The 144,179-nt window shown below is 42.5% G+C and overlaps 4 protein-coding genes and 1 pseudogene across 9 annotated transcripts in view; 3 read left to right on the top strand and 2 right to left on the bottom strand.

Annotated features, from left to right (window-relative positions):
- BUB1 (BUB1 mitotic checkpoint serine/threonine kinase) overlaps nt 1–22,298 on the top strand; it is a 41,576-nt gene extending 19,278 nt beyond the window's left edge. For all 4 annotated transcript variants that reach the window (XM_022599251.2, XM_089922785.1, XM_089922787.1 and 1 more), the window contains 11 exons: nt 246–327; nt 1,297–1,471; nt 6,075–6,162; nt 10,328–10,563; nt 11,721–11,864; nt 18,681–18,796; nt 19,108–19,269; nt 19,447–19,604; nt 19,704–19,878; nt 20,418–20,524; nt 22,082–22,298. In XM_022599251.2, the coding sequence (XP_022454959.2) occupies nt 246–327; nt 1,297–1,471; nt 6,075–6,162; nt 10,328–10,563; nt 11,721–11,864; nt 18,681–18,796; nt 19,108–19,269; nt 19,447–19,604; nt 19,704–19,878; nt 20,418–20,524; nt 22,082–22,277 (1,639 nt within the window). In that variant the 3' untranslated portion in view covers nt 22,278–22,298. The remainder of the gene's footprint in view (nt 1–245; nt 328–1,296; nt 1,472–6,074; nt 6,163–10,327; nt 10,564–11,720; nt 11,865–18,680; nt 18,797–19,107; nt 19,270–19,446; nt 19,605–19,703; nt 19,879–20,417; nt 20,525–22,081) is intronic.
- A 4,709-nt stretch (nt 22,299–27,007) lies between these two features.
- LOC111187490 (two pore channel protein 2-like) lies at nt 27,008–69,558 on the bottom strand. The gene is given in 20 exon segments (XM_089922784.1): nt 27,008–28,569; nt 29,540–29,664; nt 29,899–30,012; nt 32,190–32,329; nt 32,332–32,601; nt 34,704–34,773; nt 35,967–36,054; nt 36,851–36,915; nt 38,426–38,611; nt 40,436–40,577; nt 47,508–47,709; nt 51,096–51,222; nt 52,914–53,015; nt 53,221–53,339; nt 53,668–53,701; nt 53,703–53,782; nt 58,083–58,211; nt 60,528–60,642; nt 61,635–61,717; nt 69,213–69,558. Coding segments are annotated over 20 exon segments (2,418 nt in total). The 5' UTR covers nt 69,294–69,558; the 3' UTR covers nt 27,008–28,423.
- LOC115803375 (U6 spliceosomal RNA) lies at nt 30,409–30,507 on the bottom strand (annotated as a pseudogene).
- Nucleotides 69,559–76,584: 7,026 nt separating the features above from the next.
- On the top strand, nt 76,585–77,761 carry MTLN (mitoregulin). 2 transcript variants are annotated; one of them, XM_089922783.1, is made up of 2 exons: nt 76,585–77,115; nt 77,643–77,761. In XM_089922783.1, exon 1 carries the CDS (start codon nt 76,717–76,719, stop codon nt 76,885–76,887), a length of 171 nt encoding a protein of 56 aa, XP_089778909.1. In that variant the 5' UTR covers nt 76,585–76,716; the 3' UTR covers nt 76,888–77,115; nt 77,643–77,761. The 2 variants fall into 2 exon arrangements, with proteins under 2 accessions (XP_089778909.1, XP_030618677.2); XM_030762817.2 differs by having other exon boundaries at nt 76,586–77,024.
- NPHP1 (nephrocystin 1) lies at nt 76,921–143,948 on the top strand. Of its 2 annotated transcripts, none has more exons than XM_089922770.1 (22): nt 76,921–77,024; nt 78,579–78,754; nt 81,369–81,532; nt 84,656–84,729; nt 92,966–93,026; nt 94,110–94,234; nt 101,690–101,846; nt 102,160–102,261; nt 105,767–105,867; nt 106,197–106,239; nt 107,238–107,322; nt 108,806–108,900; nt 110,848–110,976; nt 121,508–121,582; nt 123,901–124,011; nt 125,120–125,202; nt 127,073–127,149; nt 128,305–128,404; nt 137,144–137,256; nt 139,275–139,348; nt 141,252–141,296; nt 142,759–143,948. In XM_089922770.1, the coding sequence occupies exons 3-22, from the start codon at nt 81,395–81,397 to the stop codon at nt 143,029–143,031; spliced, it is 2,061 nt and encodes a 686-aa protein (XP_089778896.1). In that variant the 5' UTR covers nt 76,921–77,024; nt 78,579–78,754; nt 81,369–81,394; the 3' UTR covers nt 143,032–143,948. The 2 variants fall into 2 exon arrangements, with proteins under 2 accessions (XP_089778896.1, XP_089778895.1); XM_089922769.1 differs by having other exon boundaries at nt 107,235–107,322.
- The last annotated feature ends 231 nt before the right edge of the window (nt 143,949–144,179 follow it).

Raw genomic sequence — 144,179 nt, 5'->3', positions numbered from 1 at the left:
CTTAAAACTCAGTGCAGTAGAAAGTTCTGTATTTTCCACCCTCGCTTAAGTAACTGTAGATCTACTTTTACATACATCGTCAAGTTAATTCAACCTGCACTCAGTTTTGCCGTAAAAGTAAGAAATATGTGTATAAATATTAACTAAATAGGAAAAGGGGAGAATGTTTTTAACACTAACTTAAGTGGTAGAATTTATTTCCTTAGCATATTTTGCTGTTTGTAATCTTGCAAATCTTTCCTTAGATTACCACAGCCTAAAAATAAGCCCACGGGAGCCAGGACCTTTGGAGAACGCTCAATGTGGAGGTGCACTTCAAAACCAAATGTAAGTAAATCTCTGCTTCATCCATGAAATGGGTCCCGCAACCCTTTTCTTTTCATTTTACCAAATGCTTGTGCCAGTCAAATGAGGTGGTGTATTTAAAAAACTGTGCTGAAAAAATAAAATATTATGTGAAAATTAAGTTTTATAGAACATTATTCTATAATTATTTGCAAATCTATTATGCACCACACATTAAGAGAGATATAGAAACTGAAAAATGAGTTTGATAATGATCCTTGCCCTCTGAGAGCCTTCCCTTTAGACAGGAGGAACCACTGGGGGCATATATATTTTTCCTAGACCTAAGAAGTTTAATACAGGCTATATGGGAACTCTGTATTATCTTTGTAATTCCTCTGTAAATCTAGACTTTTCAAATTAAAAAAAAAAGTAGGGACTTGCCTGGTGGTCCGTGGTAAAGAATCCGCCTCACAAGGCAGGGGACACGGGTTCGATCCCTGGTCAGGGAAGTAAGATCCCACATGCCGCAGGGCAACTGAGCTCGCGGGCCTCAACTAGACAGCCTGCGTGCCGCAAACTACAGAGCGCACGTGCCCTGGAGCCTGCGCGCCACAACTAGAGAAGAGAAAACCCTCATGCCACAACTAGAGAGAAGCCTGTGTGCCGCAATGAAGATCCCGTGTGCCGCAGCTAAGACCTGATGCAACAAAAAATAAATAATAAAATGAATGATAAATCTTTAAAAAAAAAAAGTAAAAATTGGTAAACGAAACGTGATTCTTGCATGTGATATAACTCCGCTGGAGCGTGTTAAAGATGAAGTGTCCCAGTTCTGGGGAAAAGAACAGACCCACGATGTCCTTGGCTCTGTTAGCCAGGGGTTACATCCATTTCTTCAAAAAAATTAAAATTCCTCATTTTTTTGAATCTTAAAAAGTATTAATGTGTTAAATTTCATCTATGAAACAAGGAGATTGCTACTTTTTTTCCGTTCATCTTTCGTTGTAGGAAGTACCTCACACTGACGAGTTTTTGGATGATTCAACCGTGTGCGGTGTCCGCTGCAACAAAACCCTGGCTCCCAGTCCCAAGAGCCCGGGAGACTTTACGTCTGCTGCACAGCTGGCATCTACGCCCTTCCACAGGCTTCCAGTGGATTCAGTGCACCCTCTAGAAGATAAAGGTGTGCCTTACACTATCTTAGTGTCTTCTGCCAACTTCAGTTCTTTTACTATTATAGTTTTCTTCTGGAAGATTTGAAAATCATAAAGAGGAAACTTAAAATCCATTCACTGTATTATTACATATTTGGTTTTTGTTTTTGGCATAATGTCTTTCTAAAGTCTATGTGCATTTTAAAAGTTTGATAACTTAGATTTTAGGTAGAACGGGAGAAAAATCTATAGAAGCATTTAAAGGCAAAGATACAAAGTCCAACCCATTTGTATGGGATTATAGCTTTATTTCATGTTTTACAACAAACAAAATAGCCACTACAGATAGACTTGAATGTTAAAAATATGAACATTTTATTTTCTAATTTGGTAAGAGTAACAAACAGCAAATTTTAATCCTTGATATGTATCTACAAATTTTATTACTTTAGAGATGTAGCCAAGTACTATACTCGGAAAATCATATTTAAAAATTTTTTAGTGATCTGATAAAACTCACAGATGGTCCTTATTTTCCCCAAACATAACATTCTCATATCAAAGATCTTTATACATATGAACTGAAGCTTAACGAATGACACAGTTATTGAATACAGATAATTATTACCTATTAAATACGATCCTGCAAAATAAATACAGGCATACCTTGTTTATTGCACTTTATTGCACTTCGCAGATACTGGATTTTTTTTAACAAATTGAAGGTGTGTGGCAGCCCTGTGTCAAGCAGCCCACTGGCACCATTTTCCAGCAGCATTTACTCACTTTGTGTCTGAGTCACATTTTGGTAATTCTCGCAATATTTCAAACTTTTCCTTATTGTTATATTTGTTATGGTGATCTGTTGTCAGTGGTCTTTGATGTTACTATTGTGACTGTTTTGGGGTGCCACAAACCTCACCCACGGCAGATGGTGAACTTAGTCAATGGTTGTTGTGTGTGTTCCCTGACTGCTCCCCCCGCTGGTCATTCCCTGTCTTCGTCACTCTCCTCGGGCCTCTCCCCTGAGACACAATAGTGAAATTTAGGCCAGTTAATAACCCTACAGTGGCCTCTAAGTGTTCAAGTGAAAGGAAGAGTTGCACGTCTCTCACTTCCAATCCAAAGCTAGAAATGATTAAGCTTAGTGAGGAAGGCGTGTCGAAAGCCCAGTTAGGCCAAAAGGTAGGCATCTTTCACCATGTGGATGCGAAGGAAAAGTTCTTGAAGGAAATTAAACGTGCCACTCCAGTGAACATATAAATGATAAGAAAGCAAAACAGCCATATTGCTGATATGGAGAAAGTTTGAGTGACCTGGATAGAAGATCAAAGCAGCCACAACATCCCCTGAAGCCAGAGCCTAATCCAGAGCAAGGCCCTAACTCTCTTCAGTTCTCTGAAGGCTGAGAGGTGAGGAAGCTGCAGAAGAAAAGTGTGAAGGTAGCAGAGGTTGGTTCGTGAGGTTTAAAGAAAGAAGGCGTCTCCTTATCAAAAGTGCAAGGTGAAGCAGCAAGTGCTGATGCAGAAGCTGCGGCAAGTTATCCAGAAGATCTAGCTCAGATCATTAATGAAGGTGGTTATACTAGACAGCAGGTTTTCAATGTAGATGAAACAGCCTTATATTGGAAGAAGATGCCATCTAGGACTTCCAGAGCCAGAGAGGAGAAGTCAAGGTCTGGCTTTAAAGCTCCACAGGACAGGCTGACTCTCCTGTGGGGCTAATGCAGCTGGTGATTTTAAGTTGAAGCCAGTGCTGTTTACCATTCCAGAAGTCCTAGGGCCTTTAAGAGCTATGCGTCATCTATTCTGGCTATTCTCTATAAATGGAGCAGCAAAACCAGATGGCAGCAAATCTGTTTACAACATGCTTTACTGAATATGTTAAGTCCACTGTTAAGGCATACTGCTCAGAAGATTCCTTCCAAAATAGCACTGCTCGTTGACAATGGACCTGGTCATCCAAGAGCTCCAATGGTGATGTACAATGAGATTATTTTCATGCCTGCTAACACAACATCCATTCTGCAGCCCATGGATCAAGGAGTAATTTAGACTTTCAAGTCTTATTATTTAAGAAATACTTTTCAGAGACTTTCCTGGTGGTCCAGTGGTAAAGAATCTGCCTTCCAACGCAGGGGACGCAGGTTCGATCCCTGGTCAGGGAACTAAGATCCCGCGTGCTGTGGGGCAACCAAGCCCGCGCGCCTCAACTAGAGAGATGCCCATATGCCACGGCAAAGATCCTGCCTGCCACAACGAAGACCTGATGCAGCCTAAATAAAAAAAAAAAAAGGAAATACATTTCATAAGGCTATAGCTGCCATAGACAGTGATTCCTCTGATGAATCTGGGCAGTCAATTGAAAACCTGCTGGAAAGGATTCACCATTCTAGATGCCATTAGAAACATTTCTGATTCATAGGAAGAGGTCAAAATATCAACATTATCAGGAGTTGGGAAGAAGTTGATGCCAACCCTTATGGATGACTTTGAGGGGTTCAAGACTTCAGTGGAGGAAGTAACTGCAGATGTGGTGGAAATAGCAAGAGAACTAGAATTAGAAGTGGAGAGAAGGTGTGACTGAATTGCTGCAATTTCATGATAGAAAGTTAATGGACGAGGAGTTGCTTCTCATGGATGAGCAAATAAAGTGGTTTCCTGAGGTGGAATCCACTCCTAGTGCAGGTGCTGTGAAGATCATTTTGTTTTGTTTTTTATTTTTTTTTATTAGTTTTTATTGGAGTATAGTTGCTTTATGTGAAAATTGTCGAAATGACAACAAAGGATATAAAATACTACATAAACTGAGTTGATAAAGCAGCGGCAGAGTTTGAGAGGATTGACTCCAATTTTGAAAGAAGTTCTACCGTGGGTAAAATGCTGTCAAACGGCATTGCATGCTACAGAGAAATCGTTCATGAAAGGAAGAGTCAATCGATGTGGCAAACTTCACTGTTGTCTTATTTTAAGAAACTGCCACGATGACCCCAGCCTTCAGCAGCCACCAGCCTGATCAGTCAGCAGCCACCAACATCGAGGCAAGACCCTCCACCAGTTGTAAAAGATTACGACTCCCTAAAGGCTCAGATGATGGTTCGCATTTTTTAGCAATTAACTGTTTTTTAATTGAGGTGTGCACACTGTTTTTTTTAGACATGATGCTATTGCACAGTTAAGACTTCAGTACAGTGTAAACATAACTTCTGGGCTTCCCTGGTGGCGCAGTGGTTGAGAGTCTGCCTGCCGAAGCAGGGGACACGGGTTCGTGCCCCGGTCCGGGAGGATCCCACACGCTGCGGAGCGGCTGGACCCGTGAGCCATGGCCGCTGAGCCTGCGCGTCCGGAGCCTGTGCTCCGCAACAGGAGAGGCCACAACAGTGAGAGACCCGCGTACCGCAAAAAAAAAAACAAAAAACATCTATATGTACTGGGAAACCAAAAAATTTGTGTGACTCGCTTTATTGTGATGTTCGCTTTATTGCAGTGGTCTGGATACAAACCCATAATATCTCTAAGTGTGCCTGTGCTATGAGATCTGGGACCGCTTTACCTTTTTCTGCTAATTTACTAGCCAAACACTATCACTGCTGGCATTTTTTTTTTTTTTTAATAGCAGTTGTTCACTGAAGGAATAGTGAAAGAACTGCAGAAGAATTTCATTCCCCTGGATGAAAGCTTATTGTAATGTGAAGTCTGAGCCTATAGGCCTAAAAGTTTTTAACTAAGGAGTGAACATTTTTTCTTACTGTACTAACCAAATATATTTCTTTCCTGAATTTTAAAGGAGGATTTAGTTGAAACTTGGACAATTGCCAAGTGCTATCACAGACTTGCTACTTTAATTCTAAAAATTTAAAGCTATTTCAATTTGGAAAACCTAATCTGTTTAACAGTCAAGAGTCTTTCATAAAGTCAATATTGACCTTTCTTAGTGTATTTGCCACTTTGATTGTATAAATAGAAGCTAATGTTCTAGTACTAAAAAGTGTTAGCACCTGTTCAGTGAAGCAGTATCTGATAAAATTTAATCTAGTGTAATAGTTGGCTCTATATTGTATTAGTATCACTTGGTAGAAGTATGCTCTGTATTTCTGCCCTATCTAGTTTGTCTCTCCATAGATAGATTTCTTTTTTTAATTAAAGGGAGTGATAGTAAGTATTGCCAGGTTGCTTTCTGGTGTGAACCTCTGAGTCAGTTCAGTCAACTAAACGCTGACTAAATAAGGCAAGTTAGACTGAAAGACACCAAAATCTCCGCCCTCCACAAGCGTTTCAGCCTTTTATTCTCCATGGCCTTGGCATCGGCTTCTCCTCAAACAGGGTGTGCACACTGCCACCCGTAACTTCCCGTGGTCTGGTCATCCTCCCACGGTGAACCTGCTGCTCTCTGGACTCTTTTCTCTTGACGGATTGTATGGATTAGATGTATAAGGTTGAAACGCTCACATGTAACGGTAGAATTTTTTTAAGTGATTTTTTTTTCCCCATTTTTTAAACATAGTACATTTTACCACAGAATACTATTTTGAAATTATAATGAAAGCCAGTGTAAAAGGGAATCCTGGACACTATAACCATATAAAATCATGTGTGTGTGTAATGCCCATCTCTGCTTTTCTGTATGTTTCAGAAAATGTGGTAGCAGAACAGCACACCCATGTGGCTTTGAATTCTTGTGAAAGAAACAAGATGGAACCCTTGAAAGAGAGGAAGTTCAGGTATTGTGTGGGTGCATGGGGTCCTGTCTCTCTCCCTTTTCATTCTAGCTTGCTTCTTAAGCTGTAATAGAATACCTCATTCCAGCCCTCCTTTAAGGGCTGCCAGAGTTTTTGTCAACTCAGAGCTTTAAGTCAGAAGGTACTGTCTGTACATATAAATACAATGACACTTGGTACATCAGGGCAGTGAGAGAAGCAGCTGGGGTATCAGAGAATCCCTGGGGAAACTGTTCCTGTGACTGACTTCCACTGATTTGGGGAGCAGAACTGCAGATGCTCTTGCCAGCCAAAGACTGTGACATATAAAGACTATTGCAGAACTGAGCAAACACCTAATTGCTTCTGTATACCCATTATAATTGAGAAAATCAATAACTTTCTTGTTTTTTTCTTCTTTTTGGCTGTGCTGGGTCTTCATTGCTGCACACAGGCTTTCTCTAGTTGTGACGAGCAGGGGCTACTCTTCGTTGTGGTGTGTGGGCTTCTCATTGCGGTGGCTTCTCTTGTTGCGGAGCACACAGGCTCCAGTAGTTGCAGCACGTGGGCTCAGTAGTTGTGGTGCGCGGGCTCTAGGGCGAGGGGGCTTCAGTAGTTGTGGTGCTCGGGCTTAGTTGCTCCGCGGCATGTGAGATCTTCCCAGACCAGGGATCAAACGCGTGTCCCCTGAATTGGCAGGCGGATTCTTAACCACTGCACCACCAGGGAAGTCCTAATAACTTTCTTTTAAGAGGAAGAAGATAGAATGTTTAAGCCTCTTAGGTTCTGATGCAAAACGCAGACTTCCCATACATACACTAATGCTTTGCAGAAGTAAAATTCTGCCATATTTGAATAGTCTGGTGAATGTCATAGACGCTAAAAGTAGCTACAATCTTTTGAGTATTTATTATATTCCTGCACAGCACTTAATGGTTTTCATGTACTGCACCTTTAACTAACCCTTATAATAACTTTAATTGTAGGAACTTTTCTTTTCCAGCATTATAGATGAGGAAACCAGATCCAGAGGGCTAAATAAAGGACCCAAAGCCATATGGCTTCTACTTTGCAGCCCTGGGGTTTGAACCCCTATTTCTGATTTCAGAATCCTTGCTCTCACCACTATGCTGTACTGCTGCTTATTATCAAAAACCTCTTCTTGAACTAAGACCCCAGTAAATAAATGACTGGATTAAAGGACATGAGCAGAACTTACAAAAGAAAAATTAATGAATAAACATGTAGAAAAGGGTTAACTCACTAGAAATAAAATTAATGCAAATTAAATAGATTTTGCCTTTTAATTTAAAATTTTACTCAGTGGGCATAGTCTGTTACTGCCCACCAGGAATCTTCCTTTGTGCAGCTAAACTTTTGACTCATAAGACTACCATAAACCACACTTGGCATAAGATTAATTTAGATGTATATAGGACAAAAATCACTGTTGCCAGCAGGGTAATACTGTCCAAGAAACTATTGTCTTTGACTGCATGTGACAGTTAAGCTGCAAGGAAACAAGACTCATGTGGGGAGACACCCAGGGACAGAGGCTTCCTTAGCTTCGAAACCTTATTCCCAGGGAGTCAGTGGCTCTTGCAACACTCCATAGATTTAGTTTCCAGAGTCCCCGCCAGGGACAGGCCCATTACGAGAATCATTATACCTGAAGCCTGAATCTGTGGATTCCCAGCACATGTTCATAATTCTCCCAGTCTAGATACAGCTATTTTTTATCATAAGCATTGATGACAGTGATACCTTACCTTTTCAGTTTTCAGTGGAGAAGGGGAAGAGCTAGAAAGTTAAACAAAATTCACAGTTTTGTGGAGAAGGGAAAGGGATTTTATTCATCGTTTATGCACCCACAGTAATTTGGGCACTCATGTTGCTAGTAGCAATGTACATGGGTTTGGAAACACATCTGTTTCGTTGTAATATAAAATATTGGAAATATGTTCAATATCTAAGGACAAGGGAATTGTTACACTTCATCACACATCCACTGGATTAAATGGTGTACAGCATTAAAACCCACAGTAGAACTGTGGAGAAACCCAGCAGACACCACCTTTCCCAAATAATCAGGCTAACGTCGCCCGTGATGACACATGGTGATGTCATGGGAGGAGAAGGGCGCATCACCTCTGTGATATTCTCCCCAAACCAATACTCATAGTCTAGCCAGGAGGAAAACAAGAGAAACCCAAATTGAGGGACAGTCTACAAAATAGCTGGCCAGTACTCCTCAAAACCGACAAGGTCTTAGGAAACTAGGAAAGACTAAGAAAGTGTCACAGAGGAGAAGAGAGTAAGGAAGGAGGCTGACAACTAATGCAGCATGGTGTCCCCGATTGGATCCTGGAGCAAACACGGGGCCTTGTGGAAAACCTGGCGAAATCCAAACAAGGTCTGGAGGTTAGTCAATAGTAATATGACAAAGGTTGGTTTACTGGTTTTGACAAGAGAGCCACTTTAATGTGACCTGGTAACACTAGAGGAAATTGGTGAGGAACATATGGGAATTCTCTTTTATCTCTGTGACATTTCTTTAAATCTAAATTCCAAAATTAGTTTATTATTTTAAAAATTCATGGTAGGAAAAATGCCTGTGTCAAGAAGTAAAAAATGCAACATGAAGTTGCATGAATTCATTTGTATAAAAATATATACTCGTGCATCTGTTTGTAGATATGTGGATCTAAAGGTGCAGAGAGAATATGTGTGTGGAGACGTATGTACAGTCCAAACTTGTTATTTGCATTGGTTCTTTTCTATAAAATCACTGCAAACACTGAATTAGCAAATACTGACCCATTGCTTCTAGGGGAAATACACAGTTAGGATCCTACAGGCCTGTGGTCACAGCACTTTGTTTAAAGACACTTATTTAGGGCTTCCCTGGTGGCTCAGTGGTTAAGAATCTGCCTGCCAATGCAGGGGACACGGGTTCGAGCCCTGGTCTGGGAAGATCCCACATGCCACGGAGCAACTAAGCCTGTGCGCCACAACTACTGAGCCTGCAATCTAGAGCCCGTGAGCCACAACTACTGAGCCCACGAGCCACAACTACTGAGCCCGCGGGCCACAACTACTGAAGTCCACGCGCCTAGAGCCCGTGCTCCGCAACAAGAGAAGCCACTGCAGTGAGAAGCCCGTGCACCGAAACAAAGAGTAGCCCCCGCTCACCACAACTGGAGAAAGCCCATGTGCAGCAACGAGACCCAACACAGCCAAAAAGAAATAAGTAAAATAAATTTATATTAAAAAAAGACACTTATTTAATATATTACTATTGATTCATTAACATTGAACTTGTGGCCAACAGCACTGTAACCCATGCCTGAACGAAACTTATCCAACACATAATTTCTCCACAAGACACGTCACAGCCTTCTTGCACTTAGGAACGCTAGACAGCACTTGAGCACTGCACTTGGGGAACAGTTAAACAGCTAAATCACCAACTAAAATCACAAAAATGCAAGAAAAAGAAACACCCCACATCGCTAACTATACTGTGAAAGGACACTGTTTACAGTATGAGCCGAAATGAGAAGGCAGAGCGTCACCTTGCTCGACCTCACCTGGGAACATAAATGTTGAGTGACTCAAATTTTTCATTGTTCTGCACGTCTTGAGATGACAGCAAAAGCACCATGAGTGTTGTTTGGGGTAACAAATATTTTCATGTAGGTGAATTCACAGGTATGGAATCCTTGAGGAATGAGGATCGATTGTGTGTGCATGTGTGTGTGTGTGTAGAAATATACTGGTGTTAGGCTGTTGGACTATGGCTGACATTTTCTGTTTGTTTCAGTGTTATAAAAGAAGCCATTTTTGGAATAAAATATTCAGTCCCTATTACAGTAGTGATGCCTAGAAGACAACTTAAGAAAATAAATCCTTTCCTACCAACATCTCCTACTAAAGAATATCCAATGTGTCACCTCACCTATTTAATGTATTACCACGTTGTTTATTTTATTTCTATTCATATTGTATGAGCTGTGTATCTGCATATATTTGTTTGTATGAAGAAAATGCTTTAATAAACTCTTTGTAAAGCAGTTTTGAAATCTCATTCCTAGAATGAAAAGGAAACTGTTTTGTGGGATTTTTATGTGTTCAAACCCAATAAAGCTTGTAATCATATGTGTTTATCTTGTCCCTTTAACACATCCAGTCCGATTGAAGAGAAAAGCCCAGAACCAGCGTTCCCCACAGATGTCTCTTCAGCATCCTTGCTCCGTCTGAGCCAACCTGCTGCAGCTATGCTGACCAGCGAGGCGGAGTGGGGCCTCAAGGCCTGTAAACTCACAGACCCTGACTTTGCCCCTGCAGAGGATCCAGCAGACGCCAATGCCAGGTTCCAGGCAGAACCCATGCAGACAGGCTTGCTTGGAAATATCGACACTCCAGGTGTGAACAGATGCTCATTCTTAATTGTTCCCTGAATAAGGACAATAACCTGTTAAAAGCTGTTCCATGAAAGAAGCTCAAAGAGCAGGGCCTTGAATGCCATTGAGAAGAACGCAAGTTCAGACAAACTTGCATGCTGTTTCACCGTGCATACAACAGTAACACACTTGAAGGACTAATTAATTTGTTTTAATTTTAAAAGGTATCAAAATAACTACTGTTGGAAAAGAGAACTGGAATTGGAGGGCCCATTATGCCAGGCGTTTAATTTAATACTGTTATCCCCATTTTACAGAAAAGTAAACAGGCTCAGGGTTAGAGGACCCCACCCCTACCCCAAGGTTACACAGAAACAATCTTAACAGTGGACAAGAGCACAGACTCTGGAGATAGACTAGATTCTAATCCTAGCTCCCCCTCTTAGGCTGTCTTGTGATCTTGGCGAAGATTATTTCAATTCTCCGTGGCCCTGTTTTCTATAAAGTGGAGGGGTTGGCAGTACCTACTTTAGGGTCTTACTGTTGGGACCAAGTGAGTTAGTAAACATCAAGGGCTCAGAAAAGTGTCCCGCATCTGCTTAGAACTAGTAAATATCAGTCATGTTGGGTTAGTCTTTGATAACTGCCACTAATAGAATTTTTTATAACATTCTAAATTGGGCAGAAACTTTTTTCTTCCCTTTAGAAACGGTTTCTCTTTGTGTCTTTGTGGACCCAAAGTATATCTCATACAGACAAATTGCACGTAGGTAGTATGCGTTAAAAGGCAGCGTGTTTTATAAATAGAAGTGGAAAGCAATTTAAAAAATACATATATGATCATGTTAGAAGTAACTAATCTCCAAGTTTGCCTTTAAGACATGTACCCATAATTGTGTTAAAGGCAACATCTAGAATAGATGCCCTTGGTGTTAATTTCCTTTGTCCCAACTGAATATTGATTTAAATTTGTAGATCTAAAATGACAGATAATGAACTGTGCAGAAGTACCCATTTTGACTTTTGAAAATGGTTCTTTATTATTTGAATCAATGCTCTTTAAAGATAAGGCTTTTGAAAGCTTATTTAATGAATGTCTCCACTTGCTTTGTCTATGATTTATTTGGTAAAAGTCTTGGATACTGAATTCCTTTTCTTTTTGGTTCCTGTTCCTTTAAGACTTCACTGTTGAGAATCCCTGGGATGATGAGTTGATTGTCAAACTTTTATCCGGGCTTTCTAAACCAGTGAGTTCCTATCCAAATACTTATGAATGGCAATGTAAACTTCCAGCCATCAAACCGAAGACTGAATTTCAACTGGGTAAGAACCATATGGGTAATAAAACTTTAAACTCTTCTTTTCTCTGTGGGAAGTTGATGTTTATTCCTCCTGGCACCACCCTCACACCTAGCCCTCCACCCCCTCTCCCACTTCCAGTAAAAAGTTTTATCTGTAGTATTAAGATGAGAACATTTTGTTAAGCCATGACTGTAGGATTTCGATTGCTGTTGGGACTATAACTTATAAAGGCAATTTGGCAATAGCTATCAAAATTTAAAATGCATATACGTTTAGACCCAGACATCCACTTTTAAGAATTTCCTGCAGATACACTTGGATATATTTAAAGTGAGGTGTGTGTAAAAGCAACAGATTGGAAACAACATAGGCATCTAAGGGAACTGCTTAAATAAATTACGGGACATCTCTACAGTAAACTACAGCTCACTCTGTACAGCTAGGGACTGATCTCCAAAACATGCTGCTACGTGAAAGGGCAGGCTAGTGTTATATGCTGCTCTTTGTTTCTTAAAAAGGGGCAAAGATAATGTATACTCGTATTCGATAGTATTTCCAGAGAACACTTGAAGGGCACTCAAGACTAATAAAAATGTTAATTGTTAGTGGGAGGGGAAACAGGGTAGATGTGGATAACAGTGGGAGCAAGACTTCTCATAATGTACTTCACACACACACACACACACACACACACAGATTCCCCTATTATTAACATCTTGCATCGGTGTGGTACATTTGTTAAGCTGATGAGCCAATATTGATACATTATTATTAACAACAGTTCATAGTTTACATTAGAATTCATTCTTTGTGTTGTACGTTCTGTGGGGTTTGACAGATGTGTAATGACATGCATCTGTCATTACAGTATCATACAGAACAGTTTCAGTGCCCTAAACCCCTGCGCTTCATCTATTCATCCCTTCCTCTCTCTACCTGAAACCCTAGCAACCACTAATCTCCTACTGCCGTCCCCACATAGTTGTAATCATTACAGTATATAGACTTTTCAGATTGGCTTCTTTTGCTTAGCAATATGCATTTAAGTTTCCTCCATGTCTTTTCATGACTTGATAGCTCTTTCTTTTTCATCTCTGAGGAGTATTCCATTGTGGGAAGGTACTATAGTTTATTTATCCATTCACCTATTGAAGGATATCTTGGTTGCTTCCAAGTTTTGGCAATGATGAATAAAGCTGCTGTAAACATTCCTGTACAGTTTTTGTGTGGACGTAAGTTTTCAGTTCATTTGGGTAAGTACTAAGGAGTGTGATTGCTGGATCATATAGTTAAGGCTATGTTTACTTTTGTAAGAAACTGCCAAACTGTCTTCCAACGGGGTTTGTACCATTTTGAATTCCCACAGCAATGAATGAGAATTCTGTTGCTCCACATTCTTGTCAACATGTGGTATTGTCAGTGTTTGGGGTTTTAGCCATTCTAGTAGATGTGCAGTGGTATTTCACTATTGTCTTTAATTTGCAATTCTTTAATTATGTATGATGTTGAACATTTTTTCATATGTTTATTTGCCATCTGAATACCTTCTTTCCTGAGATTTATGTTCAAATCGTTTGCCCATTTTTCAATCAGGTTGTTTGTATTCTTATTAAGAGTTCGTTGTATATTTTGGCTATACAGTGGTCCTTTATCGGTTGTTTTACAAAGATTTTCCCCCAGCCTCTGGCTTGTCTTTTCATTCTATTAGCTGTGTTTTTTGCGGAGTAGTTTTCAATTTTAATCAAGTCCAGTTTATCACTTTTTTCCTTTCACGGATCATGCTTTGCGTGTTGTATCCAAGAGGTCATCAGCAAACCCAAGTTCACCTAGATATTCTCCTACGTTATCTGCTAGGAATTTTGTAGATTTGTGTTATATATTCAGATCTATGAACCATTTTGAATTAACTTCTGTCAAAGGTGTAAGATCTGTGTCTAGATTCATTTTGCATGTTGATGTTCAGTTGTTCCATCACCATTTGTTGAAAAGACTATCTTTCCTGCATTGAATAGCCTTTACTCTTTTGTCAGTGATCAGTTGACTATATTTGTTTGGGTCTATTGCTGGGCTCTCTCCTCTGTTTCATTAATGTATTCGCCTATTCACCAATACCACACTGTCCTGATTTTGGTAGCTTTTATAGTAAGTCTTGATGTTGGGTAGTGTCAGTCCTCCAATTTGTTCTCCTTCAATACTGTGTTGGCTGTCTGATTCTTTTGCCTTTCCATATAAACTTTAGAATTAGTTTGTCATTATCCACAAAAATGACTTGGTGGGATTTTGCTTGGTATTGCATTGAATCTATAGATCAAGTTTGGAAGAACTTCACAATGCTGTGTCTTCCTATCTGTGTATATAGAATATCTCTCCATATATTTAGATTTTTAAATTTGTTTCATCAGAGTTTTATAGTTTTCCTCATGTAGACCTTGTACATTTTTTGTTACATTTACACTTAAATATTTCATTGGGGGGGAGTTGCTAATGTAAATTGTATTGTGTTTTTAATTTCAAATTCCACTTATTCATTTTTGGTACATGTGGCATAGAACTAACTGTTCATAGTATTCCTTTATTATCCTTTTAATGTCCATAGGATCTGTAGTGATGCCCCCTCTTTCATTTCTGATATTAGTAATATGTGTCCTCCCTAATTTTTCTTAGTTGGCCTGGCAGAAGCTTATCAATTTCATTGATGTTTTCAAAGAACCAACTTTTTTTCCCACAGAACCAACTTTTGTTTTCATTGATTTCCTCTACTGATTTTCAGTTTTAAATTTTGTTGATTTCTACTCTGATTCTTATTTTTCCTTTTCTTCTGCTTACTTTGGATTTAATTTGCTCTTCTTTTTCCAGTTTTCTAAGGTGGAAACTAAGATTATTGATTTTAGATCTTCTTTTCTAACATATGCATTCAATGTTATAAATTTCTAATACTGCATTTTCCACATCTCACAATTTCAATAAATTATGTTTTCAAAGTGTGTTATTTAATCTCCAAGTTTTGGGGGACTTACCAGCTATCCTTCTGTTATTGATTACCAGCTTAATTCCACTGTGATCTGAGTGCATACTTCGTATGATTTCTTTCTTTCTTTTTTTTTTTTAATTTGGTGAAGTTGTGTTTTATGGCCTAGAATGTGGTCTTTCTTGGTTACTGTTCCATGTAAGCTTGAAAAGAATGTATATTCCACTGTTGTTAAATTAAGTATTTCATGAATGTCTATTAGATCCAGTTGATTGGTGGGGGTGCTGTTCGGTTCAACCATGCCCTTAAGGATTTTCTGCCTGTTGGATCTGTCAATTGCTGATAGAGGGATGTAGAAATCTCCAACTGTAATAGTGAATTGATTTATTCTCCTTGCAAGTCTGTCAATTTTTGCCTATTTTGATGCTCTGTTCTTAGGCTCATACACATTAAGGATTGTTATGTCTTGGAGAACTGATCCCTATATCGTTATGTAATGCCTTTCTTTATCCTTGATAACTTTCCTTACTCTTAAGTCTGTTCTGTGTAAAATTAATATAGCTACACCAGCTTTCTGTTGATTAATGTTAGCGTGACATATCTTTCTCCATGCCTTTACTTTTATTTTTTCTGTGTCTTTATATTTAGGGTGTGTTTCTTGTAGACAACATATAGTTGGGTCTTGTATTTTTATCTATTGTGATATAGTTGGATTAATATCTACTATATTTGTTACTGTTTTCTATTTATTGCCCTTGTTCTTCATTTCCTTTTTTGTCTTTCACTCTCTTTCTGCCTTCTCTGGTTTTAATTATTTATGTGATTCTATTTTCTCTCTTCTCTTAGCATATCAATTATACTTCTTTCTTTACTTTTTTAAGTGGTTGCCCTAGAGTTTGCAATGTACATTTACAAGTAATCCATGTCCACCTTCCAATAACACTGTACTGCTTCACAAATAGCACAAGTCCCTTATAACAATGTTACCAATTCCTCCCTCCTCCCCCTTATGGCATTACTCTCACTCATTTCACTTACCCACAGGCTGTGCTTACTGAACACATTGTTGCTATTATTATTTTGAACAGCTATCTGTTAGATCAATTAAGAATAAAAAATAAATAAATAAAAGATTTTACTTTATCTTCATTTATTCCTTTTCCTATACTTTTCTGATCTGAGTTTCTGACCTGTATCATCTTCCTTCCCTCTGAAGAACTTCTTTTTTTCTCTTTTATTAATTTTTATTGGAGTATAGTTGCTTTACAATGTTGTGTTAGTTTCTGCTGTACATCAAAGTGAATCAGCTATACGTATACATATTGGGTTGGCCCAAAAGTTCATTCGGGATTTTCCATACGATGTTACAGAGCGAATGAACTTTTGGGCCAACCCAATATATCCGCTCTCTTTTGGATTTCCTTCCCATTTAGGTCGCCATAGAGCATTGAGTAGAATTCCCTGTGCTATATGTTAGGTTCTCATTAGTTATCTATTTTATACATAGAATCAATAGTGTATATATGTCAATCCCAATCTCCCAATTCATCCCACCCCCCAGAACTTCTTTTAACATTTCTTTCAAGGCAGGTTTACTGGTGACAGATTGCCTTAATTTTTGTTTGTCTAATGAAGTCTTTATTTCTTCTTCACTTTTGAAAAGGAAGAATTCTTGGTTTGTGGGTTTTTGGCTTTTTTTTTTTTTTTTCTTTCAACACTTACTCCACTCTCTTCTTGCTTGTATGGTTTCTGAAGGGAAGTCAGTGTGATTCTTATGCTTGCTCCTCTATAGGTAAGGTGCTTTATTCCTCTGGTTTCTTTCAATATTTTCTCCTTGTCTGATTTTCTGCAGTTTGAACATGACATGCCTAGATGTAGCTTTTTGGTATTCTTCCTGCTTGGCGTTCTCTGAAATTCCCGGATCTGTGATTTGGTTTCTGTCATTGATTTTGGAAATTTCTCAGCCATCATTACCCCAGCTATGTCTTCTGTTCTCTTTTTCTTCTTCATCCTAGTGTCCCATTACACATTTGTTACCCCTTTTGTAGTTGTCCCATAGTTCTTGAACATTCTATCTTTTTCATTTTATTTTTCTCTTTGCACTTCAGTGTTGGAAGTTTCTGTTGGCATATTTGTCAAGCTCACAGTTTCTTTTTCCAGCCACATACAGCCTATTGATGAGCCCATCAAAGATATTCTTCATTTTGTCACAGTCCTTTTTTATTTCTAGCGTTTCCTTTTGATTCTTTCTCGGGGTTTGTATTTGTCTTCTTACATTACTCTTGTATTCTTGCATTTCATTTACCTTTTTCATTACAGCTCTTAGCATATTGATCATAATTTTTTTATTCCTGGTCTTATAATTCCAAAATCTTTTCTATATCTGTATCTGGTTCTGATACTTGCTCTGTCTTTTCAAGCTGTGTTTTTTGTCTTTTATTATGCCTTGTAATTTTTGTTAGAAGCCAGTCCTGATATCCTGCTGAAAGGAACTGAGATAAATAGCCCTTTAGTGTAAGGTTTATGCTTATCTGGCTTGGACTTAGGCTGTGTTTACTATTTTCTGTGGCTGTAGGTATCAAAGGCTGAAATTCCCCTTTGTGTCCTTATTTGTCTCCCCTGTTGTCTTTGGGCTCCCCTAGAGACTTGTTCCTAAATAAGGTCTGAGACATCAGTTCTTTCTGTGGTGCCTCCTCTCCCCACCCCCGCTTCGGTACTGGCTTCAGTGGTAGTTTCTGCTTCTGGGCTCTGCTATTCTCTGTATTCACCTGTCTTGTCTCCTCAGTTTGGGGGGCAGCAGTTTTCCCTGTGACCTCTTCTCTAACAGATCTAAGAGTTGTTGATTTTCAATTTGTTCAGCTTTTTCTTACTGTGAGGGTAGATTGACGACTTCCAAACTCCTTACATGCCAGCTAGAAACCAGAAAGCTACTTTTTTATATTTGAATTCTTTTTTAAAAAAATTAAAAATCTGTTAAAACCTTACCTCTGTCATCTTTCTACCAAAACAAATAGCCCCAGTGTAACTGAAAAATATCAAGACAAATCCAGCTGAGGGGCATTCTACAACTTACCAGAACAGTGCTCCTTGGAGCTGTCATGGTCATCAGAACAAAATGTTAGAAACTGTCACAGCCTAGCAGAGTCTGAGGAGACTTGATGAATGTGTCCTAGAACATTAGGGGAAAACTAGTGAAATCTGAATAAAGTGTGGAGTTTAGTTAACAGTAACATACCAGTTTTGGTTCTTGTTTGTTACCAGTGTAACTTGGTTATGTAAAAGTTAGCAGTAGGGGAAACAGGATGCAGAACATACAGAAACTACTATCTTCTCAACTTTTCTATAAATCAAAAACTGTTCTAAAATAGAAAGTTTACTGCAATAAAAATTTTTTAATTATCTGTTAGAAATATCGGTACAATTATGCTCTGCCCTTTTTCTTCTGATGTAAAACGCTTGCATTTTTCAAAGGCATGTTCGAGCTTTGTTTAGCACTTTGTAGAGGATGTCCACTTGTTCTTTCTGTCATCACAACAGTCTTGCCAAGTAGGCAGCACACGTACTCCCCCTTTAAATATGACAGCACTGGTAAAGAGAGGATGGCTGCCCGAGGCCCTGCTGCTCAGTGACAGGCCTGGGTCCCGGCAGTGCTGCCCTGGCTCCTCCATCACCTCGTTATAAAGGGGGTATTTTGTGGCAGGTATTTGTTTAACTTTCATGTAAGACTGGAAAAACATTTCCTAAGGGAGCTATATCCATTTTTATTTATTAAAGCAATTCAAGCACCAAGAAAAATTTACAAATACTTCATTTTGATAGCCTTTAATGTTTTGAGCCTTTTTTTCATTTTGACTTAACTATCTCCTCAGGTTCTTTGCTGGTCTATGTTGATCACCTTCTTGGAGAAGGGGCTTTTGCCCACGTCTATGAAGTTACCCACGGAGATGTGAACGATAGCAAAAATAAGCAGAAATTTGTTTTGAAGGTAAATGATCTGTACAATATAGAAAATGAATTTTAGGGCTAGAGTTTGCCAGCCTCCTTTTTTTTTTTTTTTTAAAGATAGTGGTGGTTTCACTTAGGTCTATTGTCAGCACTTAAGAAGCAAAACTATCCCACAAGGATCCAGAATTGCCTCGCCACTAAAATGACCTTGCAGCAGTTCCCACGCTGCAGCAACAATTCATAGCTTGTCATCACTTTCTACCCCACATCCTACATTTGGATGAAGTGGCTTTCTTGCTATCATTTTCCAGAATGTGAGCTGGATATGAATGTCACATACCTGATTTGCAGGTCCAGAAGCCCGCCAACCCCTGGGAATTCTACATCGGGACCCAGCTGATGGAGAGACTAAAGCCAAGCATGCAACACATGTTTATCAAATTCTATTCTGCCCACCTGTTCCAGAATGGCAGTGTGTTAGTAGGAGATCTCTACAGCTATGGGACATTACTAGTAAGTGTATGGCTTTTATGACAAACAGGAACTGAAGTACATTTTTGGCTTATGCCTTGCACATACCTTTTGCACTTGGCGCTTTTATTGGAGAGATGGGTGGGGGCAAAGCTCTTGACTTGAAATTTCATTAATCCTGTGCAGCTAACTCAGGATTCCACTTTCCATTGTTTCTAGAATGCCATTAACCTCTATAAAAATACCCCTGAAAAAGTGATGCCTCAAGCTCTAGTCCTCGCTTTTGCTATCAGAGTGCTGTACATGATTGAACAAGTCCATGACTGCGAAATCATCCACGGAGACATCAAGCCAGACAATTTCATACTCGGAAACAGGCAGGTTGCCCTTTTAACAGGTCCTTCTCTTACTGTTTCCCCAGCAGCCTTTTATTATCTGTGCTCACGCAGCCTGACGCTTGTTTGTGTTTAATATAGATTTTTGGAACAGGACAGTGAAGAAGATGATTTATCTGCTGGCTTGGCACTGATCGACCTGGGTCAGAGTATAGACATGAAACTTTTTCCAAAAGGAACCGTATTTACGGCAAAGTGTGAAACATCTGGTTTCCAGTGTACTGAGATGCTCAGTAACAAGCCCTGGAACTACCAGGTAGAGAACTAGAGTGAGAGATTTGAAAACATTTCCCTGTATGACACTCACTATAATTTCAAAATGAATTTGGGAATCTAGATAGTTCGAGCTGATCTAGTCTTCTTCTAGCCCTGGATTCAGACGATGCTCCAGGGTTGTTTCCAGTTGTGGACACGTCACACCTCGGGAGGTTTGGAGCACAGTTCGAAGACCACAGCCAGTCCCGGGGGGAGGAGCTGGGAGGACTTGCAAGCGGCTTAGTGTTGTGTTTGCCTCTGCGTGACAAAACAAAGGACGCGGTAGCTCAGGAACAGCAGAGCTTCCCAAGACGCTTCCTAGGGAGGTGGCGGGTGATCTGCTGTCCATGGAAGCCTCCAGCAAAGCCTAGATGGGCATTCATAGGACGTGTCAGTGTGGGGTTAACGCACACTTCCAGAATTCTTTAAAAGTGAAATCCTGTGACTATTTATTTCCTGTGATTTATCATATTTGCTGCATAACTTAGACATGGGAATATACTCAAGTGTAAAATATCTATACCCATATTTTCTTTATAGATTGATTACTTTGGAGTTGCTGCAACAGTGTACTGCATGCTTTTTGGCACTTACATGAAAGTGAAAAATGAAGGGGGAGTCTGGAAGCCTGAAGGTCTTTTTAGAAGGTGTGTATTAGCATTGGTGCTACAGTGAAAGAATAAATACAGTAGAATGTTGGGTTCCATCTGGTGGAAAATGGATCTTTGCCACAGAAGACGCATGCCTTGAGAAGTAGGGTGAAATAGCATAACCCTGGGCCCTGGGTGCAGTGAGCAAGTTATTTAAGTGCTTCTGTCTCCATTTGTAACTTTTGTGTAACAAGTTGTGTGGAGACATTTCATTGGATCTTCAGTTTCTCCTATGTATAATAGATTCAACATATCCTTTTCTTTTTTGAATTTTTAAAATTTTATTATTTTTTTTTAATAGGTCTTCACTGGAGTATAATTGCTTCACAATACCGTGTTAGCTTCTGTTGTACAACAAAGCGAATCAGCCATATGCATACATATGTCCCCATATCCCCTCCCTCTTGAGCCTCCCTCCTACCCTCCCTATCCCACCCCTCTAGGTCATCGCAAAGCACCGAGCCGATCTCCCTGTGCTATGCGGCTGCTTCCCACTAGCTAACTATTTTACATTTAGTAGTGTATATATGTTGATGCTACTCTCACTTCGCCCCAGCTTCCCCCTCCCACCCCATGTCCTCAAGTCCATTCTCTATGTCTATATCTTTATTCCTGCCCTGCAACTATGTTCATCAGCACCTTTTTTTTTTTTTTTTTTTTAGATTCCATATATATGTGTTAGCATCTGGTATTTGTTTTTCTCTTTCTGATTTGCTTCACTCTGTACGACAGACTCTAGGTCCATCCACCTCACTACAAATAACTCAATTTCGTTTCTTTTTATGGCTGAGTAATATTCCACTGTATATATGTGCCACATCTTCTTTATCCATTCATCTGATGATGGACACTTAGGTTGCTTCCATGTCCTGGCTATTGTAAATAGAGCTGCAATGAACACTGTGGTACATGACTCTTTTTGCATTATGGTTTTCTCAGGGTATATGCCCAGTAGTGGGATTGCTGGGTCATATGGTAGTTCTATTTTTAGTTTTTTAAGGAACCTCCATACTGTTTTCCATAGTGGTTGTATCAATTTACATTCCCACCAGCATATCCATTCTTGATGCATTAGGTTGGGTTGAGGTTAGAGTTAAGTCAGATGCAAGAGTGGGATTGCCCTGCACGCTGAAGGCTACTTTAAAAAAAAAAAAAAAAATTATTTATTTTTTATTTATTTATTTATTGGCTGCATCGGGTCTTTGTTGCTGCGCACGGGCTTTCTCTAGTTTCGGCAAGCAGGGGCTATTCCTGTGATTTGTGGTGCACGGGCTTCTTATTGAGGTGGCTTCTCTTTTTGCGGAGCATGGGCTCTAGGCCCACGGGCTTCAGTAGTTGTGGCATGCGGGCTCAGTAGCTGTGGCTCACAGGCTCTAGAGCGCAGGCTCAGTAGTTGTGGCACATGGGCTGAGTTGCTCCTCGGCATGTGGGATCTTCCCGGACCAGGGCTTGAACCCGTGTCCTCTGCATTGGCAGGTGGATTCTTAACCACTGATCCACCAGGGAAGCCCTGAAGGCTACATTTTATCCTTCATTTATGCTTTGTCTCTCCAGGCTTCCTCATCTGGATATGTGGAATGAATTTTTTCACGTAATGTTGAATATACCAGATTGTCATCATCTTCCATCTTTGGATTTGTTAAGGCAGAAGCTGAAGAAAGTATTTCAAGAACACTATACAAACAAGATTAAGACCCTTCGTAATAGGCTAATTGTACTGCTCTTAGAATATAAGCGTTCTCGAAAATAAAATATGGACACTCCCTAAAAATCGCTTTGTAAATGCTGGCCTGCTCACTTTGAACCTTGATGTTTCCACATTTATTGTTTATATAAATGTTTCTTAAAAATAAAGCCCACAAAGTATATCCCTGGGACATAGTTGTTACAAATATTTCAACAAAATACACAACACGGTAACATCCCTGCGTAGCAGGCTGACTGGGCAGCTCTTGGGATGCGAGCATTCATGAGAGTAATCGGCAAGTGAACATTCTCTAAAAGCACTTTTTAAGCACTGACCTGTTCACTTTAAGCCAAAAAAGAGCCAAGTCAGGTTTGTTTGGTTTTTTCTAAATTTGGGGGTTTATATTTGTGTAAAATAAAAATTCCCCAAATATATCTAGCAGACTTAATGTTTTTATGAATTGAATGTGCCTGTCCTTTATTGTACTTGTTCTTCATTGCTATCCATGGGAAATATTGCAGGTATAAATCTTAAGCTTTGTTTTTTAAAAGCATGATTCAAAAGAATATCTCAGGTCTTGAAAATAATCATGTAAGCTCCATGCATCATTAATTAGCTCTGAAATTATAGCAGCCAACTTAGCGTTTATTGACTTAAAGCTGGAAGGGTCCTATAACCTGAATTGACCTTCCCTCCTCTATCCCTCCCTCTTCCCTTAGCACGTGATGAAGACAAATGTGAGGGGACACCCAGTTCAAGAAGACACAGTGACTGGCTTCCGCTTCCACCCTCACTCCCAGCCACCAGGTTCCCCATTCCAGAGACAACCTCAGCCCACGTTTTCTGACCTTTCCAAAAATTATTCCATGAATATATATATATATATATATATAAAATGTTTTTTGACAAAGCTAGCATAATTCTGCTTTTTTTCACCTAATGTATGGTGGAGAATGTAAGTACATATAGAATGGTCTCATTCTTGTGATGGCTGTGTAATATTTGGTTGTATGATATATAGCCATAACTTGTAGTGTAAAATCCTAGAAGCGAAATTGCTGGGTCAAAGGTAAGGGCATTTAAAATTTTGTCTCAGTATTGCAGATAATCCCCCTGTAGGGCTGTGCCAGCAGGGATCAGAGTCTGTTCCCCACACCTCCACCAACAGGACACATCAGGCTCTTTGACCCTCGCCACTCTGACAGGTGACAAAATGGTATTTCCTTGTGGTCTTCATTTGCATTCTCTTCTGAATTAGGCCAAATATATTCATATATTCAAGAGCTACGTGTTTTTTTCTTTTTCTGTGAACTCTATCCTTTGTCAGTTTCTCACTTGGGATTGCTCTTTTTCAGTTTAAGTTGTAGGACCCCTTTGTATTTCTCCCAATTGGTCATCTGTCTCTTGACTTAAGATTTCTGTTGACATGAAGATTTTTAATTTTGTTTCGTACTCTGATTTATAAAGTTTTTTAAAGGCTTTTTTGGCTTTTGCATCTTAAAATGCCATCTTCGATTGAGGGAATAAGAAGAGAGTCTTCTAATGTTTTTAATATTAGTACTGATTTAAATACTTAAGACTAAACTTTTGGTTGTTTTAAATCAGATGTCACTTTTTCTTGTTTTTTCTAGCTGGTACTTTGACTATATGAAGACTACTGATTTCTATAAAAAGCTTTTCAGTTGATTCTTTTGAAGTTTCCAAGTAAATAACCATCACTATGAAAATGCCGCTTATTTTATATCTTTGCCAGTTTTTCGCTGGTGATTTTTCTCTTCCCTTCGCCATTGCCCATGACCATGAGAAGAGGGCTAAACAGGGATGGTGCTGGACATCTCTGTCTCCTGCTTTAGAAGGAGCTCCTCCCATGTTTATCCAGTAAGCTCATGAGGCTGGCCTGAGGTAGCCTTTTTTAATCACGTTGAAGAAGTATCCATCCATTTCTTTTTACAAGTGTGAATCATAACATTATTTCACAGTTTTCTTGCCCCTCTTTTCATCTGTATGGGACCAGCTATATGCCATTCCCCTATATGAATGTACCATATTTTAGTTAAACAATTCTCTATTTAGAGACAATTAGTTTCAGTTTTATTGCTACAAAAAAGTGACTGCAGGTACAAATGTGTCTGCAGGATAAATTAATAGAATGGGATTCCAAGTATGTTTTATTTTGAAAATAAAGAATGTCACCTATGCAATTGATTGCACATACACTGAAATTGGAAGGAAGTTGATCCAGGGACAAGACCTCATCAGACAAACCAACATTAAATTTACTCTTAAAGTGTCAAAAGTGAGCATTGATAAAGCCAGATTTGTGGGATTTTAAAGTTTTTCCTCTTGAAAATGTCTGTTTTCAAAGGAAACAAGACTAAAGTAGATATGGGTGCTATTTTACTAAACTAATAACGAAATGTGTCCATCCATGAAAGGCAGCTGTGGTGCCTTCAGTCTTGGGCAGAGAGGACACTTGGCCTCGGCTTCCAGCCCCTGTCAACATATCCTGCGTCCCTGCCAGCCCGTTTGCTGTTACTGGATCTTCAGCTCCTATCGCACCCAAGATACCTTCTATGCCATTCACACCAACAACTTCAACCTGACCAGCGTCATCTCAGCACTGCTGCTGCCCATCTGGTGTCCAGTCTATGCCAAGGGCTCTGCTTACATAAACTTCACAGTCAGATTTCCTAAGCAACAGCCTTGTCCCCAGGGAGGAAGGCTCCATCCAAATGAAAGAAGTTGCTTTAAGCACTTCAGTAAAGTAGGTGGGTTTTTTTGGTCCATTTCCTGGTACAAACTACAGTGATCATCTTCATTTCATTATAAATTATACACACAAACACACAGTTCATCTGCACAAGGAAATAAGCTCTGCAACTACAGGGCCACCGAGACGGATGCCACAGACATCAGAGTTGGAAGGCAAAGAAACGTCCAGCTCACCCACTAAGGAGACTGGAGTTTCCCCAGGGACAGAGCTGCGCAAGGGCCCAGCTCATCCTAAGTGCCCAAACACCAGCTAGATTCAGCCTAGGTTCTGATTTAATACCTACTCGGGCCAAGGCCTTTCCCATTCATTCTCGGCAGCCCCGCTCCACGTGCTAAGTCCCAGCTAAGAACAAGGCTGGTTACTCCGGAGACTCAGAGACTCCTGTTACCAGTGCCTTCTCACCCTGGATTATATGTGTCTAAGACAACGGTTCTAAAATGTATTTTTTCATAAGACGCACCTGAGACACCAGAAGTGTGGTCCGGGCCTATCAGAAATAATGCTCCGAGATGTGTGGGCATCAGCACGATATGCAGACACACCTGCAAAGCTGCTTCCCTGCCACTGGTCCCAGGAGTCAGTGTCCCTGGTCCTCCTTTTACCTCATCCCTCCACTGAGTCCATCTGTCCCGTTGGTTCCATTCCGAATGGTTCAGATGAACCCATTTCTGGATTGGTCAGGCTGCAGGCGGGCTAAGCTCCGGTAACAGAACCCACACAGGGCAGCTTAGAGAAGACACAAGTGATTTTGATCTCACGTTACAGTCTGGGACGGGCGATCCTTTACTGGCCCCGACCCTGCCGTCCTCAACAGAAGGCTTCCAGGATGTTTTGATTGCTGTCATATCCCAGCAGAGGTGGACATCGTTCCCACGGGCAAGACCTGCGAGGTGTGGACCCCAGTTGGGCTCACAGCCCACGGGGCAGACACAATCATGTTGCCCCATCCCCCTACCAGGGAGACTGAGGAATCAAGTGTCCAGCTGGGAGCCCATGGGCCAAAATGTCGGGGTGACTAGTCCCCTAAAAGGCAGAAGAAAGACCTGGAGAAAAGTGGCAATGCTGCCACAACTCCTGCCCTTTGTCCCCTCCCTTGGACTGTGTGCAGCGGCTGAGGTGCTGGCGCCCCCTGGTGGCCACGGGGGCTGCTGCAGGACAGTGGTAACCGGACCCCAAGAGTCTGACCCCGAGACTTTCCTACTGAAGGGCTCACACTTGAGAAAAAATTACACAACAAAGTTTCCTCCACTATCGTTTAACACTGAACACGTGGAACAACATACAGGTCCATGAATATGTGAATTCTTCCATATCAAGAAACATCAATGGTATGGAACACTTGACAGCAGTGTGTGTGTGTGTGTGTGTGTGTGTGTGTGTGTGTGTCTATATCTGTCTCTATATCTATATCTCAACATGAAACAATTACTAGTAAGTGAAAGAAGCAAGTTCTTGAGCTATATATGATAAATGTCATGACATCCCACTTATGATAAAAAAAAATGATTATATATTAATATGCATGATATCCATTTAGTTCCAGAAGGAAAAACAACAAACTCAGCAGTTCCCACCGGAAAGGGGGTGTCAGGTTGTGAGTGGAAGAATGAGAGGGGAAGGGGTGAGGAGAAGGAATAATAAAGAGCAACTTTTGACTTTTGACTATATTTCTGTATTGAATGTTTTACAGTGACCGCATGGTTTCTAATTTAAAAATGCCCATCATATTTTCAAATTAAAAACATTAAGTTGTCACTCAGCATATTTAACCTAATCCTTTATATAATGATAAATGTTAAATACACAAAGAAATAAGAGAGGTCTGGATGGATGGCAGGACTCCACAAAGCCCATGAGACGGGTCAGCAAGGCTCCCACCTCCTGGGAATCATGGTGGTAATGGAATCCCAAACCCTGACGTCAAACACCAGCCTTCCAGGTTTCAAACCAGGAAGCACCATCTGGAACAGCCCGGTCAGCATCCCCCCACCCCACCCTCCTCCTCCCCAGTCCACACGATATTGGGAGGGAGGTGCCATCTGCCCCGAGTTTGCAGGTGAGGAAGTAGGGCCCAGAGGTGGCATGGTCAGTGGGGAGTCAGGCATGAAACCAGCCTGGCCCCCGAGTCCCAGCCCTGAAGCGTTTGCTTTGCTTCGACACCAGGGGTCGCCCTCAGACCAAGGAAAGGGCCCTCCCAGGCCAGGTTCGGTTGCCACGCTGACATGTGACACATGACATGACACGTGACTCGGCCTCACTGCACTCAGAGCCCTCAGGTCAGGAAGACTTGGTTCCCACCCCCGATTCCCCTGCTCAGGGTAGGGCCTGCGATGAGGTGCAGAAGACGGAGGAGTCGTACCTACCCTGACAACTCTGGAAAGGATTCACTTGCTCACAATGCAGCTGTGATCAGGAGTAGCCAAATTCACAGAGACAGAAAGTAGAATGGTGGCCGCCAGGAGCTGGAAGGAAGGGGGGTTAGGGAGTTACTGTTGAATGGTACAGAGCTTCATCTGGGGTGATGAAAAGCCCTGGAGGTCTGTTGAATGTACCTAAAATGTGACTGTACATAAAACTACTGAACTGTACACTTAGAAATAGTTACAATAGTAAATTTTATGTTGTATATTTTACCACAATGAAATGTTTTAAATAAAATAGAATAAAATAAAATAAATCCCTTTAATTTCCCAGGAGTAGGTCGCTGTACTGAGAGATTTTCATCTGCGGAAAGTGACCTCAGGGAGCAACTTACTCAAAATCTTGCTATAATTGTAATTTAATTAAAGAAACTTTGAGGGACTTCCCAGGTGGTCCAGTGGTTAAGACTCCGCACTTCCAAGGCAGGGGGTGTGGGTTCGATCCCTGCTCGGGGAGCTAAGATCCCACATGACTCACGGCCAAAAAACCAAAACATAAAACAGAAGAAACTTTGAGAGCCTCCCCCAAAAAAGAAGCAATTGTGACAGAATTTGATCTTCACATTCATATTTGTCTTCATTTCGAATAAACACTGCATCAAAAGCTACCGTACTAGAACATGTTCCTTTAGCATGTTAAGATATTTTAAATTCATTTAAGTAACACTGTAGCACAGTATTCACTTAATAAAGTAGCAAAATATCATATAAAAATAAATGAAAGCTTTTATACACCCACTGAGAGGATTTACACACGTACAAACACTTGTAAGTGCTCTCTCCACAGTCTCCTTGTGGATTTTCCTTTCCTCACCTCTATGGTCAGCCCTAAGCATGACCTCAGGAGAGCACACAGAGCTGACCACTCAGGGCAGGGGAGGCCGATTCACAGTCTTATCAGAACACAGAAGAGAACCTGGGCTGGGAAAGTAACCTCTAGGTAGCATCTGCAAACACTGAGGACAGCTTATCTTGGTTTCCAGTTGTGGATGCCTGTGGCCCTTACAGGCCCAGGGTCAGGCACTGTTTTCAAAACTGGGACTCTTGGGAGGTATGTCACTGGGTGAGAAGTTCAGAATCTCCTCCAAGGAAGGGCCTTCATCCTCTGGAGCTATTTCAGACTCAAACATCTGCTGCGGCAAAGCATCCACGGTCTTGTACTCTGGGAGGAAGGAGAGGGGCACATGGGACCTGCCCGTGTGGGTCGGAGGGAAGCACCCAGCCCCGCAGAGCTCGGCTTTCCTGAAGGAGGGTCTCTGAGCCCACCCCACTGAGCTCCCCAGACCCCGCAGGCTCTGGAGACCAAGGAGAAGGTCCTCCTTGAAGGATGGGGGAGGATGGCCGCCTCTGGGGTGGCATGCCCACACACACACACACACACACACACACACACACACACACGCCATCTCTGCTGTGCTGTGTCTAAGTGTACCATACGGTGTCCCCACCAAAGGCCCAGCTGAGATTCAGACAGGTTTGGGTTTACTCAGTCAATCGTTAATTCATTGAGAATTAATAAAGTACTTAAACAGTTATTAAGGCCCGCATGTCCCGGGCACATGGTGAGGCCCTTGGGAACACAATGGAGAACAAAAAAGACATGGCCCCGCACATGTGGAGCTTCGAGTCTGCAGGGAAGACAGACGGTGACCAGACAGTCACTCAGTGATCAATGTACAGCTGACAGGTGCTGAAAGGCAGGGAAGGAGAGCTGGGGGGCGGGGGTGGGGTGGGGTGCACAGGAGCACCTGACTTCTCGGGGAGCCCGGAGGGCTTCCCTGAGGAAGTGCTGCCTGAGCAGAGGCCTGCAGGAGGAAGAGCCTTGATTTTGCAAGGTGAGGTGAGAGTAAGGGGAGAGAGCAGCATGTGCAAAGGCCCTGTGGCAGGATGGAGCAGGGGAGCCAAAGAAGTAAAGGGACAGCAGGGCTAAAGGGCAGAGGCATGGGGGGTCCTGGGGGAAGGACGACGGGCTGAGGTATTGAGGGAACCATGCATGTGGCCCCTAGAGGCCACGGCAGGTGCCCTTGAGACACGGGAAGCCCCTGAAGGTCGGATTTGCACCCTGGAAACATCTCACTGACTGCTGTGAGGAGGATGGATTGGAGGAAGTTTCAAGTTGGGTTAAAACTTACTTTTTGATGCAATTCTAAAGTACAGTCCTTTCAAGGCCCTCCTTTTGTTGTCTCCATCGTCCCCACTGAAGCCACTGTCCTTGGCGTCCACATTGTCAATGAGCTTCCCATCCTGCACTTCTTCCCTTCGGGGAGGAAGAGATGGTGTGAGCACAGCCGGGTCCCTCAGCTGAGTTCCCCTCTGTCCTCCCAGCCATGGCCCCATGTCACCCATGTAGCCAGCAAGGGTCCCTGAGAACTGGCACCCAGGACCAGGCTGGCTGCCATGGGGTCTCGGGGGTTAAATGTGATCAGGACCCACCCCGCCATGAACATCCTGCTTCCAAAGTCCATGAGCCGCGTCGGGAAATGCTACTCACTCTTGGACCCCAACTCCAAGCTCTTGAATCTTCTTCTCAATGGCAGTTTCCACTTCACTTTTTTCTAATGAATATGCCACAAAAAACGCTTCCAAGATGAACGCTATGAAAATACTGAGAAAAAGTAAAAGGCAGAGGGTTTTACATCGAGTCAGCCATGGTCTAGGTGATGGGAAATCATAGCTCCAAAGAGTGTTCAAGCCCAAATAAAAAGGCCGCCCATCTTTGCAAAGAAAACACAACATGGGGAAGAAACAACAAAATGTCTCTCAAGCATCAGGCACAACTTTCTTTCATTCGGAAAATCATTCTTCCTCTACATCGTTTTTAAACAGTGACTATTAAGAAGAAAATAGAGGGGGTGGGGTTCTGATTCACAATTTTTAAAGGTTTCCTCCATTTATAGTTATTGTAAAATATTGGTTATATTCCCGGTGCTGTACAATATATCCTTGCAGCTTATTTTATACCTAACAGTTTGTACCTCTTAATCCCCTCCCCCTATATTGCGAAAATATGGAATGCCTCACCAATTTGCATGTCATCCTTGTACAGGGGCCACGTTAATCTTCTCTGTACAGTTTTAGTGTATGTGCTACCAAAGTGAGCTTGAAAATACAGTTTATTTTAAGGGGAAGCTTAGGCCACATAATTGTTGGTAGACAATTCTCCATGAATATCTTGTGTTAATGCACAGTCTAGGTCCTCTGAGCAAAGGCACTGACAGCCAATTTAGGGATATATAGGGCTGGCCCAAAAAGATCGTTCGGGTGGTCTGTGACATGGAAAAACCCAAACGAACTTTTTGGTCCACACGATATGTGTGTCTCCAGATATGCTCCACAATAGTAAAGCTTACTGTTACTTACTGTCTCCTCCCCAGCGACCACTAGGGTAACAAAGACTTCATTTTGCCCTCCCCGGAGACTTGCTTACATTCAAGAGTAAAAATAAGGTCTTTCTCTTTTTCTCTCTCTTTCCAGAGGGGAGGATGGGCAGGTCTCCCCAGCTACACAGACCGGGGTTTCCTCATTTTGGAGTTCCTCTCCTGCAATGCAGCCCATCCAACTGGCCCTCACCTCCTGGTGCAGTGGGGATTAGGGCTCAGGGAGCTGCCCCAAGTATCGCTCTGGCGGCAGCTTCTGCCATGAGGAATAAACTATCTTTGTCTCGGACCCAAGGCATCACACTTTGTCAGTATATACACATGATGTACACGCACACTGACCTGCGACTTGTGAGTAGGGAATCCCAGTTCCTTCACCACTTCTGACCTAACATGATGCTGACGGAGCCCAGGGATGTCACCATACTCGCATGCTTTGGGGGGAAGAGCTGAAAAACCCCTACAGCTTTTCCCGTTGCCTCGGCCTATCCCAGCATTCTGGAAACCTCTCTAAGAATCACTCAGAAGCATTCCTCTCTCGTTCCCACTACATATTCCATTCAGACGGTGCAGGACAAGCAGCCCTGAGCAGTTCTTCCCCTCCCCTCCCTCTGCTGGGACGTTCTTGAGCCAAAATCAACAGGATGGTGGCCAAAGCAGCTCTGATATGATAAGGAAGGCCCGGGCCTGGGCTGTCACCCCAAGAATTGTGGGCCCCGGGCTCTAAGAGGGATACGACAACCAGAAAACATCTCTCGGGGGGGAAGAAAAACAGGGATAAAGGGACTCAAATTCAGGTCCCACAAGGAACAGGGGAGCTAGAATCAGAGATTGATAAGCAGGAAGGAAAGCCCTCTGGAATGGTGAGATGTCATAGCAGCTTTCAAACGGTGCCTGAGTTTTCCCCGGAAGAGAAGTCAGGACAGAACTGGAACCAATGAAGAAAATTAACCAGTAAGCACATTTCCATTCTACCTGTGCAAGGACAGGTGAGGACCAGAGCTGGATGACAAGGAAATTCACTCGTATAGGTTCTAATGAGTCCCAGGAGTTGTGCAGATTTCAGCAAAGGGTGGACACAATTCACAAGGATGTTCTAAAGGTGATTTATCCCACCGGCGAAGGGTAGGGAGACCGGCCAGGACCCCAGAGCCCTTCTGACCCAAACAATTGGCGAGGCTATGAGATGTATACTATATACTGACGTGCACGGCTGGCTGACACTGAAGAACACAGACGTGAACAAAAGTAAGATGCCTCCCTTCTGGTGCCTTAGCATCTAGCAGGGGAGATGGGACCCACCCACAATGTACTCAAGGGTGGCGCCAGGGAGGAGGGAGGTGCGAGCAGCTGTAGATCTGAGAGGGGGGATCTGGAATGGCCCACCCGGCAGGAGCAAACTCACTTAACAATGAGGATGACGACCACGACGTGGAAGCCGATGAAATACAGCTTTGACGCCTGGTGAGTCACGAGGGCAAAGCCATCTGCGAGGAGTGGGAAGCTAAGGAAACAAGCGTTCAAGGAGCCGAGACCTAATCTTCCCGGAAGGTGCTCGCAGCATCCCCCGCCACACCCGCCTCCTCGGAAAGGATATCGTGCCACTGGTTAACCACGGTGAGCTCTGTCAGCAGGATGAGAGAAGCAGCCAGGTCATTGAAGTTGTTCCTGCAGTACCTGCCTCGGGCAAACGCTGAGTCTTTTAGGGCTGGGTTCCCACACACCAGGGCATCAGGACTGGTGGAACTGGGGTCAAAGAAGTGGACTTTGCCGTGGAACACTTCCATCCCGACGATGGCAAACATGTAGTAGACCACCTAGGGCGGGCGGCACCGGGCACGAGTGGGCAGGTGGGATGAGGGGAGGCAGGAGGACGCAGACACGGGTCAGCCTGTGACAACGGCCGGCAGAAAGGGCTGCGACCCTCATTCTGGGGATGGCTTTCCCCACGGCCACAAGTTCCAGCAGCATCAGGAACAGGGTGGGATGGGTCAGCCCACTGGCCACTGGGCTGTTCAGGGACAGGGGGCACGGCCAGCTGGACCACACCTTGACCTCTGCTGTGGTCTCAGTTTACAAAGACAAAATGATGCTGTTAGCAAATTAGTGGGTTAAATACTCAATAAATAATATCAATAGTTAGACCTCTAGAGAAAAAAATAATAAATTTGGATATTTACTTCATTTGTTTTGTTGTTTTTTTGGAATTTTTTGGCTGTGCCACGTGGCATATAGGATCTTAGTGCCCCGACCAGGGATCAAACCCATGCCCCCCGCAGTGGAAGCGTGGAGTCTTAACCACTGGACTGCCAGGGAAGTCCCGTTTACCTCGTTTCTTATATCAAAATAAATTCCAAAGGTGTCAAAGAGTTAAATGTAAAAACCAAACTATAAAGGAGCTAGGAAAAAAATCAAGTAGAGAAAAGCCTTATAAGCATGATATAAAACTGTAAAATAAAACATCAACGTAATTAATTTAAACTTTCAGACAGCCGAAAAAATACAACAGAAAGCCTTTATTTAGGAAAAACAAAAACAAACAAGTGATGGATGAGGAAAAATAACTACTCTGTATACAACATACCAAGGGCTTATTTCCCTGATCGGCAAAACGCTCCTTCAAATCATATAAAAAAAAATACAACTAATAGAAAAATGGACCAAGGATATGAATTAAGCTGCTTATAAAAAAAAACAAGCATAAGTGGCCCAAAGAACATGGAAAACACACTCAGCCTCTGGAATAACTAAAGAAATGCACATCAAAGGGACACAGTGCCATTTTCTCACCCATCAGATTGGAGAGTATGGAAATGTTTAATAAACCCAGCTGTGAGGGGTGCAGAGAAACAGATGCCGCACACACTGGCATTTGGAATACACAGGGAGCACATCTTTTGGAAGGCAATTCGCCACCACTGATCCAAACTGTGGACACATTTACCTTGTGACCTAGCAGTCCCACTGCTAGGAATGTACCCAACAGAAACACTCACGAAAGCAAAGACACACACAAGATGGGCTTCACCCCATCATCTGTGATGGCAAAGAAGTGAAATCTCTAGTGGTCCCTCAGTGGGACACTTTTCATCAGAGCAGAACTCACATGGGTGCATGTGTCCTCCAGGACATGGGACAAAGACATTGGGAAGACATTGGATAGAAAAAAGTTGTGCAATGTTTGGTACAGATGATCCCATTTGACACAACAATAAACTGGATACACACACATCTGGAAATGACATGCCTGTTGTATGGATGGAAATGTTTAGGAAGCGTAACGAGAAGCTCTTAATAATGGTTGCCTCTGGGAAAGAGGCACGTGGCGGATGAGAATGCGCGACCTGCAGTCCAGCTTTCATTCTTCTGTACTAATTGAATTGTTTCGTTTTGTTTTTTTACCACTTTAACAGAATAGAAAATAAGTACCCGGTATCAGATATTCAAGCTTCCTCACCCATAGCATGGAATCACTCCTCGGTGGGGGGCCCAGTCCCCTCACAGCCTTGCGTGGCTACGTTCTTACCACTGGGCTTCTGGAGGAGCAGGTGGGCTTTCTTCTGAGCAGAACAAAGAAGGATCTGAGGCCAGGGCGGCAGAGCCATGCTCTGGAAGGAGCCTACACCCCTGAGACCCACCTGTTGGCTAGGAATACCCCCCTGGACCGTGGGTGAGAAACACACTTTGACGAGATGAACCCACTGAGGTTGGGTTTATTACAGCAGCCAGTGTACCTGGACGGCTATATGCCCCATGTTTCTACACACTTGATATTTCTAAAAATAGCTCCTAGGAACCCCTTGAATCTCATTGACTTCATCTCCCTTTCTTTCCCTCACTTAAAATAAGGCTCACAGAGACCTGTTAAGAGTGAACATCTTATCGCTTGCTTCACATACAATAGGAACAGAACACTCACCAAGACCAGACCGCCAAACGTCAGCATCGTGGGGCCGATGTTAATTAAGGTGGTCACGATCACCCGGAATCTGGGATAAAACAAAGTTTCGGACACAAGGCAAAGGGAAGATGTAAGTAAAACTGACACCACACTAGCATGTTTGGTTTAATGCCCCTCCCCCCAGTCCTGGATCTGTGCTGTAAATGCTGTCAGGAATCTGCCTTTACAATTTTGTCAGCATCAGTCCATCTGCTGAACTGAGGGGGGAGTTAACTTGAGTTTCCCCTGAAGCAAAACAAAGCAAGACCGTTTTTAAAAACATAAGAGAGGTAATCCCAGAGAGTTTCCCTAGTAGGACACAGGTGGGTATTGAGGCTGAAAAACCATCCACCTTCATCTGCTTTCTTCCCCCAACCTTTTTCTTCATCAAAAATTCAGCCCGGGGCTCCCCTGGTGGCGCAGTGGTGGAGAGTCCGCCTGCCGATGCAGGGGACGCGGGTTCGTGCCCCGGTCCGGGAAGATCCCACGTGCCGCGGAGCGGCTGGGCCCGTGAGCCATGGCCGCTGAGCCTGTGCGTCCGGAGCCTGTGCTCCGCAACGGGAGAGGCCACAACAGTGAGAGGCCCGCGTACCGCAAAAAAAAAAAAAAAAAAATTCAGCCTGTATTAAAGCTGACCTGGAGACTTAGCTGACCCGGCCTGCTCCCCTACTTATTTTGTGGGGGAGCATGCCAGTCCTCAGATGGAGGCACCCCACACACTCCTTGAAAGGAACCTGGCCTATCCAAAACAGGGTGGGTTTTTCCGGGTTTAGGGATCAGACTCCTAGGTTTGCATCCTAGTTCTGCCTCTTTCTAGCTGTGCACCACTGGGGGAACTACTTAACCTCTCTGAGCTTCATTGTCATCACCCAGGAACTAAAGATCATTAAAGCCCCTACATCAAGGGTTGTTAGCAATGGTTAGCACACTCCGTTAGCATTAGCTGCCATCATGACCACTGTCCAGTCACCAGGCTGCAGGCACAGTTGAGGGACCACGTCGCAGGGTTGAAAGTGACGGACAGAATCCCTGCCCTCAGAGAGCTGCACTTCGGGGCTCTTGACCACCTTCTCGGGCTCCCTGCCCCTCCCCACCGCCCCCAGAGAACCCAGGTCCTCTATACAGGTTATATCCTGGGTTCACAGCTGGGCGTGTTTATAGTTCCCAGGCAGGGTGGTTTCTGTCAAGCCCGAATATAGGGAACTGCCCGGGTGCAGCTGTTTCCCATGGCTTCATCTTTACCTCTGAACACTGACAATGATCCGTAAGAGCCGGAGTATTCTCAAAATCAAGACAATATCCAGTATCTGCTGACTGTTGTATTTTCTCGCTGGAAAAAGAACACAACCAACTAACATTCCGGTTTCGGAGCGCCTCTGACTTGTCCCTTTTATGCAGTGAGCTCTGAGACTCTGTGGGTCCTGGGGAACTATGCACTTCACTTCAAGAACAGGGTGATGGCTCTGAGCGATGAGGAAGTGAGGACTGCCTTCAACCAGTAACTCCCCCGGCAAATCAGCACCAAGCTGAGCATCCCCTCCAGCCCTAAAACTAAGAAGCATGAGTGTAGGAACAGACTTCAGACCATAATCAAGAACTGACTGTGGATCCCGGTCTACAGAACGCATTTCAGCAAGCCGTTCCTCCCCCCAGCATTCATTTCATAGTCATGTTAAGAAGCTTCTCTATCTCTAATAATCCCCTCTGCCATCTACAGGAAGCAGTGTGCAGGGCAGTGGCAGCACATGTAGAGGAGCCAGAGGAGGGTAGAAAGGAGGGGGTGGTGAGCAGAGGCTGATGAAGAGTTCCTGCTACAGCTGGACCCTGGGTTGGGGGCCAACATGGGCAGAGGGTCAAGGATGAGCCCTGAGATCAAGGGCAGTTTGGAGAGATGACCAGCTGAGTGCTTGGTGTGGTGATACCTACAAATGAAATCTCTACCATACAACCAGACACAAACAAAGCTACCATCCCTCTCCAGAAAGTGGAATAGTTTTACTAATTCTCCTGTGTCCCCACTGCCTCGCCCCAAACACCCTAATGGTACACCATGGATGTTCTACAAAGTTTACTGATTGAACACCCGCTCCCGGGAGGCGGGGAAGCTGAGGGCCGGTGACACTGACCTGACTGAATGGTGGTGTTGGCCACAGTGGCCACCAGGGCTGCAATGATGATCAGTGTATCAAACCTAAGATTTGGTGGAGAAGCAACGTCAGTGAGGAGTCAAGGGAAAGGTCTGTCAAGCTCGGGATACAGTGAATCCTGAGAAAACTCTGAATCCAATCTCTTATGCAAAGCAACGATCCAGCCGTCAAATTGATTTCCATAATTTTTAGGACAGCAGGTACAAAGCAAGAAACACTGTGTTTGATCATTTACTGGCTGCTCCAATGAACCATCGAAGGAAACATCGAAGGAACCAGCTAATTCATATCACTCTGTCTTCCAACATAACTATATACTTGCAAGAATACTTTGACACATTTTCAGAATACATAGTGTAATCTTTCTCGGTATTCATCTTACTAAATGCATTGCAACTTTATTTATTTATTTATTTTATTATTTTATTTTTTTATTTATCTGGCCATGCCATGCGGCTTGGGGGATCTTAGTTCCCCTACCAGGGATTGAACCCACACACCTGACAGTGAAAGCACAGAGTCCTAACTGCTGAAGTGCCAGGGAATTCCCTGCAACTTTTTAATTAAAGGGGAAATTCATCATGCCGTGACTTTTCTCACAACGGTGCCACTGCCTTGGATAACACTGGTCAGCTGGCCACACGCACACCTGAGTGAGTTTCTTGGCACTGGGAGCGGTGACCACAGAGATCCAACCCTGCTGAGCTGTGCACTACCCGTGATGGCTGACATTCAGTGGTACTCAAGACGGTTTGCAGCATGTGGGTGATGGTTTAAGACCAGGAGGTACAGAGCCTGGAGCAGAGAAGGTCACAGGAGAAACATCCAGCCCGGGAAAGAACTTGCTAAGGGTCCTCATCGTCCAGCCACGCAGGCCAAGTTTTCCAATAACAAGAGTAGGGAGTGGGCCGGGCAACCATGGAATTGTCTCATTGGGTGCGACATTCTAAGATCCTTTCCAAATTCAAGATGCCGTGATCTGTGATTCTAATTTTAGCCAGTCATTCAAACTGACATCCTAAATGACAGCTTTGACAACCAGATGTTCCCCTGCCCTCAAGATTTCATTGTAAGAAGCCTCGGGCTTCCCTGGTGGCGCAGTGGTTAAGAATCCGCCTGCCAATGCAGGGGACACGGGTTCGAGCCCTGGTCCGGGAAGATCCCACGTGCCGCGGAGCAACTGAGCCTGTGCGCCACAACTACTGAGCCTGCGCTCTAGAGCTCACGAGCCACAACTACTGAGCCCACGTGCCACAACTACTGAAGCCTGCATGTCTAGAGCCCGTGCTCCGCAACAAGGGAAGCCACTGCAATGAGAAGCTCACGCACTGCAACGAAGAGTAGCCCCCGCTTGCCACAGCTAGAGAAAGCCCACGTGCAGCAACGAAGACCCAACACAGCCAAAAATAAATAAATAAATTTATAAAAAAAAAAATAAAAGAAGCCTGAAAACTAGGCAGATGGAGCTTGAAACACTCCACAACTTTATTCCCCAAAGTGTGACAGAAAGCCCCTCTCTTCACCCACGGCCTCCTCCCCAAAACACAGACTCACCAGTTCCAGAGCTGCTTCCTTCCAAAATAGGCTCTGGGTTTGTACGTGTACAATTTCAGGAGAATTTCAATAATATAGAGAGAAAGGAAAAGCCATTCTGCATAGGAAATTAAGGGGTTTTTCTCATCCAAAGCAATGAATATGGCATTTATTAGAATGATGACATCATAAACCCAGACAAAAATCCTGCCAGGAGGGAAAAAAGAAGATTCTGTTACCATACATTTCAGTAAAAAAAAAAAAAAAAAGCAGGTTCAGAGCCCTGCAGGAACTACTGTGTTTCCTGTCAGTGTGATGAATATGAGATACTCACCACCCCCCATCCCACCAACACACACACACACACATACTCACTCAACATGGAAGGAAAGGTTCCACCATGGTTAGGGCTCTGAAATTCACCTGCCTCTCACTGACACTGGTACCCTGGTATAGCCTTTCCCACCAAGGAGAAAATGAAGACAGAGTGAGGGGGAAGAACAGAGGCCTAGTTTTCCCAGCTTCACCTTTTGGGCATGGTACCTGGATCAGATGAAAAGCTGGGTAGAATCAGGGGGCAAGGAGAAGGTTTAGGGCTTAGCCCAGGACCATTACACCTTGACTACTTGACCCTGGAAAATTAACATCCTTAACTCAGAAAGCTTCTGAAAAACTCTTTACTCCTATTGCACACAAGTCTTCCAGGGGACTGACGTGCCCCACTTTCTCACCAAGTCTGGGGTGAAAAGGGGTGAAAAAAATATGACAGTTGGGCTCTGACTCAACTTTTTAATTACAGAGCAGGCTGCCCCTCACAGGCATCTGTGCTCTGTGCTCCAGAGAATCCTGGGTGAACCCTGGGCGTGGCCATGGGAAGCAGGGGAGCGGGGGCTCCTACCCTATTGTCCTGGGGAAACTGCAGACTCTAGGTCTCAGCCCTCGATGCCACATGTGGTTACACAAACATCCACTGTGTGAAACACACCAGTAGTTCAATATTGAGATGAATGGAAAGGAGCCTCTACATCAAGGGCCTTCGTAAATATACAATATGGGAGCTAAAAGGGATATTTACATACATCATAGGCTGGGCTACTTTCAAGGACTTCTATACCATTCACTTTTTTTTTTTTTTTAATTTTTGAATGTTATTTTATTTATTTTTTTATTCAGCAGGTTCTTATTAGTCATCCATTTTATACACATCAGTGTGTACATGTCACTCCCAATCTCCCAAGTGAACCATTCACTTTTATGAAACATTAAATTCAAAGAAGGCAAGAGGGGAGCCTCTGCTGATAGGGGTGTTCCAGGCCACACATAGTAAAAATAAACTCTCCAACCAGGATAAAGGACTCTTCTGGAGTCCATCTACTTGGGAATAAAAGAATTAATTGGCATTCTTCTTTTTTTTTTTTTTTTTGGCGGTACACGGGCCCCTCACCGCCGTGGCCTCTCCCGTTGCAGAGCACAGGCTACAGACGCACAGCCTCAGCGGCCATGGCTCACAGGTCCAGCCGCTCCGTGGCATGTGGGATCTTCCCAGGCCGGGGCACGAACCCGTGTCCCCTGCATCGGCAGGCGGACTCTCAACCACTGCGCCACCAGGGAAGCCCTAACTGGCATTCTTAACGGTCATTCCAGTAACTCTAACTCATGTCTACTTACCAGATACTTAACAAAGTGCCATATTTGACATCAACTTCCTAATGACTCTGATGGGGCAGGAACTTCCTGAAATCAGAGAGTGGTCAGCTTCCCTGGCTCAGAAAGCACAGCCAGTCTGTGGCCCTTGAGCATTAAAAAACAAAAAACAAAAAACACCGAAGAAGGAAGCATAATCTAGAAACCTGTCCTCTGGCTAAGGTTAAACATAGCAGAACCATTTCCATGCCTTCCCAAGAAACCAGAAGCAGTGAGCAGGGGAATGGTTTATAGCTTCAGTGATGAAACACATGCAGTCCAGACAGCATTAACAGATTCCTCTATTTTCAAAGCAATTTGGGAGAAAACCGGCCCCGTCTCACTTGCCTGTGCCGAACCGTCTTCTGAACCAAGAGGCTTGGGGACGACTGGTATACCCGAGGCATCCAGGCTTCCAGCGGGTGTCTCTTGATGTTGATGGTGACCACCTGGATGTTGAGGTCAGCCAAGCGTAGAAAGTTCATTTTGTCTGCAATGAAAAAAGGACCCCCAAATACATGGCTGCTGTGACACTAGGGTTCAACGGGTGAAACAAAGCCAGCACAGACTCTTGGATCTGCGTTTCACAGGTGAAGATATGAAGCCTCAAAGGATGAAGGCCCAAGGCCAAGGGGACAGTGAGTGGCACAGCCTCCCGCTTGTCCTCACTCAGACCCTGAGCCAGCCCAAGGCAGCCAACCCAAGCATGTGACTTCGCTAGCTCACAGACACCACTGCCTCACTCCCTGCCTTCCACCTCACTCAGCCATCACTGCTTTCAGTGTCTGCCTGACCTACCTTTCCAGGCTCAACCCAACCTCCTCTTCCTTCTCACAAAGCCTCCAAGGTAGGCATAATCCATACCCTTCCCCTTGAAACCCTGTGTTCTTCTCTGCCTACCCTCCCTCTCTGCCCCTTCTCAGGGACTCACTCAAAACAACAGCCTCCATACAAGTTGGCCCATCACCCTGGGCCAAAGTACAGTGGGCACTTTCTTGACAGCCTGGACCCACCCAACTGCGGAGGTGATGCTCTTGATCTGCTGAATGCCCGGAGCCAGCAGGCTATTCTCCATCACCCCATGCGCCTCTCCCTCACCAGGATGCTGACCACGCATCCACTGGGCTGGTTCTCAAATCTGTTTATGCGTGAACCTCCTGTTACATACAACTTAGAGAAATATCAATCACATCAATGGATGAAATCAGATTGTACACAGAGTGTTACTGCTCCTTTGAAAACCAAGTTGAATGCTTTGCAAACTTTAAAGAAATGTGTGTAATAAGTTGCAGGTACAAATCAGGTATAGCTGAGACAGCTGTTAAAGACTGGGGTGGAGTTTTTTTGGGCATTTTTTTTTTCTGAAGGCAGTTGTTTTTTTAATTAATTTATTTATTTATTTATTTTTGGCTGCCTTGGGTCTTCGTTGCTGCGTGGGCTTTCTCTAGTTGCAGAGAGCAGGGGCTACGCTTCGTTGCGGTGCACGGGCTTATTGCGGTGGCTTCTCTTGTCGCGGAGCACAGGCTCTAGGCGCGCGAGCTTCAGTAGTTATGGCTAGTGGGCTCAGTAGTTGTGGCTCGCGGGCTCTAGAGCGCAGGCTCAGTAGTTGCGGTGCACGGGCTTAATTGCTCCACGGCATGTGGGATCTTCCCGGACCAGGGATCGAACACGTGTCCCCTGCATTGGCAGGCAGATTCTTAACTACTGCGCCACCAGGGAAGTCCCAGGGTGGAGTTTTTAAATCCTATAATGCGTCTCATTTAGAGGCCTGGAAATAAGTAGGTCTCCATTTCGAGTTTTCAGAAGTAAACAATGAATCGTGGTTCTACAGGTGCCACCATAGTGGTTTATGCAAGAAAGATGATGGGGAACTGCCATCAACAGACACCCAGGCAAAGAGAAAGCCTCAGCCTCGTCAGAAGTGTGCCCTCATCTGAGTGAGGAGCCTGAATCAGACAAAACCCTGAGTGACATTAAACATTCACGTTGCTATTTTCCTCAAGAGTCAGATGGTCCTAAGAACATGAAAGAACATGAGCCCATCAAGTTGGATGAAAAACACTCTCATATGACTTAGGATATCTTAGTTCCTGGGTCTTTAGAGTTAGAAGCAAAATGCACAGACATGTCTTAATAGCCAAGACGTGTAGCGCCCGCTGAGGGGGAAGGGCAGCCTTAGAGAATTAGATGATGTGATGACTTGGATCCAGGACCTGGGCTACGTGAGCTCCACCCTCAGAAGGTAGGGAGACACTGATGTGACAACCACAAATAGGGTTTGGGGGGACCTACTGACAAGAATCCAGCCAAAACTTCAGCCATCAACTAACCTCAACCAACGGAGAATCCATCACTATCACAGGGCTCACATCTTTTCATCCAGAAGATTCTATAGAACAAGAAAGGACAAAGAGAATCAAAAGCATGGTGATTTTGTGTCAAGAAGGAATTTGTACCCATCTGGTACTTTATGTTGGAGATCAGGGGTCAGCAAACTTTTAATGTAAAGGGCCAGAGAGTTAGGTTTTGTGGACAATATGGTCTCCATTTCAACTATTCAATTCTGCCATTATAGCATGAAAGCAGCCATAAACAATACACAAATGAATAAGCATGGCTGTATTCCAGTAAAACTTTAGAAAAAGAGGCAGTGGCCACATTTAGCCTGTGGACCATTGTGTATCAACCCTAATATGCTGTAGACATATTATTCTCCATATTCTTTGTTAATAATTCTATGCAACCCTTTTCTTTCCACATCTGTAAGTTTCATGTTTCTCAGTTTAACACTAGATTTAAGTCTTTAACACTTTTGGCACTAATAGAATCCCAGTGCTTAGTCTTGGAAACCACACCTGCCCATAACTGCCGATCAAGGGGGAAAGCGAGCATGTTCACAGAACTAGCGATCTCCCTGCCTGTCGTGAAGCATGAAATTCCGTTTGGCTTTCTGTTATTAAAACTGTCTTTGAAAGTGTTGGTTAAACAAAGGAGTCTTTGGACACCCAGACATCAGAAATGACCGCTATCTCCTATAAAAGATAACCTGCGATCCCTAAAAGCCAACAAATCTGATTGGCTGTCTTCCCTAGAGATGTGTTTGCCCTGGTAACGGTATTTAAATTGACATCGCTGTTCTGTAAAAGGTAAAATACTGGGGAAGTCTGCTAAGCCATGAGTTCACGGGCGCCTTCTTGCCACATCTGCGACTCGGATGGATTCCTTTTTTCAAACTAGATGAGTCCTGGGCTCATTTAATTTACAAATAGGATGACGACCCAGGTGGCAAAACTGAGCAGGGCTCAGGGCGGGGGACCCAGACCTGTGGACTCCAGTGACGAGCCAGCCAATGGCAGCCAAGGTCATGGGTGTGTCTCAAGGGCATCTGCTGACCTCCTTTGCCCCCTTTCACCTGCTCAGAAGGTCAAGAGCTACTTTGGCTCAATGTCCCCAGGGCATTAGAAAGTAAGAGTACTGCACAGGTGAGGTTTGTCACTGTCGTCCTGCTGTGGCTTTGCAGCCTCAGACCAGGTGGAGTCGCATCGTGTGAAGGGGAAAGGGCAGCAGCTGAACCAGAACCATGGCGGTTCTGTGCATTTGGCGTAAATGTTCAAGTTTGAGATTTTGATAAACTAATAATATAAATATGACTTTCGAAGATGAGTAGTATAGGGGTGTGGGGGGACAGTAAACCATAGAAGAAAGCTCTAGAGAAGGCAACAGTCTAAGGACAGAACCCCTAAAACAGGAGTTATGGGCTGGCCTGTGTTCCCAGAAATTTCATATGTTGAAGGCTTAACCCCCAGCACCTCTAAGTGTGCCTGTATTTTGGAGATGGAGCCTCTGAAGAGATAATTAGACTAAAAGGAGGTCATTAGGTGGGCCCTAATCCTGTATGACTGGTGCCCTCATAAGAAGAGGAGATTTGTACACAGACACGCAAGGAAGGAAGATGGTGTGAAGACACAGAACACAATCATTTAGGAGCCAAGGACACAGGACTGCCAGACAACACCTTGATCCTGCACTTCCTGCCTCCAGAATTGTGAGAAAATAGATTTCTGTTGTCTAAGTCCCCCCAGTGTGTGAGACTTTGTTATGGCAGCCCAAGCAAACCGATACAAGCAACGATTTCTCAATGAATTGTTAAATGGATTATTTTAAAGTGAACACTATGCGTTCCTTAAATTCTGAATGGAGACTTAAAGGTCCTCCCGGAGTAAGAAATGAAGGAAAACTTCTTTATGCTTTAAATGTGCTACCCCCTAAAAAAAAAAAAAATAGATAAACCAAACAAACATAACAAACAAAAAGCCTCACTAGGGTGGAGGAAAAAAGGAATTTCAAGCTTAATGATCACCTTTTTTCTTTTAACAAAGTCTCTGACAGACTCGCGGCTTTTGCACAAACGTATTAAAATGCTAAAGAAACTAGTCTTAAAATGATTTTCTCCTTGACACAGGCGCCTTCCAGATAAAAACTTGAACTAACAAATCAGTTTATAAAGTCTGGCCCCCACAAGTATAAAATATGTAAAACAACCAAATATTCATGTAAACAGTATTTCTATATTCTAATTTCTTAAGAAAATCAGATGGGAACCAGGGAATTCTAACTTCATTTAATGTTCTTAGTGTCTCTACCTAATTAAAAAAAAATTTTTTAAGATATGCAAGTTAACAATAGACCAGCAATTAGTAGTTGTAAAAAGGCCACTGGGGGAAAAAACAAGCTTTTTTTTTTTTTTTTTTTGGTAAAAAGGACACATTTTAAAGATCTGGTTACACACTTAAAATCTAAGGACTTCTGACCAAAAATTAAAATGTTCTAAAATTACTTTATAAATCAAAGTAAAATAAGTTAAAATTTGAATTCAAATGTATTTAATGCTCCCAGGAAAGGAAAACTAATAAATTGTTTTGTGATTTAGGGTTTAAAATGTGGCTTCGCATCTTCTTCCTGATTTTATCCAATGTAAATACAAAGTGCAAATATAGAGTTTTAGTTCATGCAAACTTTGTTTTCTAAAGAGGCAAAATGGTTGGAACTTCTAACATTTCCCCCCCCCTTATCTTATGGGTCAATTGGTATCATGATCTCAGCTAACATTTAGGTGTCTTTAAACCTAAACATAGGCCGGAACCAAGCGGCATGATTCAAACTGTGTTGTGATTTAAAAACTCATATCTTTATCAACTGGCTTGTGTAAATCACACGATATTGTAAACCAAAAGGCCCTATAGGGTAACTCGCTTAAACTATATGGATACAGTGTCCAGAGTTTCACGCTTCTCTGACAAATCCTTGGTGTCAACAGGGAATCAACTACCCATGATTTCTTAAACATATTTTCTAAAATTACTAATTGAGTTCGGGGCATTGGCCTAATGCATATTGAGATAAATAGTCAATAACTTGTATTTACCTAAAGACATAAGGAAATTACCAAAGAAGTTTCCAAAGAAATTAAGATGCTATGTCCCCACGTGTTAATATGTTTGTTCTTCATGACACCCAAGTGTCAATAGTTAGACTGACCTTATAAACAAAGAAACACTGTTCATCTGAGTGTGTCCTGGGGACCATGTGTATCTTTTCTGGATCAGCAGGAGATACCCAAGTATGAAGCCCTCACCAAGCCCGACAAAGACTCCTAAAAGCCCCTGCTTCTGGGTTTGCAACAGCTCATCTTGTAAGAGCAACCCAGGAATTCACGCTACAGGAGGAATCGCAGAGAGTTTATAAAGCCCTAAAGCTTCATCAACATCTTCAGAGTCTCAATTCTCTAGAAGCAGCAGAGGTATTAAATGATCAAAAGAGAATTCTCAAAAACAGAGGGAGTGAGGTCTAGAAATCCTGGACCGACATGGGCCACCATCCCACCCCAGTTCTTGGAGTGGGAGATCCAAGGGGGCCCAGGTCCCGACCTCTCCTCCAAGTCCTATAGCAGCACTCCTCCCTGGAGGAGGAGTGTGGTCCCTGGGCCACGGCTGGTCCTGTCCTCATGCTCCCCGACTCACCCCCATGAGATCAGCCCTGAAAATTTAGAAACGTATAGAACAATTGACAGGATCATTTCATGTCTGTTGACTCTAATAATGAAAAATTGGGACTTGAATTTTACATGTTTTTTTGATTTCATTTTTGTAGTTATTCATTTTTGTTGTATTTTACCCAAGGGTACAGCTGCATGACAGGCTAGCAATTTAAAAGCTTCACTGCACTTCCCAAAGAGCTTGGGAAGCACGGTGCTCAAGGGTTGCCCAGCTGCCCTTCCCCCACCGTTAGCAGAACCCTAACCCTGACATGAGGCTCTCACAGTGCATCACCACCAATCCCTAATGGGGGCACCAAAGCCATCTCTTCAGGGTCTGAGAAACCTGGATCCTGAGCCATTGAGCTGGGTGGCTGAAGGGACATGCCCAGGGCTCAATGGAAGGCACCTGTCAAACCCTGCTGACCTTCCATCTTGGATCCAAAACCCTCATTGGCAGATGTTGGCATCACCCATTTAACAGTGTCTTGCCACACAGCTCTCTTTTCCCTGGACACTCATGTAAGTTCCAGACAATCACTGTCATTTCCTTCTTCTCACACAGGCACCGAGTCCTAAAAAGCCCATGGCTCTGCTGGACTAGTTTGAGAGTCTTCGTCTCACGTAAATTTACATTCTTTCAGACCTCCCACTCCATTTGGGTGTGTGTCCATCTAGACTTTTCTTGAAACTAGAGAAATGTGTGTGCCCTACAGTTTGGGGTGTATTTTAGTCATCTCACATCTTTCCCCACTGTTACCTCATCTTCACAGTCATTTTTAATGTCACCAAAATTTCCCGTTACGTGACCCTCAGAATCTGGGGCAGCTCAGAGTAATGATAAAAAGCAGGGGCCTTGGAGTCAGATGGCCTGTACCACACTGCAGCTGTGTGGCTCTGGGCAGCCGACCAAATCTCTTTGAGTCTCAGTTTCCATATTGACAGATGAGGATAACAAGACCTACACCTCGGTGAGTCTGGGGAAGATCACATACACACAACAACCATGACAGTGTCTCATGCGTGGCAAGCATGCCACCAATATGAAACATTATTGATAACAACTATCGACCACTAATACATGAGTATTTAGGTGACTTTCAACTTTTCAAATGCTAAACGCAATTCAGACGTTTATTTATACAGCCCTTTTCCATATTTTAGATGAGCTCCCTAAAGCAGAATCCTGGGAGGGGAATGAGCGTGTTACAAGGTGAAGGGCTTCTGGAAGCCGCCTCACATGCTGACAACACACATTCTCAGCCAATATACATTCTCAGTTGCAAACTTAAGAAAATGAACAAGCATCCCATCACTTTTAGGAGCCCCCCCACCCCACTTTCTGATGCACGGGGAAGAGGAATTTCAGCGGCCAAGGCTTCTTACCCACATCACCCTTCTGTCCCTCGTCGGAGATCCTCAAAAGGAGCTCCAGGTGGGAACTGCTGATGTCTGGCGCCACGATCTTGGCCAGCTGCCTCCACTGGGCCTCCTTCACCACAAACTCTGTGCCCACCTTGACTTTCAGAATGTTGAAAGCCTCTATCATTTTGTGACGCTTCAGGTATGCCAGTGTGCGAATCTCATTCTTGAAAAAACAGAAGTGTGTTTTTTTAAAAGGAAGATTCAAGAAAGTCTTGATTTTCCACCTTAAACATTTCAAGGCAATGGAAAAGTTCATCTGAGTGTGTCCTGGGGACCATGTGCATTTTTCTGGATGAGCAGAAGATACCCAAGTGTAAAGGCCTCAGCATGCTTGACAAAAAGTCCTCCAAGCCCCCACTCCTGGGTTTACAACAGCCTATCTTGTAAGAGTGACTCAGGAATTCACGCTACAGGAGGAAACTGCAAAGAGAGTCACCATGGTTCTGCTGATTCACAGGTACCAAACCCCTCCCCGGCTCCAGGGATGGGTAGCTAACCCCCACCTGCAGAAACAGGACTCAGCTTACCAAGTGCAAGTGAGGGAACCCAGGAAGGATAACCTGTGTGGTGAGAAACAGAGCACCAGGAGGCAGACAGGTCCAAACTCCGCGCTGCCCAGGAGGAAGGAAGATTCCAGAAAAGAAGAGAGGGAGAGAGACAGGGAGATGCAGGAGAGGGAGAAGACAGATCTACCATTAAGTCAATCAAGAAAGAGAGGCGGAGGGGGAAGAAATGCAGGGACGTGAAACCAGGCTAGAAGTGGTCAGAAGGAAGAGGTCCAGGGCAGGAGGGTCAGCGAGGGTTTGCCAGGAGCTGCCATCCGGCTTGACTGTGCACAGGGAGTCTTCCAGACAAGGAGAACCCCCCTCATGTTACAATCGGCCATGTCGATGCCCACCCCTACTGCTCCCTTTAAGCTGATTACATGGCTAGACCTTAAATTCTTTTTTTAAATTGAAGTAGAGTTGACTTACAATGTTGTGCTAGTTTCAGGTGTACAGCAAAGTGATTCAGTTTTACATATATATATATTCTTTTCCATTATAGTTTATTGCAAGATATTTAATAAAGTCCTCTGTGCCATACAGCAGGACCTTGTCGTTTATCTATTTTATATATAGTAGTTTGTATCTGCTAATATCAAACTCCTAACCAATCCCTGTCCCCCTTTCTCCTTCAGTAATCATAAGTTTGTTTTCTATGTCTGAGAGTCTGTTTCTGTTTTGTAAGTAAGTTCATTTGTATCACTTTTTTTTTTTTTTTTTTTTTTGCGGTACGCGGGCCTCTCACTGCTGTGGCCTCTCCTGTTGCGGAGCACAGGCTCCGGACGCGCAGGCTCAGCGGCCACGGCTCACGGGCCCAGCCGCCCCGCGGCATGTGGGATCTTCCCGGACCGGGGCACGAACCCACGTCCCCTGCATCGGCAGGCGGACTCTCAACCACTGCGCCACCAGGGAAGCCCTGTAACACATTTTAGATTCCACATATAAGCGATATCCTATGATATTTGTCTTTCTCTGTCTGGCTTACTTCACTGAGTATGGTCATCTCTAGGTCCATCCACGTTGCTAAAATGACATTATTTCATTCTCTTTTATGGCTGAGTGGTATTCCTTTGTACATATGTACCACATCGTCTTTACCCATTCATCTGTTGATGGACATTTAGGTGGCTTCCATGTCTTGGCTATTGTGAATAGTGCTGCTATGATCATGGGGTACACGTGTCCTTTTGAATTAGAGTTTTCTCTAGGTATATGCCCAGGAGAGGGATTGCCGGGTCGTATGGTAACTCTATTTTTAGTTTTTTATGGAACCTTCATACTGTTTTCCATAGTGGCTGCACCAGTTTACATTCCCAGCAGCAGTGTAGGAGGGCTCCCTTTTCTCCACACCCTCCAGCATTTGTTATTTATAGACCTTACATTCTTAATGGTACAGCTGTGTCTTCATCGCCTTTGACTCCTCAGAACTTTGGTGTTGGGCACAAAAAACACATTTAAGATACGCTTGCTGACTGATCCATGTGGCAGAAAATTAATTTTCGAGAAGTGTTAACTAAAAGAAACACTTCTTGGGGGAGGGGGAGCCACAGTTGTGTCCAGCGCACCAGACCCTCTGGGAATGCCTCTTCCTGCTCAGGAGGAGGGAGTCAGAGGAGGAGGGTTACTGGGAGGCCTGGCCTTGGGGTCGGGAGCAGCTGAGGTGCCCACAATGCACAGACTTCTCAGAGCCTGGACAGGCCAGACACCTTCAAAGGGAGGTTGGCCGAATCTCAGACTCAGCCTACCACCCACTTCTCCTTAGCTGCGAACATTTAAGTTCTCCCCGACTTTCTACTTGCGCCCTGGTGGGAACATCCCTAAGCAAAGAAAAATTCATAACAGAACCAAAAGGATCTAACTCAAAAGGCTATATCTCCCCTTAAAGAAAATGACCCTTGGATGAAATGTATCTCTGTGCAATTAGTTTTACAATCCTAGAAAATAGCCAATGAGAGGCGTGCTCAGGTGGGTGACAGTGGGGCCCGCAAGTGAGATGACCCAGGTATCCTGGCAGATTCCAGAAATAAAACATGCTGCGCCCCAAGCCCTCAGAAGCCTCTGCCCATGCAACACCTCCAGGAATTCTCCAGACATTAATCAAAGAAGAAGGCACCAGGGCAGAAACTATTGGCTTTAAGGTATTTTTGCTTCTGTTAGAGGTGGGGAAAGGAGCTTGGAGAATATCCCCAACCCCAATGATACACAAAACATTTCCAGGAGCCATGAACTATTAGATGCATTAAGAGTGACGAAGAATGGATAAAGAAGATGTGGTCCATATATACAATGGAATGTTACTCGGCCATAAAAAAGAACTAAATAATGCCATTTGCAGCAACATGGATGGACCTAGAGATTGTCCTACTGAGTGAAGTAAGTCAGAAAGAGCAGGACAAATATTGTATGATATCACTTATATGTGGAATGTTAAAAAATGGTACAAATGAACTTATTTATAAAACAGAAATAAAGTTACAGATGTAGAAAATAATCTTATGGTTACTGGGTGGAAGGGGGAAGGGATAAATTGGGAGATTGGGATTGACATATACACACTACTATATATACAATAGATAACTAATAAGAACCTACTGTATAGCACAGGGAACTCTATTCAATACTCTATAATGACCTATACGGGAAAAGAATCTAAAAAAGAGTGGATATATGTATATGTATAACTGATTCACTTTGCTGTACAGCAGAAAGTAACACAAAGTTGTAAATCAACTATACTCCAGTAAAAATTTAAAAAAATAAATAAAAGCGAGGAGCAAAACCAGGACCTCCTCCTGCACGTGAGGCTGGGACACACCGTCAGACCCATTGCAGACTGGCAAAGAACCGCCTGGCCCAGCAGAGGACAGCAAGGCACCAAACGAGCCTTCAGATTCACCAAAGCCAAAGGTAAATGGACACATTCAAATATTTGGCAAATGCATTTGCCAGCCTCCCTGCTACTGCACCCAGCCAGGCACCCTGACCCCCGGTTCATGCATGTTACCTTTAAGTGCTTCCTATAATTGTTGTAGACGACGGCCAGAAAGACGGACATGAAGATGTAGGTGTTGGTGATGACGTAGGTTATAAAGTACAGAGAATACCACCAATTGAACTCATAGGCAGGCATCCTAGAAGGAAATAATTATCTTTCATGGTTTCCCGGGCCCTGGGTCCACAGTGCATAGAAGGCTGACCGTAGGTGACATCCCACATGGACAATTCACATGCTCGAGGCACAGGAAAACATTCTCTGACTCTAACTCTCCCTCAAACTGTGCTATGGGGCCTCAAGGCCATAACCATCGTCAGTGCTAAAGAGCTCGCTCCAGACTGCCTTCTGAAATTCTTATTGCCTTAGAGAGGTGTCAACTTTCAAAGCAGGCAGGACCTTGGAGATCCCCCCATCCTTTCCTTCACAATGAGAAAATCAAAGCCCAGAAGGAGAGTCACTTGCCCAGAATTACAAAAAGAATCTGAACTATGGCCTGGAGTTATACTCAAGGCTCTTCAGGGACACCAGACTGCCTTGCTGGGGAGCAGATCATTTTCTGTCCACATTGGGACAATGAGAATGAAAGGCGCACCATTAATAATGGTGCCGGGACAAAAGGCATAAATGGGGATGCATGCTCACGCCACCTTTAATGGAAACTCGATTTTGTGCAGGAGGGGATGTTGAGGGGGGCAGCCTAATGTTTATGGGGAAGATCCAAGAAAACACAAGGAGGGCCAGGAACTTCACCTTGCTCACTTTTTGCCAGAGCCAGGCCCAAGAATGAGCAGGAACCCAGAACAAGTTGACGTGATGATCCTACACACAACTAGACAACAGAAAGCCCGCCCCTCTCCCACAGTGCAGTATGGGAGGAGATGGGGTTGACATTTGCAGTTAGAATTCTATCTACACTCTAGAACCCCAAGAGCTACCTACTCAGGGTAGCACTGGTAAATAATCTTACCTCCATGAACAAGGCAAATCCATAATATACAGGACATTAGGGGGAAAAAAACCCTAATGTTTTTCTCCTAAATAATGTCCACATGCGTGGAGAATTTTCTTTCCTGTTTCATTTAGCCAGAAAACCACCTCAATGCTTAGGAGAACAAGCCATGATTCCTTTACAAAAATGGCTTAGGCGTTTCAACTCAAGACTCAAAGAAGATTCCAGAATAGAAAGTGGGCTCAAATATTTAAGTTGTATCTCCAGAGATGTCTCCTGTTGCTTTCATTTTTTAAAACATTCATCTAAATTTAGTTTTCAATAAAGTGGGTAGGCTATCGTTAGTGCCAACACTTTGCACTCTTCAAAAAGTTTACAAGGGGGTGCTTCCCTCGTGGCGCAGTGGTTGGGAGTCCGCCTGCCGATGCAGGGGACGCGGGTTCGTGCACTGGTCCGAGAAGATCCCACATGCCGCGGAGCGGCTGCGCCGGTGAGCCATGGCCGCTGAGCCTGCGCGTCGGAGCCTGTGCTCCGCAACGGGAGAGGCCACAACAGTGAGAGGCTCGCGTACCACAAAAAAAACCAAAAAAAAAAAAAAAACTTTACAAGGGACTTCCCTGGCGGTCCAGTGGTTAAGACTCCGTGCTTCCACTGCAGGGGGCATGGGTTCGATCCCTGGTCAGGGAACCCCAGGGAACTAAGATCCTGCATGCTGCAGTGTGGCCAAAAAAAAAAAAAGGAAAAAAATAGTACACAAACATTTTACAGTGAATATGAATAAACAGAAAATCACTTTGTTTTTCTTACAGTTGCTTTTAAGAAAGTGAATTCTGTTACGGTAACAGATGCCCGTGAACATGAATTGGGGGCTCACGTACATGACATCGGGGCTGTTTGCGGTAGTGACCAGCACGTAGAGCTCAAATGCTATGTCCAGGATGTTGGTGAAGTAGGGCGATCCTTCCACTGTTCTGAGACCCCTAAAAAGGAACCAGCAACACAGAGTGAAAAAAACCCACAGACATAAATGAAGCTGCAGTTTCCGACACACTTTTCCCCTTTCGAGAACCCTCCTGGAGTGCCTGAACGAGGAAGATAGCATCTAGTGACCGATTCTGCCACGAACGGGCTGAACTCAGTCGTGGGAGAATTCTCAGGCAGAAACTTGCAGAGCAGCCTGCTCACCTATCCCCGAAAAGCTTCAAGGCCATGAGGGAGAATATCAACATGCTGAAGATGAACAAGAGGAAGACGTAGAGGATATCAGGCAGAGTGTTCCGGTTGCTTCGAAAAGCCCTTCGGATCTGTGAAGACAACATTTCATTTCGTTTACGGGCAATCAGCTAATTTTCTGCAAAAACAAAAACCACACACCCCCCTAGCAGATGCAAACGGGTATATCGAGAATGGATAAACCACAAGGTCCTACCGTATAGCACAGGGAACTATATTCAATATCCTGGGATAAACCACAGTGGAAAATAATATGAAAAAGAATGTATATATATATGTGTATAACTGAGTCGCTTTGCTGTACAGCAGTCATTAACACAACATTGTAATTCAACTATACTTCAGTAAAAAATAAGTTTAAAAAAACACGCCCTTTGGTATCCTAAATCATATCCTTACCTGACGACTTTCAGGGAAATTAATTAGGAAGACGCCTCAAGGCCCTTGACCATCGAACTCCGTGGATGTTAACAGCCTCCAGGGACCCATAGGTAATCAGATCAATCAAGGTCAGCTGTGAGAGACACGGGACAGAGGTGTTGGTGCTGCCAGAGGACAGAGGAAGTGACCGTGTGGATGCATGTTCACTGACCCAGAAGGACGGTCACGATACGTCATGGAAAAAGGCACGTTTCATGAACAGCATAATCTGGTTTCATAATAGAACGTTAGTAGCAGCTGTCGTTTGAGACTTTACTATGTGCCATGCCCTCTAATAAGCTTTCCATAGATTATTCCGTTTATCTCACCACACCCCTAAAGTGGGCACCATTCCTGGATGGAAATGCTTGAGGCACAGTGAGGGAGATCACGTGGCCCCGGACACACAGCCAATACGAGGGGCAGACCTGGGACTGGAACCCAGGTAGTCTGGCGTCAGAGCCCCAGCAGTTACCCACACATGGTTACCTACATGCACCCACACTATATTGTAGTTGACGTTAACTTCTCTTCAATTCTGCATATGAGATAGGTTTTCTAGCCTAGCAATGGGGTAGAAATATCTAGACTACAGAAAATTTTTATCATTCCTTATTAAGGTCAGTTTCTGATCCTGAGGACAGGCAAAAGAAGAAGGACCCAGTGCAGTTTAGAAAAATATAAGTTAAAAAAGAATAATCTACTGTCATCAAAAGTGTTAGCTCAGTCCCTTTGGTGTCAAGGCATAGAGGATTGAGAGAGAGCCAGCGCAGGGGAGAGAAAGGACAGAGACACAGAAAGATGCTGGTGCTGGCTGCTGCACTGCGTACCCACTGGAGGGAACCAGGGTGACTGTCCCAGGCCAGCATGGATGGACAGATCACCAAGGGTTATGGTATCTGAGGGGGCTTCCTGGAGAAGGCAGTCCCTGACGTAATCTTAAAGCAAAGAAGAAACTTTAAAAGGATAAAACTCAGAGAAGTCAAGAGCCATGGCAGGCAGACAGTAAAGGGACTCTCGGGAAGCAGAGGGTCCTGGGGGTGGGGGCAGAGGAGAGCAGAAAGTGACCAGACCCCAGACCGAGGGCAGGTGGCTTTGAGGGCCAGGCTAAAAAGCTAAGTCTTATTCCCAGGGCCTAGGGAATCCAGAAAGTCTTTCAAATAAGGGTGATGGAGGCAAAGGAGTGAGACCCCCCCCGGTAACAGATGCAGGACAGATCTGGACGGGGCACCCGTGTCTCCTCATCCAGTTCATTCCATACACCTTTACGGAGCGCCTCTTACGTGCAGGGTATTGTTCTAGCTCCAGAGAGAGAGCAAAGAGCTAGCTAAAGAGTGCCTGCCCTCGAGGGGTGCGTCCTCCAGCAGGAAAGAGCAGCATTGATGTTAAGTATGCTCTCTGGCAGGTGGCGGGACCTGCTCTGGAGAAAACCTAGGTGAGGCAAGGGGCTGAGGACGTACGGGGAGGGGCAACCGAGCAGCACAGGGAGGAAGGAGACCTGGGGGTGGGGAGGGACACAGAGCTTCAGCCGCGACGAGGACTTGGGCTTTTTTCTGATGGGATATGGGAAATCGCTGAATGATCTGAAGCAGGGAGCACGCTGACCGGCCTTAGGACTTGGGCTTGAAACGCACGTGTGAGCCCATCATCTTCTAGGCTGCACGCTGGGCGTCTTAGGAGGTGCGGAGGGACCTCCGACCCTGTCCTAGGAGGGGGCCGTGTAGCAAAAAGGGCCACAAAAGAGGTACCCGCTCCCCCGGACGAAGAGAAGGGGTGCCTTTTTCTATTTTATATACTCTTTATTGTTTGGATTTCTCTTTCTTCCAAAAATAACCTCTCCCTGCACTTTTTTTTTTTTTTTTTTTTTACAGTTTTCCCACCCATCTCATCCTCCACCTTCTTGTGTCAGGTAACACTGTTTTCTGGACTGAATCTAAGCTGTGGTCACAGGTCTCATCCCAGATTGAGTGTCCTTGCATTGGTTTTTTAATAATAGAAAGTGAAGATATTTCTAAAAAATAAGACCAGACAGATACTCTGTGTATTCTCGGCATTCAGCAGACGTGTGAAGGGAAGTCGAAAAAAAAAAAGAGAAAGGGCGAGAAAAGACAGTGGACATTCTGGGCCCAAGAGACACTGCACACAGAGGAAGAGCATGCAGGGCAGCAGGCAGCTCCGGCGGCTGGAGTGGAGGGGACCGCGTGAGGCACGTTTGCAGGATGGGTGGGTCGGAGGGCTCAACAGTCTGTGAGGCTCACAGAGTTTTTCTGAGCAAGGGAGGGTCGTGATCTGAGGTGTGCTTCTGAGAATTAACCCAGCAGTGGCATCTCAAATGCATGTATCAGGGATCTGAGGTTGAGGTGAGTATGGGAGTTCCTGAAAGGAGAGACAGGGCTCTGGACCACACTGTGAGAACAGAATGGCGTGCAGCAGAGAGATAACGCGCGGCCACATCAGACCACGGCAATGGTCCCAGTGGGGAGAGGGGGAAACGGTTCAAGAGGCATCCTGAGGGGGTTTGGGGAAGACGGGGATGAGAGAGAACGGAGGGAATCTTGACAAGGAGGACTTGGAGTGAGTGATGGGAGATAAAGCACCACAGACCGATGAAAAACAGCTATGGGAGTCGTGGGACGAAAAGGGTGGGTTTGGTCCCTTTGAGCTTGAGTTGAAACACTGATGGGGAAACAGGAAGTAGGTGGCCACAGAGTGAAGAAACTCAGAGGGGAAACCAGTATCAGCTACAGCCTGGGGACCCCTACCCACCAACTGTTCGTGGAAGCTCTGAGAATGGATGGCCCTCCAGGGAAAGAACATCAAGTAGAAAGAGCAGAGACGAGGACTCTGAGGGGGGTTAACTGGGAAGAACTGTGGTTCGGGCAGGCTGCCTGCTGTGCTGAGATGCTAATTATAAAGTACCCTCAGCTAATCACTGCCCGGGCCCCTCTCTCATCACAGCAGCATTTCAGAGCACATTACCCCTGCCTCACTTGGCATAACGTCATAGCATATGTCCTTCTAGATTTTTCTATGGATCTCTAACACTCCTTCCTCTTTTCTTTTAACAAAGATGTGCTCCAACTGTACTGTAACCTGCTCTTTTGGCTTAATGGACCATAAGCATGTCTCCTTGAGAATAGACACGTAGGTGCATTTAAGGCCATTTTAACAGATGTGGATGTACCAGGTTTTATTTATTTCCTATTGTCAGGAAATCCAGTTGTTTCCAATTTTCCAATACTATGAACAACTCAGCCATGACCAATCTTGTGGCTAAATCTTTGAACACATCCTTTTTTTCCTAAAGACCAAGTCCCAGGATTGGAAATCTGGGAGCAAGCACATGCACACCTAAGGCTTTTCGAAAAGAACTGCCAACCAGCCTTCCAGAAAGACCGCTTATTCCTCCCTCGAGTAGAGTGTGCCAGGTTCTGTTGTCAATCTTGGTAACATTGTTTTATAGGCAAACACAAGGTATTTTATTGCTGCTTTCATATGTAGTTTTTAAAGTTAAACATTTTTTCCTGGGCTTCCCTGGTGGCGCAGTGGTGGAGAGTCCGCCTGCCGATGCAGGGGACGCGGGTTCGTGCCCCGGTCCGGGAATGATCCCACATGCCGCGGAGCGGCTGGGCCCATGAGCCATGGCCGCTGAGCCTGCGCGTCCGGAGCCTGTGCTCCGCAACGGGAGAGGCCACAGCAGTGAGAGGCCCGCGTACTGCAAAAAAAAAAAAAAAAAAATTTTTTCATATATGCAATTATTTATGTCTTCTTTTATGAGATGCTTTCACTGATTTTGAGCACATTTTTTATTGCAGTTTCTGTCTCTTTTTTCTTTAATTTGGAAGTGCTCTTGATATGTTAAATAGTCACACTGTCACATTTTCCCTAATTTGTGCTTCAGTCATTGTGATACGCTGGCAGTTGTGCTGATGGTGTTTGCTGTACAAACATTGTCATTATTTCTTTTTTTTTTAATTTATTTAATTTATTTATTTTTGGCTGCATTGGGTCTTTGTCGCTGTGCGCGAGCTTTCTCTAGATGCGGCGAGCGGGGGCTACTCTTTGTTGTGGTGCGCGGGCTTCTCACTGCGGTGGCTTCTCTTGTTGCAGAGCATGGGCTCTAGGCACGCGGGCTTCAGTAGTTGTGGCACACGGGCTCAGTAGTTGTGGCTCGCCGGCTTAGTTGCTCCGCGGCATGTGGGATCTTCCCAGACCAGGGCTCGAACCCGTGTCCCCTGCATTGGCAGGCGGATTCTTAACCACTGCGCCTCCAGGGAAGCCCTGTCATTATTTCTTGAACCACCCCAAACCTACTGAGTTTCTCTTCATAGTTTTCTCTTCATAGTTTCTACCTTTGACCACAAACTCTCAAAGGCACTGTCATGAACACTCACCACTATGGTTACCACGATGCAGATGTTTTTCGTATCCTTCCAGAAAACCATCTGAGGAGTGACTTTCGCAAAGTGTACAAGTCTCCCAGAGAATGCAGTGAGACAGAGTACTTCTGCTATCGAGGTAGCCTGTGACAGAAGAGAGAGAGGGAGCCAGCGCCCTGCCGCTCAGCGGCATGGCTTAATTCTCTCTTACCACTCCGACCTCCGATCCCCCTGACACCACCCTGTGAGAATTAGCAACGTCCCTTAATTTTACTGAAAGTTGCAGCAAAATTCCTTGCTGGTTGGAATGGTTCCTTTTTCTTGAGAGGAAACCTGCCCTTGAACCACAAATCCCATGACCCAGCTGGCAGGGCTTCCTTGGGGTGGGGTCTGAATCAGCAGGCAGAGGAACCCCGGAAGGCATTTCCTCAGAAAATGAGGGGGGGCGTTCAGGGATGGCAGAAGCAGAGGCATCCACTATGCTCTCAAATTCCCCACATTCATACTCAGAATAGACACCTAGAAGTTCAGTTTCTCTAATAATAACGCTCCAAAGATGTGTTTCGAAATGCCAGGTCGTTCCTTAGACATCGCTGCCACTGCTGTGCCACTGCCTGTATGTGGTTGGTTAGAGGAGAGAACGGAGGCCCCTGGGCCCACTGCAAAGTCCTGACCATCTCCTCCGTGGGCTTCAGGGCATCAATTCCAAACTCCCCGCAGGCAGCTAGATTTGCAGGCTGTGTGTGCGGCCCATGCTTTGCCTGCGATTGCCAGGAGACAGTAAATCCTCCTGAACAAGAGCATTTTCCTCCATTCATGGGGAGAGGAGTATGGCAAAGTAGGACAAGATGGGGAAAGGGACGGTTTGGCTCAGGCGAGGAAGATGGAAAGGTCTGGGCTGAGGATGGAGGGAATGAACTTCCTAAGGGACAGGAGGAAGGGGCTGGGGCTGGGCCCTGAAAGCAGCAGGTGGCACAATTCCCCCATCCCCACCCCAGCCCTCATGAGGTCTGGGCTCCGATATAGGCTGCAGCTCCTTCAAACTTTCTAGCTCTCAGCCTGTTCACCTTTCAGGGGCTATTAAGACTCCCTGTCAAGGCCAGGCTTGCAAAAGGGCCTGGGGCAATCCCAGGACACCCTTGCTCAAGATAAGATTTTCTTGGTAATGCTGAATCTGGCCAAAGCTGCCCCCCCCCGCCGCCCCCACCATAATACATTGGATTTTAGAGGCTTGAAGTACAAACGCTGGCTGAAGGAACACTCTGGAACTCAGGCAGCCAAGCCCACGCTGCATGTGACCAATAACAAACAGAAAGGTGAGGACTCAGAGGGAGGCAATGGGCTGAGAAGAGACCCTGTGGACCTCTCACCCCGGCCAGTGCCATGGGGAGGGCAGGGGGGTAAGGGGGACCGACCCTGTCCAGGTTTGTGAATGCACAGCTCTGCTTCTGCAGACTTGGTGTTTGTTTCAAAAGTCACTGGGCTAAAAGTTTTCTACCCAGAGACTTCATTAATCGGGACATCTTCATCAAACGGATGTGTGGAAGACCGCCATCTCTGATCCCCCAAAGAACCACGCTTCTGGTTTTCACCCCCTTGTGCAGTGTCCTCCCCTGTTGACTCAGGGCTCGGGCATGTGATGGGCTTTGGCTTTGGGACATCAGCAAGTGTGGTGTGTGAGGAGGTAGATGGTGCTTGCTCCCTGGGATGCTCTTTCTTGGACCCCACCCACCCACTGGGAGAAGCCCAGGCCATGTGGAGTGGCCGTGTGGAGGGGAGCACAGCTCCAGCCAGGTGAGCTCCCAGCTGCCAGCCAGACATCTACCACCCTAGCCAACATGAAAATCTGCCCAGTTGAGCCCAGTCACCTGCAGAATCATGGGAGATAATAAAAGGCTGTTCTTTAAGGCAAGAGGTCAAGGAACTCTATCTGTCAAAGGACCAGACAGTAATATTTTACGCTCTGCAAGTCATATAGTCTCTGACACGACTACTCTGAGAGGCAAGAGCCGTTGAGTCAAGAATTAATGTGAGCAGGTCATCAACTTATTACTTAGACTCATCTGGAGTAGCTGGGTAATTTCATGTATTACTTAAAAGCACCTGTAAATAATGATTTATGACTATGAAAAAAGCTGGAAATGTGGCAAGTACAAGTCATATATTACACTATATTATGACATTGTCTACCCAGCGTTAGATAAATACGCTTTTAAAACATCACTTGTCTGTCCAGTTTGTCCCTGTAGGCACAGAAGACCAAAAACTGCCACTCCCTTGCCAATGCCTACTGATGAAAGCATCAGCTCGGCGAGTAGGCAGAATTCTTCCAACCTCCCCAGCAAGAAAAATAAAACCAAATCCATACTTATTGAAACTTGAGGGGAAAAAAAGGAAGAGGCATGGGACCCAACTCATCTCTCACAAAGTCTGGTTAGCCATTCTGTGCTGAATGCTTACCAAGAAAGGCAGCGGGAACAGGGCCGGTTCCTCAAAGAGGGCAAGAGCGAGGTCCCCCCAAATGAAGAAGTAGGTGGCCGCCCGCATTGTCCAGTGGTTATAGAAATGGTAAAGTCTGGAGCAGAGAAGAATTAAAGAAGGTTATAAACAACGAGCAGGAGTTAAACAGCACCCCCAAATCCCATCAGAAGAAGCGTAGTGGGAGGTAAAACACAAAGTCCCCTCTCTGGCCACCTTTCCTTTCAATTCTAGAGAGTGAGGGGTAGCATTCAATTGAGCGCACACTATAAAACGCTAACAGAAAAAATCAGGGATATGATCATATCTCAAAGCACATTCTCTTAACAGTCTCCAGCTAGGATCAGCACGCTCCCCGTGGGTAGGTGGTGACCCTAGGACGTACTTTTAGAGGACTGATGTAGAACAAACCCGCATTAGAGTGACCTGTTATTACGTGCCACAGGAGCCTAACCGATTTCTAATGTGCTTCAGCCTATCAGGGCATGGTGGACTCAGAGAGATCTCGCGGTCACACGGGTCTCTTCCCATCAGGGCGACAGTGCCCCAGCATCCAGGCGTGAGGTATTCACTGCGGCCTTTCAGGCACTGACACTCAGTCCTGATGATAAGAATTTTTTTTTTTCTTATCTTGAGCCATATCTTTGGTTTTAGTTCAACCCCTAGGGGGTTAGGGAGAAAAAGCTGAATTCCCATGAAAAGAACAAACGTGTAAGTCGCGTCAAAAGGCAACAGAAAGGAAAAGGACAAGTCTTCTTTTCATTTAGGCACCTCTAAGTGGACAACTATATCTAGGAGGGAAAGATGATGACATGTTTTTAATTTGGATGCTTTATCTCCTGTCCTGGGTGTTATTTACTCATTTATCTGTTCTTAGTATATCTGTTGAATGCTTCCCTACCTGTGAGGTACCATGCCATTAGAACCAAAAAAAAAAAAAAGGATAGGATTTACCCAACTCTGTGTGTCATACCCTATATACTTCTCAAAATATTTGTGGAAACAATGCCTTCAGTTTGGGTTCAACTTCAAGCATATGAAGCACTAAAGGAGAGGTGATTCTAGGGGATAGTTTAACACTTTAATTACCTGACAGCCTGAGGAGATGTTTCAAATGGAACGTTTCTGTTGAACTGAGCGTCAGAAACATAGGCAGCTGCCAGGAGAAGGTCCTCATTGGGAGAAAGTAAGGGGAGAACAACAGTCAGAGTCGGAAAAGATACTTTGCTTTTTCGTTGATAAGTATTTATTGAGTATAAAAGGAAACTCCTCTTCACCTCTCCCCTGGTCCCCACTCTCGCCAGACAGAACCAGCATTAATGGTACTGTATGTTCACCTCCAGATGTTTTTCTGAGCAATGAGAGTCCTGCAGTGGGGCTGAGGCACAGGCATGCTTAACTTTCCTGAATTTAAATGTAGGTTCTCAGAGGAGGAAACGAAAACAAGAAAGCACTGAACAGGATATATACACGTACTTAAATGGTGAATTTATACATACATATATAGGGCTATATACACAAATTATATATATATATATATACACACACATATATATAAACATAAAATTATATTTAGGCTACTTGATAGTTGGTTAGAGGGATTTTCAAATTTAATTTTGACAAGTAAATTATTGCCTTTCTTGACAATTTTTGAACTTAACTCCTTCTCAAGGTATGACCTCATTCTATACATACACATAATTTTAAAAGAATAAAATTGTTTTCATATGACACAAAGCTTATTTTTTCACTCAATATATTCTGGACTTTTTTTTCATGACAATACTTATAGATCTAACCCATCCTTTTTAACAAATGCCTCTTCTTTTAGGTAGTTTCCCTTTTTCAATATATTTTGAACACAATTATATTGAATATTTTAATATATATTTATTACACACACGTACTTTTGTACCATAGGAGTGTTTCTGTAGGATAGAGTATAACTTGTGGATGGAAGGTATGTCATTTTCTATTTTGATAGGTACGACCAAATTGTCTACCCCAAAGTTACGCATTTTATACGCCTCAAAATAGCACATGAGGGCTTCCCTGGTGGCGCAGTGGTTGAGAGTCCACCTGCCGATGGAGGGGACACGGGGTCGTGCTCTGGTCCGAGAGGATCCCACATGCCGTAGAGCAGCTGGGCCCGTGAGCCATGGCCACTGAGCCTGCGCATCCGGAGCCTGTGCTCCGCAACGGGAGCGGCCACAACAGTGAGAGGCCCACGTACCAAAAAAAAAAAAAAAAAAGCACATGAATATACATGTTTTCCTACTTTTCGCCAACATTAATATGATTTTAAATGGTTGATAACATCCAATCAACCAAAGGGGCATCTTGAGATTTAGTTTAATTTGTCCATGACCCGTACAGCTAAGCCCCGTTGGTGATGGCTCACACTTCTGATTCTATATAAATTAGATAAAGAATACATACAAACAGACTAGCTATTTAGACCTCCTTATGTACTTCAGAAGTAAACACAACCTGATTATCCAACTGATTACCGGCGTTACCTCCTCAAAATAGAGGACATCTTCCTGCCTGGACTGGTATGGAAATCTCTTACTGGTCAAGAAAGTTAATTTTGAAAATGCATGAAGTATTCAGAGAGGTCAAAAGATTCCAAATTTTATATTTAATTTCCATATCAAACACACATAGTAGATATTTGTACACATAGTAGAACTGTGTTTCCTAAATTTATTTCATATTGCAACACTTTAAAAAATAAGTTCTATTGCATTAAAAACACAAACATTCGTTATTATGTCTTTTTAATAGACATTTCACCAAAGACATAAGGATAGTAAATAAGCACATGAAAAGGTGCTCAACATCTTTAGTCATTAGGAAAAAGCAAATTTAAGCCACAATGAGATACTACTACATACCCACTGGAATGGCTAAAAATAAACACTGACCACACCAAGTGTTGACAAGGTTGTGGAGCAACTAAAACTCTTGTTGGTAGGGCTGGAAAACAGTGCATTTACTTTGGAAAACAGTTTGGTGCTTTCTTGGCCATTCCACTCCTAAGTATTTACCAAAGAGAAAGAAAGCATATGTCCACACAAAGACTTGTACATCCAGCCCAAGAATGTGGCTTATGTTAGACATGCCATTCCAAAGTTGCACTGGTATACAAATGTTCATAGCAGCTTAATAGCCAAATACTGGAAACAACCATAATGCTCTACAAACAGGTGAATGGATAAACAAAATGTGATATATCTGTACCAGGGAATATTACTCAGGAATTAAAAGGAATGAATTACTGATAAACATAACAAAATGGATGAATCTCAAAATAATTGTGCTGAGTGAAAGAGGCCAACCCCTCCCCCTCAAAAAGAGTACCTACTATATGAGTCTATCTATATAAAATTCTAGAAAATGCAAACCAATCTATAGTTCCAGAAACCAGATCCGTTGCCTGGGGATGGGGCACTTGGGACAGAGAGATGAGGCATGAAGAAACTTTTGGGGGTGATGGATACATTCATCACCTTGAATGTCATGTTAATATCACAAGTGTATTTATACACCAAGGCTCATCAAACTATAGACTTTAAATGTGTGGTTTAGTACATATCAATTATAGCTTAATAAAGCTTTAAAAATTGCCCTCCAAAAAAGATAACGGTTTGCATTAAAAACTGATGTGGAACAATAACCCCACAGGTGAATTAACTGCTGTAAGAACCCATCACCCTCTGGTTCATGTGCATTCTCAGGGCAATTCTTAAGGGCAGTTTATTAAAACCGAAGAAGCATCATGTAAATGTGTTAAACACTTATCACACATTTTCTTTTACATATTTACAAAAATATTTTAGAAATATAGTAGAAAATCTAATATCAATTATTTTTCCATGGAACATCTTGAACATTGAGGAACACCAGAGTTCCCCAGGATATGCTTAGAAATCTATTTTAGGTATAAAATGCCTAGCATCAGCAAGAGTTGATTTTTTTTTTAATGAACACATGTTAATTTTAAGAAAGTTTCATTAAGCCTCAAAAAGATCATACTGGGACAGCAAAGAATTCTGATATCAAAGTTTTTTAAAAGGAATATTTAAAGCAAAATGTCTCAAAGGCACTACGGTTCCCAATTTTAAAAGATGACGAGGGGATTCCCTGCCAGTCCAGTGGTTAGGACTCCTGCTTTCACTGCCGAGGGCACACGGGTTCGATCACTGGTCAGGGAACTAAGATCCCATAAGGCGCATGGTGCAGCCAGAAAACAAAAAAAGCAAAAAAAAATATGATGGTACTAATATCTACCCCCAAAGATGGGTATAACAGACCCAGCAAAACAGTTTGTCCACAAACACGAACAGGAAAAACATGCTCACCAGCAATCCCTCAGCCAGCCGGGCCCTGGGGGTTACCTCCCTCAGACCCCACCCAGACTCCCGGCATTGAATCTACAAGCACCACGGCACCCCATCCAATTGCCCCCTTGCCGGCTGAACTTATGCCTGTCATGTTTAAATACACTGACACTTTCATAATAGCTAACTTACCTTTACAGTAACGTTTCAAAGTGTTCCCATTCTTAACTGCTATTACGTTTCTGACAGTCTGTCTCCTTTTAAGATCTCATCTGCTCTAACTTCTGGTTCTTCTTGTCTTCCCTCCCTCCATCCCACTTGTGTACAACTTCTAAGTCTCCTACCCATTTTTGCTTGGGAAGAAGTACTCTCAACAGGCAAACTTATGGTAAATGAGCATTCTCACTTGTATTAAGGCCATTTGTATCTTCCCATAAAATGAATTTTTTTCATCCACCCCAAGAATGTGGCTTATGTTAGACATGCCGTTCCAAAACTGCACGTACTTTTCAAGTTTACATGAGAACCACTGCCCATGTCTACCATGAAAATGGCAAAGACCGGATATCAGGCGTTTCCCCAGATGCAGCGGATAAGTGGCTTCGTACTTCAAAACAGCAGCCCCACCCTAGGGGAGGCCCTGCTGACCCCCTGGACAGTAGATCTCACCTCTGAGGCAGAATACAATCACCTTCAGACGTTTTGCTTGTAAAGATCCTGTTGCCCAGACCAGTTGCATCAGAATCTCTGGGAGGTGGGACCCAGGATTGAATTTTTAAAGTTCCCGGGTGATTGCAACGTGCAGTCAAGATTGAAACATCACTGGTCTAAACATGGCCATTTTACGACTGCTTCTCATAGGTTTTGTATTTTCTTGGCACCCTGACAATACTTGACTTCTCCTGATTTTCTTTCTCTCCTTTTCTCAGGGCCGTGACATTTCCTTTCCGCTCCCCAAGACTTAAAAACGTATTTAAGATGTTTGTGTTTTCTCCTCCCACCCTCCCCACTTTGTATGCCTTCAGTCTGAGGAAGGTGAATAACTTAAATCCCTCTGGGTGAGAGGGATTTAAGAGGGAGGGAAAAATGGATTCCAGAAGCTCTGGCGGACAGCAATGAAGTGTAGGATACCTTTAAATCAGGCAACAGGAACCTTGACAAAACTGAAGTTGTTGATAGAAGTGCTTTGCAAAAAGCCAATATGACTTGCTTAGATATAGAAGAAAATTAACATAAGGTAAAGAGAAGTTACCATAAATTTCAAGTAAAAAAACTCTTCCCTGTCTCAGTTTTTCCCTGTGTCATTACAAGCACTATACCTTCTGTCTGTCTGTCTGTCTCTGCCTCCCTCTTTCCTCCCATAGGTTATGGGCACTCTGATGTCCAGAATGCAGTAGGTTATTGCTTTCCCATGCACCCCCATTCAAAAGCTTCAGGAGACTTCTCTTTGCCTGGAGTGCCCACGGAATCAGATGTCAACCCCCTGGCTTAGCACTTAGGGGCCTCACAATCTCCCCTCTGTCTTGGATCCCTCACTTTCCCTGCAGGAACCCCCTTCTCTGGCCCAGATTGGTGGACTGACTATCCCACTCCCACACCTGATCCCTTGCTCGCCTAAAACCAGGAACATCCTTTCCATTTCCATGCATGGGGACCCATCTCAAATTTCACTCTCTCCACGAGGGCTGCCCATACCAGCAGCTTCCATTTCCATATGGGAAGACCGGCCAAGGGAAGCTTGTGAAGTATATGGTGAGCATTCCACACAAGGAAATGGCTGAGGGTAAGCTGGGCACGGCAGCTGAGGCAGGAAGCGTGAGAAAATAGGGCGCCACTCGGTGTGGGTATAAGCACTTCATGTCCCTCTGTGCAGAAAGCGACAACCTCCCGGCCAAGGGCAGCCTGAACATGTGTTTTCTTTGGCCCAGAGAGCGCTTTCTGGATGCTGGCTACTGAGTCAAATTTTTTTAAAACTGGAGCAGACACAAAAATGTGAACTTCTGGTTTCTCTTCAAAAGATCATAACATCTGGCCATGTTGGCTTGTATTGCAGTAAGTTTTTGCAATGCACCCTGATACTCAGTCTCCTGAGCAAACGCTTATTATTTTCCCTAATTCTGTGGGTCAGCCGGGAAGTCGTTCTGGTCCAGGCCAACTTAGCTGGTCTCTATGGTCATCTGGGGCTAGATGGTCTGGAACAGCTGCACTCACACATCTTGGCCATGTGCATCACACAGTCCCAAGAGCCCCAAAACAGGGTGATCTAAGAGTTGGATGAACAGGTTTAAGAATAAGAACATTCAAAAAGAAGCACAGGAAGTATCAAGAGGTGATCACATACAGTCACAAAGAAACAGCACAGGGCACCGGCTCTCAGCCCTGGCTGCACTTTCAATCCTTGGTAGCTTTAAAATTGCTGTTGCCTGGTCCACACCCAGACCAATTAAATCAGAATCTCAGGGTAGCTACATTTCTAAAAGCAGGTAATTCTGACCAACAGTAAGGCTAAGAATCACTAGCATTGGATTATTTCTTTTTCAAAGCTGAAAGCGTTGGTCAAAGTACCAGAATGGGTGGCCATCTTAGTAGCAGCCAAAAGAAACTCCAGGCAGAAAAGGGTTCTAAAAAAGCTGCTTGAAAGGAGAGGGTGGAAATGCATTTCAGGTGACTAGGCAGTTTCTTATGAAGTGACCCCAAACTAACTTTTAAAAAGGTTAGCCAGGTCATACTGGCTACCCAGTGTCTGAGGTCAGAGCTTCAGTTTAGTGACTCAATTATCACTGCTCTGCTGAGAACTACCCGTTGGTACCAGGCTCTTCACCTGTTATGCCTGCTCCCCTGGGGGAGGTCTTTGAAAGATACTGAGACATAAATAGCTGGCCCTTGCAGGCATGCATTAAGCCAATGCCTCACACAGGACTCAGCCAGGACTCTCGGCTGTTTTCAGACCTCGCATTTCTTGAGGTCTCAAATTATTAGTTTTTTACATTCTTCTCTTATTTTGAGAAAGAAGCATTAAGTACACACACACAGAGAGAGATGGACAGTCTCAAGCTAAAAAAGATTTTCTTGCCATAGAAGATGGGTGATCACTGTCAGTTCCATCATTTTGCAGAATGAGGGGAGCAAGACCTGGGTTGGGTCAGAGCTGGGGACCAAGAATCCTTTCCCTTCTCTCCTTGAACTGCTCTGCCCTGCTTGTTCCCTTAAGGGACGGGGACATGGTAGAATCCACCTGTTGGAAGTGGCCAAGTCCCTTTGGGATGCCAGCAGGCCAGGCAGCAATGACCGGGGCAGGGCTTTTACACCCCACCTGCCCTGTGGACCGTCCCGAGCAGGCTGCAGGGGCCATAATGGCACAGCAGCCCAGAGCTGAAGGGGCCACTCAAGGAGAGGAAGACAGAGCTAAAACACCCTTCAGCTCCCACCCCCTAGCACAACCAAAGGAAATGCAGCACACATGAAAAGCCTACGTGTGCCAGGCACCGTGTCCTGGGCCTGAGGGACACGGTCTTCGAGACTCCTCCGAGATGGGAGTGATTTATCATCGCCAGAGGCTTTCAGCGTCTTGCAATTCACAGCTAAAATTTCCTGAATCAGAGCCGAGGCTCTTTCCATTGGAGCCTTGCCTCCCTCTCCACTCTCTGAGTTCTTATCCAGCGAAAGGGAACAACCCAACAAGGCCTCTTGAAAACCCCAAGCCTTCCAAAGCTCAGGCTGTCGGAGGGAAGGCAGAGCTGAGCGACTTGTGTAGCGCATCTGCTTGGCCCGCAGGGATCGTTAGAGCCAAGGCTGCATCAACTCTCCCAGCGCCACATTCTGCAGCCTTCTTCCCGGGCGTTTCCCTGCAGCGAGACCCTCGCTTGTTTTCCTGCCGCCATGGAGCGCCGTGCGGCGGGCACGGGCCACCCAGACCCGGAGGCGCGCCACACGGGGACAGGACCCCCAACACGCAGCCCGGGCCCCGATTCCGGCTTGGCCCCCGTCCGGGGGAGGCGGCTCCGGGCGGGCCTCTGGGTGCAGGCTTGACAGCTCCCGTAACGACCCTAACGTGCGGGGTTGCGGCCTGGGGCAGGGCGCCTCTGCGCTCCAGCGGCGTTGCGCTTCCCGCACCCGGAGCGCCCAGAGGACCGGGGGGACCCAGAGAACTGAGGAAGCCCGGGGGCGGAGGGGCTCCGCACCCGCATCCCCGCCCCGGGGCCCTCGTTCCCCCAGCCGGCGCTGGCTGGGCCCGGGGTCGCTCTCCACCCAGGAGTCCCGGGGACGGTGGGCGCGGAGCCGGGGTACTCTGCCGTCGGCGCGCGGCAACCAGCCCTCCGGGCGCCCTTACCTCCTGGGCCGGCGGCTCCTCGAGGGACGACGGGTGTGGGCGATCCAGCCCAGCGTCTCGGTGGGCCCCGGGCATCGCGGCGGCGGCGCGCGGAGCGGGAATGGGGGAGCGTTGGGGCCGCGGGCAGCGGACTCTGCCCTCGGGCGGCAGCAGGCCCGGGCTCGGCGCGCTCCGCTCGGCCCTTCACGTGACCGCGGTGGGGCCCCGCGGACGGAGGACTCGGGGCGGGCGCGGCGGGTCCCGGGCTCTGGGCCCTTCCCCCCCGGCCTCCGGGTTCTTGCTGGAGCCGGGGGCGGGGACTTGGTCCAGCCGCGGTCGGGGGCGGGACGCGGATCCGGGGTGCCCGAGGCGCAGGGGGTTAGAGGCCAAGCTGGCAAAGGGTCCCAGCCGTGTGCCCCGGGCGTGTCACTGAGCCCGGGTTTCTGTATCAATAAAATAGGAACAAGACCGTCCTCCCAGGGTTGTTTCGAGAATTAAATGAGTTAATATATTTAGTGGCTGCCACTGGCAGGTGCCCAGTAAATGATGGTTTCCTCCCAGTCCTAGTAGAACCCCTTGGAGAGCTGGGTGTGGACCCAGAGAGAAGACACCTGGCGCAGATGCCTCCGGGGAGGGGCTTGCAAACCCTCCTCCCTTCCCCCAGTCCCAGCCTGGACAGGAACTTGGGGTTACAGAGCTGCTGAATTTTTGAAAGAAAGCAGAAATCTAGATTTTCATGAGGATGTTCCTGATTTTTATTAATGTTGGTCATGAATTTAAAATGATGATAATAAACACTTGCAAGCCAGTTCTCAGATGGGCTTTGGCCTGGAGGGCAGGTGGTCCTCAGCTCCTGTACCAACGAGCTTCACTGACACCTCCCAGAGGACGAAGAAGCCAGGCAGGGCGGGGACTGGCCCTGGTCACCGAACAGGAGGCATGGTGTCCCTCTGGGTTCATTAGAACCCTGTGCTTTGTTCTGTTGGATGCCAAGGTCCAGGTCCAGCACTGTGGCAGGCAGAATTATCTCCCCTGCCCCCCCCAAAAAAATTCCACATCCTAACCCCCAGGATTGTGAATCTGCTACTTTATTCCTCTACAGAGACTTTACAGCTGTAATTCAGGTTACTAATGAGTTGACCTTAAAAGAGTGATTATCCTGGATGATCTAAATTGACCCAGTGAAATCACATGAGCCCTTACAAGTAGACGAGGAAGGCTTTCCCTGGTGGCGCAGTGGTTGCGAGTCCGCCTGCTAATGCAGGAGACACGGGTTTGAGCCCTGGTCTGGGAAGATCCCTACATGCTGCGGAGCAACTGGGCCAGTAAGCCACAACTACTGAGCCTGCGCATCTGGAGCCTGTGCTCTGCAACAAGAGAGGCCGCGAGAGTGAGAGGCCCGTGCACCGCGATGAAGAGTGGCCCCTGCTTGCCGCAACTAGAGAAAGCCCTCACACAGAAACGAAGACACAACACAGCCATAAATAAATAAATAAAAATTAAAAAAAAAAAAGAAGAGGAAGGCAGAAGGGGTGGTGAGAGATGAAACTCCGGGAAGGACTCAGTGTGCCTAGTGGGAATGCTACTGCCTTGAAGACGAGGGGAACTACAAGGAACTGAATCTGCTATCAAACTGAATCTGTCATCAGTTTGAATGAGCCTGGAAGGGAATTCTTCCCAGAGCCTCCAGAAGAGAACACAGTGCCTTTATTTCAGCGGTTTGAGACTCAGAGCATAGACTCAGAGCTAAATGGATGTTCGTTTAAGCCCCTAAGTTTGTGGCACTTGGTTACACGGCAAGAGAAAATGAATACAGGACACTGGCCTTTCAATGCCAGATTCAAGTTCTTGCAGTGAGGCTGGCCTACAACGAGAAGGTCAGGTGGCCCCAGTTCCTTAGTAGGCATGCCAGGCATTGCATTTGCCACCATCCACCTCCTCTGGTTGTTCCCTCTCAATTCCAACATCACACCCTCTGGGAGGCCCTTCCTCAACTTCTCCCAGCCAGTGGATCACTCCCTCTTTGTGGCCCCACGCTCTTCATGAAAACAACCACATGGTACCTCAGTTCCTCTATTTATACATGCTGTCCTGCCCCACTGGGCCACAAGCACCTGGCAGAGGTGAGGCAGGAAACCTTCATCTTTGAATCCCCAGCTCCTAGCACAGAGCAAGCACGTGGTAGGTACATGAAATCCAAAAGCAGAGTTCATACGAGCTTGTAGCCAGTGACCCATGTCTACAGGGTGTCTGAAATAATTACTTCTTATAACTGTTTATTGTGTGGATTACCCTAAAGCTCTCTGCATGTTCTTGAGAAAAGACAATGATTCTATTTCTATCCAAAGTCGTGACTTACGGAATGGTTGTTTCACAGTGGGGTCTTTTCAAATGGCTTTTCTTCGATACAGTGTAAATGTGTGCATTGTAAAGAGTAGAAACAGCTAATCAAAGATAATCGTGGTCAGTGAGTTTAGGTGAGCATCCTTCTCCACATCTCTCTACCTGCTCACACTTTAACACACATGTATGCAGCTCTGTGCAAATGAGATTATATCCCACCCTGCAGACGCTGCTGACCTTGACCTTCTATCTACATCCTTCCTACCCAGGAACCCAGAATCAGGCCAGGCCTCCACCCATCTCTCACTAGAGGATAATTCTGTCTGGTTTAGGCGAATCCAAACGGGGTGTTTTCCTGGCAACAGTTACCAAGGAGAGTATGCGACTTAAGGTAGCTCAACCTGACTGAAAAGAAGCAATGGGCTTAAGAAGAAAGGTTTCTTTTTCTCTCTCCCCTCCCCTTCTCCTATAAATGTAAAAACCCAAAAGACATGTATTCCTAATGGCCCCTGGCAACGATCTTGCAGCCAGCCTTGGGTAAGGATGATTCTGAGGATGGCAGAGCAGAGAGATGCAAATATCCAGGTCACTGAGGGCCTTGGGAGGAGGCTCCTTTTTGGTACTTCCATCCTTAGAACTGTCTAACCTTTGCACTGAGAATTATGTGAGGTATATTATAGGACTCAGGAGACAGAATGTGGTAGATCTGTATGGCTGACAGGAAAAAATCTGCAACATAGTACATGGTGGTAGTACCCTGCATGGAGTTTGATGTCTTTCGTATACATTTTTTAAAGGATGCACATAACTATATTTTCTGATAAATAAATATCTGGAAGGATAATCAGCGTTTACCTTCGAGCACACAGCTGAAACAACAAGGGGTAGAAACATGAAGGGAGAGGGACTTTTTCCTCTTATTTTATACTTTTTTATAAGGTTTCATTTTTCACTGTATTTCTATCTTACTTTTATGTGTTCACGCATGGTAAGATCAACAGGGATGTGGGATGGAATTTAATCAGCAATTTTGTCTGTTTCATGAAAAAAATATTTTCTGTAATGGAAAAAATTACAACTCTGGTCCTTATGTCTGAAAACGCCTGTTCCTGGCAGCGTCTCTGCTGGTGGGGACAACACACCTCCGCAGGGTGAGAAGGAATCCGATTTAGAAAGCACAACCTTTAGAGGCCAGTTAACACAAAGCACACCCTATTACAACCCTTTGAGGTACAGTATTGGTTTGCTAGGGTGGCCGTAACAAAGTGCTACAGACTGAGGGGCTTAAACAACAGAAATCTGTTTTCTCACAGTCCTGGAAGCTAGAAGTTCAAGCTCAAGGTGTTGGCAGGTTGGTTTCTTCGGAGGCCTCTCCCTTTGGCTTGTAGATGGATGTCTTCTTCTCCGTGTGTCTTCACATAGGTTTCCCTCTGTGCATGTCCGTGTCCAAGCTTCCCTTTCTTATAAGGACACCAGTGGTTACTTGCAAGGTATTGATGGAAACCATTCCACACCACTTCCAGAAATTTCCATTCAACAAATACTTATTGGAAACCTTTTATTTTCCAGACACTGTATCAGATGCTTGACAAATATTCACCCTAATGACCTCATTTTAACTTAATTACCTTTGTGAAAACCGTAACTCCACATAGGGCCACGTTTTGAGGTGCTGGGGTATTAGGACTTCAGCACATGAATTTGGTATGGGGGGGACACGATTAGGCCCATAACAGGTATTGGTTACCATCCCCACTTTAGAGTTAAGGAAACAGAAGCTCAGAGAGGAGAATCAAAAAGGAGGTGAAGGAGTTAGTCATGCAGGTACCTGGGGGAAGAGTATGCCAGCCAGGGGAACTGCACACGCAAATGTTCTTAAGTAGCACCGAACCTTGTGAGCTCAAGAAACAATGAGCAGGGACTTCCCTGGCGGTCCAGTGGTTGAGACTTCACCTTCCAATGCGGGGGGTGCCGGTTCGATCTCTGGTCGGGGAGCTAAGATCCCAAAAGCGTCGCGGCCAAAACACCAAAAACATAAAACAGAAGCAATAATGTAACAAATTCAATAAAGACTTTAAAAATGGTCCACATCGAAAAAAAAAATCTTAAAAAAAAAACAAACAATGAGCCGAAAAACAAATGAAACAGTGAGCAGGCCAGTGAGATGTAAGAGGTAGAGGAGAGCTGACCATGCAGGGGCTTTGGGCACTGCAGAGTTGGAGCAGAGGCGTTGCATGGTCCACCTTCTGATTTCAAAGGCTCACTCTGGCTGCTGTATTGAGAATAGAATGTCGTGGACAGATATGGAAGCACAGAAACCTGATAGGGGCTATTGCAGTATCTCAGGTAAGAGATGATGGTAGCTTGGGTGCAGTGGTAGCAGTAAGGTGAGAAGAAGTTTAATTCTGGTCATATTTTGAAAGTAGAAATGTTGATGCAAATAATCAATGAACAATCTATAATAAGAATAGAAGAGAGTTTTATTTGAGCCAAACTGAGTACTATAACCTGGGAAACAGCCTCTCAGTAGCTCTGAGGGACTGCTCTGAAGGGGTAGGGGAGGAGTATATATACATGATTTTTTTTTTGGCTAGGAAATACACGTAGTCAAGCATACATCTTGGTACAAGGTTACTGCCAATCACAAAGAACACGTATCACAACTTAATGATTTTAGTGCCTTTCTATGTAAGAGAAGATGCAAAAATCTGGGGTCATTGAAATTCTTGCTGAGGTATGCATTTTAACTACCTAAGGGCCATCTATTCAAATCACAGAATGACCCATCCATTTTTTTTTCCTGAATTTCCCTCAGGGGGTACGCTAGGTGGGCAACTGCAGTGGGTTGCTACTTATCCCTTTGTATTACTAGATGGTGGGCAGTTTCTTTAATGGTTAATGCAGATGTATGTTGACAGGCCATAAGACAGGCTGTTTTAGTTAGCAGAAAGTTCAAGGCGCGTCACGTATAAGCCAGAATGACTTCCCTGTACCTCAATATGTGAAGATTTCTTCCACTAGAACCTGCAGGATTGACTAATAGGTTGAACGGAATATGAAAGAAAGAGAAGGTTTCTGATGGGTTTTTTTCTTTTTTAAAGGCTAAGCTACATACTTAACTGTATACTCCAATTCATCAGAGTGTGTCATAATTATTTTTTTCCATCTCTTTCACTCTGCACTAAGCTGTCTGAGGGCAGCTGTTGTGCCATATTCACCTCTACATTCCCAATACCTACTGCAACATTCAAGAAATATTTGCTAAGTAAATGATCATTAGGCATGGCAGACTTGAATTCACATTGGACCCGATACTGTCTTTATCATCACCCTAGTAAGATAGGTTTCATCTCAAGTATGAAAGTCCAATTGCTGATATCTATAGAGAGGCTAGGTCAGGCCCGTGCTCTAAAAGAGTTCAGGCTCCACGTGCTGGTCTCCCTTTCGTGACTGTATCTGTTTTCTATTGCTGTGTAACAAATTACCACAACACACATTTATAATCTCAACTTTCCATGGGTTAGGGGTCCAGGCACATGGGTCCTCTGTTAGGGTCTCACAAGGCTACAATCAAAGCATCAGCCAAGCTGTAATCTCATCTGGAGGCTGCACTGGGGAAGAATCTGCTTCCAAGCCTATTCATGTTACAGGCAAAGTTAATTTCCTTGTGGTTGTAGGACTGAGTCCTCTAGCTTTTTGCTGGCTGTTGGCTGGAGGCATGCTGCTGTTCCTAGAGGCTACCCATATTTCTTTACTATATAAGCTTCTCCAACATGTTTGCTTACTTCATCAAGCCCACAACGGGAGTCTTCAGTCTGTTAAGAAGTTTTATATCACATAAGGTATATCACATAAGGAGTGACCTCCCAGCAAATCACAGATCAGCCCATACTCTAGAAGAAGGAGTTAAGACATGAACTTCAGGAGTGGAAATTGTTGGGGGTTACCTTAGGGTCTGTCCACCAGAATGAATTTCATCATTAGAATTTGTTTTCCCTCTATCCCCACAACTCTGACCCAGTGTTAGTTGTGGAATAGAATGGATCTCTAGACCTTGCTGTCCAATATGGTAGCCACTAGCCCCTTATGTGACTAGTGTGGCTGAAGAACTGATTTCTGAATTTTTAAAAACAACTTAATAAAATTTAGTTTAAAAACCAGTACTCGGACTTCCCTGGTGACACAGTGGTTATGAATCCGCCTGCCAATGCAGGGGACACAGGTTTGATCCCTGGTCCAGGAAGATCCCACATGCCGTGGAGCAACTAAGCCCATGTGCCACAACTACTGAGCCTGCGCTCTGGAGCCCGCGTGCCACAACTATTGAAGCCCGCGTGCCTAGAGCCCATGCTCCCCAACAAGAGAAGCCACTGAAATGAGAAGCTCACACACCACAACAAAGAGTAGCCCCTGCTCACTAGAGAAAGCCCGCACGCAGCAATGAAGACCCAAAGCGGCCATAAATAAATAAATTTATTTATTTTAAAAAAGATACTCAACTCAGATATTGGAGAAATTTTTACATGTGTTTGAAACAATGTGGGTACATGAATCTAATTTTTCAACTAACTTTTGTGAACTCTAGAAACTGATCAAGTCTCTCCACCGAAAATTTAGTGTTCAAATTGAGATGTGCTGTTAATTATAACATCTACACCAGATTTCAAAGTCTTAGTATAAAAAAAGAATAAAAGATCTCATTAATAGCTTTTCTGATTACATGTTGAAAAGATAACATCCTTTATGTATATTAAGCTAAGTAAAATACGTTATTAACAATAATTTCATCTGTTTGCATTTTTTTAAATGGGTTCCCAGAAAATTTAAAGTCACATATTTGGCTCGCATTCTGCTGCTGAGAGAAAATACAAAGAGGTTGAGCTGACCATGAGGTTGGAAAGACGCACCACCGTGGTCAGCTAATAATAATAAATCAAGGCAACATCTGATGAATGCCAAACAATAAGCATGATAGGGGTTCAGAGGACGTAACTGTGGGGCTATCCAAGGGCGGGGCAAGTCTTCATCAGCAGGCGAGATCGACGAATCTTTAAATTGCAAGAGCTGCGCGGCAGGGCGCGCCGGGCTCTCACGGCCCGCGCCCCGCCCCGAAACGCGCTGCGCCTTTTGACCCGGCCGCCGCGCCGTAGGCCGCGCTGGAAGCCTGGGAGCCGCGATGGCGAACGTGTCCGAGAGGACTTTGCAGCTGTCCGTGCTGGTGGCCTTCGCCTCCGGAGTGCTCGTGGGCTGGCAGGCAAACCGGCTGCGGCGGCGCTACCTGGACTGGAGAAAGAAGAGGCTGCAAGACAAGCTGGCGGCGACGCAGAAGAAGCTGGACCTGGCCTGAGATCCCCGCGCTGTCGGTCCCCGCCGGCCACCGCGCGGCCACCTCGAGGCCACCTCGCCTCTCCGGCGCGGGGCTCCAGCCGAAGCCAGGCTCGCCTCACTCTCTCCGCCCGCAGTGCCGGGCTCTTGCCGGAGTCGGTGAGCAGTACTTACAGCGGCGCTCTAAGGGGAGACTTCGGGGACGGCCGGATATCTTGGGACAGGAGGGTCTTTGGAGAGCCCACAGGAGGTGACTTGTACCCCCTGGCACCAGAAAGAGGAGGAAGTTCTGTTTTCCCTAATAACTCACATTTTGGTATCGTAGATCAGTTCACTGCGTGTGTTTAACGGGACTGTCTTAACCGCGTGCAAAGTCGTTGCACCTTGGCAACATTAAGCTTCAAAATGGAAAATACTGGAAAGAATAGAAAATGAAAAAAAGGACCGTGGAGGTGTTCCTACCACACCCTTCCCCCCTCCCCACATCAATTTATTTTTTAAAATATCCTTGGTAGCACCATAGTACATCTTTGCATTCATGTTTTGTCATCTCCAGTCTAAATTCTTAGGTCCTTGGCAGGCTGGCAATGGCTTGAAAGTCGGGAACCTTGAGTCTAGTCCTGGCTTTTTCATCAGAGCTCTGCAAATTTACAGGGTCTCAGTTTTCTTATCTGTAACACCAGATCTTCTTGTTCATGGTTTAACTAAACAATAGAATAATTTGAAGTTAACCATTATGTATTCCTAATTTTTATTTCTCTTTTCTGTTTCCAACAGCTTGTTGAAGATGGATATAGAGAACTGGACAGAAATAGTTTCTCCTTGCACTTTATGAATTAATTTTATTTTTAAAATAAAAAAATTAAACATATTTGAACCTTTTATTAAAAGGAAAAGGAGTATCTTGCCTCCCATGCAGCTTACTGAATTAAGAGATTTGATCCTCAAAACTTATAATTACTGTCTTTGGTCAGATATCTTGTTTTCTAAAGAATCTATGCTGGTTCCTTGGTACAACTGCAAAGCAAAGTTGGTCTAGGAACCACTATGATTCCCTTTGGTTAGCAGTTTTGCTGGACCTATTCTGGAAAGCAAACGGCATGTAAAAATAACTGAGGTAAGGGTAATGTATGTAAGACCTTTACACATCTGAGGCTGACAACATACTCCAAGCACAAAGTATAAGTTTTTACTGACAGAAGTTTCATTTGTGTCATTATGGAGTAGACATGTGAAGGAGAAACCTCATTGAATAGACCTTAGTGATAAATCCCAACTACAGTTGACCCTTGAACATGGGTTTGAATTGCACAGGTTCACTTACATGTAGATTGTTTTCAATAAATCTATATGTAAGTGGACCACTGTCCACTTACTATCCATGGCTGGTTGAGTCTGTGCCTGCGGAAATATGGATAGGAAGGGCCAACTATGGCGCTTGAGCATCCTTGGATTTTGGTATCTGTGGCAGCTCCTGGGGTTCCAGGATGATACCCTCCGATGATACCGAGGGATAACTGTGTCTGAAAATCAAGAGTGACCAAGTCCCAGGTTATTTTTGATTTTCCAGAGGTGTTTTCTAGAACACTGCCCTTGCTCATTCCTATAAAGATTAATTTTGTTTCTCAGTAAATTTAGGATCAGCTCCGTATTAACATGAGAAGATTCAGGAAAGTTGTTTCCACAGAGAGCTTTTTTTTTTTTCTGTTTTAGGAGAGCCGTTATGCTTTATTACTTCCAACTTCATTTGCATTCTGTGAATGCAGTACTTAAGGACTGAAATGTTGGTTCTTAGAGCGCCATTCCATCTGGGCTGCAGGTGGCTGAAGTATCTGAGTCACCATTCATCACTGAGGGTCAAAGAGTTGAGGCTCTTTGAGACAAGGTAGGTTTCTTATGGCACATCCACGGTGCCTCCAGACTGTTGGTATGTTCCTGGTTAAGCATCTAGGTTATGACCAGTTCTGCCCGTATGGGCCTGTTCTTGTGCCACGTTCCTGGTGGACCTGGTCTTTCCAATGTGACTCCTTTCCCATTACTTATGTGCAGCACCCAGACACACTCGTCTCCCTCTCCTGTCTCACCCCAATGTTCTGTCATCCTGCCCCTCTAGGCCTGTGCTGTTCACCCCCGAGGCCTGTCTAGTCCTTATGCGGTTTTCAGCCACCCTACACCACTCAGTCTGCCCCTCGTTTTCTGCCTACTGCCTCTTTACACTGTGCCCATGTGTTCCCATCCCTGTGGTGGACAATTCCCCCCGACATTGCCTCTCACTGTTTCACCTCTAGCTGTCTACCCCTTGCCCTACTTAAATGTGTTTGGTTTTTTCCCTGAAACTATTGGCTTACATGGAGATGTTACATTTTCCATGTTAACCACTAGTCTGGAAGCTGTTAAATTCTTTTTCAGTATCTCCTGTGAGACAGTGGTCCAAAGTTGATATACATTGTAACACAGAGTTGATATACATTGTAACACACTGATGGAAGAAAATCATAACGAGTTTTATGAAATAGCTTGTTCTCGGGAGAAGCAATGGCCATGGTTTGCTTTGGTTTCGGCTACCTCACTTCAAAACGGTCTTGTAGGTTACTCTGATTTTCGTAATGGCATCAAGGGATGACAACAGAAGCAGTGACTAGTGCTAAAGCGACTATACTGAGCATTACAAGTCAAAAGAAATGTAAGTTAATGAAAAAGAAGGCAGCTAGCTGAGTAATCTCACTCCTTACGGCGTGGTGAATACCTAAGCGGTATTTCTCAAACTTGAAGGTGCACGTGAAACACTGGGGTATTGTTAAAATTTAGATTCTGATCCTGTGGGTCTATGGTGAGGCCTGAGAATATGCATTTCTAACAGTCACCCAGGTGATATGGATGATACTGATGCAGGAATCATAAGGAATAAACGCTTCTCATGCTGAATCGTGTACCAAAATGTATAAATCAAAGCATCTTTCCACCCGAGATGAACAAGAGTAATAAACCTTTTTTGCACCCTTCTTCATACATATATACACGTGTAGGGGGTTTATTTTGTTTATTTTTACCAATATAGAGTTTTACCATCTCTATGACCCTGTAACTTTTCCATTTAAAGTATGGAAATCCCTATAAAGTAGGTAGATTATTTTTTAAAAATTGTATAGACATATATAAAATAAATAAGGATTTCATAAATGATGGGTTGTCTTTAGTGTAGTTTTTTTCTTTTTGCTTACCTCTAACAAGATCACTTAGAAGTACCAATTTATTAATCCATCTAAAAATACTTTATAGTACTTACTACTTCCTCATTTGTTGTTAGATTTTCAATGGAAAAACTATGGCTGTTTAAGTGAACTTTTAAGTATCATGAGCCATGATGGAGAAATTAATTAAAAGTAAAGACATGAGATACAAAAAAGAGTAGAATGGATGAGTATATTAGAGTATGTCATACAATGAAACATCAGAGAGCAATGAGAATGAACAAACTACAACCCACACGATGATATAGATTCATTGCACAAACAGGTTGAATGAAAGAAGCCTGACAAGATGCCAGTACACTGTGTGATTCCATTATTCAGTTCAAAAAAGAGGCAAGACAGATTTTTACAGTTAGAGATTGGGATAGTGTTTACATTTGGTGTAGGGGGTGGAGGTGGGCAGGGACTAGAAGGAGGGGAAGACCACTAGGGTGCTGGTCACATTCTGTATCCAAATCTGGGTTATGTTACTTACATGGGGGTGTGTTCACCCCGAAAATTCAGTGCGGTGGGCGCTTTTCACTCCTCTCTATTGAAGAAAAAAGTATTGCAAATAACATGGCAGTTGGGCCTGTGGAATTACCTTGTGTGTTGTACTGAAGAACACATCAGTGTGGTTCATCTTTTGAAAAGTGAGCTCAGGTCGTCATCCTTATTCGGTGTAGTGGAAAGAGTTTGGGAATTGGATTTATAGGACTGAGTCCCACTTGGGGAAATGTTATTACAACCTCCCTGAGAGATGTAAAATGGAGCTCATAATTAGGTGCTCACAAAATTGCTGTAGAACAGAGTCACCATCCTCCCAGAACTCAGGATGGACCATGTGCAAAACTACAATGAAGTGATACTTCAGCAGTATCCCAAGTGGCAAAGAATTTAAAACTGCCTTTTTGAAGTGAGAGTATGCGCCAGAACCACGTATCCCATTAAGGCCATACAGGAAAGCTATGCTTGCAGTTAATTTAAGACATTGAGATGCTTAAATTGTATCTTAAGGTTAGTTTAGAAAAACAGGTGTCAGAAAACAAGTGCCAAAACACCCAGTACCCCAGGAGGAATGTCGTGGTAGTACTGGGTATTATGGGACTTGTAGTTTCGGACGCCGCGGGGGCATTCCCCCTCATCTCCACCCCAATCCTTTCGGACTGGCGAGAAAAAGGTGAGTAGCTGGGCAGTGAGCTCAGGACCTGCGGGCTGGCGGAGCGGCTTCCTCGAGGGAGAATCATCCCCACACTCTTCCCGCACCAGGTAGTCGGGCTGCGAGGCGGGCGCGCGGTGATGGCGTCACCTTCCGGTGCCGCCGTCTTGGTTTCCCTGGCGACCGGCGTGAGCTCCGAGGCGAAGGAGATGCTGGCGAGGCGGCAGCGCGATCCCCTCCAGTCACTGCAGCGTCGCAATCAGGAGCTGAAGCAGCAGGTATCATCTGGCTGTCCATTGGGGGACCTGGGCTCTGGCGGCGGGCGAGCTCTGGGGCGCACCCTAACACTGGGAGCCTCCCCAACCCACTTCCCTTTCCAAGTTGTAACCCACCCCACCCCCAGCATCAAACTGATCCCAGCACCAAACTCATTCTATCCTTCACACTCCCAACCCAACCTCGGGGAGGCTAGAAAATCGGGACCATCGACTAGGTCTGCCCTCTCACGCATCTCACCCTAACGGCTCTATCTCCAACCTAACAACTCCCTTAACCCATCTCACCGCCAAATCTAAACTTTTTTTTTTTTTGGCGGTACGCGGGCCTCTCACTGTTGTGGCCTCTCCCATTGCGGAGCACAGGCTCCGGACGCGCAGGCTCAGCGGCCATGGCTCACGGGCTCAGCCGCTCCGCGGCACGTGGGATCTTCTCGGACCGGGGCACGAACCCGTGTCCCCTGCATCGGCAGGCGGACTCTCAACCACTGCGCCACCAGGGAAGCCCTCCAAATCTAAACTTTTAACAGTAATTATTCCAACCACCTCTGCGCCCAACATCACTCTCCTCCACTCTCCATGCCCCCTTTCCTTTATCCCTCATCCAGTGGAGCTATTGAGTGTTTTTGCTTCACATGAATCCCAGCGAAATAGGTGTCAAGGAATAGTCCTAATATATAAGAAAAATAAGACCTGACAAATGAGCAAAGGACTTGAACTAAAGGAGAAATACTAGTAACACACAAATATGAGAAAAGTTAACTTAAAAGATAATCAAGTAATTGCAAAGGAAGTAAGAGATCACAAACACTTAAAATATCACAATACCCGGTATTGGGGAGGCTGTGATGAAACAGGCACTTACACTGCTGCGGGGTATAAGGCACAGCATTTCTGGAAAGCGGTTTGACAAGATGTAGCAAGTATTCATGCTCCTAAGCTGGGAATTACATTTCCAGGAATTTACCGTACATAATAATAGAAAATTGAGACACAGGTTGAGGTATGGAGGTATTCATCATAGTATTACTTATAATACAAAAGGCTGGATGCAACTTAAACGATCAGTAGTAGGGGAATGGATAAATAACATGTTGGGACATAATACTGAGATTTAAATTTTAAGGAGATTTTAACATGTTAGGGAAAATATTTGTGATAAAATGTCAAGTTAGAAAAAATATAAAATTGAATATACAGTATTTCAATTTTAAAATTTTATATGTAATATACATAGAAAAAAAGATGGAAGGAAACATGCCAGCATGGTAACTCTATGTGGCAGAATGCTAATGACTATTATGTTTCGCTTCATACTTTTTGATATTTTTATAATTTTGGGTTGGGGTGGGGAGACTTCCCTGGTGGTCCATTGGTTAAGACTTCGCCTTCCAGTGCAGGGGGTGTGGGTTCAACCCCTGGTCGGGGAACTAAGATCCCACATGCTTGGGGGCCAAAAAAACAGAACATAAAACAGAAGCAATATTGTAACGAATTCAATAAAGACTTTAAAAACGGTCCACGTTTAAAAAAGATATCGTAAAAAAAAAAAATTAAGAAAGGGAATTCCCTGGTGGTCCAGTGGTTGGGACTCCACACTTTCACTGCTGAGAGCCCTGGTTCAATGCCTGGTCGGGGAACTAGGATCCCACAGGCCACGTGTCATGGCCAAGAAAAAAAAAATTTGTAAGAAAAAAGTAAGTAGTAATCAATGTGTTGTTATTTTATTTTCTGAAATTCCTATTTTACTTTGCTAATTTTACTTTTTATTTTTCATTTGATCTATTACCAAATATTGTTTCCACTAAATAGAATTATTTTATAAACTTTAGCAGGTAAGAGATGTACTGAATGCTCATATTTTATTCACTTTTGGACTTTCACTTAAAAAGTACAAAAGATGGGATGGATAAATGTTTCTTAATGGACTCTAGTGGAATTATAGTGGTACAACAAAATAGAATACTCTTCTGGTAGAAATAAAACTTGATGAGACATTGACTTAAGCTAAGCTTTGGCCAGATGCTTAATATGGTTTTGTATTTAATTTTAAATTTAGTGGGACATTGAGAGAACCAGGAAATGTTGTAGAAGTAAACTAAAAAAATGATAATTATTACAAAGATGTAACAAAGTAAACTATTGCCAGGATTATTCAAGTCGGAGACAAATTGGCTCCAGAGCCTTTTGATACCCTGTATGTCTGTGAAGGACATAGTGTGAGCTCATTCTTCCCTGGCCCCACGGAAGACACCTGAAGCAAAAAATGGAACAGATTTCCAACTTGGTATCCATGGGACAAGTGATCAAGAGCCCAACTGGATCATGCCTGTGATGACCGACTCTGTTAGCATGTGTGTGGATTTTGTAAATAACAGATGCAAAATGGCAAGAGTAGAGAATTTTTATTTCTCTTCTTTCATCCACTTTATCTTCTCCACAGTATCTATAGAATGCAAAAGATGTATGTGCCTCTTTTGTGGGTATGTTGGCAAAGTTACACATAGTGTTTGGAAATTACTAAATCACAATGTAAGATATAAGAATGAGGATTAAAAAATTTGTGGTTTATTCATATAATGAATACTACTCGGCAATAAGAAGGAATAAACTAATGATACACACAACAATATGGAAGTATCTCAAAAACATTCTTGTGAAATGATTACACAAACGAGTACAAACTTTCTGGAGTAATGGTAATTTTCTGTACGTTGATAGGGGTTTGGATTACATGGGTGTATGCATTTGCCAAAACACCAGTAAATGTATACTTAAGATTTGTGCATTTCATTTGTATGTAAATTTTACACCAAATATTGAACTCTAGTTAGTGATACCCATTGGTGTATTAAGGGGAAATATACTGATGATTGTAGTTTACTTTGAAATACATAAAAAATAAGATGAATTGATGAATAGATGTGTCATAAAAGTATAGTAAAATGTTAATGGTAGAATCTAGGTGGTGGGTATTTGGATGTTCACTATAAAGTTCTTTCAACTTTATTGTATATTTAAAAGTATTCATTATAAAATATTGGGAAAAAAGAATTAAAATTTTATTTTCTAAGGTTATATGGCGTTTAACAATATGATACTTTAAACAGTCTCCATTTATTGTAGGTTGATGATTTGCTTTCTGAGAGTCGATTGAAAGGCGCTCTAGAAGCCAGTAAAAGACGAGATATTTACCAAAGGTAAAGCATATGAAATTATGTTAGCTTTGTAGGGACTGTACTTACATTTCAGTGAGCAGTATTTACAGCATAGAAATTGAGGAATTATTTCTTTTTTTAATTAATAACATTTCTAAAAAGACAAAATAATAATGGGAAATAATATTGAGGTAACAATGAATGAAATTTTCCAAAATGTATTTTACAGTATTTCCTACAATTATCTATGTCTACCTAGTCGAAATGTTGGAATGATAAGATTAAATATAGAATTACAAATGTTAAAAAGGGGCAGCTTACATCTATTTTGTACTCTGTATGTACCAAGCAGTGTGGTCCATGCTCTATAAAAACTTTTTAATTAATTTTTACAATAACATTTTGAGGTACTCATTAATATAGATGAGAAAATTAAGGTTCACAGTGGTTAGTTAATATGTCTAACACTACTTAGCTATAAGACATTAAAGTGGGAAGGCAATAAAAATGTTTTAAGATAAATGCAGAATTTATAGATATAATTAATTAATTAATTAAATTCAAGTATAGTTGACTTACAATGTTGTGTTAGTTACTGGTGTACAACAAAGTGGTTCAGTTATACGTATATATGTGTATGTGTGCATATATATATAATGTTCTTTTTCATATTCTCTTCCATATGGTTTATCACAGGATATTGAATATAGTTCCCTGTGCTATACAGTAGGACCTTGTTGTTTATCCATCCTATATAGAATAGTTTGCATCTGCTAATCCCAAACTCCCAATCCATCCCTCCCCCACACCCCCACCCCTCCCTTGGCAACCAAAAGTCTGTTCTCTATGGCTGTGAGTCAGTTTCTGTTTCATTGATAAGTTCATTTGTGTTATATTTTAGATTCCACATATAAGTGTTATCATATGGTATTTTTCTTTCTCTTTCTGACTTACTTAATATGATAATCTCTAGGTTCATCCATGTTGCTGCAAATGGCAGTATTTCATTCTTTTTTGTGGCTGAGTAGTGTTCCACTGTGTGTGTGTGTGCGTGTGTGTGTATGTGTGTGTGTGTGTGTGTGTATATATATATATATATATATATAAAACATCTTCTGTATCCATTCATCTGTTGATGGACATTTAGGTTGCTTCCATGCCTTGGCTGTTGTAAATAGTGCTGCTGTGAACAGAGGGATGCACATATCTTTTCGAATTAGAGTTTTGTCTGGATATATGCCCAGGAGTGGGATGCTGGATCATAGGGCAGCTTTATTTTTACTTTTTTGAGGAACCTCCATACTGTTTTCCATAGTGGCTGCACCAATTTACATTCCCACCAACAGTGTAGGAGGGTTCCCTTTTCTCCATACCCTCTCCAGCATTTGTTTTTTTGTAGACTTTTTAATAATGGCCATTCTGACCAGTGTGAGGTGGTACCTCATTGTAGTTTTGATTTTCATTTCTCTAATAATTAGTGATTTTGAACATCTTTTCATGTGCCTGTTGGCCATCTGTATATCTTTGGAAAAATGTCTATTTAGGTCTTCTGCCCATTTTTTGATTGGGTTGTTTGTTTTTCTGTTACTGAGTTGTATGAGCTGTATGTATATTTTGGAAATTAAGCCCTTGTTGGTTGCATCATTTGCAAATATTTTCTCCCAGTCCATAGGCTGTCATTTTGTTTTGTTTATGGTTTCCTTTTCTGTGGAAAAGCTTGTAAGTTTGATTAGGTCCCATTTGTTTATTTTTGCTTTTATTTCTATTGCCTTGGGAGACTGACCTAAGAAAACATTGCTACAATTTATGTCAGAGAATGTTTTGCCTATGTTCTCTTCCAGGAGTTTTGAGGTTCTATGTCTTATATTTAAGTCTTTAAGCCATTTTGAGTTTATTTTTGTGTACATTGTGAGTGTATGGTCTAACTTCATTGATTTACATGCAGCTTTCCAGCTTTCCCAATACCACTTGCTGAAGAGACTGTCTTTTCTCCATTGTATATTCTTGCCTCCTTCATTGAAGATTAATTGACCGTAGGTGTGTGGGTTTATTTCTGGGCTCTCTATTCTGTTCCATTGACCCATATGTCTGTTTTTGTGCCAGTACCATGCTGTTTTGATTACTGTAGCTTTGTAGTATTGTCTGAAGCCTGGGAGGGTTAAGCCTCCTGCTTTGTTCTTTTTCCTCAGGATTGCTTTGGCAATTCTGGGTCTTTTATGGTTCCATATACATTTTAGGATTACTTGTTCTAGTTCTGTGAAAAACGTCATAGGTAATTTGATAGGAATTACATTAAATCTGTAGATTGCTTTGGGTAGTATGGTCATTTTAATAATAGTAATTCTTCCAATCTAATCCAATATTAATTCCTCCAGTCCAATTAATAACATTAATTCTTTCTATTTCTTTGAATCATCTTCAGTTTCCTTTATCAGTGTTTTACAGTTCTCAGCATAAGTCTTTCACCTCCTTACTCAGGTTTATTCCTAAGTATTTTATTATATTTTTGATGTGATTTTTAAAAAAAAATAAATTTATTTATTTATTTTTGGCTGCATTGGGTCTTCCCCTTATTGGGTCTTCGTTGGTGCGCGTGGGCTTTCTCTAGTTGTGGCGAGCGGGGTCTACTCGTTTTTGCAACGCACAGGCTTCTCATCGTGGTGGCTTCTCTTGCTGCAGAGCTCGGGCTCTAGGCACATGGGCTTCAGTAGTTGTGGCATGTGGGCTCAGTAGTTGTGGCTCACAGGCTCTAGAGCGCAGGCTCAGTAGTTGTGGCGCATGGGTTTAGTTGCTCTGTGGCATGTGGGATCTTCCAGAACCAGGGCTCAAACCCGTGTGCCCTGCATTGGCAGGTGGATTCTTAACCACTGCACTACCAGGGGAGTCCCTTTTGATGTGATTTTAAAAGGGATATTTTTTTTTTACTTTCCTTTCTGATATATATATATATTTTTTTCATTTTCCGTTTCTGATATTTCATCATTAGTGTAAAGAAATGCAACTGATTTCTGTATGTTAATCTCGTATCCTGCTACCTTGCTGAATTTCTTTATCAGTTCTAGTAGTTTTTGTGTGGAGTCTTTAAAGGTTTTCTATATATAATATCATGTCATCTGCATATAATGGCAATTTTACCTCTTTCAATCTGGATACGTTTTATTTCTTTTTCTTGTCTGATTGTTGTGGCTAGGACTTCTAATACTAGTTGAATAGAAGTGGTGAGAGTGGGCATCCTTGTCTTGTTCCAGATTTTAGTGGGAAGGCTGTCAGCTTTTCAACATTGAGTATTATGTTGGCTGTGGGTTTGTCATAAGTAGCTTTTATTATGTTGAGATATGTTTCCTCTATACCCATTTTGGTAAGAGGTTTTTTTATAATTTTATTTATTTATTATTTACTTTTGGCTGCGTTGGGTCTTCGTTGCTGCGTGCGGGCGTTCTCTAGTTGCGGTGAGTGGGGGGGCTACTCTTTGTTGCAGTGCATGGGCTTCTCATTTTGGTGGCTTCTCCTGTTGTGGAGCATGGGCACTAGGCGTGCAGGCTTCGGTAGTTGCAGCACACAGGCTCAGTAGTTGTGGCATGTGGGCTCACTCGTTGCAGCTCATGGGCTCTGTAGTTGTGGCTCACAGGTTCTAGAGCTCAGGCTCAGTAGTTGTGGTGCACGGGCTTAGTTGCTCCGCAGCATGTGGGATCTTCCTAGACCAGGGATCGAGCCCATGTCCCCTGCATTGGCAGGTAGATTCTTAACCACTGCACCACCAGGGAAGTTCCTTGGTAAGAGTTTTTATCATGAATGAATGTTGAATTTTATCAAATGCTTTTTCTGCATCGATTGAGATGATCATGTGGTTTTTGTCTTTTCTTTTGTTGTTGTGGTGTATCACATTGATTTGCATATGTTGAACCATCTGTGTGACCCTGACAACTTGATCATGGTGTATGATCTTCTTTATGTGTTGTTGGATTCGGTTTGCTAATATTTTGTTAAGAATTTTTGTATCTATGTTCATCAAAGATATTGGCCAGTAATTTTCTTTTTTGGTGTTATCCTTGTCTCATTTTGGTATCAGGGTGATGGTGGTTTCATAGAATGACTTTGGGAGTGTTCCCTCCTCTTCAGTCTTTTGGAAGAGTTTGAGAAGGATCAGTATAGTTCTTTTTGTATGCTTAGTAGAACTCCCCAGTGAAGCCATTTGGTCCTGGACTTTTGTTTGCAGGGAGTTATTAAAATTATAGATTCTATTTCACTTCTAGTGATTGGTCTGTTCAAATTATCTAGCTCTTTTTGATTCCGTTTTGGTGGGCTGTATGTTTCTAGAAACTTGTCCAAGAAATGCAGAATTTAGTTAAGCAAGAGAAGGAACTTCACTACAGTCTCAGTGGAGTTGCAGCCTTTGGTCCATTTGAATCAAATGCAAGAACTATGTCATGTTATAATTTGGGTCTAAGAGCAAACAACCTAAGCCTGAAGGTTATGGACTTGGCTATTGTGACAGCAACTATAAAAACAGCTCAGAGCGAACATCAGTGGCGTAGGCCAAATTGTGGTAAGTCCTTGGCCTATGTAGCCCCAGATCCTGTGACCTGTCAGAAGTCTCTATTAGCAATTCTGCCTTGCTTGGGATGGTGACCTTAGCTCTCTTGAGATGGGAAAACTGTTCTCATGATGGATGATTGTTTTTTGTTTTGTTTTGAATTTTCTTTTTAATCCTTGGGAGAGTTTAAAATTAACTAGAGTTTAAAATTACATAGACATGGTGAACTAAATCAAATTAGACTATTATTACTTTTGTAGTAAGTTTAGGACATCATTAAAATAATCTGTATGCTTTAGGTATTTAAAGAATTTATAACATTCAAATGGATGTGAGATTTGTGCTGCTAGTTTAAATGATTCATTAGAACATTTGAAAAAATTTTACTTAAGTCAGGCAGAGTGCTTAAAAGCAAAATAAAATTTAAATGAATTTTAAGATGTGGGAATTTAATTAACTACCTTCATTAGTAGGATCGATTATTTGAGGAATTTACCTCAAGTTGAATTAATCAAACAATAATGAAAGAAAAAGGGAAGGTAATTGTACTTGCTTTACTAGATTTTAAAATAGAATAAGAGTTATATGCTGAATTGAAGTCCCAGGGAAAACTAGATTTTTAAATTTTATTTTAATAAGCTAATAATTATTTTTATACCCAAGTAATAGTCTTCTCTGTGTATAAAAAGATCCCCTCACAGTCATTTTAAAATACACATTGATATTTGCATGTCTGGAAAAAACATTCAGCCCTTATGTTTGATTAATAATTGGGTAGATATGGAGTAAAAAAATTTTCTACTTAAACCTTTGAAGACATTGTCTGGTTCCTTTACACCCAGTGATGCTGACAAGTTTCATGGTCATTCCTTTGTAATTGATCTCTGTTTGAGGCTTTTCTCCTCAGCCTTGGTGTTTTGAAATTTTGTCACGGTGTATTTAGGTGTTGTTTTAATTCTTCTCAACACTCAAGGGGTCTTTTCAGTCTGAAAACTTGTCTCTCATGAGCTCTGGGAGAGTTTCTTTTACTAAAAGATAATTTTTTTACTTCTGTTTGTTTCTTCCTGAAACACCTTTGAGTCAGGTATTGAACATCCTGGAATTTTCCTCTAGGTCTCCCCCCACTAGTTTTTGTTTCTTTGTTTTTTTGTTTATGCCTGAGAGGTTCTCTTGACACATTTTTTTTTTTTTTTTTTTGGCTTGCGGGATCTTAATTCCCTGACCAGGGATCAAACCCGTGCCTCCTGCAGTAGAAGTGTAGAGTCCTAACCACTGGACCGCCAGAGAAGTCCCTAAATTCAGTCTTATCTTAGCCAATCCTGACCTTGCACAAGCCTTTCTCAGTGTTCCTTTTCCTCAAACCGTCTGAAACCGTGCAACTCAGATTGGGATTTGAACCCATGGGCCGGGTCTCAGACCCAGCCAAAACCCAGATTGGGACTTGAACCCACGGTCTTTTAACTGAGATCACACACCTGGTCTCAGGACTTAATGAAGCTCAGGTTCTTGATGTCTCATCGCAGAAAGAATTCAGTGAGAGACAAAGTGATAGGTAAGAAGTGGATTTATTTAGAGAGAAACACACTCCACGGAGTGTGGGCCATCTCAGAAGGCGAGAGCAGCCAACTTTTTCTTTTAACTTTTCCGTGGATGTTTTATTTCAGCAGCTGTATTGTTAATTTACAAGTGTTTTTCCTTGTTCTTTAATTTTTCTTTTTTCTAGCATTGCGTTCCTGTTTTTAGGTTATCTCATTAATACTTCCATGATTGGGAGTTGTGTTTTTTTTTAAAGTTCTTTTCTGTTCTCTGAGTTGTCTTTGGTTCCTCTGGGCTCAGATTTTTTTACTTTTGGTTAGCCTTAAATTTTATCTTCCATGTTGCTAGTTTTCTTCATTATGCCCAATGGTCCTTGGATTATCTTTTTTTTTAAGAATGAGGGACTAAGCTGATTATTCTAGAGAGTTGCCATGGGTTCTTCTACTGTTGTGTTTATAGGTCTCAAGGACCAGCCCTTCCTGTCATTTTGCTCGGTCATCTTCAGCTTGTCAGTGACAGCCCTGCGTACCATTACAAAGTCCCCAGTCATCATTACCTAAAAGCAGAAAGGATGATGGTTCTTTACCTGCTCCATCAGGGAGAATAAAATGGGAGGAACTGCCCAACACATTTCTTTTATGTATCATTGGCCAGTGCTGGGCCATACACGCACCCTACCTGCAGTGGAGGCTGATCACTTGCGTGTCAGTGGGAGGCCAAGCATGCCAGCATGGAGGAGGGTGGCAGAAGGGCTTTGGGGTAGATAACTAGCAGGGTGAGCTGCAGGTTGATGTTTCTACTTGTCTTTTCTGCCTCTTTCACGAAGGATTTTTGTCCCCCTTTTCACTGCTTATTTCATTTTATGAGTCTCTGGAAGAAAAAAAAATAACTCAGCATAAAAAATAATGACTTTTTCAGGTAATTGGTGGAGAAAACATTTGGTTTTTGAAAACTCATAACTAGCTGTAGCCCATTTTCAGTCATTTTTTTCTCTCTCTTTTTTTAAATTGAAGTACAGTTGAGTTACAGTGTTGTGTTAATTTCTGCTGTACAGCAAAGTGATTCAGTTATACCTATATATACATTCTTCTTTATATTCTTTTCCTTTATGGTTTATCTCAGGATACTGAATATAGTTCCCTGTGCTATGCTGTAGGACCTTGTTGTTTATCCATTCTATATATAATAGTTTGCCTCCACTAACCCCAAACTCGGTCGTTTTCATACTTCTAATTTGGGTGTCTAAGACTTAAGCCAGATTATATGAGCTGTCCATGAAATATCTAAAACACTGTACCCATATGGATGGGCCATGTTCACAAGGGGAGTGTGCTGTTGTGGGGAGAGGCCAGCTGTAGAATCCTAAACTCTGCCTTCACATGGTTACTCTCCCTCTGACTAGCTCTGGTCACTTTTCAGAACCTCACTTTCTTCAACTGGAGTGAGGATTGTTATGAGACTCAAATGAGGTGATGCTTAGCAGTATTTGTGATGCAAAAAATAAATTTTAGCTGTTATTATCATTATTAGTTTTGTCATCTTGGTTGCATCCTAGGTTTATGGAATTTTAGAGCTGGAGAAGCATTTTTAAAGTCCAGTGCTTTCCTTATTTTAGAGATAGGAAACTGAAGCCCAGAGTCACTGAAGTTTTCTGAGTTCTGGTTATCATACCTCATACCTGAGATCTTGACTATGAGCATCACCCAAGCTAATGGATGGAAAGGCATTTACATGAATTTTTAAACATCATTCATGCAATAGAAATTGCCTTACCTGGGCTTCCCTGGTTGCGCAGTGGTTGAGAATCTGCCTGCCAATGCAGGGGATACGGGTTTGAGCCCTGGTCTGGGAAGATCCCACATGCCGCAGAGCAACTAGGCCCGTGAGTCACAAGTACTGAACCTGCGCGTCTGGAGCCTGTGCTCCGCAACAAGAGAGGCTGCGACAGTGAGAGGCCCGTGCACCACGATGAAGAGTGGCCCCCGCTCGCCACAACTAGAGAAAGCCCTCGCACAGAAACGAAGACCCCACACAGCCAAAAATAAATCAATAAATTAATTAAAAAAACAAAAAAATGGCAGATGCTTGCTAAAAAAAAAAAAAAAAGAAATTGCTTTACCTGCTTAAAGACTTATGTATGATTTTATAAAATAGCTTTTCGTTCTGACAATTAAAAAATCAATATTTTGTTTCTTTTTTAAAATTTAGATGTATCCAGTTAAAACAGGCAATAGATGAAAATAAAAATACTCTTCAAAAATTAAGCAAAGTAAGTATTATGGTTAATCATGTTAAAAAAAATTCCGTTTTTACCCAAATATTTTGTTAAGTGGAAGTTCATTAGAGGGGTAAGTTCCTGGGTTCACATAAGTTATGAAGTGTAACTGTGGTCAGTGCTGACCTGCCCGATGGGCTTACTGAATGTGCTTGGGAGCAGAAAAGACAGGGCTCCAAATCCTGGTAAAAGTTCAGCTTTAATGAACTCACCCAGCATTGAGGACTCGGAAAAACCTGGAAGGAGCTATTTTTATTTTTGCATTGTGGAAGTTTTATGTTTTACAGTTTAGAGTTGTTTTCATTTTAATTACATTGTGGGGAGAGTATATAATCTGGCCCTGAGGGTAAGTGGTAGAGAAACTTCTTATATCACATGGCAGCCCTGATATTGGTGACTCTGCAGAAACAGGGCAAACTAGAGTTTACTCTGGGCAGTTCCCATCAGGATTTCCTCTTTTAATATGAGCCTGAGCTTCAGCTAGGTGTCCGGGCCAGAGACTCACAGAGCATTTAGGGTGGAAGGCATTTGAAAGTCATCTGCCTGCCTGTATGTGGATCTCCTTTACTGCATCTGAGACAAGGGGTCACTGAGTGTCTCTTCTGCATTTCTCCAGTGACACAAAACTGTAATTCTGCAGGCAGACTGACCCTAAATTTGAAAACCTGACTATTCCTGTTTCACAAATGAGGAAACTGAGGCTTCCAAAGGTGAAGCAGCTTTCCCAGTGTCTCACTGCCAGTAAGTGGCAGAACTTGGACTTGGCACTTGTGTTTTCGACTCAGTCCTCTGTCTGGAACCTGTCCCTTACTGACTATAGAGGGACTGCAATACCAAGCAAGAAAACAAAACAAAAAAATAGGAGGTATACATTTATTTTGTCATTTGGTTTGCATTCCAACATAATAATCTACATTTCTTTTAAAGTTATTTCTCTAAGGTAGGCATAGTCTCGTATCAATATTTGCTTTGTCTTATAGCGCTTATTGGAGTTTTTTACTTTTAACATAAATGTAATCGGAAACTGAAATTTTTATTTTTATTTTTTTAGTGAAATAGACTTATATTCTCTCATAGGCTGATGAACCTGCCCCTGTTGGGAGTTACAATCAGAAGAAAGAGGAGGAACACAATCTTTTGGATAAGCTTACCCACCAACTGCAGGAACTTGCTGTGTCCATAAGTAGAGAAAATGTCGCTGAGTAATGCTCCCTTCCTTCCTTTCTTTCTTTCAGATATTGTCACCAACAGTTTTAATGTTTGACTCAGAATAAAGTCATATATAGATAAAAACAAATGGCAGTAACAGTACAATTAGTCAACATTTATTTATTGTGTATAATAGAAAGTGTGAGATCCCATGAGAGATGTAAAGAAGTAGAAGCCATAATCTCTGCTCTCAGGTAAGTTATAAGCTAGTTGGGGAAACAAAACAGAGATCGGAAGAGCTAAATAAACAGATGTTAGAAAATAAGGATCGGGCTTCCCTGGTGGTGCAGTGGTTAAGAATCCGCCTGCAGGGCTTCCCTGGTGGCGCAGTGGTTAAGAGTCCGCCTGCCAATGCAGGGGACACGGGTTCGTGCCCCGGTCCGGGAAGATCCCACATGCCGCGGAACAGCTAGGCCCGTGAGCCATGGCCGCTGAGCCTGCGCGTCCGGAGCCTGTGCTCCGCAATGCGAGAGACCACAACAGTGAGAGGCCCGCGTACTGCAAAAAAAAAAAAAAAGAATTCGCCTGCCAATGCAGGGGACACGGGTTCGAGCCCTGGTCTGGGAAGGTCCCACATGCCGCAGAGCAACTAAGCCCGTGTGCCACAACTACTGAACCTGTGCTCTAGAGCCCACGAGCCACAACTGCTGAGCCCGCGTGCCTAGAGCCTGTGCTCTGCAACAAGAGAAGCCACCACAGTGAGAAGCCCACGCACTGCAACCAAGAGTAGCCCCTGCTCACCGCAACTAGAAAAAGCCTATGCACAGCCTCGAAGACACAGTGCAGCCAAAAATAAACAAACTAAATAAATAGATTAAAAAAAAAAAGAAAAGAAGGATCATGGGCTTCCCTCGTGGCGCAGTGGTTAAGAATATGCCTGCCAATGCAGGGGACACAGGTTCGAGCCCTGGTCCGGGAAGATCCCACATGCTGTGGAGCAGCTGAGCCCATGCACCACAACTACTGAGCCTGCACTCTAGAGCCCGCAAGCCACAACTACTGAGCCCGCACACCTAGAGCCCATGCTCCGCAACAAGAGAAGCCACTGCAATGAGAAGCCCACGCACCGCAATGAAGAGTAGCCCCCGCTTGCCACAACTAGAGAAAGCCTACGCACAGCAACAAAGACCCAACATAGCCAAAAATAAATAAATTTATTAAAAATTTTTTAAAAAAAGAAAATAAGGATCATGCCTTTAATGTCAGTGTTGATGTGTAAAAAGAAAATTATTTGGATTGTCTATTTGCATATTTATTTACTCCTTTTATAAATATTCTTTAAAAATTGGAAGCAGAAACATGCATTCTTTTCCTGCTGGAGTGGATGTTAATAATAGCCTTTGTAAAATGGAAAGAAAACTTGATAGTATAAACAAACCCAATTCATAGGAAGAAAAAAGGAAAAAGTCAACTATTTAGACTCTTCAAATGCTGTTCCTGTACTTTTACACTGTATCCTGGGAAAAAATGCTAAAGAATATAGATGCAAGGATTCTAGAATTTCCATTGATTTCCAGTACTGAGAATGACAAAAGTGGCTGGTATTGGACTTACCCTTCCTACCATAAACACTGTAAAATCTGGACAAAATATACAAAATGGCTGTTTGAACTCGTTGAACATCAGCCAAGCAGGGTTGATATCGTTAATACAGGGAGACACGAGCTGAGTCCTGCATTTACCCAGACCCTCTTCCTGGAGTTAGTTTATGGGCGGTGGTGCAGGAATCCCAAACAGGGAGCTGCAGTCTCACCGGGCTGAGGAGGCAGAGATAAAATTCTGGACTTGCTAAGGCTGCTGGTACTTGTGGAGAGAGTGGAGAGATAGAAAAGAGTTGCAGAGAGACAACTGCAGAAATCTAAATGGACTCCTGGGCTACACAGAGCATGATTCCAGAAGGCCTGGTGGAAAGCGCCTGCTGGGAGACTGAGAGCTTAAAAGATTCTGGAGGCCACAGAACCCTGGAAAAATATTCGAGTTTGTACCTAGCTGGAGTAAAGATACCTTGGTGAATGCTTCAGGCATTTAGTTGGAGATCACATAAGGCCTATGCCCTAGGAGTAAGGAAAACACCCTAATATTAAGAACTGTGATCTTGGAATACAGACAAAACTGAAGTAGGGCTTCCCTGGTGGCGCAGTGGTTGAGAGTCTGCCTGCTGATGCAGGGGACATGGGTTCGTGTCCCGGTCCGGGAGGATCCCACGTGCCACGGAGAGGCTGGGCCCGTGAGCCATGGCTGCTGAGCCTGCACGTCCGGAGCCTGTGCTCCGCAGCAGGAGAGGCCACAGCAGTGAGATGGCCCGCGTACCGCAAAAAAAAAAACTGAAGTAAATCTTTTCCAACAAAGCCTAAAATCAGACCTTAACAGGAACAAGATCATTTAACTGTATAACAGAACAAAATTCAACACTCTTTAAAGGATGACCACATAATCCAAAGTCTCTAAATGTATTATCCACAATGTCTAGTAATTTTTAAAAAATGATTGGAAATGCAAAAAAAAGGGGGAAATAAATCATAATTAAGCAGTGAAAGTCAATAAAAGCAGAGCCAAATCTGAGCCAGATAGTAGAGTAAGCTGACAAGGATTTCTGAATAATATGTATGATTAATATGTTGAAGAAAATAGAAGAAAAGATGGATGGAATGGAAAAAGCATGGCATATTTTAGGAGAACTCAAATGTAGAAAATAACCAAATGAACATTCTACAACTGCAAAATATAATATCTGATGGAATAACGGCTGAGGACTTTCTAAATCTGGTTCAATATATAGCTTCAAAAAGGTGAAAATGTCTTATAATAAAGAGAAAAAATAATCATTGGAAGTCTAGATGACCCAGATGTGAGAATTAGCAAACCAGAGCTATAAATCAACTATTTTCAATATGTTAAGGGAGATGGGCAGATTGCTTGATTAGAGAGGAATCTTAAGCAGAGAAATGGAAACTAATACCGACCAAAATGGAAATTCTGAAACTAAAAAACAATATATGAAAAGAAAAAAAATTGGATGGTTTAACACAAGACTGGATACAATAGAGGAAAAGATCAGTGAGCCCAAAGACTGAGCAATGAAAAACTTTCAAACTCATGCACAGAAAGAAAAAAGAATGAAAAGAACAGAACAAAATGTGAGAAAGATCTGGGACATGGTCATAAGTTATAGCATATGTGTAAATTGAAGTCCCAGAAGGAGAGGAGAGAGAGAATGGAGCACAAGAAATATTTCAATACGTTTTTAAATTGAGATCTAAAAAAGTTATCAATTCACTGGTCCAAGAACCTCAGGCAACCCCAAACAATAAATATAAGGAAAACTACACATAGATGCATCAGAGATGCATCAGAGTTAAACTGCTGAAAACTAAAAATAATAGAAAATCTTAAAAGCAGTCAGGGAAATAAAGAAACATATGTACAGGCAAACAACAGTTCAAGTTAAAGTTGACATCTTGTTAGAAAAAATACAGGTCAGAAGATAATGCAGTGACATCATAAAAGAGTTGAAAGAAAAAAAATCTATCAACCCAGAATTCTGTGTACAGCAAAAGTGTCTTTCAGAAATTAAAGTAGAATAAAGACATTTTCAGACAAACAAAAGCTGAGAAAATTTGTCAAACAAGTGCTGAGAAATTTGCTAAAGGAAGTCCTTTAGGCAAGAAGGAAATGATCCCACAGGAAACCTGTATTTGCAAGAAGGAATGAAGAGCACCAGTATGTGGGTAAATAGAAAAGCCTATTTCTTCTTTTCTAAATGTCTTTAGAGAACACTTGATTGTGTAAAGCAAAATATATATTGAAGAATTTATAATATATAGTCAATTCTCATTATTTGCTGTGGTTATGTTCCATAAAGTAGCTGCAAATACTGAATAGGTGAATACTAAACCATGGCTTCTAGGGAAAATACACAGCTAGGTTCCTGTGAGGCTCTGGTCACAGTTTTTTTTGAAACCTGAATAAAACATGTCCTTGTTTTATGTGTGTTTCTGTTTAAAGATACCTTATTTAATGTATGTTACTGATTCATTAACATTGAACTCACAGCCAACAGCCCTATAATTCATGCCTGAAGAAATCTAACACACTTATTTTCTCCATTAGGGCACATCACAACCTTCTTGTGCTTTATGGCCATTTAAAACAGCATAGGTAGGTTGCAAGTAAAAGATTAGAAAAAGGTATTCCATGTTAACCCTGACGAAAACAAAGGTGATGCAGCTATAGTAGTATCAGGCAGAGAAGACTTTAAGGTCAAAAGTAATTTAATAGATAAATACATCTTATAATAGTAAAAGCATCAATTCAATAGAAAAAAATTATCCCTAATGTGTAGACACCTAATAACATAGCTTTACAACGTATAAAGTAAAAATTGTTAGCACTGAAGGAGAGCTATATAATCCACAAACCTTAACCACCTTTACCTAATTAAAAATATATTTGTAGAATGCTGTATCCAACTAGATAATACACCTCTCTTCCAAGCGCATGTATAACATTAACCAAAATGAATCATAATGGGCCATAAAGCAATTGTCAACAAATGTCAAAGGATTGATATCATGTAGTGTCTAGTCTGATGACTTGGAATTACATTAAAACTCAGTGACAATCTAAAGCTAATACAATGGTATATGTCAATTATATATCCATTTTTTTAAAAACTCAAATGACAGAAAAAAGTCTCCAAATGTTTGCAAATTAAGTCACATACTTCTATGTAACCTAAGGGTCAAAGGAAATATTACAATGGAAATCTTAAAATATTCTGAATGATAATAAAATACAACTGTGGGCTGCAGCTAAAGCAGTGTTTAGAGGGAAATTTATGACTTCAAATGCATAGTTTAGAAAAGTTGGAAATTAATTACTGAAGTTTCCAACCTAAGAAGCCAGAAGAAGAATAACAAATTAAACCCAAGAAAAATAGAAGTAAGGAAATAATAAAGAGCAGAAGACAGTGAATAATAAACAGACATACAGTAGATAAAATCAATAAACCCAAAGTTGGTTCTTTGGAAAAGTTAATTAAATGGGTAAATTCCAAGCAAGACTGGTTAAGAAAAGAGAAAGAGAAGGAAAACAGCAACAATAAAACAGGGAAGAAAACTAATCACTACAGAGTCTACAGAAATTTAAAAGGTACCATGAAGACACTATGAACATCTTCATGCCAATAAATTTGAAAATTTAAATAAGTTCCTTGAAAAATAAAATACTCAATTTACACAAGATGAATAGAAAATCTTAATAATACTACCAAAATATCTACTAAAGAAGTTGAATATATAATTAAAACCTTTCCACAGAATAAACTCTCAGGTTGCTTCACTGATAAATTTCTGCATTTAAGTAAGAAATAATACCAGTATTATAAAATCTTTCTAGAGAATTGAAAAAGAAACATTTCCCAAATCATTTTATGAGTGCTAGATAACTTCAATATCAAAACCTGATAAGAGTATTATAAGAAAAATACAAGGCCTTCATGAATGAATGCACAAACTCAATATAAAATGTTAGCAAATAGAATCCAGGGCATATAAAAATGACAGTACATCATGACTGAGTGGGATTTATTCTAGAATGCAAGGTTAATTTGACATTGAAAAATCACTAATTGAAATTTACTGTATTAGCATAATAAAGAAGAGCCATTTGGGTCTATTTGGCTAGTTTTATGGTTAGCAGTGTCCATTTGCATCAAAGTATTGTTATCCCATTTTATTTTTTTTATTTCTTATTTTTAAAAATATATTTCATTTATTTGATTTTGGCTGCATTGGGTCTTCGTTGCTGCGTGTGGGCTTTCTCTAGTTGTGGCAAGTGGGGGTTACTCTTCATTGTGGTGCGTGGGTTTCTCATTGTGGTGGCTTCTCTTGTGGAGCACGGGCTCTAGGTGCACGGGCTTCAGTAGTTGTGGCTCACAGGCTCTAGAGCACAGGCTCAGTAGTTGTGGCGCACAGGCTTAGTTGCTCCACGGCACGTGGGATCTTCCTGGACCAGGGCTCGAACCCGTGTCCCCTGCATTGGCAGGAAGATTCTTAACCACTGTGCCACCAGGGAAGCCCCTGTTATCCCATTTTAAGATAAGCTTCTCTAATGTAAGCGTTAGGACAGCAAAGACCTCTATTTTGTTCATTGTTACACCCCTAGCACATAGTGTCTGTCACACAGTAGGTGCCCAGTAAATGCTGAATGTTGAATGAAGAAATAAAGCTCAGGGAGACTTAACGACTTATCCAAGCTAGTATTTTAGCTCCTCTCTCTTCCCTCCTCGGTATCTTTCCCAAACACCTTTCTCTTCATCCCTAATTCTTAGTTTAAACTGTTTCATGTCTCACTGTTAACAGCCATCTTTCCCTTTAGCCCTTCTTCCAATCTCTTGCCCACGTTGACAGCCTGATCAACTTCCTGAAGTGCAGATCAGATCATGCCTTTCCCTTCCTTCATTTTTAAGGAACACCTTTAGAGGTAAAGCTCACATGGGCTGCGTTCTGCTCACCTCTTTTCAATCTTATCTCTTGCTTATTTCTCCCAAGCCTCGTCCTACCACTCGTGAGCTACTTGAGGTTCCCTGAGCTTGAGCCTCCTTTCTCCACTCCCTTATCTTTCTACTCCCCTTTTACCTGATTAATTCCAACTCATCCCTCAAGACCTAATTCTAAGGCTTTCTGATCTCCACCCATGCAGTCGAGGTTAGGTGTCTCTCTTGTGTGCTTCCTTAGTATCCTGTGTTTACCTCTACTGCAGGTAAACTGTTGAACTATATAGTACTTATCTGTTGAACTATATAGTACTTATCCGTCTGATAGATTGTTTCATTGTCCTCCTTGAGGACAGGGAATTGTGTCTCGTTTTTCTCTGTATCTACTGTGTCTGACATGGAACCTGACATATATCGTCATCAATCATCGCCGACTTTTATTGAAAGCCTGCAGACACTGTTGTAAACACTTGGCAAGTTTGTAACTCCTCTCATCTTCATGATGACCTTATGAGGCAGGTTCTCTTATTATCTCCACTTTACCAATGAGAAATGGCGAGATTAAAAGAAACCTATCCAAGGTCACTCAGTGAGAAGGAGAGAGAACCAGAACTTAAACCCCGAGCCCGTGCTCTAATCAGTGCACAATAATGCTCAAGCAGTGTCTGCTGAACGGATGAATCCAAGATTTCAGTGCAAGTCTCTTGGCCTCCAGTCCAGCACATGCTTCACCAGGTCACGTACGTTCCTCAGGTATATTAACTCCTCATCACTCCCAGTTCCTCGGTCACATATCCTTTGCCAGATGGTAGAAACTTAGGTGCACTTTCCCTTTATTTGCCACTTCCAAATATAGGCCAGTTCTATATGTAGAAGTTATACTCGTACTCGATCTGGATCTGTTCTTATACGTTATTTCAGGTGACCCTTGTCAAAGAATTATTTTTTGCAGAACTGCGGCGCTTACTGAAGGAGAGGACGATGACAGTTCTGCTGAAGAAGATGAAGAAGAAGAAGAAGAAGAAGAAGAAGATGAAGAGGCCGCAAGTGGAGAATACGTTGCTATTGGAGATTTTATGGCTCAGCAAGTCGGAGACCTTACATTTAAGGTAGTAGAAACAGACTGGAAGCTAACTGAAGGATACATTTTCGTACCTAACGTAGTAAGAAAACTCTACCTGTATTCCTGGATTAGATATTCCTGGTATTAACTTTTTAAAGACTCAATCTGTTTAAATAAAATAAGTGATAATTAAGATTTACAAGCGGTAGTCAGGCGAAATTCTGTTATCAAAGTTACCTGGTAGTAAAATGGTAAAAAGAGTAGACGCTCTTCTGTTTTTGAAAATAGTTTTCATGTTGATAATTCTGAATTTAGGGGTAAATTTTAATTTAAAAATTTTTACTTTTATTTTCTTTAAGAAAGGGGAAATTCTCCTTATAATTGAAAAAAACCCTGATGGCTGGTGGATGGCTAAGAATGCCAAAGGAAACAAAGGTCTTATTCCCAGAACGTACTTGGAGGTTAGTCTTTTTTGTTTATTCTTTCCTTTTTCTTCTTCAAGACGTTTTTTCATTTATAAGAAAACACTAAGATGTAATCTTTGATCAATTGACTAGTGAATGACTTAGGATATAGAATTTGCCTCAATTTTAGAGGGACAGAGCATAGGAAAAATACTGTGTATTATAGTTCTGGAGACCTGTGAAGTGCTCTTATGTAGCTGAGCCCTAGAATGTTATCCCACAATGAAGATGTTCTGTGGATTAATGTTGATCATAAAAATTAATAGGTATTTATTATTTGTTGTGAAACAAAACCACAGTTAACTTTGTGTTAACTTCCACAAATATATGATCCTTTACTAAGATGTGGACATACTATATATGCATGTTTATGGCCTATTTCTTTCACATTTCATAATATAGCATGGTCATTTTCTGTGCCAATATATATAGATCAGTGCTGTCCAATAGAAATATAATGCAAACCACAAATGTAATTTAAAATTTTCTAGTAACGACACTGAGCTGTCTTGTTTTTCTTCGCACCACTTCTAACAGCAACTGTGTGTTTCTTTTCTGACACCAAATACATGTTGTTTTTCCACACTGATTCTTTGAAACCAACCAGGTATCCAACAATTCAGTTCAATTCTGACACTAGCTCCTGGAGTTAGCACAGACCTCCACAAGGTAAGGGCTCAGTCCCGTAAGACTGCCCCACTTCAGATGCCCGTCACAAGTCCCCGGGGCTAGCTGTGCTTCTGTGTGACCGGCTCTAAACTTGGAAGTTCCCACACCTTTCCTCAGGTTCAATAATTTGCTAGAGGGACCACAGATCTCAGGAAACACCTCACTTTTGCTTCCCAGTTCATTATAAAGGATATAGTTCAGGAACAGCCAAATGGAAGAGGTGCACAGGGCAAGGTATTGGGAGAGGGAGGGAGTGGGACCTGGTTCTTCCATGTGCTCCTGGAACCACCCTGCCAGCACTTCAAGTGATGGCCAACCCACAAGCTCCCTAAACCCTGTCTTTTAGGGATTTTTGGGAGGTTTCATTACATAGACACGATTGATCGAATCATTGGCCGTCAGTGATTAAATTCAATCTCTAGCTCCTTTTCCCTCCCTGAAGGTGAGGGGGTGGGGGGCACTAAAAGTTTACACCTTCTAATCACTGGTTCCTCTGGCCACCAGCACCCACCCCTCCCCAAGCCATGACCTCATGAGCATAAACTCAAGTATGTTTGAAAGGGGCTTGTTATGAATAACAGAAGACACTCCTGTTACTCAGGAAATTCTAAGAGTTTTAGGAACTCTGTGCCAAGGACTGGCATAAAGACCAAATATGCATTTTTATTATACCACACACATTTTTTAAAAGTAAAGGGAAACAGGTGACATTATTAATTTTTTTTTTAGTTAATTTGTTTATTTTTGGCTGTGTTGGGTCTTCATTGCTGCGCACGGGCTTTCTTTAGTTGTGGCGAGTGGGGGCTACTCTTCATTGCGGTGTGCGGGCTTCTCACTGCAGTGGCTTCTCTTGTTGCGGAGCACAGGCTCTAGGCACGCAGGCTTCAGTAGTTGTGGCACACGGGCTCAGTAGTTGTGGCTTGCAGGCTCTAGAGCGCAGGCTCAGTAGTTGTGGCACACGAGCTTAGTTGCTCCGCGGTATGTGGGATCTTCCTGGACCAGGGATCGAACCCGTGTCGCCTGCATTGACAGACGGATTCTTAACCACTGCACCACCAGGGAAGCCCGGTGACATTATTTTTAATAATTTATTTTATCCAATATATCAAACATATTATCTCATTTTAACGTATAATCAATATTTTAAAATCCTTTCTTTTTTTTTAATGCTAAGTCTTCAAATTCTAGTGTGTATTTTACACTTAAATAGCACATCTCAGTTTAGACTGGTCACATTTCAAGTGTCAGTAGGCACAGGTGGTGAGTGCCTGCCCTATTGCCCAGCTCAGTTCTGGGTCATCTGTTTCAATGGTAGCATAGTATTCCAGTCTCATTTAGATGGACATTTAGGTTTCCAACCTATAATAACTATAAACGACATTGCAAAGAAGGTAAGATTAGCTTCCGCTATGAGTTACAGAAGAGCTCCAAAATAGTGGTCTAAATAAGGTAGAAGCATATTTCTCTTGTGTGTGGAGGAAGTGTGGAGATGGGCAGTCAAGGAATGGTAGGGCTCTATCTAATATTTTACCCTGTGGGTAGGTGCGAGCAGCTCTTCCTAGGGTTGTTATCTCTTTAGCTTAGGTTGGCTGCTAGATCTTTCGTTATTAACAATTCCAAGCAGTGAAAGAGGAAAGGGGAAGAAGAAGTCAAAAGGCATGAGCTGCAGTCTTTTAAAGGTTTCTTGGAAGTTACACAAAAAACTTCCAGTTATATCTCCTTGGCCAGAATTTAGTTTCTTGACAACACCTACCTGCAAGGAGGGCTTGGAAAATGTAGCCTTTTAGCTGATTCACTGCTATATTCAGGGATTCTGTTAGAAAAGAAGACCCTGTGTTGTGATCAGTCTGTACATATACCTTGTAGACTGTCTGGTTATTCCCCTTAAATAAATTCCTGAATGCTCATTGCTGGTGCAGAGGGTTTACACCTTTGTATTTTGATTGAATTTGCCATTTTTCCTTTTAGGAAAGTTATGCCTATTTGGACTCCCGTCTCCAGCAGCCGAGAGTGCTTGTGTGTCTACACATTTGCCAGTGATGGTTGTCATCAATCTTTTTGCCAGTGTGATAGACCAAAAACACCCAAAAGGCTCATTATTGTTTTTTATTTGCATTTATTGTACTGCTAGTGAGGTTGAGCATGATTTCATTTGCTTTATGACCATTTCTATTTCTTCTTTGTAAATTGCCTTTTCAGTTCATTTTTGTAAGGGATTTTTGAAAATTGTATTGATTTATAAGAGTTTTTGTCATATCTTGATGATAAGGATATCAACCCTTAGAAACTTATGGCAGATATCTTCTTTGTTGACTTTCAGCCATGTTTTATTTTTTATGTAGTTAAATCAAAGTTACATGGTTTTGGTATCATGACTGGAAAGGGCTTTCGAATCTCAAGATTATTTTCTTCGGGGACTTCCCTGGAGGTCCAGTGGTTAAGACTCCACACTTCCACTGCAGGGCGCGCAGGTTTGATCCCTGGTTTGGGAACTAAGATCCACATGCCATGTGGCGTGGCCAAGAAAAAGAAAAAATATTTTCTTCTAACACTTCTGTAGTTCTTTTTGCTTTTTTGTCTTTTCTTTTTTTTTTTTCATTTGTATAAGTCCCATCTGGCATTTATTTTTATTAAACTTGTTCTCTGCCTCTGTCATTGTAATTTTTTCATATAGTGACATTATCAACCATGTACTGAAATCTTTTTCCACTGATTTTTTTATATGCCCATCATATACTAAATCCCTATCTACACTTGAGCCTTTCTGAAAGTACGTTTATTGGTTGATTTTTGCATTAGGTAAAAAGTGCTTCATATTTCAATAATTTTTCAGCCCTATAATAAAGAAGGCGGCCCGGAGTCTAGTGAAGAAGGCAGTGAAGAAGATGTAGAGGTAGGGGATGAAACGGCAGAAGGAGCAGAAGTTAAACAAAGGTAAAAAGGTGTGAGGGGACATCAAAGTAGGTTTAGGAAACATTTTATTTGTTTATTTTTACTATTATACGTAATTCAAGAATTTCTTGAAATGGAAACAGCTTATAGTTTGGGAGCAGGGCTTTTCATATTACTGTTTGCTTAAGACCATTACAACTTTAACTTGGTGATTATTGTTAGCCCATGATATTATGCTTAGTTTCGGGTAGACTCCTTTAGGTTTTGAGAAGTTACAATGATATACTTTGTTCTTTGATTAATGAACTTCCCTAATTGAGTGAATAGGCATAAACTTTCTGCACACTCACCTAGCTACCGTTTCTCCCTAGAACCGATTCTCATTGGAGTGCTGTCCGAAAAGCCATCTCAGAGGTTGGTATCTCCTGTCTTATTAATGATGTCTCGTTTTGTTACCTAATAGCTCTGATAAGAGTTCAGATTCAAAACAGGATGGAAACTTTAAATGAAAGCATTGGATCTTAAGCAGGATACAGAGCATGGAATGCACAGAGCATTAAAACATATTTCTGGTTTAGTAAGCCTATGCCTATGAGGGCTTGGAAATGTCTCTCATTGATTCTGCTTGAATTTTCTATCATTTGGGTAAAGACAGTTGTTAAATTTTGTTAATATTAAAAAATTCCAAAAAGCTCAAAAAAGTAAGAAACTTGGGACTTCCCTGGTGGTCCAGTGGTTGAGACTCCACACTTCCAATGTAGGGGGCATGGGTTTGATCCCTGGTCGGGAAACTAAGACATGCCACGGGGTGCAACCAAAAAAAAAAAGAAAAAGTAAGAAACTATCAATAATCCTATCATTTAAAAAGTTGCATAACAAAATGAAAATCCACTCCTTCCATAAGTAATCATCACTAACCATTTAGTAAATATATCCTTTCTGCCTTTTTTACCCTACGTATCACTTACGTGGACATGCACATGTGTGCATGTGTGTGTGTGTGTGTGTGTGTGTGTGTGTGAGTGTGTGTATGTACATATAGTGTACAAAAAAGCCATTAATTCTTCAGTGCATGTCAGTTTACGATATCAACTCATCTGTGACAGGGCAGTACTTTGTGGAGCAGGACAGGCCATTTTGATGGGGGCCATGCAGGAAGCAGCAGGTCTGGAGCACAGAGCTCAGCCCCCTGGGCACTGCATGGGGCTTAGGTCCTCAGGAAAGGCCAGGATTCAGCAATGGCGTCTTCTCAGGAATTGGGGGTTAAATTGCTATATTCTTCCGCTAAAGTCTGTACATTTGTATTTTTCTTTTCGGGGGTTGTAGTTGCTACAGTGATAAAGAGAGAGTATCCTAGAGGTGAGGAAACATGAATGAAACCAAGCAAATTTTTGTTTTACTCTCTTCAGCAGATTAACACCGTTGACGTACTGACCACGATGGGAGCTATTCCTGCCGGGTTCAGGCCTTCCACCCTCTTCCAGCTTCTGGAGGAAGGTAACAGGTGTCCATCAGCCACCACAGACTTTTAGTTAAGCGGTCACGGTTTACATCTAATTTTTCTGGCACAGCCAAAGCAAGTCATTGAAAAAGTTGTAACATCTCACATCTCTTGGACACTCATCTTTTCCTTCATCTTGCTTGTGAAGGAGGAAGGAGCCCTGATCCTATCTGAGGCCAAGCCCCCTTCCATTATTTCAAAAACACGACTCTTTGATCAACCCTTTCCTGTATCTTCAGCCTGCTCTCCCCTGCCCCACTGGCTGATTCCCTCATCAGTAGTCCTAGCAAACCTAAAACCTCCCACCTTTACGGACCAGCTCCCCGCAACCCTGTCCCATTCTGGATGAAGCCTCCCTTTCTCTGCTTTTCCTCACAGTGAGACTTTTCCAAAGAGTTTTCCCTATTCGCTGTTTCTGTTTCCTTATTCATTCTTGGATTGCCCTGTACTTGGCAACATTTATTCATAAGCTCATTTTAAAGAGGAATAATGTTGTGGGGAGGCTCCCCTGTATACCCTGAGCTGCTGAGTTATCTGTGGAGGGGCTGCTTTGAGGCTTCTCTGTCGGGAGGCTCTTCTCAGCCCTCCCTGAACACCCAGCTCCTTCGCATGCTTTGTTTTATTTTTGTTTTTTATTATAAATCTCTTTTTATTTATTTATTTATCTATTTATTATTATTATTGTTTTGGGCTGTGCTGTGCAGCTTGCAGGATCTTAGTTCCCCGACCAGGGGTCAAACCCGGGCCCTTGTAGAGTCCTAACCACTGGACCGCCAGGGAATTCCCCACTTCTCATGCTTTGGGTCTTAGGGTACATTCCCAGAGACACCTTCCATGTAGGCCCTCCTACTCCCATTCACTTGAGCACCCTTTATAAGTCTAAGTCAGCTTATAATTATTTTGTCTTTTGTCTACTTATTTTTTGTAACAGTTTCCCCCACTGAAGTGTAAGCTAATGAGGGCAGGGGCCATATTTCTCTGATTCACGTTTATGTTTCCAGTTCCCAGCGTAGCACCTGGCAGAGTAGGAACTCAAAAATGAGTTCTTGGGTGAGTAAATGATTTTGTAATAGGTATTCGTCATGACACGAGTATGGAAGAACAGTATTAAAATGCTTTTGTGTTAAGAAGTAAAATTAATGATTATATACTTTTTCTAAAATATCTAAAAAGTGTTCACAGATTTTCTGCATTTTACAAAAATATTTGAATGGATCATCTTCATCATGGGGCATGTTACTGGCCTAAAAGTCTTTAAGATCTTTCCTAAAGCCACTTTAAGATCAGCTCTCATGTGCTTCTATCCTTACATTTCCTGCTGTTGTTCTTATCTCTGTTGGTATGTCTGTCTTAGGAAGCAAGTTTCTAGTAAACATTTTCGATGTCTGCTTCCTAAGTTTGTACCATAACATCATGAATTTGGGGTTTTGAATTTCATTCGTTCTTTGTAAGAAAATAAAGGAACAATTATTTTTGCAGGGAATCAATTTCGAGCAAGTTACTTCTTACAACCAGAGCTCACTACTTCACAACTGGCCTTCAAAGATCTAATGTGGGATGCTAAAACGGGCTCTGTAAGTATGGTTACTGTCAGTAAAATTATAAATTTTCCAGATTTTGTCATGGTTGCAAATATACAGGTAACGTAAATTGATTAATGCATTATAAAAAAACAAAAAAAAATTGTCTCCGCGTTGTAATTTTGAAACACTTAGTGACAGTTTCATGGCTGAGACAGAACTTGGGTCTGTTACCTTGACGTTATCTTGTTTCTCTTCTCCACTGCTCTCTTCTCCCATTGTTACAAAGGAAATAATACTAGGTATCAATCTTAATCATTCTTTGCCTCAATTTTTTCATCTGTAAAAAGGGAAAAATAGTAGTAATACTTCCAACATAGGGTTATTATGAGAATTGCACTGAATGTGTAAAGGGCTTAGAACAGTGCCTGACACATGATGATAACTTAGTAAATGTTAGCCAGTATCATTATTATTAGTGGCAGTAGTAATATTATTTTAATTAAATAGGAATGAGGAATTTGGCAGTACTTTCTGATTATATTTTGTGGGGAGCTTGGAGTGGAGGATTACTGGTATCCCCCTTATTTGAAGTAGGAAATGCTCTTGACGTTTAATTCTCCTCTTCTCCTCCTTAGAAGATATAAACTGCATTTGAGCCCCTCACTCCCCTTCCTGTTTACCTTCTGCCTTTTCTCCCTTGCTCCCCCAGAGCCTCAGGGAAGAATAAGAGAACCCAGTGTGGCCAGGTTTTGTGGGAAGGGGTGGTGCAGAATTTTCGTACTCTTTTCCTTCTCAACCCGAGCATGCCTGGAATCTTTTTAGCATTAAATATCTCCTATTGCAAGTTTACAAATATGTTATATTTGGTGTTTGTAGTATACTAGTACTGAATAAATAGCATTTAATTTTGTGAACTTGTACCCAGAGAGCTCAATTGTCAGCTCTCATTTTTTAATGGAAAAGGTGACAAACTGTTAAACATTGTCTGATTTTTTTCAGTGATATGTTATTTAAATGGAAAGGCCCAGGACCATAAAGCAGAATGTTAAGAATTGAAGATGTTCTTAAATAAAAAAAAACTAGAATGCCAGTTTTTTTTAATTGACATTCTGAATTATCTCGTGAAATAGAACTGAATAACTACATCCAATGGTCAGTGCGTTCTCTCTGTCAAAACATCTGTATTAGAAGCCAGGGAATAATGTAGATAAATGCTTGGAATTGAAACAAGGAGGAGCTAGCTGGATAATATTAACGCCAGGTGTCACTGGTCACTATGCTGTGGTGACCTTCTATGCGGACCTGCCTTATGTAAGAAGGAACTGTAAGAACGAACCTGGAATACAGTTGATTCCATGGTCAGGTCATTCTTTTTCCTTGATTGTACTGACTATTCTTTTCATCACAATTTTTGTGTATTTAACAAAAAAATGCAAAAATTTTAAAAAGATTTATTTATTATTTATTTATTTTGGGCTGTGTCAGGTCTTAGTTGCGGCACGCAGGAGGTTCGTTGCGGCACTTGGGCCTCTCTCCAGTTGTGGCGTGCGAGTTTTCTCTTCTCTAGTTGTGGCATGCGGGGTCCAGAGCGCGTGGGCTCTGTAGTTTGTGGCCCACGAGCTCTCTTGCTGAGGCGCGCAAGCTCAGTAGCTGTGGCGCGCAGGCTTAGTTGCCCTGCGGCATGTGGGATCTTGGTTCCCTGACCAGGGATCAAACCCACGTCCCGTGCATTGTAAGGTGGATTCTTTACCGCTGGACCACCAGGGAAGTCCCCAAAGCAAATATTTTAAATATAAATATTTATGAAAATTTTAACTGAAGTTTTGGGTTAAATTAAACAGACTATTGAAACTTTTCTTGTGTGTGTACGTTGTGTGCAAAATTTGTTCTTTTTTATTCTATATGCATTTTCTTAAGCATTTACAAAAGGTGCTTTGAAAATGAATTGGTTTTATAAGTCATAAAAGTAAACCTTCCTCATAACTAATTTTCTCTCAGATTAGGTCAAGACCAAGTCGTGTTTCCTTGATTCTGACCCTCTGGAGCTGTAAGATGATTCCTCTTCCAGGAGTGAGCATCCAGGTTCTGAGCAGACACGTGCGCTTCTGTCTGTTTGATGGCAATAAGGTGAGCTTGCTGAGGAGTTAAACCGGTTCCCACCGTATGTTAATGCCACATATTAACCGCGTACTGCACAGGGTCTGTCTGTCTCTTTCTCCCTCTCAACCTCTCTCTCTCTCCGTGTGTGTGTGTGTGTGTGTGTGTGTGTGTGTGTCTGTGTGTGTGTGTATAAGTATCTATATAAAATGATGTGTGGTAGAGTGCAAACTACATGTGTTCTGATGACACAGACTTAACTCCTGGCTCTTTCAGTTGCTAAGTGTGTGATATTTATACGTCACAGTTAACGCCTCTGAGCCTTAGATTTTTCACTTACAAAAAGGTACTGATGCCTATCTTCTAGTATTGTATATGGTTCAGGTTTGAAGGTTAGAGTATTGCATTTTTGACAGGTGTACACACCTGTATAACCAACATCCTAGGCAACATATGGAGCATTCCCATAACCTGACAAAGTTGCCTTGTGTCCTTTTCCATTCTGTGCCTCTCTGATTCCTAAGAGAATATTTTTTACCCAGTACCAAAAAATTTGAATAACTCTTAATTAATTGATTTATGAGATACAGATGAAACAGTGCATGGATGGAACTTTATGACTTTAATTGCATGCACTAGACAGGAAGAAAGATTTTTAAATCAGTGATCTAAGCTCAAACTCAAGAGCATAGAAAAGGAAGAGTGAGTCAATCCCAAAGGAAGTAGAATGGAGGAAATAATAAAGAGTAGAAATTAATGAAATAGAAAACAAGAGAAAGTCAGCAAAGGCAAAGTTTATTCTTTGAAAAGATTAATAAAATTGAGAGGTGCCTAGTAAGACTGATCAAGAAATTTTAAAAGAGAGAAAGAAAACAAATGATTGTTGCCGAAACTCTGCCTCTGTTCACCGGTGCCAAATAGAAACATGGAAACAGAGTTTTGGGTGAAGTAGAAAAGAAGAGCTTTATTGCTTTGCCAGGCAAAGGGGGCCACAGTAGGCTAATGCCCTCAGAACTGTGTGTTCCACCCTGGAGCAGGTAGTGAAGAGTGTTACAGTGCTCAAGGAGCAGAGCGTAATCGGCTCATGGACATTCTTCTGATTGGCTGGTGATGAGGTAATTGGAAGTCAACATCATCAACCTTCCGGTTCCAACCAGTCTGGGGTCTGCGTGCTTGTGGGCAGCACACAGTTAAGTTCTCCCACCTGGAGGGGGTTTCAGTATCTACAGAACAGCTCACAGGACATGGCTCAGAATATTATCTATAGCCCTTGAGGAAGAACTAAAGGTCCTTGACTTTGTTTAATGGCTAAAGTATTATTATTTTGTCTTGCTTGACTGTTTTCCTTTCTTTCTGCATTTTTTCACTTCTCTGATTAAATTTATGCTTTGACTGACGTTTTTCTGCAGACAAAAGGCAGGTGGAGGACAGGGGTGGGGCTCTTTTCTGGGAAGGCCTCATAGGGTCCTGCTTGGTTACATGATCACCATCTGACATGAAAATGGAGACCTCAGCACAGATCCTGCGCACATTAAAGGGATAAGCAGGGGATGTTGTAAACAACTTTATGGCAGTAAATTTGATAACATCAATAAACAGGTAAATTCTTTGAAAACCATAACTTAATGAAACTGACACAAGAAGAAAGAGAACACTTTGAATGACCCCTGTTAAAGAAATTGAAACAGTAATTAAAAATCTTCCAATAAAGAAAACTCCAGACCCAGATGGTTTCACTGGTGGATTCCTCCAAACATTTAAGGAAGAAATAATACGAATAGTACACAAACTTCCAAAGAATAGATAAAGAGGAAATGCCTCCCATCTCATTTCACGAGGCCAGGAAAAACATGATACCAAAATATGACGAGACGTTACAAAAAAGAAAAATTACACGACCGGTATTCCTCATGAATATATAAACTAAAATCCTAAACAAAATATTAGCAAATTGAATCTAGCCATGTATAAAAAAGGACAGTATATCATGACTAATTGGGGTTTATTCCAGGAATTCAAATGTACACACCTGTGTAACCAATATTTAACATTTGAAAATAGATTATTGTAATTTGCCATATTAACAGAACCGAAGAACAAAAACCACCTGATGATCTCAATAGATGCGGAAAAAGCAGTTGACAAACTTTAACACCCATTTATGATTTTAAAAAAGTTCTCACCAAACTAAGAACAGGAGGGAACTTCAAAATGGTAAAGGGCAACAAGAGAAAGCTAAAGCAAAGCTACTAGCATCATCATACTTAATGTGAAATATTGCATACTTTTCCCCTACGGTCAGGAACGATTCAAGGATATCCAAGGAATAAAAAAGATAACTCAGGTTTTTTTAATTGACAAAAGACTTGAACAGGCACTTAAAGAAAATATGGGGGCTTCCCTGGTGGCGCAGTGGTTAAGAATCCGCCTGCCAATGCAGGGGACATGGGTTCAAGCCCTGGTCCGGGAAGATCCCACATGCGTCGGAGCAACTAAGCCCGTGTGCCACAACTACTGAGCCTGCGCTCTAGAGCCCGCGAGCCACAGCTACTGAGCCTGCACGCCACAACTGCTGAAGCCCGCGCGCCTAGAGCCCGTGCTCTGCTACAAGAGAAGCCACCGCAGTGAGAAGCCCGCACACTGCAACGGAGAGTAGCTCCTGCTCGCCATAACTAGAGAAAGCCTGCGCGCAGCAACAAAGACCCAGTGCAGCCAAAAATTAATTTTAAAAAAAGTATAGTACAAATGTTTAAAAAAAAAGAAAGAAAATATGACAAACCAATGGGTCTATAAAAAGATACACAACATATAATAAGTCATCCAGGAAATGCAAATCAAAACCAGAATGAGAGAGAGCCAACCATAGGCTATGCTTAAGAAACCACCTTAAACATAATAATGTAGGCAGGTTAGAAGTAGAGGGATGGAAAAAGACACACCATTCAAAACATACTAATATCAGACAAAGTATACTTCAGAAGAAGGAAAAGTACCGGGAGTAAAGTGGTACATTACATGATAAAATGGACAATTCACCAAGAAGATGTAACAATCCTAAATGTATATACACCTAACATCAGAGCTTCAAAATACATGCAGTAAAAATGGATCGAACTGAAAGGAGAAATGGGCAAAGCCACAATCATAAGTGGAGACTTTAATACTTCTCTCTACAGTACCGTAGAACAAGTAGACAGAAAATTAGTAAGAATATAAGAGAACAGAATAACAGCACGAACAAACTGGATCTAGTTAACATTTGTACAACAGTTCACCCCCAAAGAGGAAAGTACACATTCTTTTTAGTGCGTATGGAACATTCAGCAAAATAGATGGTCCTGAAAAGATTTAGAAGAATTGAAATCATACAGTGTATGGTCTTTGATCACATGTGATTGAATTAGAAATCAGAAACACAAAGATAACTGGAAAAATCCTTAAATACTTAGAAATTAAACGACAGATTTCTCAAGAATCAATGGGTTAAAAGAAAATTTCAAGGGAAATTAGGAAATATTTTGAACTGAGCAAAAAAATGAAAATGCAGCATAATATTTGTGGGATGTTAGCGAAAGCATTGCTTAGAGGGAAATTTGTAGCACCAGAAAAGAATTCTATTATGGGGAGGGGCACGGGTAAGCTGTGACAAAGTGAGAGAGTGGCATGGACATACATACACTACCAAACGTAAAATAGATAGCTAGTGGGAAGCAGCCGCATAGCACAGGGGTATCAGCTCGGTGCTTTGTGACCACCTAGAGGGGTGGGATAGGGAGGGTGGGAGGGAGGGAGACGCAAGAGGGAAGAGAGATGGGAACATATGTATATGTAGAGCTGATTCACTTTGCTATAAAGCAGAAACTAACACACCATTGTAAAGCAATTATACTCCAATAAAGATGTTAAAAAAAAAATCTCAATTTCATAGTCTACCTCCTGAGGGGGTGATGCTTGCCTTGAGATCTGAGGGGTGAACAGGCCATAAGGAGATGAAGAGAAAAGGGGACAAGGGGCGTGTGTACCTGGCTGAAGGAGCAGCACAGGCCAGGGCCCTGGCAGGAGAGGACTTGGGAAGGGGAGCCAGGGGGCTGAGTGGGGGCAGCAAGAGGAAGTGTAGGACGGGATGAAGCAGGAGATACAGCGTAAGACGTTGTAAGCCATGATGTAGGGAGTTTCGTCTTTACCCTAAAAGCGGGGAAAGTCATTGGAGGTAGGACATGACTTAGACGTACGTTCGGGGATGATTTCTGGCTCCTCTCTGGAGATGGATTGAAGGGGAGCGGGGGTCAGAGGGATCTGAGTAGACCCCTTGGGGTCTATGTCACAGTGTGGTGGTCAAAGGGCAGCAAGTGTCGCCTCAAGAACGAAATCTGGAGCCATTTTGCCTGGAATTAACCCTGGCTCCGCCAGCTGGGTGTGGGATGCTGACCAAATGACTCGACCTTGTCTTGTCTCATGTGCATCCCTTAGGGTCGATGTGAGGACTAAATGAGTTAATGTAAGTAAAGCACTTAGACCAATACATGGAACATCATAAGCTGACCAGATGAGAGATGACGATGGTACCTTAGATTAGGGAAGTGGAGATGAGAGCTGTGGCCGGAGGGATATTTAGGAGGCAAAACCCAACACACTTTGGTTGGTGGTGGGTTGGATGTGGCAGGTGAGGGAGAGTGGGACGCCAAGCATGACACTAGGTCTTTGACTTCCACATCTGGGTGGATAGTGGTGACGTGCAGTGAGATAGAGAACACTGATAGATATCTTTCCTTCTGCTGAGTGTACTTCTAACTCGCAGCATGAGGAAAGTGCCTTTCTTTCATCCGCACTGGGGGGTAAATAAGGGTCTTTCCTTCCTTCTACGTGCTCTGCACAAGATCACTGCCAAAAACGAGCCAGTAGGTGTCGCCAGTGACCAAGAAAAGATGAATTGCCTTTTTCCCAGATCTGGTTCCACACTTTTTGCTGTACCTCTCGCTATTCTCATACGTGACAACATAAAACAAAGATTAGAATTTTATTTTGAATAATATATCAAAATAGTAGAAGTTATTTTATATAAAATAATAGAAGTTAGTTTATGAAAAAAATTTGGCAAATTTTCCAAATTGAGGAGTTAGAGAACATATTTAATATGTTATATACTCATGCTATTTACTTAAGAATACTTTTTTTTTTTTTTTTTTTTGCGGTACGCGGGCAGAGGCCACTGCTGTGGCCTCTCCCGTTGCGGAGCACAGGCTCCGGACACGCAGGCTCAGCGGCCATGGCTCACGGGCCCAGCCGCTCCGCGGCATGTGGGATCTTCCCGGACCGGAGCACGAACCCGTGTCCTCTGCATCGGCAGGCGGACTCTCAGCCACTGCGCCACCAGGGAAGCCCAAGAATACTTCTTTAATAAGCCTAAGCCACGTTACAAATAAAAAGCATTATTACTAGAACTAGTTAATGAGACACTACTTCCAATAATGACTGAGTAAGCTCCTCTCCAAATAACTTGCCCAGTGATGAGAACTGTAAATTCTGGGTAATGTATGAAAAGCATCCCAAAGCAGGCAGGTCCTGGAGGGGCATCTTTAACTCTTGAGTCTGCTGTTTTATTTCTTCTCTTTGTTCCCTCTTTTTCATTCCCCTGTTTTATTTTTTTCTGTCTTCCTATGTGTTACCTGAACATTTTTTAGAACTCCATTCTGAATTGTCTGCCGTGTTGTTGAGTGGATCTCTTTGTACAGGTTTTGGTATGACTTTATACCTACATAACTTCCCACGGTTGGCTAGTGTCAACATTCCAGTTGAAGTGACATGTACCTCCCTTACCTCCCTTTAAACCTCCTTACCCTCCCTGCTTTCTAATTGTCTTAAATTATCTCCTCTACATACATTGAGAACCACATCACACAGTGTTAGAATTTTCCTTCAACCATCAAGCATAATTTAGAAAACTTCAGAGAAACCTCTCATATTTACCCTTGTTTTTGCTCTTTCCATTGTTCTTCCTTCCTGATATTCAGAGATTTATCATGTTTTTTCTATTTAGAGAACTTCCTTTAACCATTCTTTTAGGGTAGGTCTGCAGGCTACAAATTCTCGTAGTTTTTCTTTATCTGAGAATGCCTGTTTCCCCTTTATTCCTGAAGGATATTTTCACTAGCTATACAATTCTAGGTTGGCAGTTCTTTTCTTTAAGCACTCAAAAAATATTGTTCCATTTCCTCTGGCCTCTGTCTGATGAGAATTGGTTTTTCCCTGTGGGTGAATCTAGGTGGTGTTTCTCTCTCACTGCTTTCAAGATATCGTGTTTAGTTTTTAGAAGTTTATGTACTTTGTCATGGATTTCTTGGGTTTAACCTGTTTAGGGTTTTCTCAGCTTTTTAAACCATAGGTGTATATCTTTTGCCAAATTTGGGGATTTTTCAGCCATTATTTTCTCAAATACTTTTCCAGCTCCAAACTCCCCTCTCCTCTGGGACTCCGATGACATGAATGTTAGTTAGATCTTTTGTTATAATCCCACAGGTTCCTGAGGCTCCTGATCATTTTTTCCCATCTATTCTATCTCAGTTGTTCAGACTGCATAGTTTCTGTTTTCCTGTCTTCAAGTTCACTGATTCTTTTCTCTCTTTTCTGTTCTGTGGTTGAGTCTATTCAGTGACTTGTGTAGGTATGTGTGTGTGTCTGTTTTTAATCTTGGTTATTGTATTTTCCAGTTCTAGAATTTCCATTTGGGTCTCCTTTATCTTTCATTTTTTTGTTGAGATTTCCTTATTTCTTTCTTGAGACTTTGTATTTCTTTCTATGTTTTAAATTTCTTTTAAGCATCTCCATAGTTGTTTATTGAAACATTTTTAGATGGCTGCTTTAAAATGCTTGTCAAATAATTCCAATATCTGTGTCATCTCAGTATTGGTATCTTTTGATACCAATCTCATTCAAGTTGAGATTTTCCTGGTACTTGGTATAATGGATGATTTTTCTCTTTTTTTTTTTATTGTATCCTGGACATTTTGAGTGTTGGGAGTCTCTGGATCTTAATAAGTTTAACTTCTATTTTAGCAGGCCTCTGACACCATTACTGCCAGGTGAGAATGGAAGTCCAGATTCCCCACTTGGCCTCTGCCCACACCCCTGGGGGTAGGTGTGCCTCCTTACTTTTGGACCCTAATGGAAGTTCAGGCTCCTCTCTAGGCCTCCAGAGACAGCACTCACTGTGTCATTCCTCAGGACCTATGACCCCTAGTCAGCCCACTTTCCTGTCTCCATTGTGGACATTACAAGAAGATAAATAAGGTTACTGAATTTCATTGTGTTAAATTTTCGATCAAAAAAAGAACTGTGAACAAATGATGAACTCTAGCTAATGATATGCGTGCTAATGTATTTAGAGGAGAGTTTACTTATGTCTGCAAGTTTGCAGTGTATCAAAAAATTAGGTGAATTGATGGATGGACAGAAGATATATGTGATAATGCAAGTATAGTAAAATATTGATGGCAGAATCTAGGTGATAAGCTTATGGGTGTTCACTGTAAGTTTCTTTTAACTTGTATATTTATATATATTTAATATATATTTGGTATATATTTGACACATTTCATAATTAAGCACCATTGTATGTTTCATCCTTAAAAATTGATTGAAAACCCTTAAGAACTTAGTAAGAAATAATACATCAAGTAATTGTATTGGTTTTGCCAATAATAAAAGAAAGCAAGTGTAAATCTCACATTTAGACTCTTATCTTAGAACATTACAATCTTTCAACTTGTTTATTCTTTTCCTTTTACATGTATTTTATACCACAATCTGACTTTTACTGGAATTAGCAATATTTGTTAAATTAGTAACTATTTCAAATACATAGAAACATGCAGAAAAAAACATAACAGCTACCCATGGCCTTGTCACTTAGTTCTATTGAAGCCTCTCAGTTTGCAATATGTAAATGTTTAGCCTACTTACTTAGCTGTAGATTATTCTCATAAATCTAAACTCTGTATTTCTTTCTCCTAACACACCAAAGATACTAACATGCTTTACCTACCTACTGGCCCATCTTGTCATCGTTGCTTAGACGGTTTTTGGGTTTTTTTTTTTAATGCAAACAAATCTGTTTTTTAAAAAACAGTAAATATGTAATTATGTATAGTGACATATTTTGTTAATATCTATGCTCTGGGTTGTTTCTTGTAAGTATTTGATTTCTTCATGTGTCCTTAGAAGCACATTTTATGCAGAAGATATTTTACCCTTCCCCCCCCCAGCCAAACCCCACCAAGCTAATGGTGTTGTGGTTGCTACCTCCAAACTGCAGTCCAGAACCAGATCTTACAGTGAAGTTTAGCGTTCTTGGTCTAAGCTGATGTCAGGGACATCAGCGATTCACTTAAAGGTTTACTTGTTTACTTGATTCTGATCCTGGTGTCATGGCTCCATCTTTGTCCTTCCTGCTTAGGCTCTTTACTTCCTATGAGGAGGAAGGTTGGCCACCATCTTTCTTCCACCCTACTGGCTTCAAGCAATAAGGCTGTCTCTGTTCCTCTATCATGTGTTGAGTACCATTAGCCTCTGTAACATACAAATCCGGCTCCTTGTCACCACGTCCCGCTCTAGACTCAGAGCCCAGGAGACACCCAGTTTTAGTCTCGCCCTATTCTTTGTTTTTCTCTTCTGTTTATGGGCCACTGAAATATTCATCTCACTTTTGGGTCCTCCTCTGTCTTTTTAAGTGTCACTGCTTTATGTTTGGAGCAGAGCAGCTGTGTTGAAGCATAAATTCATCTTGAGCAGAAGTCCTTATGCATTCTTTTGTTTGTTTTTTAAATATTTATTTGGCTGTGCTGGGTCTTAGTTGCGGCACACAGGATCTTCGTTGTGGCACGCGGGGTCTTTTAGTTGCAGCATGCGGAATATTTAGTTGTGGCATGCAGGGTCTAGTTCTCTGACAAGGGACCGAACCCGGGCCCCCTGAATTGGGACCGTGGAGTCTTAACCACTGGACCACCAGGGAAGTCCCCCTTATGCATTCTTTTTTTTTTTTCTGTACGTGGGCCTCTCACTGTTGTGGCCTCTCCCGTTGCGGAGCACAGGATCTGGACGCGCAGGCCCGGCGGCCATGGCTCATGGGCCCAGCCGCTCCGCGGCATGTGGGATCTTCCCGGACCGGGGCACGAACCTGCATCCCCTGCATCGACAGGCGGATTCTCAACCACTGCGCCACCAGGGAAGCCCCCACTTATGCATTCTTGATGCAGTTTGCTAAGTGGAAAAATCTCTAAAATTTTGAATCCTTGATTATTTCATCCTTATGTCCTGAGCCAGTCATTCACCCTCTCTCGAGGCAGTTTTCTCAAATGTATAATGAGATGTTTGGACTAAGTCCTTTTTAGCTCTCAGTCAGTAACTCAAGAAGGATGTAAAATTATCAAGCAGAAGAAGTTATTCCTCAATCAAAATCAGCATTCTCCAAGTTGAGAAGATAAAAGCAGAGGTAGTATGAGATCTCAATTTCAATGATTACAAAGGACTTCTTAGATATTAGAAGTGGGGAACACTTCTTGAAAAACCAAGAAGGACCTTGGAATAAATAAAATGCAGTCTTAGATTAGACACCAGATAGTAATCAAAAGGAGTTTGTACTCCAAGAGCCCAGTCTGAGAATATATATCATTTTAGAAAGGGTTTAAATAAATTCATTTATATTAGTTGTGGAAGGAAATGGAGACTTTCTCTGTGGAAAACAACTTAGCTGCCCATAAGATCCTCCTAGTTGCTTACCAATAGCAACACAGAGGGCAGTGAATTGAATTTGACCTCATAGGACATGTTCAGGATGATTTCTAATTATTTTTAAAGCTTAGCTTTAGAAATGCTAAACTAAAATATTTTTATCTAAAATAAAAATTGTATATTATCCATTCTTCTGGAAAATGTCAGTTTTGGCCATAACTTTATAGAATTTGAACTCTTTTTTTTTTTTTTTTTTTTTACAGTTTTTGCTCCTTTTGTATTCTATTGATTTGTATATATTATAGGGCTAACTTCTTGCAATAGCGTTTTATAAGAGATTAAATTCCAGGAAAAATATACTTTATGGGCCTAGGGATCTTGAAGAAAACTGTAACTGTGTATCTGAGCTGGTAGCAGTGTCTGTCTTGATGGCAGGGTAATGGATTGCACATAAAATGCTCTTGCGGGTCATATTTCTTAAAAGGTCGCTCATACCTAAAATTTCTCTGAATCTTCTGGTTAATCTATCTCATATATTAAGTATTTCACTTAATACAGTTTATCACTAGTGCAAAGATCTGAGTCTGAATTCATTTATCAGTTCTTCCGTTGTGTTATAAGTGCTGTAACACTTGTTTTTTTGTTAATCATTTTAAATGTTATGTATGTATAATACTTGATGTAAAAAGAAAAAAGAATTACAGAATTACACAAAGTAAGAAATGAAATATCCCCCTCTCCCTCTGCCCAGCTGTTAACTGTTTGGGACCTGGAAGTGATAATGTTTCAAAGAGCCTTCTACAATATGATTTCAAATGGGAAAATCTCATTTCAGGTTCTGAGCAACATTCATACAGTCAGGGCCACATGGCAACCTAAGAAACCCAAAACATGGACCTTTTCTCCCCAGGTAAGTAATCTGCTTACTTGTGAATGGAAGTAAGCAGAATGGAATGAAACATGAGCTTCTTTTACATGATAAGTATTATATGATTAATTTATAAGGCAAGATTGTCAAAGTGTATTCCTGAAACAATGTATTTGTATTTAACACAGAATATATGGGGCCAGATTTGAATCTTTAGATTAATGTTCTTTGAGGACTTTGATAACAATTACTCATGTTTTGACTCACCAAAGTTATAATGCCTATGAATCATCTCATTCAATGGATCACAAGGTTTAATTCTAGAAAATTCTCTCTGATGAAAAATGAAAACGGAAAGAGAAAACTTAGGAAATGTTTTTCAAAAATGCAGTCTCCAACTGTGCTCATGAGAGCTGTGCTTTCTTCAGATAAAAATCAAGGGTGACGCCTAGGGAACTGGTCATTACACCCAGGGACTGTCAGGACTGGGACAAACAAAGGCTGGAATGAGGTTAAGTGACTTGAAACCACCGAGTCAGTGCCACATAGATGCCAGTGGAGACGAAGATATCTTTATGTTCTTTTAATAACATTAATTTTCTATAGTTCTATTTACTTTACTTTTTTTCTACCTCCAGAGTTTCATTACTTCCCTCCCACAACTAACTCCCTTATGTCACTGCCCCTGAGAACCCTTCATTAACCTTCTCCTATTGCATCAGAAGATCTTACAGCAAGATAGAGGTTCACTGAGAGGACACAGCATGTGGGGGAGGCCCGGCCACCTTGCCTGTGGGCTGTGTGTGTCCACACTTGTCTACCACGTGACTCCTACAAGTCCAGTTTGATCTTCTAAGCATGCTACTGCTTACATTTTTTTAAATTGTAACAATATAATTGTTCTACTCTTTTTTGTGTTAATTTCCTTTTATTTTATGTTTTTTATGTTTTTTATGTTTTGGCCGCCCCGCGCGGAGTGCGGGATCTTAGTTCCCCGACCAGGGATCAAACTCGCGCCCTCTGCAGTGGAAGCGCGGAGCCCTAACCACTGGACTGCCAGGGAAGCCCCCCTCCCGCTTCCTTTTGACACAGTACTTCACAGTTCTGATAGTGCGTCTCTGTGCATGTGAAGTGGTTAGGGTAGAATTTTCCAAGGTTTTCCTGGATATAAAGATGAACTGTTTGGAGGGAAAAATAATATGTGTATGTTGCTTTGTTGAATGAAATTAAGCATCCTTAGGTGTGAGGCATTCTTCCTAGGTACTGTGGGAGCTTACACGTTAGTAGAGAAGACACATAAAACACCAATATCCTCTATTTATGGAGCTCTGACTGCGTGCCAGGCGCTGAGGTAGGCCGTGATGTGCATTTTCTCATCTAATCCTTGGAGTCGCTCTAAGGAGTGGGTGCTGTTGATAACTGTCACGTAGGCAGAATGTAATGTCACACAGGCAGCACTTGGGGATCCAAGTGCTGTGGAAGCACAGAGGAGGGTGAAATTAATTCTAGTCCTTAGACTCAGGGAAGGTTTTATAGAAGAGAAACTAAACTTTGAAGGATGGGTAGGATTTTATAGGCAGGGAAGAGGGATGTAGTTGTCTAGGGAGGGGGAATGGAAAGGGCAGAAGGGAAGGAAAGGAAAATTTCCAAGGCATGCCTGAGGAAAGTTGAGCAAGTGTGTGTGCAGTCTGCAATTTTAGTTCTGTTTCCAAAGGACAGCGGTTAATATAAATATAAATATCTTATCAGGGAATTTCCTGGTAGTCCAGTGGTTAGGACTCCGCACCTCCACTGCAAGGGGCACGGGTTCGATCCCTGGTCGGGGAACTAGGATCCCGCGTGCCGCGTGGCACAGCCCCCCGCCAAAAAAATCTTATCAAACTATTTTTGTGATACCTCTGAAGACCTTGGTACAGTGCTTGTTTCACATTAGCCTCTGCTCTAAGCATAGAGTAAGTGAACGTAAAGGTAGTTTTCTTCAACACAAAAATTACATTTTAAAATTTCAAATCATTGGTATAGATGAGTCCAGTCCATCTGCTTTTTGTTTCCTTTAAAAGACCTTTATTACGATGCAGTGGCATAAGCCATTTATAGATGAACAGAGCTGAACCTTCCCTCCATTTTTAAAAAATTTATTTTATTGAAGTGTAGTTGATTTACAATGTTATATTAATGTCTGCTGTACAGCAAAGTGATTCAGTTACACATACATATACATTCTTTTTCATAGTCTTTTCCATTATGGTTTATGACAGGATATCGAATATAGTTCCCTGTGCTATCAGTAGGACCTCATTGTTTATCCTCCAACCATTTTTCATGTTTATTAGTAATTTTCGTTTTTGCTATCATTTCAGGTTACTGGCATCTTGCCCTGCTTGCTTGATGGTGACTGTTTCATCAGGTCCAATTCTTCTTCTCCAGATCTTGGAATATTATTTGAACTTGGAATTTCTTATATTCGCAATGTATGTCAGTTGAAAGATACAGCTTTCTAACGTGTCAAAGGGGAAGTTTTCCCTTATGTCTGTCTTTAGTAAAATAATTGAGGTTTTTATGTGTAACAGAATTTTAAGCTCTTGAGGAATGAGTGTGACAGTGATTCTAATTTTTTTATGATGCTGTAGTGTTTAAAATAAGTGTACTTGTTTACATTTATAGCTTGAGCGAACTCCAGTGCTTTTAAAGAATGAAGATTGGAGAAACATAAGACCTTGCAGAAAGTGATAAAAGATGCTCGGCGGCCTTGCAGCACTGTGCTTTAGCTCTGTCCTGGAGGGTCAGAGTGCCCCTAGCCTTGTAAATGAGGGTTCTAATGAAGGGACCTGGCAGACGGGTAATTTTTGTAAAGGGAACACCAGAAACTTGGATTAATTTACATCATATAGACTATTGAATCAGTGGGTGTGGGTCTGTGGTAATAATTATATATTTCCATAGATAGGTGTAGTATGTGTGCTTGGCCTCGTGATAACCCAGAGATTTTTATTATGTTAATGGTGTAATACCATTATATGTAATACCGTTATATGTTTTATTATGTTAATGGTGTAATACCATAATGGTGTAATACCATCCTTTCATTTCTTTAAGGCAAATTCATCCGTCTGCTGCGGGTGGGTAGGACAGGAGCAGGTCCCCCAGGTGAACCCCAGACGCCTCTGACAATTGACATTGGGTTAAGTTCTGAGCAGAAGGACCCTTGAATGCTTTAAGTGGCTCATTCCATTTCTTACTGAGACAGAGCCTCCTACGCTCATGTATATTGAGGTGATACGGAATCATCCCACGGCATATTTATGTCACTCAAGAAGCAATAGTACCAGTTGTCATATCATCAGCTTTAGGGGTTTTTCAGGAGCAATTTAACAAGAGATTTTCATTTTATATCCTGCCTTTACCATCTGGCCTGCAAGTCAAATGGAACTCCACTGGGTTTCACTTTGTTTTCTTGTGAAGGATTTTTTAGTTCTAAAGGCAAATACTAGCTTTATTCCTTTTAGAAGAACTTGGTATGTGCTTATAGATTCGACTGATTCAGACATTAAGTTTCATACACTTTTTTTTATTTTCTAGTCAACTGGTGAGAGAGGAGAATTAAGTTGTGGCTGGGTGTTTCTTAAACTTTTTGATGCCAGTGGAATTCCTATTCCAGCAAAGTAAGTTGGCTTATATATTCCTTCCAAACGGGTAATTTTGTGGAAATTCATTTTTTTTAGAATTTAGATACCTCAGGTTTCCAGAGTGTATTATTTACATTTCAGTAACTTGTGTGGAGAGGGCTTTTAATGTTGATTTTAATGTTCTTTTAGGTAGTATATGAAAACAGCACACATGATCTCATCCTAGCAGGGAAGAAATGACACATGTAGCCAAGGTATTTTAAAAGATATTTGCACCGGTTGTCTGCTGAGAATATTCTTTCAGTGATTTCCTGTGGTATTAGTACATTTCACAGTGCTGAAATAGAGCCTCATTCTCGCCAAAGAGTGAGAAAGCTGAGTCTGGGGTCCCCAGGTCCTCCGTGACTCTGCCTTTCTTCCGTAGGTGGTACACGGAAATTGTAGCAGCAGCCACTGTAAACAAATTTAAAATTTAAGACCAAAAACAAATATTTGTAATGCATTTGCAATATATACATAACAGTCACGAGATTATTATCCCTAATACAAAAAGAGCCTTCAAAAATTAAGAAGAGGCCAATCCAAATTTGAAAATGGGCACACATACACAAATCTAAGTCTGGAAGATAAGAAACCCACAGAAGAGATACAGATGGGCAGTCACTAGGCTGATGATTGAGATCCCAGATTTGGAATGGTAAAATTCAGGGCTGTAGCCTGGGCTCTGTCCGTGTAACTGTAAGCAGGTTGTCTGCAAGCCTCAACTTCCCCCGTCTTTAAAATGGGATCATAATAGTTCCCAAGCCCAAAGGTTTAATTCAGATAATGCTCCCCTCTTCCATCTTTACTGATACCGCAGGGGTGGGCGTGACCTCCTTACCACTGGACAGAGGTAAAAGCCCTCCTCTGATGTTACCCCAGTGGGAGGGGGAGGGGCACTCTATCACACCCAACCTCCCCAGCCACTGCCTGTAGATGGAGAGGCCCAGGCTTCTTGTGGGGTTTTTTTTGTTTCTCTGCTTTTGTTTTTTGTCTTTAATACTGTTCAGGGTTTTTCACTGTGCTTAGTGGGAGGGAAAAGAGTGTTTATCCAATCCTTCTTAAAGTGAAGTCAGCTATTTTTTTAAATGAGGTGGAGGCCTATCTATTGATACTGAAACATCTCCAATGTATATTATTATATGAAAACGGCAAGTTGCAGAATCGTGTGTGTGCTGACTCCACTTCTGTTCACAAAGAGCTGTGTTCGTGTGCGTGTGTGTAAACTGTTCCCAGAGGTTGTCTCTGGGGAGCAGAACTGGGGAGGTGGTGCCACAGGATTAAGGAGGCCTCTTACCTTCTGCTTCCACACTTACGGAGTACGCAACTTTAAACGTATGTCAGTTTAAGATTTACTGTTTAAATGTATGTGTTTGTTTCCATTTGTATTGAAACAGGTAGGACAAGGGGCTACCAAACTAGGGGGGAAAGAAGGGGGGAGGGATTTTTCATGTTTTGTTTATCATTTGTATGCCATTTGAACTTTTTATAACAATCTACATGTTACTTTTATATTTTAAAAATAGTATGAATTCATAATAGCTTTATTTCCAATGATGATTTGAAACATTTGAAAAATGCATTTAAATAACGAGTCATTAAAGTCAAAAGATCTTAATGACATCAATTAATCTTTCTCATTTTTATGTAGAAAAATATATTTTCTGTGGTTCATAGTTAAGAAAGAGACTTTATTTACTGAGATGATAACCCCACGGAGGTATCAACAGCCTTCATTCTCATTTACCAATGAGGCATAAATAAAATGTCTGTGAATGCGTCTGTGCTAAAAAATGTTCCACTACTGACTCTACTGTTTCTCAATGTCCATAACACGTATCCATCATGGTATATTTTTCTTTTGTAGAACTTATGAACTCTTCTTGAATGGAGGCACCCCTTATGAAAAAGGTGTTGAAGTGGACCCTTCAGTATCCAGAAGAGGTACCACTCTTCTGTGTTGCTTTCTTTCCTTTCCTTAAAGATTAAACAAGCAGAAGATACATCAGAGAAGATACCTATAGTATAATAAGCGTAACACTTTTCACGTGAATTCACATTTTTTAAAATATGTCGTTTGATGTTAAAATCTTAATCATTTTTATCTAAGTGCTTATTTTCTTGGTAGCATATTTGAGACTCTAACGTAGGAAATTAGGATGCATGAGGACCCCTGTATTGGTTCCTTTTCATTGAACACTGGGCCACAGAATTAATAGAATAGGCCAATTCAGTGATTGCCTATTGCCAGGTCAAAGGGTGTAGACATTTGAAATTGTGGTATACATACCAGGTTGCCCTCCAAAAATACTGAGCATCTTTTTTTTTTTTTTTTTTTTTTGTGGTACGTGGGCCTCTCACTGCTGTGGCCTCTCCCGTTGCAGAGCACAGGCTCCGGACGTGCAGGCTCAGTGGCCATGGCTCACGGGCCCAGCCGCTCCGCGGCATGTGGGATCTTCCCGGACCGGGGCACGAACCCATGTCCCCTGCATCGGCAGACGGACTCTCAACCACTGCGCCACCAGGGAAGCCCCTGAGCATCTTTTAATGTGTTCATTGACCAGGCACTGTACTAGATAAAGGGAAAATGGACAGTAAGGCAGATATGGCCCTTGCCTCTTGGATCTCAGAGCCTGATGGGTTTGAAACTCCCCTCTAGCTCCTCAGACATCCCCCTCCTTGTTTCGTGATTTAGGACACATAGCACTGCTGCAGCCCCAGCAGTGCCAATCCCACCTTCTTGGAACAGGAAGGAGCTGGGATCTGGGATGCAGCTGGTTCTACTTGGAGTCAGACGTGCTTTTTAAACTCCCTTTTTCTTTGTCATCTGGCAGCAGTGATGCTGTCATGGTACCTGATGTAGTGGCAGCTCCAGGGGTGGGCTGGTTGGGTACATTCTGAAGGTCCTTAGGGCACATCGTACTTCATCAGTCCATTTAGGGCGTATGGACGACTCCTGCCTCTCATACAATTCAGCCCCACTGGTGCTGAAAAAAACTTTCTTATTTTTATACATAAAAAAATGTATATAACTCTATTTTATTATATTCACTGCCTAAGCACTTAAAGTTCTGAGATGTATTTTTTATTTTTTTAAAGCACGTGGTAGTGTTTTCCATCAGCTCATGACAGTGAGAAGGCAGCCTCAGCTTCTAGTAAAACTGAGATCTTTGAACAGAAGATCAAGAAACATGCTAAGGTCGGTACCTGCTGTTACCTGTCCGGTGAACTTGGGCCCATTCAGTGTTTGTGGACCATCTCTGCTTCTGACTTCTCCACGTGCTTGGTTACCTTTTGTTACTTATTTTCTTTCCTCACTAATTCTTCTGCCAAGGATCAGCAGGGAAATGGAATAATAATACATTTCAGATTCGCTTATTCTTCTGTTTACCAGTTAGCACAGACGATAGATGCGGTCAGAAATAGTATAGAAACTTTTGAGTCAACGGGACTTATCATCCACAGTTCTACCCTTAGGGAACTTTGGGGAACTTCTTTTAATGTCAAGTTTGTTGAGGTATAATTTACACGCAGTAAAATTTGCCCTTTTTGGTTTAAGTTCTTTGCGTTTTGACAAGTATATACAGTCATATAACTACCACACGGTCAAGATAGAGAATATTTCCATCACTATAAACAGTGAATGATGCCCCTTTGTAATCAACTCTCCAGCTCTGGCCTCAGGCTACTGCTCCTCTGTTTTCTTTCCCAACAGTTTTGCCTTTTCCAGAATGTCCTACAAATGGACTCACACAATACATAGCCTTTTGAGTCTGGCTTCTTTCATTTAGCGTAACACAGTTGAGATACACCCATGCTGTTGCATGTGCTAGTGGTTTTTTCCTTTTTGTTCTAATTAGTATTCCATTTGGTGGATATACCATAATGTGTTTATTTATTCACTAGTTGATAGATACTTGGGTTGTTTCTGGCTTTGGGCAATTATGAATGAAGCTGCTCTATATATTTGCGTAAGAGTTTGTGTGTGTGTGTGGGCATGTCTTCCTTTCTCGTGGGTATAAGTACTTGGGAGTGGGATTACTGGATCATCTGGTGTTTGTTTAACTTTATAAGAAACCGCCAAACTGGTTTCCAATATGACTATAGGCCATTTTACACTCTCTCCAGCCACCTATGAGAGTTCCAATTACTCCGTATTCTTGACAACATTTGATATGATCAGTTTTTTTCTGTTTTGCCCATTTTATTTACTTATATATTTATTTATTTTTGGTTGCATTGGGTCTTCGTTGCTGTGCGCGGGCTTTCTCTAGTTGCGGCAAGTGGGGGCTACTCTTCGTTGCGGTGCACGGGCTTCTTGCGGTGGCTTCTCTTGTTGCGGAACACGGACTCTAGGCGCGGGCTTCAGTAGTTGTAGCACTTGGGCTCAGTAGTTGTGGCACACGGGCTTCAGTAGTTGTGGCTTAAGGGCTCTAGAGCACAGGCTCTGTAGTTGTGGCGCACGGACTTAGTTGCTTCATGGCATGTGGGATCTTCCTGGACCAGGGATCAAACCTGTGTCCCCTGCATTGGCAGGCAGATTCTTAACCACTGTGCCACCAGAGAAGTCCTTGCCCATTTTAATAAATGATTAGTGGTAGCTGTTGGTGGTTTTAATTTGCATTTTCTTCAGGGAGATTTTGCACTGGTAGAATCCCAGGTCAAGCCATCTCTAACTCAGTAACCTCTTGGACAAGTCATTTACCATCTTTCTCAGGGTCTCAAGATCTATGTCTTTAAAATGGGCATAATAATAATATTAACCCCATCAAGCTCTAAAGAGGTTTAAGGAAAAGAAAATATATAAAACACGTAGCTAGTACGTGGCACGCAGTAACACACAATAAGTACCAGCTATAATTATTACTATTATATAGTAATAGCTATGTTATAAACGGCTATAGCTATTACTGTTATTATTATCAGATGTCTAGATAAATGTAAATATAATGACAGGTGGCTGGCACTGTCATCACATTTGTTCATATGAGGATGTGCTGTGTAGCTGGTAGGATCAGGGGGATTCAAAAGAAGCTTTGAAGGTTTGGAAGAGGTGCCATTTGATGATGTGGAGATGTGGAGAGTACGCAGTGGACAGGAGGGGCAGAGGGAGGAGCGTGGCTTGGGAACAGAGACTGATGCAGTTGACTGGTCCCACAGTGACCTGCTCTCTGCTCGCGGATTATCAGGAAGCAGGGAACCTTGGCCCACCTCTGTGAATGGTTGCTTTTCTCATTCTAGACCATGCTCCCAGTTTAAGTATCCCTTGTTCTTATCTCTAGCACTGAAATGTGTATTATAATTATAGCGTTAACAGTTAAATCTTTCAATAACCATTAATTATGGGTTCGTGGGTAGTATTCATTCTCTTGGCTTTTTTTTTTCCTGGATGTTCATAGAGCCTATAAATTCCCTTTTTTTGGCCAATCTTTCCTTGGACAGTTTTTATTTTTCAAGATTAACAAAAGAAGCACAGTAGCGGTCTTTGTAGAAGAAAAGCTAGAATCCTGTTTGGCCTCATTCTTCCTACGTCTTCAGCCTCCCGCTACCCCTCTTGTTGATAAGCTTTCGAGAGTCCGAAGCACTCCCAAGCGTGTCTGTCAAGCACAGCTCTTAATAGTGTTCCTTTGGCCCCAAATACCAGTTTGCAGATACGCTTTACAATCTAGAGATCAAATCTGACTTGGGTGTACAGCGGTCAGATGGGCGGGCCCGTTCTCCCAAAGCAATGAACGTTCTCCTGCATGCTGGGTTCTCAAAGAAGGGTCCCAGGTCCTCATCCTCTGACCTCAGGAACTGAGCCCTTGTTGGTTACAGCATACAGTAAGCACCCGAAAAATGTTTGTGAAATAATTTCCAAGTAGAGCTCTTCCTGCTGGTTTAAAAGTGGTCGGGAGCTCTGCTCTGCCTTCTGCGGTCCCTGGCCTCCCCCACCTTGTCTTGGTGTGCGCTCCTGTCTCCTCCCAGAGCCCCGAGAGAGACCTGAGCACCGTCTTGAAATTGCCGCTCCACTTTGCCTGATTCAGAAATGCGCTCTGCTCTCCTGGTGGTGTCAAGCGTGGGCCGCAGGGCCCGCCGGCCTCAGGCAGGCTCTCCCAGGGGCAGACCGTGGGCATGGTGAAGCCAGAGGCCTTGGGCCCTACTGCCGGGCCATGGGCTGGGGTGCGAGGGCTGTACTGTGGGTCCAGGATGAGAGGCTGGGATCTGGCCTGTGCACCCTGGAGGTGGAGCCTGGGGCGGGCTGACCCTTCTCAGTCTCCTCTCCCTGACCTGCCACCTGCAGTGAGTGGGGAAAGAAGGCGGATGACGCTACCAACAGCCCTCCTCCTTCTCTCCTCCAAAAGCCCATCCCGCCTCTGCCCCCACTCTCCCTTGCTTAAGAACTTCATCTTTTGGGATTTCCCTGGTGGTCCAGTGGTTAAGACTCCACGCTTCAACTGCAGGGGGCACGAGTTCAATCCCTGGTTGGGGAACTAGGATCCTACGTGCCGCAAAAGAAAAAACAAAACAAAAACAAAAATACCCTTCATCTTATGTATATGTGTAACTGATTCACTTTGTTATAAAGCAGAAACTAACACACCACTGTAAAGCAATTATACTCCAATAAAGATGTTAAAAAAAATAAAAATAAATAAACCCTTCATCTTTGTTTAGCCAGATTTCTCTGCTTGAAGGAGAAGGGACAGGGGCTCTTTTTGTTATGCCAAGGGACCTACAAAACTGCGGGCAGGGCCAAGGGTGGGAAGCCCAGTTATAATCTGCATTAGTGCCCAGTTTCCCCAGTATCCTTGCTGGTTGGCTTCATCCTGCCCTCTCACCAGCCAGCAGTCTTCCGTGTGTGTCTCCTTTGGCTATCAGGAGCCCTGTGAAAATCCGATGAATCAACGTGGACTCGTCTCCTTGACCAAAGAAACAGCACCAGAATCCTGTCCCTGGGTCTCCTTTTATGGAGACAGCTCTGATCATGTTGACCCTCAGCTGAGACGGAAGAGGGAGCAAATGGGTCCTCCTGTTTCACCAAGACTTGCCTTTCTGATTTTGGAGCTGTTTTTTTGATGGAGTTTAACTTGGTGTGGTTTGGCCAAATGCATGCTTTTAAGCCTCTGATGAGGGAAAGCCCTGAATTTAGACCCAGACTCCCAGAGCACGGGTTCTGAATACCGAGACATACTGGTCTGTGGCAGTAGGCTACATGCCTGTATATAAATTTGCTACAAATTTGTTTATTTTCCTTTGCTCTTTGGATGTATGCCATCTTTTTTTCTCTTTTACTTCCATTGTATTATTGCTAAAAATAAATGAAGTAATAGTGTTGCTTGCCGGGGACCCAGTATCATGTTTATTGCCCTTCTGTTGGTCTGTCTGTGAGGTCAGAAAGAAGTATATCTTTACTTCTTCAGCTCAGAGCTTCCTGGTCACCTTGGATTTGGGAAAATCAAAGGATTTCCCTAAAGGAAGCTCTGATAAAGAGCCAGCAGCATTGCTTCGTGTTATGGGGAGGTGCTAGAAGGAAAGGAGTGCCAGCACTGTGGGCGCTGAAGGCCTCCACTGCAGGCTGGCCGCGATGCCTGCCAGACAGAGCAGGCCGATCTGGGAGAGAAGGGGAGGAGAGAATGGAAGGAAGGTTCCACCCCTTCCCCTCGTAAAATTAATGTCTGTTTCTCAGCATGAGACATGAGTTTGGGCATGCTGCTGAAACACTGCCCACATGAGCCATAGACCAGAGGGCGGGGTGTAGAACAACTCTTGGAATCACAGCATGAACACCGAGAAGGCATGTGGTGGCATCGAGGCAGCTTAAATGTTCCCCTGCAGCCAATCTGAAATCTAGGTCAGGGATATACACGATCAGAATTTTAGCAGGGCTGGAAAAGGATGACTTCTGGCTCTGTGTATGAAATGCTCTGTATGAATATAAGTGTGGTAAGAGAATCTATCTTGTGTTTTGGGGCATTTCTAGAATGCAAGGGTTAGGGAGTGGTCAAGGATACGTATCTAAATTCTGTGAAACTAGTCATAGGGACCCATTACTCCTGTACCATCCCTGGGGTCACGTTCATTCTGCTCTCTTTCAGCAGGCTGGAAGCCTGGATGTTACCTCTGTGATTAATTTTCCCTTCTAAAATTCTCATCCTAGAAGTTAGAGTGAAGGATTATTTTCTGAAGTTAAAGTCTCCTTTAACTTTAGGTGGTTTCCCTTAGCCCAAAGACATCTTCCTCTTGGTAGAGGACATTGTTTGCAAGGTTTTTGAGATTTCCTATACGCTCATTCTTCATGCTTAGTGACAGAGTTCATGTATTTCTAAAAATAACACAGAAAATGTGTGTTTAGAATGATTCAAGATATTTTCTTGAGTATCTGCTAAGGTTAATTCTGGTGCTCAGTATTCTCAGTAAGTATTTAGTGTGTACCAGGTGTCAGGTTTTAAAGCACTCACTTGTATTTCCAGATTATATTTTGAAATCTCAATATTTGAAATTTTATTTCTATTTTTTTATTCCCAAGTATTTTCTTTCTTTCAATGCTATTAGATATGCTATTAAATGAAATTAAAGTTTTAATTTCCTTTTCAAATTGTTCATTGTTAGTATATAGAAACATGACTGATTTGTGTATGTTGATTTTATATCTTGCAACTTTGCTGCACTTGTTTATTCTAACAGTTTTGTGTGTGTGTGTGTGAGATCTTTAGGGTCTTCTACATATGAAATCATGTTGTGTGTGAACAGAGATACTTTTACTTCTTTTTTTTCTAACTTAGATGCTTTTTATTCATTTTTCTTGCCTGACTGCTCTGGCTAGGGCTTCCAGTAATATGTTGAATGAAAGTGGTGAAAACGAGCATCCTTGTCTTGATCTTGATCTTAGAGGGAAAGCCTCCCGTCTTCTCCATTGAGTATGAGGTTAGCTATGGGATTTTCACATACGGCCATTATTACGTTGAGATAGTTTCCTTCTACTCCTAGTTTGTTGGGTGTTTTTATTATGAAGATATGTTGCATTTTGTCAGATGCTTTCAGCATCAGCTAAGAAAATCACGTGTTTTTTTTTTTTCCTTGATTCTGTTAGTCTAGTGTATTACATCGATTGATTTTCTTATTTTGAACCATCCTGGCCTTGTAGGAATAAATCATACTTGGTCATAGTGTATAAAACTTAATGTGCTGTTGAATTATGTTTGCTAGTATTTTGTTGAGGAGTTTTTGCATCAGTGTTCATCAGGGATATTGGTCGGTAGTTTTTTTGTTGTGTCTTTGTCTGGCTTTGGTATCAGGATAATGCTGGCTTCACAGAATGAGTTTGGAAGTGTTCCTTTCATTTCAGTTTTTCAGAAGAGTTTGAGAGGGATTGGTATTAATTCTTCTTTAAATGTTTGGTAGAATTCATCAGTGAAGCCATCTGGTCCTGGGGTTTTCTTTGTTGGCAGGTTTTTGATTACTATTAAGTCTCCTTTCTAGTTGTAAGTCTGTTCAGATTTTGTATTTATCATTTAGTCTTGGTAGGTTGTGTGTTTCTAGGAGTATGTCTGTTTTATCTAGATTATCTAATTTGTTGGCATACAATTATTCATAGTACTCTTTTATAATCCTTTGTAATTTTTGTAAAATCAGTAATAATGTCTCCTTTCATTTCTGATTTTAGTAACTTGAGTCTTCTCTCTTTTTTTCTTAGTCAATCTAGCTAAAGGTTTGTCGATTTTATTTGTCTTTTCAAAGAACCAGCTCTGCTTTCATTGATTTTCTCTGTAGTTTTCTATTCTCTATTTTGTTCATTTCTGCTCTAATCTTTATTATTTCCTTTCTTCGGCTACCTTCGGGTTTCATTTGTTTTTCTTTTCAAGCTCCTTAAGGTGTAAAGTTAGGTTGGTGATTTGAAATCTTTCTTCTTTTTTAATGTAAGTATTTATAGCTATAAATTTTCCCTCTTAACTGCTCTCACTGCATCCCGTAAGTTTTGGTGTGTTGTATTTTCATTTTATTTGTCTCAAGATATTTTCTGATTTCCCGTGTGATTTCTTCTTTGAGCCATTGGTTGCTTAAAAGTATGTTGTTTGATATCCACATATTTGTGAATTTTCCAGTTTTCCTTCTGCTGTTGATTCCTAGTTTCATTCCATTGTGATCAGAAAATGTACTTTGGGGGCTTCCCTGGTGGCGCAGTGGTTGAGAGTCCGCCTGCCGACGCAGGGGACACGGGTTCGTGCCCCGGTCTGGGGGGATCCCACATGCCGCGCAGCGGCTGGGCCCGTGAGCCATGGCCGCTGAGCCTGCGCGTCCGGAGCCTGTGCTCCGCAGCAGGAGAGGCCACAACGGTGAGAGGCCCGCGTACCGCAAAAAAAAAAAAAAAAAATGTTGAAAAGAAAATGTACTTTGGAAAAAAGAAAATATACCTTGTATAATTTGTCTTTTAAATTGTTAAGACTTGTTTTGTGGCCTAATGTATGACCACATATGTTAAGAGAAGGTCCTGGAGAATGTCCCATGTGCACTTGAGAAAAATGCGTATTCTGCTATTGGGCAGAGTGTTCTGTATATGTCGGTCAGTTACAGTTGGTCTGCGGTGTCATTCAAGTTCTCTTTCCTTATTGATCTTCTGTCTGATTGTTCTATCCCTTATTGAAAGTGGGGTATTGAAGTCCCCTACTAGGATTGTAGATCTGTTTCTCTCTTCACTTTTGTCACTGTTTACTTCATATATTTAGGAGCTCTGATGTCTGTTGTGTATGTTTATAACTGTTATATCTTCTTGATGAATTGACCCTTTTATCATTATATAATATCTTTCATTGTAACAGCTTTTTGGCTTAAGGTCTGTCTTGTCTGATGTTAGTATAGCTATCCCTGCTCTCTTTTTGTTTACTATTTGCATGGAATATCTTTAACTATCCTTTCATTTTCAACCTATGAATGTCCTTAGATCTAGAGTGGGTCTCTTGTAGACACAATATAGTTGGATCCTGTTTTTTTAATCCATTCTGCCAATCTATGTCTTTGGGTTGGGGAGTTTAATCCATTTACATGTAAAATAATTACTAATAGGGAAGGACTTAATTGCCATTTTGTTATTTGTTTTCTATATGTTTTAAGGGTATTTTTGTCCCTCCTTTCCTCCCTTACTGCCTTCCTTTGTTTTTAATTGATTTTTTTTGTAATGATACATTTTGATTTCCTTTTGTGTATATTCTATACATTTTTTTTGTGGTTACCATGAGGATTACATACAACATCCTAAAGTCCTTACAGTCTGTTTTAAACTGATATCAATGTAACTTCAATATTGAAATTTTCTTGTCCTTGAGACCTTACTACAGTATGTGCCAGGCATTGCATTAAGCATTCCACATTTACCTCATTTTAATCCTTTTAGTAACCTGAGATGCAGCTATGACTATCTGTGTTCTACAAATGAAGAAACCAAAACACAAGGAGAATAAATAATTAACCCCAAATCACATAGCTAGGAGGTAGCACAGCAAAGTCAGAATTCAGTCTGATCTGCCACACCCTCCTGTATTCCACCCAGCACCGGGAACAGTCTGAACTCGTTTCCTCTGCATTCGTCACATCGGGTGAGGTGGAAACATGGCTTTGTTAAAACTTGTAGCTGACTAGTCCCGTTCTTTCTAAAACACATAATTGATGACTTTTATTTTTTATTCGACATTTAACATGGGTGTATATGCGAACATGGAAACACAGGAATGGTAACCCAGAGTCGCAACTTGAAAGTACACACGTAAAAATAAAAGTTTTCTGAAGTTTAACGTGGTCAACTTATAGTGGAAGTTTTCCTCAAAATTATTAAAAATTTTTTTCAATAATGAAGCGAAACTTGAAACTCTTCATTCGAGTAATAAGTATACATTTTAAAAACACCGTAGGTTGGATCGTAGGGGATTGTTTAATGAATACATTTTTTTTTCTTCTTTAATAGTCTACTGCCGGAAACATTAATTGGAAGTATGTGCTCCGTTCATTTGTTGATATTTTATCGCCAGATTCTTGGAGACGTGCTCCTGAAAGACAGGATGAGCATGCACAGTGCTGGTGAGAAGTCTTTGCAGTTTCCTCACGTACAACAGTGCATCATGCTTTGAGTAAATGTAACCTCTGCCAGCCTTTATCTTCTGCTTCTGAAGGTGACATTTGGAATAAAATATTTAGAATAGCATCAGTGTCAATCACTTACTTCAGACGCAAATCATTGTTCTCAGTGTGCATCCTGTGTGAGCTCCGTACGTGTTCCGTTCTTTACAATATACACTTTTTACCATTCAGATTCTGGGGACTTGAGATCCTAAATTTCAGCTATAATCATATTTTCCTTTAATGTCTTTAATAATGTTTTTACTACGTGTTTGATATGTATATCATCTTTTTTGGAAAGAGACCAAAATTACCCAAAATAACTGGTTCTTAATGCAAGAAGTTTAAAAATCAATAAAATTGGTGAATCCAGGTAAGAGGTGTTCAGGGGTTCTATTTTTACTCTTGTAACTTTTTTGTCAGCTTGAAACTTTTTCCAAGTAAAATGTTAAAAAGTAATTTTAAAAAATCAGTGAGCTGTCACACATGATTGAACTTGCACAGAGATATGCATGTGTTGTAAGAATTACCTCCAGAGAAAGTTGAATTTTATTGGATATTCTTTATTGAGTGCCTAGTATATGCCAGGCATTGTGCCAGGACCCAGTGATGAATGAGACAGGCACCATCATCCCTACTCTCTTGGGGCAACAGACTTCAAACACAAAATTATATGAATAATCCTTTTCAACCTCAAGTGTTCTGAAGGGAAATACACAACAAGAGCGTACCCTAGGAAGACCTGAATTAATTCATAGGATGAGGGAAGGCTTCTCTGGGCAAGGAATATTTAAGAGAAGACCTGAGAGAGGAGTTAGACATAAAGGGGAGATGGGTGGGGGCGGATCCTTTCTGGATAGAGGGACCAGCATGTCTGAAGACCCAAGGCAAGAAAACGGGAGTGCACTGGAGAGATTGAAATTGAAGGCAGGCCCGTGTGGCTAGAATCGAGTGAGAGGGAGAGAGAGCCCCATGATGACTCGGCTCTCATGGACAAGTGGAGTTCATGGTTAGACACGAGTCCCCTCCCAGGGACACACCACCTGGATAGGTAGGTAGAAATGGAACTACCTAGAGTCAGAGAAGCACCAACATTTCTCAAGGAATAATTGTAATTCTAAAGGAAGGACAGTTTAAGCCTTTTAGTCATCACTTGCCTCTGAATTTGTTTCAATGGCTCTAGAAAAACTTCACGAACGACCCGACTCCTTAAAGAGGAGAAGGCTTATTAGTTTTTCTATAGGTAGGGAGAAGCCTACTCAGAATTGTTGGCTTCATTTGAATCTGCGCATCAGAATAAACTTAGTAAGACCTAGAGAGAGGATTTTTCTCTACTGAGGACACAAGATTATAGAAGTCACTGCCCTTGCCGTTTCTGAAGTGTCCTTCCTGGTGGGCCTCTTTGCACAGCCCTCCACGTGCCACTATTGATTGTGAAATATCAGTATTCTCCTGCACAGTATTTAGGCACGTGGTCAGAATCCCCAACTCCTCATTCCTTCCGATGTCATCCAGCACCATCCGTTGGCCCCAGGCTGGGCAGGAGCTGCCCGCCCTCCACCTCCTTTCCCTTGGTGCCCCTGGTTCCCACTCAGCCTCCTGAGAGTGTGGGAGCCTCCTAATTGGAAGATTTCTCTTACCACACCACACTCAGGAGGAGGAAAGAGAGGTTGGAAAAACAACACAGAAGAACAAAATGTTCTAGTCTTATTCTGTTCAGAGCCACTTTACTCCCACCTAAAAGCTTTATCTACTTGGTACCAGACTCATTTCAGACTTCCCTGGGGTGTGGATACAGGGGCAGATGGAGGCTGAGGGGGCAGCTTCCAGCCCTCCGGGAGGTTAAGGTGGGTAGAATGTGTTATCAACAAGTCATGCGGCACAGTAATTTCAATCTGAATGAATGTTTTTATGTCTGTTGCTGTAAAACACATTGGCTGAAGTTTATATAAAATCCTTTTTATTCTTTTGTATTTCAGATTTAATTAGTAATCCAGTGCTGGCCACCTTCCCCAAGCTCTTGGAGCAGCCTGACCTAATGGATGCACTCAGGGTGGGTAGTGTGATGGAAACCTGGTGGGTTCTAAAGGCGGTTAGACATACTGCATAATGAGTTCTGACACCAGCTCTAGGCTTCTGTGGGGTTTGTTTCTTCCCTATTTGGATGATGTCTTCCGATCCCTGTCTATTGTCCAGCTAACTTGGTCTCATCTGTCCTTTCTTACTATGGAGGTTACTTCCCCAGGGCTGCCTTCCCTGATCCCATAAGCAGATGGAGTGCCTGCCTTCTACCCCGTTGCAATCTCCTCCCTATTGTTTGTTCCTTGACTTAAGGTGGCCACCAATTGTGTCCTGAGAGCAAAAATCCAAAATGGTTTGTTAGATAAGTTGACTGAGTTTTCAGGGGAGAATCAGGGCCTGCATATCATTTTTATTTTAATTTGAAGTATGTTATCTGTTGTATGAAAAAGCAGCTGGATATTAGGTTGAACCACGTGAAATCTCTAATTTTTAGCCATTTATTGGCCTTCAAAAACGGCAGTTTCACAAAGTTCAACTTAAATATTAGAATCAACAAGTATTAGGCCCGTGACGCAAATACTCAGATAACGTAAGTGCCGCAGGGGATGTGTAATCCAGGTCCTTGCAGATTTAAAGGAGGCAGCATGTAAAGATCAGGAGCCTGTTTCATTAAAGAGGTCCTCAGGGAGATGCACCTAATGAAAGCCTGGGGGCCAAGCGGGGTTTCGACATACTGGGACAGGAGAAGAAGACATCACAGGTGGGAGGGTCAGCACAAGCAAACATTTTGAGGCAGGAGGGAAGAGGGTGTGCTCTTGAGGAGAGCAGACGACCCCGTCTGGCCTGTCGGATGTCAATCTGTAGACGGTCAAGGGCGATCTCAGTCTCATCCTGTGGGTGAAGAGTGTGGTAGGTGGTGGGCAATCCATGAAGGGTTTTGCTTTAGGGACCCCGGACAGCACAGAGACGTGGAGAAGCACGTGCGCAGGAGGGAGGGGAGCTGTGTTGGGAGGTGAGTCCTCTTGATAAGGAGGGAGGCCATACGGCCTGGCGGAGTTGGAAGGAGGAAGCATCGTCTACAGAGGTTTTTATTAGACTTTGAAACTGATTTCACGTGCTGGCTTGGCTGGGGTGGGGGTGTCAACAGCAATGATGAGGTTTTAGCAAAAAGATGTAAGAAAATGTTCTTGGCATATGCTTATCTGTAATTTCAGACAAGCTCATCTGGCACTATAGTTAGATAATGCAGAATTTCTCTTTCTTCCCCTATAAAGCATTAGTATATTAATATTTACTCGTTATACAAAACGTACATACATTGATTCATTCAACAGATATTTCACGAGAGCCCGCTATGGCTAAGGCACCATGCTGGGCCCTGGAAGGACTTTGATTCATACTTCTGTGGGGTTAATTGAACTCTGGGTTTTTTATTTCTTTAAAGAAGCTTTTGTGAAACTTGGTGCACAGATTGGAAATACTTACTTGCAAAGCTGTACTTCATTCTACCTCTCCCTGTCCACTGTCCTCATCTCGGCAAACAGAATTGTCGAGGGGTAGGGTATTTGGCAGAATTTTCTATTTTCATGACTGTCTTACCTTGAAAGCTTAATGGTATTTTATTGTTTAGGTGCTGCGTTGGTGCAGTTTGCATGCATGTGTTAGCATTGCACTGATTCTCTGTTCTTAAATTAGTTTTGACTTGTAAGAATCACGGGCTTCTGAGGAATCATTCACTGATACATCCTGCCTAGTCAGTCTGGTTCTGGGTCATTAGCACTCGATGCCTAATTAGAGATTCACTCCTTACATGTGCAGGATCCGTACAGCGTTTGTAATCCTGTCCGTAAGTTTAATTACAGAGTGAAGTTGCAGAGGTGTGGCAAAGACTTGTGAATACTCGGATTAACATAATATTTCTATTTGCTTTTTAGAGTTCCTGGGCTGAGAAAGAGAGTACCTTAAAAAGATCAGAGAAGGTAACGTGATTGTGTACCCCGAGCTTCACACGTTTTGTGCTCCGTGTCTGCCGCACACCCTAATCATGCCTCTTTTTTAGCTGAAGTAACCATGGTCCTAATCCCTCTTGACAGTTAAACGGTGTTATTACGGTTGCAAAGACACCTTCCCAGAAGGGTATGGGTGATGGATTCCAAGTGTAAAAAGAAACACTTGATCGAGACAGTCATTTCAGATCACTGAGTTTATTGAACTGAGGGGAACTTTCTAAGCCAAAGCGTCCCAGTTGGCTATCAAATTTCTCTCATTTAAAAAAAAAAAAAAAAATTCCCCTAGCTCTCAAAGTCCGTATCAGGTAAGGAGAGGGAAGAAGAAAATTGGCATAAGCTGTAGCACACATTGAAAGCAGGCGTGGCTGTGCTTACGTGGCCGGAGAGTGTGGTCATTACAGAACTTGCGGTGATCAGTGAGTAGTGGCTTGACTGCTCTAGTCTGGGATTGACAAACTTTTCTGGTAAAGGGCCGGGGAGTAAATTTTTTTGGCTTTGCAGGCCACGTGTGGTCTGTCTCAAACACCCAGCTCTGCCACTATAACGCAGGGCAGCTTCAGGCAATATGTAAACACCTGGGCAGGGCTGTTTTCTGTAAAACTATTTCTAAAAAGAGATGGCAGTGGGCTGCACTGGGCCCATGGTCCATGGTTTTAGGACTACTAAGCTGAACTTTTCATTAGCCTCCAGGAATCATGGGAGAACAAAGACACTAAAAATTGAAAAAAAAAAAAAGTGTATATATTGTATCCTTATTTGAGTTTTTGTTTGACTAAGACTGGCAGGTTTAATGCCCTTCTAGCTTGGCAGTGGACAGGTGCTGGGCCTCGGGCCTGTAGAAGCTGCCTCTCCACACACGGTAGCCTGCGGGGGCCACATCGCAGTGTAGACCGCCACCTCGGCTGTGATGCCCACCCCAGCTGTCGGAGCCGGGCCGCTGCCCGTGTGGGTATTGCCCAGCTCTTGTTATGGGGAGGCGGGGCTGACAACACATTCCTACTGCTTGGGGCTCCTTTCTCTGGATTTCACGCAGAGCCCTTGCTACCCTTCCCCCATATCACCTTGACCTCATTCAGCAATACAGCTGACTTCACATCGTGTCTTAGTTCCATTTACCTGGAACCGCACCCTTGTCCCCGGAATTAGATTTTGGCACCCCAGTCTGCTTGATGGCACTCAGGGGGCACCCTGGCCTCAAGGAGCCCCTTGCAGACCCTCAGAGAGAACCACTTGTCTCTCTCCGCGGTGACTCCTGTTGTGTCCACGTCCTGACTGAGCAGCCGATTCAGAGCCGACTACCTGCCAGACACTGATGGCACCTCCCTCCCACCCCCTAGACGGCTTCTAGTTAACAGAGCTCATACAGTGTAACACTTGAGGAGTAATGAGCTGGGTCCACTCACAGTCACTGGTGGTGCCGGTGTTTTCGCAGAGAGACAAGGAGCTCCAGAAGGCCGTGTTCCTCCTGGTTTACCACGACTGCGCGCTTCCCCTCCTCCACTCTGCGCTCCTGCCTCCGTTCAGGTGGGCAGAGGAGGAGACCGAGGCCGCGCGATGGAAGGTCATCGCCGACTTCCTCAAGCAAAGCCAAGAAAACGAGGGCGCCCTCCAGGCTCTGCTGTCGCCCTCGGGGCTCCATGAGCCTTTCGACATTTCAGAGCAGACCTATGACTTCTTGGGTGAGATAAGAAAGATCGCAGCCTGACAGCGGTGCCCCTTGACCTTCCCCTTCCCGCTGAATCTGATAGACCCTCCATGACAACCTGCGTCACGTGAGAAAACCAGAAGTAACTGTCCCATCATAACTTAGGCTTTATTCTTTTTTGTTCAGGCCACATTCTATAAGAAATATTTATCTGGTAATTTGAATATGTGTTAATACAATGAAGTAAATTTTTATGAGAAATACTATTATATCTAAATTTAAAGAGAATTTTTTTCAAAAACCAACTAACAAATTTTTGTTTTGTTTTTCTTTTTTATTGAGTACAGTTATTTACCATATTATGAAAGTTTCAGGTATACAGTATAGTGATTAACAATTTTTAAAGATTATACTCCATTTAAAGTTATTAATACCGGCTCTATTCCCTGTGCTGTACAATATATCCTTGCAGCTTATTTATTTTATACTTAATAGTTGTGCCTCTTAATCCCGTACCCCTATCTTGCCTCTCCCCACTGGTAACCACTAATTTGTTCTCTATATCTGTGAGTCTGTTTCTTCTTTTCTTATTGAAGTATAGTTGCTTTACAATGTGTTAATTTCTTCTGTAGAGCAAAGTGACTCAGTTATACATATATATACACTCTTTTTTATATTCTTTTCCATTATGGTTTATCATAGGATATTGGATATAGTTCCCTCTGCTCTGCAGTAGGACCTTGTTGTCCGTCCATTCTGTATGTAATACCAAGTAACAAATTTAAGTTAACTGTATCTATAGATTTATATGAAAGCAAGATGTTATCAAAAGCTAAATTTATGACTATTCAAGGAAGTGAAAATATAATCCACAGACTAGGAGAAGATATTTGCAAATGATATGTCTGATAAGAGTCTAGGACCCAGAATATGTTAAATATATGATTTTGCTAATAAACTTTGTGTTGTGAAATGTAGGGGAAATCAGAGTAATCTATTGGAGAAAGCTGTGTTATTAATCACTGAATTCAGTCTAATATTTGAATGTGGTTTATTCTAACTAGATATAAAAACAGAATCTAGTTTTACCTTTTCAAGTCCATATAATTGGTGCTCTTAAAAAGAAAATAAAACAAAACAAGAAAACACCTCCAGGCTTTGGGGACTAAGTTACCCCACCCCTGTGTCAAAGAACAAAGATTTTGTTG

The sequence above is a fragment of the Delphinapterus leucas genome, chromosome 13 (assembly GCF_059928025.1).
Source record: "Delphinapterus leucas isolate spDelLeu-1000000601 "Yukka" chromosome 13, BTC_Dleu_Yukka2, whole genome shotgun sequence".
Lineage (NCBI taxonomy): Eukaryota > Metazoa > Chordata > Mammalia > Artiodactyla > Monodontidae > Delphinapterus > Delphinapterus leucas.
This window is presented reverse-complemented; position numbering and strand designations above follow the sequence as displayed.

Excerpts from the sequence above, each read along its gene's own strand:
- MTLN (XM_089922783.1), top strand. The coding sequence starts at position 76,717 with ATGGCGAACGTGTCCGAGAGGACTTTGCAGCTGTCCGTGCTGGTGGCC.
- NPHP1 (XM_089922769.1), top strand. The coding sequence starts at position 81,395 with ATGGCGTCACCTTCCGGTGCCGCCGTCTTGGTTTCCCTGGCGACCGGC. Across the intron at positions 110,977-121,507 it reads GTCTGTTTGATGGCAATAAG|GTTCTGAGCAACATTCATAC; the intron begins GTGAGCTTGCTG and ends ATCTCATTTCAG. Across the intron at positions 127,150-128,304 it reads CCCTTCAGTATCCAGAAGAG|CACGTGGTAGTGTTTTCCAT; the intron begins GTACCACTCTTC and ends ATTTTTTTAAAG.